At 37.8% G+C, this 127,747-nt stretch overlaps 3 protein-coding genes across 30 annotated transcripts in view; 1 reads left to right on the top strand and 2 right to left on the bottom strand.

The window, feature by feature from the left end:
* Nucleotides 1-17,579, bottom strand: part of atrnl1b (attractin-like 1b) — a 149,908-nt gene extending 132,329 nt beyond the window's left edge. For all 5 annotated transcript variants that reach the window (XM_051673902.1, XM_051673903.1, XM_051673904.1 and 2 more), the window contains exon 1: nucleotides 16,476-17,579. In XM_051673902.1, the coding sequence (XP_051529862.1) occupies nucleotides 16,476-16,711 (236 nt within the window). In that variant the 5' untranslated portion in view covers nucleotides 16,712-17,579. The remainder of the gene's footprint in view (nucleotides 1-16,475) is intronic.
* A 4,068-nt stretch (nucleotides 17,580-21,647) lies between these two features.
* On the bottom strand, nucleotides 21,648-27,814 carry LOC127426866 (pseudouridylate synthase TRUB1-like). The gene is made up of 8 exons (XM_051673933.1): nucleotides 27,675-27,814; nucleotides 27,420-27,518; nucleotides 25,705-25,760; nucleotides 23,385-23,465; nucleotides 23,122-23,195; nucleotides 22,886-23,025; nucleotides 22,539-22,595; nucleotides 21,648-22,434 (listed from the first exon to the last, which is right to left on the bottom strand). The coding sequence occupies exons 1-8, from the start codon at nucleotides 27,808-27,810 to the stop codon at nucleotides 22,232-22,234; spliced, it is 846 nt and encodes a 281-aa protein (XP_051529893.1). The 5' UTR covers nucleotides 27,811-27,814; the 3' UTR covers nucleotides 21,648-22,231.
* Nucleotides 27,815-62,053: 34,239 nt separating this feature from the next.
* On the top strand, nucleotides 62,054-127,311 carry LOC127426863 (actin-binding LIM protein 1-like). 24 transcript variants are annotated; one of them, XM_051673907.1, is made up of 26 exons: nucleotides 62,057-62,464; nucleotides 78,033-78,167; nucleotides 92,037-92,220; nucleotides 93,000-93,109; nucleotides 98,832-98,958; nucleotides 99,127-99,220; nucleotides 107,073-107,160; nucleotides 108,453-108,511; nucleotides 108,844-108,966; nucleotides 109,687-109,731; nucleotides 111,964-112,041; nucleotides 112,865-113,023; nucleotides 115,831-115,875; nucleotides 118,264-118,302; nucleotides 118,710-118,745; nucleotides 119,704-119,833; nucleotides 120,090-120,182; nucleotides 120,542-120,556; nucleotides 123,058-123,150; nucleotides 123,510-123,557; nucleotides 124,584-124,724; nucleotides 125,212-125,297; nucleotides 125,716-125,839; nucleotides 125,929-125,987; nucleotides 126,701-126,761; nucleotides 126,879-127,311. In XM_051673907.1, exons 1-26 carry the CDS (start codon nucleotides 62,443-62,445, stop codon nucleotides 126,896-126,898), a joined length of 2,214 nt encoding a protein of 737 aa, XP_051529867.1. In that variant the 5' UTR covers nucleotides 62,057-62,442; the 3' UTR covers nucleotides 126,899-127,311. The 24 variants fall into 24 exon arrangements, with proteins under 24 accessions (XP_051529869.1, XP_051529871.1, XP_051529873.1 ...); XM_051673909.1 differs by lacking the exon at nucleotides 118,264-118,302 and having other exon boundaries at nucleotides 62,054-62,464; XM_051673917.1 differs by lacking the exon at nucleotides 124,584-124,724 and having other exon boundaries at nucleotides 62,056-62,464.
* The last annotated feature ends 436 nt before the right edge of the window (nucleotides 127,312-127,747 follow it).

Raw genomic sequence — 127,747 nt, 5'->3', positions numbered from 1 at the left:
TCAGGGACTCCAAAGAACCACAGTGAGAGCCACTATCTCCAAATGGAGAAAACTTGGCACAGTAGTGAACCTTTCCAGAAGTGGCCAACCTTCCAAAATTCCTCAGAGCACTGCGGCGAAACATCCAAGGAAATGTTCATGCCTCCACTGTCAGAAAGACATTGGCCAAAAATGCCATCCATGGAAGAGTGGCGAGGCGAAAGCCACTGCTAACCCAGAAGAACATTGAGGCTCGTCTGAATTTTGTCAAAACACACCTATATGATCCTCAGATTTTCTGAATGTTCTGTAAACTGATGAGTCGAAAGTGGAACTGTTTGGGAGACAGGGGTCCCGTTACATCTGGCGTAAATCAAACACAGAGTTCCTCAAGAAGAACATCATACCTACGGTCAAGCATGGTGGTGGTAGTGTGATGGTCTGTGGATGCTTTGCTGATTCAGGGCCAGGGTGACTTGCAACAATTGAGGGAAACATGAATTCTGCTCTCTAGAAAATCCTAAAGGAGAACGTCCAGTCATCAGTCCGTGAGTTGAAGCTCAAGCACAGCTGGATTATGCAGCAACACAATGATCCAAAGCATTTAAGTAAATTCACCCCTGAATGGCTCAAAAGAAGCAAAATATACACTACCGGTCAAAAGTTTTGAAACACTTGACTGAAATGTTTCTCATGATATTAAAAACCTTTTGATCTGAAGGCGTATGCTTAAATGTTTGAAATTAGTTTTGTAGACAAAAATATAATTGTGCCACCATGTTAATTTATTTCATTATAAAACTAAAATATAATTACAAAAAAAAGTTTTTGAAATTGATGACTTGGATCAAATAATAAAGAAAAGCAGCCAATAAGTGCCCAACATAGATGGGAACTCCTATACTGTTTAAAAAGAATCCAGGGTGATACCTCATGAAGATGGTTGAGAAAATGTTGAGAGTACATGTCTGAAAATTCTAGGCAAAGGGTGACTACTTTGAAGATGCTAAAATATAACACAGTTTTGATTTATTTTGGATTTTGTTTAGTCACAACATAATTCCCATAGTTCCATTTATGTTATTCCATAGTCTTGATGACTTTACTATTATTCTAAAATGTGAAGAGAAAAAAAATATAATAAAGAATGAGTAAGTGTTTCAAATCTTTTGACTGGTACTGTAAGTTTTGGAGTGGCCTAGTCAAAGTCCTGACTTGAACCCAATCGAGATGCTGTGGCTGGACCTTAAACGGGCAGCTGATGCTCAAAAACCCTCCAATGGTGCTGAAATAAAGCAGTTCTGCAAAGAAGAGTGGGCCAAAATTCCACCACAGTGTTTTGAAAGACTGATCTCCATTTATCGGAAGCGTTTGGTTGCAGTTGTTGCTGCTAAAGGTGGCACAACCAGCTATTAAGTTTAAGGGGGCAGTTAGTATTTCACATGGGTGATATAGGGGTTGGATAACTTTTTTGATTCAATAAAAAATATATATTTAAAAACTGTATTTTGTGTTTACTCAGGTTGCCTTTGTTTTATGTTATATCTCGTTTGAAGATCTAAAACAATTTAGTATGAAAAATACTTTTTCACAGCACTGTAATTGACATTGCTAAGACCTCCTGTCCTGGCCTTCTTAAAGAGAACAAAAATAAGAACTGAGCTGGTGTTGCAGAAGCACCATGGAGCGGATCAGAGGCAACCAGCCATCAATACCACCTTGAAAGAACGATGACTTTTGAGACTTAACAGGTGCAGGATCGTTGTAAAACAAAACAAAACAAAACACAAATTGACCATGTTTGCATGCACATAAATGTTTATATACTGTTTAAAATGTCATTCTGAAAAAAAGATGTTTATATGCTTCAGTATTGGAATACTCCTGTTCACATGGCAATCAACATTTTCTGAATAAACTTAGACATCTATGTTCTTTAACTGCTATTCTCTGCTGGAAACAGATGAGATGCTTGCTATTGCCATTTATTATGCTGCATAATTAGTAATTCAGCCCGGTAATCTAAGAAACTCATTGATTCTCACTCATGTCCTTGACAACTGCACACAAATGCGATTAAATGAATCCAAAATGTCGACTAGTGCCGTTGTCGATTTGTTTATTTCTTCTAATGTTTATAAATAAATCAGTATACTGCTCATGTTACTTTGATAGCTTGACCTTTCACAACTTTCTGCATCACACTGCACTCTGAATTATTTTCATTTGGACATGCATAGATCTAAAATAAATTTTGTTACAGCATTAATTACAAATAAGGTCTTCACATGACCTAGAATTCCAATTATTACTTACATGTGCCAGCTGTTTTATTCAGAAATCTAGAAGCCTAGCCATACGCTAAATAAATAATAATAATAATCTAGAAGCCTTATTATTGACTGACTTGGGTTATGCCAATCAGGTTAACACATTTGCTTGACGCATAAATAATGTATGTCCAAATTCTGATTTATACTGGAATATTCCTGTGCATGTAAACAAGGTCATTGACATATTTAGCAATGCCAGCCCTAAGGATGAGTGCATGCGAATTAACCCTTATGTTGTGTTCCGTTCATTTTGACCCAGACCACTTTTTTCTTAAGATTTTATGTTTGTTTGTTTTGCTTTGTTTTTTGTACTTAATCCAATTGGAATAAAATTCCTTGACTTTGTTCAAATGTGGTATCTGAAAAAACACAAAAATAAATTGACCACTTTCTTTAAATTGTTTTGGTTTTATTTCACTTTGTCACACTTGTCGTGTTCCAGTCAAAAATGACCGGTCATTGGAAATGAATGGATTAGATGACAAAATACAGAAATTTTAAATGTTCAAGAGCATCCCAATCCTTTAGATGAGCACAAATGTGGATGTGTGTTTGCACTCACACAAAGTCCTCGGACATGTGCACACACACAACACACACACAAACACATACAATATGTGTTGAGCACCCTTTTGTGCATCGTCTTTCCATGTACACTTTTTGAGGAATATTTCAAGATCTACTTATCATATTATGTTGTGTTTGGACTCGTTTGAATTTGGATAGTCTGCTGTAAGTTATGATATGTCATTGTCTATGTTATATGTATATTTCAGTTAGTAATAAGAAAAAACGTGATGAAAAGCTACTCCTGTTTATTAAATTTGTGTGTCAGTGGGAAATTCATACATTAATACTACCTGCAGTTTGGCCTCTGAGTGAAACAAATTTGTTCATAGACCTTATTCACGCTAGCGCCATCTTTGATTTTTAATGGGAATAACAACGAGGCTGTGAGGGATAGACTTCCCATCTCTTCAATGGCACGAATAGTATAAAGGTGTATGAAGCTCCTAGATCACATCTGATTTTCCACAACTCATGTTGTCTGGAGTTTTTTGTATAACGAATGTTCTTGGAAAGATTTTTTTCAATGTTTTGTCTGTGGAACGATCCAAAAACACTTTAAGCAGTACAGCCCACTGAAGAGACCGTACATCTATCCCTCACAGCCTCGTTGTTATTCCCATTAAAAATCAAAGATGGCGCAAGCGTGAATAAGGTCTGTTCCATTCTACTAACTGAGGCCTTTCCAATGATATATAACACATGGCTATCTCATCTTTTTTTATGGTTTTACCAACTCTGAACATAATTGTTGTGATAACAAATTTGAAAATGATGAGAATGAAACAGTTCTTATTTGTCAGCCAATTAAAAAGCATTGTTTACGAATTGGTAGGATGAGCTATATGCATTGTAAAGTCTAGATCAAGTGTTCAGATCAAGCAAGTGGTTATTAATTTATGTAATAAAAAAAAAATCCGCAGGGTGTGCCCCCCACTGGCCCGGTATAAGCTCAGTTCAATTAATCCTATCAATAAAGATATATATTTTTAAGACATGTTAAAAAAGGAGCACAAAACCAGTCATAATTACTTACAAAGAAGTTGATAAAAAGACCTAATGCAATATCTTGAGATAATATATGCAATATTAGAGATTTATAAACAATCTTAGTGGGCCAGTCATTTTTGACAGGGAACACAAAATGTGTTAGCACAAAACGAACACAACACAAGGGTTAAATAAAACCTTAATTCATATATGATCTGTGACCACAGCTCAATCAATCATCTATGTGGTTGCTTTACTCTTGTAATCATTTCCATCGGCCTGTGAATCATTCCTCACTTTGAGCTGAGAAAGTCTTATTTGAGTACTTCACAAAAATTACCAAATGATCTGTGCCTATAGCAAAGCCAATGCAAAAGCTAAAAGTCTGTCTCTAACTTTCTTGTTGTAGCCTAAATCACAGCCTATTAACAAGTTGCTGCACAATTTTTCCACTCTGTTTTCTGAATGTCTATAATCACACACTAAGATTTTAAAAGCAGTAAAAATAGGTAATCACAGTGCACCACTTCCTGTGCTGGGGAGGACATCCCTCAGCCTGAAGGCTGGTGAGAGAGAGGTTTTTTTGGAATGCGACACACTCATCGGCCTAGAAGAGAGGCAAAGAGAAGGCAACTGTAGGTGAGTCAACAGTTCAATTATTCACCAGGTTTTCATGAATCTTTTATGGATCAGTAGCACCATAGATCTATCCACCAACAGGCAGGATTTATACCTATCCCAGTGGCTCTGAAGCTGCCACTGGACAAGGTTCAGTCAGCCAGGCTTGAAGGCTGGCCTCAGGCATTCAGACAGTTACGGAGGGAGTTGAATGAAGATTCTGCAACTCTGCACAATAGCCAAAGCTAGGACTGCATGATAATGGTGAAAATGTTAATCACGATTATTTTGCTCAAAATTATAATCACGATTATTAATCACAATTATTCTGTTATTTGAAAACTTACAGTGCTGCACAATTTGAACAAAAATAAATAAATAAATAAATACTGTTGCCACTGCTTAGATCTTGATTATAAAAGAACAAAAAACATAAAATTACATTAAACAGTAGCTCTCAAGTTGTTAGAACTGAAAACGAGTAAATTATTCCTTTTGACCAAAATGAAGGCATGTTTTGCCCATTCTTTACTGCTAATAGAAACAGTTACTCGGGTGTTTACACTTGCATCCTCTTTTAAGATCCATTCTTTAAATTATTTTGATTATTATTAACATTATTATTATATCCCCATACCCTACAGCAGTGTTTCCCAGCCTTTTTTCTGCCACGGCACACTTTTTACAAATAAAAAATTCCCACGGCACACCACTATCCCACATAACCTTTATCGATAGTTTTCCTTTTCAAGAACTTACTCATGTTTTCTGTCTGTCTTAGTAGCGTGATTTGTTCTTGCAAATTAATTCTTGCAATGCCACAGCAAATATTTATTTATTTATGTATTTATTTACCGTATTGTCCGGAAATATAATCACATCTGACTATAAGATCGCACTGGGTCAAAATCGTTGTTGACAGAAAAAAACAAACATATACTGTAAGTCGCACTGACAGAGGTTGCATTCGGCAGGCACTAGGACCCAGAAGCAGCCAACCGGCCTCCTATAACAGGTTCAGATGTCAAACGCGCTCCGCAAAGATTACAGTCACTCGGAATCTACACATCGTATCAAGGTGGTTATGGGATTGTTTTATATGGGAGAATTTGCTTTAATTAATCGTGTGTAACAGTTTCTCATATTCTGTTTGTTTCATGAGAGAAACGCGACAAGTATTCCACATCTGTTTATAACACCTGTAATTCTATGCTGTGCACAAATAAACAGCTTTTAGTCTGTGAGAAAAACAATACACCTGTTGTATTCTATTCATTCATTCAGTTGACTGACTGAATGTTTTTACTACAAGTGTGATGCTGAAGCATCATTTTGTGGGCATGTGAGGAGTTGTGTTTGACAGCGGACTAGAGTTTGTCAGAACAATAATGTTACGATGGACAAAATATTTTAACTGGTTGCATAAAACACTTTGTAAAGGCAAAATATTCTGAGGTAAATGCGTAGCGCTTTAAAATAACCCGGTCAGCACACAAACCGAACTCAGAGCACAGCTGTTCTGTATAAAACATACATTATCAAAGCACGAGATGGAATTAATTTCATGGGCATCGAGCACAGAATGGCATATCATTATCCATGTGTGCCGTACATACGAGACTCATAAACATCTGCAGTGCGGTTCTGTATTTCAGCGCGTGCTCAAAAGAGAAACAGTGATTGGTCAGTAGCGAACTTCTGAAGAGAGAATGATTGGTCAGGTGAGGTGAAAACACACTAGGAAAGAACTTGTGATTTGGTCTATCATCCGCAGACACAGCCTATAATGAAAATGAACAACAATTTGCAACTTTACCTGGCTAACACCTTCTGTTTGCTAGCTCACTAATATCGCAGATGATTATGCTTAATTAACCGTGAGAGGCAGAAATCTTGATCGCGATTAAAATACGATTAATTGTGCAGCCCTAGCCAAAGCAACAATACAAAAAAGGCTCCTGTGCTTAAAGGGATATAGTAGTTCATCCAAAAATGAAAATTCTCATCATTTACTCACCTTCATATTGTTTCAAACCCTATGACTGTTCAATGGAACAAAAAAGGAGATATAAGGCAGAACATGAAGGACTGACAGTCTCAGTTACAATACAATGAAAATGAATGGTGAATGTCCCTAACATCTCTTTTTGTATTCCACAGAAGAAAGCAAAGTCATATGGGTTTGAATGAAACAACATGAGGGTGAGTAGGGAGATTTCATTTTTGTGTGAACTTAACCTTTACGGTAAATCCGAAAGGGTTCAGCGTAAAAAAAATAAATAAAAAAAAAACAGCAAGGTGCTACTCAACACTAACATGGAGCCATCCCCACATGTTGACACTTCGGTGAGTCCCCTCTTCATCAGCTAACTCAATCCCCACTTTCTGCCACATGAATGGCAGTCTTTTGATATCTGCCGATCGCTTCCTGACCTTCTCTTCCCTCACAGCCTGCGACTTCCTGTGGTCACCATGCTGCCTCCCACCACTTGTTCAAAAGGCTGAGTCCTTGCTGTTGTGTAACAGGAGAGCTGTTTTTAGTGCCAGAACGATGCGGAGGCAAGGACACTAGGTTAGCACTACTGCGCAATTCAGGTCTCTTCATTTATTTAAAAAGCTGTATATATCTACCCAGTATATTCTCCACTGTACAACCTTATAACTATAGCTAGGTCATGAGTCGCTGCATGCAAAAACAGCATACATGCATTTTATTACCCAAAGTTACACATGTGAAAAGTACTTCTGAGTTTGGGAAAATAAAGTTAAGGTTCGGAAATTAACAGGGGCTCAGGGCAAAAATGCCACTGACAAAAATGCAAATGAAATTCAAAATATGGGTGAAAAAAAGCCCCCACAACGAGTTCCTGTTTTTTCCTTTAAATAATTATTAATAACATCTGATATAGTTCCAAATGCATACATAGTGATCTTTATTAGAATTTTCGCTGAAGATTATCCTTGTGTGACACCGCGTCTTCATGCGTGTACATTGTGTTTTGTCTTCACTATATGCTACGCATAATTTCAATTCCTTTAAACCGACTAATCTCAGTTCAGGACACTCAGTTCTGGGCTGTCATTAAAGGGTTAAACTTTCAACTCACTAAGTCATGTGACAAAACAACATGGCACTGATCTCAGTGGAGTTTTGGGGAGAAATGGCAACAAAACCACATCTGGTAAGACATCTAATTACGTTTTTACACTGAAACCGTTGTTTGTATCAAAAGAGTAACATTTCTAGTTTCAGCACACTGTTTCACGATGACCTCCAACTAGGACAATGAGACCAATTTACCTTAAAAATCCTACATTCACTGTGCATTATCACACTGAGAATCAATGGGTGCATCCAAAAGCTGGAGTTATATGGAGTTCCATTCAATTCAGAAAGTCAAAATTTGGGAAAAGTGCAATGGAACGGCACTTTATGTCGGACTTCAAACAAATATTTAGAAATGCATGAATGAGTGATCCCGGAATGTGTTTCAGTCACAATGCACATAATGCAGTTGAAATGTGAAACATTAACATTATTGAAACAGACCTGTTGACATGAGGATGTTTGGGCGTAGCGAGATTCTACAGAGGGAGTATCCACACAGCCTGCATCAGTGGCCGTCTGACAGAACTCTCAGCATTACAAATGACAAGATCTACGCTTGGTCAAAAACAAGAGATATTTTAAATATATTGTATGCTGCCTCCAGTGGACTCACCTCTGTCTGACCTGCATTTTGACACTGTAGCACATTAACTGGATTCCAAATGATAATCCATATAAAAAGAAATCCAGGAGCCAGTTTTAAAATCTAATAAGTACAAAAAGACATACTGGCATCCACCACTGGAAGACAAGGATCTCTCTAAAACACAATCTTGCAACCAGATACAATGTGTAAGCAGCAAGCAGTCTTTTAAAGATCACAAGCACAGTCTACATGACACATGAATGTATGATCTCCCTCTCTCTCTAAATTAAAATCTACAAAAAATTCTAAATATCTGGAAAAAACAAACATATACAGTGTATGATCACAAGATATAAGTATACCTTGCATTTGGTCTAACCTAAAAGTCAATCTTGAGATGTTTGATGAGAATGACACTTCAGAAGTGGTCATCAGTAAAGATCAGTCTAAAAATAGCGCAGAGATCATGTCGGCAGTCTTGGCTTAACCCAAATACCAAATTGGTTCACCAACAACTAGCCAGCAGTTTAGAGCAGACATGATTTCTAAACACAACAGACATCACATTCTTTAAATGAATCGATGAATCGCTCACAGAGAGAGAATAATGAACTTCTACCAGATGTAATAATGCATTTAACCAAAACAAGGCGATAAACAGCATGTAACGAACATTAAACAACAAAATACATAATACAAACCCTAATCTCTGTAAACATGGTGTAATATTTACAGCCAGACTGCGATGGTTTGTGTATGTGCGCGCATTGTGTTTATCCTGATGCCGATTGCGAACAGATGATGATCGACAATATCGGGAAATGGCAAAACCATGGATATGAGAAGTAATTAAACAGTGTTTAATAACCTGGCCACTGTTTATATATTAAACAGTGGCCAGGGTGTGAAACTAGCACCCGCCACCCGCAAAATGCGACGAGGTTGAATCCAGTTCGCAAGCTCCTCGTCCAAATAAATTTCATGCACGGGTTATTTTGCTCATCTACCCGCAACAGGCGGATGACCTGTAAGACGTCACAGAGTGACACATGACAAGAAATGCTGTTAGTCACAAAGACATGCGCTTGGGGGAAAAAAAAAAAAAAAAAAACACACTTTATTATATTTTTAAGAACAGACAAATGAAAAGCCGTCATTGCTCGTGTCTGATTCGCTGTTTGTTCAGAGGCGTGCAGAACGAGCCTGTCATGTGGAACACACGTATGTCGGTCTGCAGCACAAGCCTGTCTCATGGAACAAGTGCATGTAAGAGTTTTCACTCTTTTTTTTCTCTGTTTCATTCATCTGAAAACTGTTTGCAAGAATAATGTCTACTGTGAGAATGATGCAAATGATCTCCGATCATCTCGGGAGGTGCTTTGAGTTTAGTAATGCTTTATTTCCACGCGGTTGGCATGCATTGTGAACGCAACTCTGCTGGTTCGGTAATATATCTCTTTGTACTAAAGAAACAAAGACGAAAGTGATTAAATCATAAATAATACAAGACACGTTCACCTTGAACCTAAAATTCAGTTTTATTTTTCTTTTATTAGTAATTTTCCTGCATGATGGCAAATGGAGCTGTTGGAGGCTGTAAATGTTTGGATTTGGGGAGGTGGTTAAATAAGATTTTTTTGATCACTTCATTATTTTATTGCTTTTTTCATTTAGTTTGAAGTGCATTTTTAATTCTGAAATGTCTTTTAAGTTTTTTGTGTTTCAATAAATGAATTACATTTTTAAAGTAAAATCAATAAAGCAAAAAATTTCACCGACCCTCAGTAGGGGGGTTGATGTAATTGTATATCGCGATATATATATTTTTTTAAGGCAATTATCGCAAAAATGTATTTTACATATCGCCCAGCCCTAGTGCTCATCTGTGACAGTTTCACTGTATAACATATGAAATGTGATCATAACAATCGTAATGGGAATAGGTTACATCGTACAGATCGAAAAGTCAGGAGTCAAAACGTTAGAAAAGTCTCAACTCGTAAAATACAACAAGCACATTCGTTTCACTCACAAACTTGTGTTTTTAGCCATCTTGAGTCACTCTGTGAGAACTATTTCAAGATCTTTGCACTGTGTTAGGTTGTGTTTGGTCTTGTTTTAAATCGCAGTGCTGTGCTATAAGTAACGATGTGCTATTTCCCACATTCTGTTTGTGTTTCATGAAGTAATTTGTGAAAATGGCTGCCCCCAAGTAACATACATAACTGCTTTTATTGCATTTTCATTTATTGCCTCATGAAAAACAAAATATGAGAAATGACATGTACTTACAGAAGATAATCCCTAATTAAAACCAGCCCCACAACATCGTAAGAAGGTGCAAAAATGTTGAAAAAATCCTCACAGAGCGACATGACCTTGGCTTTCACTTAAGGCCCATGTATAATTCATTTTTGTGGGTTCTGGATCGGCAATTTCCCCGTCTTGAATAGCTAAATGTGCATGCGCATTAGCTAGTCAAATGCGCATTAGCGATTTCTGTATCTAATAGGTGATTGGCTCTTTTACCTTTAAGGCGGGACTTCCTTTCTACATCCATTGACCATTGGGTGCTAGAGCTTCTTCGCTGGGCGTTCCAATTTCTCCCATTCATTTAAATAGAAGTGGCCCGTCTCTGCTAAATAGTCTCTGCCCAAGTCCCTGCCTTATGGAGAGAAGCCACAGGCAGTTAGAGATTCTAAGCAAATAAACAGTAAAAAATTATTGCCGAAAATATCTGCAGTAATTCCATTATCGGCGCAATAATAATATTTTGATTTTTCCAGTTATTTGCCAATTATATATCGGCCGCTGATATCTGTGCATCCCTGAACTAAACCTCTGCTTAATTCACAATTAATTCACAATGAAACACCTCATCTTCTCTGTGGTGTTAGGGCTAATTTTGCATTGGGCACATACCACAAAATGACTGCTGTTCTATGATGGGTTACTGATGACAAATCACCAGGCCACTTGCTCCCAGACAGTCTAAAATTACACTAAAACTATGGCATTCTGTTCAGTACTCAAAATTCACTAAAGAGAATACTGGGAATCAAAAACCACTTCTTATTCAGAGCTGTTTACATAAAAAAATAAAATAAATAAATGCCAGAACCAAATAATTTTCATTACTTTCGGTTCCATTAACGAAAATCAAACGTGCATTCTTCCGCGAGTTCTTCCAACAGTGTTTCCTGCAACCAGTGTAGTCTAATTCACGGACAAATGACTCGAATAGGCTCTTTTGATTCTACACCGCACATAATGCAGCACTTTCAAACGGATAACAGCTTGTTCTTTTTAGTGAATCAAACTTACTGAACTTCAAGTCTTTTCATCATGTCCGACTTCAAATTATCCAATAATTCAGAGTAATTATTGGATGGTTGTAGACATGACAAGTGTAAAGATACACATTAAGAGTTTTGTTGTAATTAGTATTATCTTATAAAAAAAAAAAAAAAATGAATGAATGAATAAAATATCTTTAAAAAGTCTGTACATTTAAAAGTCTGAAATCACCAATAATGATTTCAGTACTTGGTAACAGACTGCTGAGGGCAGTACAACAAGAATTGCATTTCTTAAATCCAAATATTTATTTCTTCCTCAAAAGTTCTAAATGGATCACTTTTGGACCATTATGGATCCGGAATCGTTAAATCCCTTACGATTCCCATCCATAGAGAATATGGGACAAAACAGATAGAAGATTCAATAAATGTAAACATGTTTAGCATAAGCTACCAAACAGTCAGCAAAGCATCAGCAAAAGCAACCTGCACTTGCCATAACATCTGTGAGTAATCTACTTGTGTTAAAGTCTTCATCTTCACTCTAAATTAATGAACTAACTGGTTTCTTCTAAACCCAACGAAAATTCACAATTCTCCAAATTAGCGTGATTAGAGTGTATCAATGAAATCAAAGATTGGATAGCCAGAAATGTCCTTCTACTCAATTCCGACAAAACAGTGGTACTAATTATTGGACCAAAAACATCTTAAAATAAGCCCCTAAAATATAATTTGACTCTCGATGGATTGACTTGCATTGTTTAGAGGAGGAGGCCTGAAATGAAATCCTAAAAGTCTTAAATTCTGTTTTGATGAAGAAAGAAACTCAGTTACATCTTGGATGGCCTGAGGGTGAGTAAATTATCAGCAAATTTTCACTTTTGGGTGAACTATTCCTTTAAGCTACGACACATGCTCTCTGTTGCTGATACCGAAAAACTCAATGCGTTCATGTCCTCAAGACTAGATTATTGTAATGCATTACTGGGAGGATGTCCAGCAAGATCAGTAAATAAACTTCAATTGGTTCAAAATGCAGCAGCCAGAGTGCTGACTAGAACCAAGAAATATGATCATATTAGCCCCATTTTATCGTTGTTACATTGGCTACCTGTTAAATTTTTTATTAAAATTCTGTTAACTAAATACAAAGCTGTGAATGGTCTAGCTCCACAATACTTAGGTGATCACACTATATTCCACCACGTTCATTACGATCACAAAATTCTGGCCTGTTAATAGTTCCTATAATATCAAAATCCACAAAAGGAGGTAGATCCTTTTCCTATTTGGCTCCTAAACTATGGAATAGTCTCCCTAACACTGTTTGGGATGCAGACACACTCACTCAGTTTAAGTCTAGATTAAAGACTCATCTATTTAGCCAGGCATACAGCTAATTTATCCTTCAACTCACAATTAGGCTGTTTTAGTTAGGTCTGCTGGAACCAGAAACATCTATCATGATCTATAACTCTGCATAAAATTTAATGACATCTACATTAATATTATTCTATTTGTTTCCAGGTCTCATCCTCGGGATTCATATCCTGAGGTTACCAGAGCCAGCCAGATCCAGCTCCATTCCTGCTTGGTGTCGGACTCCACTGCTATGTGTTGCTGAGTGATGATGACAAACTACAGCCGGTGCTAGCCAGACATCATTTCAGTCTATTACGATGGACTTCAGAGGATGAACTGATGCCAACTCCAGCTGTAAGACATCGGATACTTCATATGCCACTGCCTCAACCTTGGATTTAGGATGGACCCCACCGAACCTCACAGAAATGACCTGCCGGTTGAACCGCGATGCACCTCATTGATCTCTGCCTGCATCACCTTTGTCTACTGATGGACTACACTCTTGAAATGGAATACATAGACTATAATTTAAATGCCAACAAAAGCCTTCATCAGCCAAGGACAATGCATCTATGTGAACTTCTTCAGTTAATCCAGGATGGACTTCAAAGACATTAGTCATTAATCTTACAGTTCATAAAAATGTTTTTTCAAACACTGGCTTTTAACACTTAGTTTACTAATTTTAAACCATGACTTGCACTGCACATAAATAACTAATATTGGCATTATATTCATGTTGTTTAGCCAGAGGGGAACTAGCCCCCATAGTGAGCCTGGATTCTCCCAAGGTTATTTTTCTCCATCAACCAACATCTTATGGAGTTTTGTGTTCCTTGCCACAGTCGCCTTCAGCTTGCTCACTGGGGTTCTAAATACAATTATTTTTTTAATTTTTTATTTTTATACACAATTTACAATCATATTTAATCAAACCACACAATGATTACTCTAAGACTTTATAGATATTATGGTTTCATTTTCTGTTAATACATGGTTTTCTTTAAAGCTGCTTTGAAACGATGTGTGTTGTGAAAAGCGCTATGCAAATAAAAACTACTTGACTTGACTATCAATATAGGTACAGAAAAACAACTCAAGGAAGTTGCATCATGAAATGACACAAGCGGCAGCAGACAGCTAACCCATCTTTAAGTAAGACTGGCTTATGCTTGTTCATGAAATGATTGCTCTAGGAATTTCCACAGCACTCCCTTACAACAAAGTTGACTCTTGAAAATTTGAAAATTAACTTGCCTTTGGTAACTTATTTTGTGCAAAAAGACAATATTTCACAGGATCTGACTTCATTTTATCTCTTTTCAGTGCTTTTTCTCTTCTTCTTACAATTCAGAGAAATGTATGCTGAAGTGTCATTTATGCACCACTAGCATCACCAAACAGAAAAGCACAAATAATTATTGTTTTTAAATAGATTCCAGAGAACTATCCTCCCATCCTCCATTGGTTGTACAAACAGACAGTCCTGCCCAAAACTCACACCATTGGTCAAGCCAACATTGCTGCATCAGGTTGGACGGCCCACTCAAACAGAGGACTGTTCTGATAACACCATAGAGCCATGGTGTTACACTTTTATGTAATCAACCTACAAAAAGCTTGACTCTGCATATTAGGTAGAAAAAATTACACCAGCTTTAAACGGATTGAGAAATAAATTAAAAATGCTTATTCTTATCGACAAAACCGGTTACGATGGTGCACTGTGACTTAAAACGATCTAAAATTACCTAACATGTTAGCTAGATTCTAAATTAAAGCAGACTTGAACCAGTCACCATCTACATTATTAAGTGCATTATTGCTTATGAGTCTGAAACCAAACACAAGCCATAACACACCCATAATCAACATCTGCACACTAAGCCACGGTCTACACCAGGGGTTGAGCCATTTTTAATTTGCACTGTCACTGTACCATCCGCTGTCATCCGCTCAACCGCGCAGTCAATCAACATACTGTAAAGCGGAGGAGGGGTTTACTTGAACGATTAACAGAAAGTGAAGAGCTGCCTGAATTGATTGGTGTCGTGTTATCAGTGGCTTATGGTGCACGAATGGCAAACGCTGCGCTCATCTGTTGATTAGCGCAGTTTCGTCACACTTTAATAGTGATTAGCTTCCCATTCAGCTCATAACTACAAAAAACAAGCTGCGTGATTATGAGGAAGGGTTACATGAAGATGTAGTTTGGCATGCAGGTGCATGGGACTTCATATAGCTAAATAAAATGCATACTCCTCTATCCCTGCTGCTCGCGTGCCAGTGATTATTTATCCATGTGCCAATGGTTGCACTCATTCCATAGGTTGCTGATCCAAGTAACTATTTCCCTTTACGAAAAAGCCAAATTTCTTCCCCATAGTAAGTCTTTTTGACAGCAAACTGGTATCTGTCAGGGTGACAGCCTTTGTTGTATGATCATGCACTTTTAAAATCTCAACGTGTGTCAAGAAAGGCCTACCTGGTGACCCAAGTTATAAGGCTAGTCTTGCCATATTGTGAAGCAGCACCTAATATACTGTATGATCACACAGTTGCATGGTCAGATAAAAGCTTCACTTGGCCAAGAGAGTATCCAAACACCAAGAGAGGCCACTTACTGCTGCATGCTTCAAAGTCCAGTGTTTTCATCTAGCTTTTGTAGCTTTCATCCTTTTTTGTACAGGTCTGTGTGCCACTCTGAAGTTTAGTTTGACTGACAGCCTTATAATGCCAAAAGCATCCTCTCAGCTGCTTCTGAGGTGGAAAGAAGTAAGATCTCCACTCTACTCTATGAGAGCGGGATGCTATTTTAAGAAACGTGCATAAGCTTTGTTCAAGAGTTCCATTCATCATACAGCTGTCAAACGATGAATGCTTAAAGCTAAATCATCATGTCTATTCACAGTACCTTTGACATCCTCTGTAAAGACACAGTCAGAGAGAGAATTAATAATGACAGTAAATGCATGAAAGTATTCTCGTCAGACCACGTCCTTCTGAATAAATTATATATATATATATAAAAAGAGTGTAAAGGAGAGGTGTAATCAATTAATATACATAAGCAACAGGAATTTTGCAATCATCAAATTATACTGGCTGTCTGGTCCAGTTCTTCAGTGCAGTTTAATAGAAACCAGTGTATAAGTGTAGGCCTAAATGCTGAACAAAATTCTGTGTGCTCCAAAGTAGAACATTTTAATTCAGCCCAACTGTGTCAGGACCCATGGGATTTCCCAGGAGTACACCAAGAAAAGCACGTTCAATGTGTAAATGAAATCTATATACTTAAACCACATAAAAATGGTCTGAGAGGAGTGATCAGTTTTTTTTGTCCCAGATGGCACACACATGTGAAAAGGCCCTCTTAAGTTTTCCAGAAATTCCAGACAAATATGAAAATGCAGCAATCATGCTTTATAAATGATTCAACATTCCACGGAAGCCACCAACACTTTGATGATTATCCTAAATGAAAACACATAGGTCACATCCACTAACATGCACAATTATAAACAAAGAACTGATCAGTGAAGCGGAGTTTGACAAACAAACACTTGAAAACCTGCTCCTGACCACCAATGCTGAGAGCAAGTTTAAATATCTAATTTAATACTCACTTGAATCTTCCCTGGCAGTGTTGACACTGGTCCCCAACCCACCCACGATCACAGACGCACGATCCGTTCACACACCTGCCCGAAAAACAGCTCTTCTCGCACTGTTTAGATGGAGAGCCGTCTGATATCAGCACCAGGGAGAACATCACACACAGCCATAAACATCTGTGCACGCCCCGCAGTCTCTGCCTGACCAGAAACAGCTCAGGTCTGAGTATCCTCTTCCCTGTATCCATGTCTTTAGAGATGCTGTTGCTGCAGTTAGATTGGGTATCAATATCTTGGGGCCTTTCTTTCCTGGTTTCTGATGTACAGCTTGTTTCAATTATAACAGCAGGGGGGACCCATTCACTTCCAGTCTCAGATCATGAATATCCCTTAAATATCAGCGATCACCCCTTTTATCCTAAAATCTAGGCGGTCATTTAATGGGAAAACCCCAGATCCAAGTGTGATATGATAAAATCAGCATAAACACAGGCATATTAAATCAGTTGTCTCGCCTCATTGTGTTTCTGAACCAGGACAGGAATGTCCGACGTTACCTCCTGCAGTTACAGGGCTGGAAATAATTCCCCATTCCATTGAAAAAAAGACTTTCCCCCCAAACTATAACCATAACTCAAGTGATGGGATATTTCCAGGGTTAAAGCATCATATTATTCAACGGTCTTACTCTGATCCCACAGACCCTCCGCAGCCATTTTAAAGCGTAAACATTCAGCTGGCTTCCCAAATGCACTGCTGGTGGAGTTTGAAGCCTTTAAACCTTCAGGGTTTTGTGGTTTAACGTTCATAAGCCACGGGAAAGGCTAAATGGGCCCGTTAAAGGAGCTGGTTTTCGAGGGGAAAGCATCCTTTCTAACCGCAGCAGTCAGTAACATGGATGTTGTTTCTGCTGTTGTCCGTTGCGCTGAGGGATTTGGAAAACCTAAGGTATTATCCTCTTTACGCATATTTTTGTTGCTTTTTATTTAGCCTCGGCGTGGTAAACTCCTTCTCCAACGTCTCGGCCTTCAGGACAGGTACGTTTCTTTTCGTCCGAGTGTGTTAAAAAAAAAGCCATCAGTGAGCACGATCTCACAATATGCGCCGCTCGCGCTGGATGGCTGCTCGGGTTTAAGCAAACTCAATACGGAGATGTTCGCGCATGCTCAATGGGAAGAGGACATTTTTAAAGAGACAGTCGCCTGCAGTGTGTATCCTTGGACTGTCCATTGCAGTACTTGAGATGCTTCATCAAACATTGTGTACCACTTCTCTGTGGAGTTTTACCGACAGGTCGGATTTCTTAGTATTTAATTTCTATTTATTTTATTTCTTTGCAGATGGAAGAACTTTCCTATTTCCTATGGAGACAATTGTTTACAACATTTGTTTAGAATAGATGATTGTGTTGTTTATAGTGTTTACATTTATATGTGACAGCCAACCAAGCCACTATGATAGCAAGCAATTTTCCAGAATTTAAAATGATACCATATTATTTATTTCATCTATGCAACTACTGCAGAAAGTGTGCCAGTACAGTTCAGCACAATATTATACAACATACATATTGAGTGCAATAATACCATAATATATTATACCTCCCTCTGGCATAGTAACAAGTCCATTTCACCATCTCACTTAGGGCGATTTCTTGGTATAAGCTGCTGCTTATGGCCCCTAATCCAGCAGGGGGCCTCCAGGGGGACAATCATATCCAAGGGCCCCCCTTGCCAGGTTTTGCTTAGGGCCTTCAAAAGATTAGAAATTGACTTCTTAATTGTACAACATCCTAAATGATTGACTATCAAGGAGGTTTTATCACTTTTAAACCTCCATCTCAATTGTCAATTGTCTGAACTTTGTCTCCTCTCTTAAGTGTTTTTTAAGTGCAGTAAATTATATTCTGTTTTTAGTCGAGTTCATAGGACTTATACAGTAACCAAATTACTGCATGATGGCAGACATCTTGTGCCCTGCTGCCCTTTGGGTACCATTATTTTATTATCATCGCCATTTAATACACCAGAAACATGTGGCATTGCTCACTTGCTATAAGTGTGCTTTAATATAGAGCAGTGGTTTGTCACCTGCAGTGTGATCAAAACACACACACCAACAAAAGGCAAAATATGGTGAGCATAATTGCATGTGTATGTCACAGAAATCATTAGCACTCTGAAAACAGTTTCTGAGGAAGTATATTGTATTATATATTAAACATCAAGGTCAATTGAAGAATTTAAGAGGTTTGGTTATTCAGATTTAGTATTGTCATTTTGTTCTTTATTTGCCAAGCAAAAGATAGGGAGGGTTTGTGGACCACCATAACGAAGTGAAACATCCTGTATACTATGATGAAGTGTATATCTGGCCATTGTTATAATGTAATAAAAACTCAGTTCAAATGAGATATTTGAATATTCCACACGTGACAATCACTAGTCTGTGCTTTGTGATGCTTCTTACACCTCGTAGACATCCCTTTTTATTTAATTCTCATCACATGATCCCAATTCAGTCAGGCACTGAACAGTAGACTAATAACAGAATGTAACTATATTATAGCACTGAATATGAAATATCTACAATGATATCCTTGCTTTAAAGAGGAAATTGCAATTAGATTTAGAGTAATTAAAACATTGCCAACATTGCCCTTGGCAATTCTACAAATCATAAATGTTAATGGGTAGTTGACATAAACAGTTTTTGGAAAGCTGACAGTTGATCTGTGGAGAGAAAAGTTATACTCCAAATAAAGCTATTTTTAAAAGCATTTTACCTTATGATCAAAAGTCAGATTAATTTGATATGTTTTTAAAGCTGACATGTCCTGTAATGTGCCAATATACTCTATCTAGATCTATTTTAAACAGCATTTTGCTAATTATTTTATAATAATTATGCATGCAGCTTGTATGATCTCATAAAAATACAACATTGAATATTTGTACTTTTAAAAATTAATTTGTTACAAACACAGGACCAAAAAGTGTATGTTTTATAGTGCTGTCACTATTTTCTTCAAATTTATCACCACTTTTAATAAAATTTTTACTTTCACTGATTAACCTGTTTATTGGCAGGTTATTCAAATAAACCAGTGAAAGTAAAAATTGTATTAAAAGTGGTGATAAATTTGAAGAAAATACTGACAGCACTATAAAACATACACTTTTTCCAAAATATTCTTACTGTATATTTCTAACCTAAAACCTTGATGTTGACTTGAAAAGTTCATTTTGATGAAAAAAAGTCCTGGGCATGTTATGCAAAGCTAATTTAATCCATATGTGCTAATTTAATCCATATGTGCTCCAAATTTTGATTGTGTCATTGAGACTTTTGAGCTTCTCATTTACACAATATTCCAGACTTAAAGAACATCCCTGTCTCAACTAGAACAGTCCTATATTCTTTCATGGCCCACTGGAGAAAATGACACTTTCTCTTCAGACTTCAAACAGAGGAATGTAAACAATCAGAGCCTTGTGCTATGTCAAGTCAAATTCATTGAGCACCACAATAACTGCACTTGCATGTACCTGCCTGTCAGAAAGCACATGTGGCATAATTGCCCGGTGACGCAACACCAGTGGCCTGCAGGATTAGCATATACACTGCCTGGCCAAAAAAAAAAAAAAAAAGAATTCGCTGTTTGGATTTAAATAATGGTTATGATCTGGGGTTGCTTCCATTGGTCAGGTCTAGGCTCAGCAACATTATGCGGCAATAAAATAAAACCTGAGTACCTGAAAGTACTGAATGGCCAGGTTATCCCAGCAATGGATTTCTTCTTCCCTGATGGCACGGGCATATTCCAGGATGACAAAGCCAAGATTCATTGGGCTCAAATTGTGAGAGTGGTTCAGGGAGCATAAGGAATCATTTTCACACATGAATTGGCCACCACAGAGTCCTGACCTTAACCCCATTGAAAGTCTTTGGGATGTACCGTAGAAGACTTTATGGAGTGGTTCGACTCTCCCGTCATCAAAACCGCCTTTAGCATTCATCGTGGCATTGTACCATACATTTTTGGCCGAGATCTTGTATCGATGATGGTAGAGTCGAACCACTCCATAAAGTCTTCTCCAGCACATCCCAAAGACTTTCAATTTTATTGCCACATAACATTGCTGAGCCTTGACCTGACAAACTGAAGCATCCCCAGATCATAACCATTATTTAAATCCAAACGGTGACTTATTTTTTGGCCAGGCAGTGTATTGTCATGTGGGAAAGCATAAGTGATTTACGATTCAATGCTCTGCACTTCAGGCATGCAATAATAAATCCTTCACTAAGGCGAAGCACCATAGTGCCCCCAGATGGTAAACACACATTTAACAGTATGGTATACCAGCATTGCAGCCATGTAGGAGGCATAACAGCTACACTTGCATAATGTAATTAAAATTCAATTTTGAGTTAAAGGTAAAAGTTATACTATCTCTTTTTCTGTAGCAATGTTGAGATGTGTATTGACTCCTCTCTAAAGCTAATAAAATACATGCATTGAAGGGAGGGGGTGGGGTTTATATTTCACATAGTGATTTCCCATGATTTCTGTCTTTGTTCATAATTTCATTAAAGTATGGATGGACAGAGTCAGGGAGCAGAGGAGCTGAATGTGATCTTCATCCCTGACTAAAAGGGATTAGCATTTTCGTATGCTGCATCTACTGATTGAGCACATAAAACACTCTGGATAACCTGAGTGATTTCAGTCAAAAGCTACAATCATGTTGCTTTAAATAAATGGCTTTTTGTGCCAACTCAAATCCAATTGCAAAATAACCAACATAAGCCTTTTTTAAGGAGTGTACAATTTGTCTTGCACAATTGATTTTTGAGTGTATAGTTTTGAGAAATGTGTTTTAGTAATTGGAAAATCTGTCAATTCTATTATTAAATCAAGATATTACTATTAATATTCCAGTAGTATGCAAAAATACACTAATACAAAGGATATGAAATTTATGGCATTCCAAAATTTTATGTGTATGAACAATAACCCATTGCCGTTTGTTTTGTTGATAGGAGCCATTTGGTAGAGTGCGGATATGTGTTATTATGTAGCAAGAAAAGTATTTAAATTGCACATTGAGTGTAATTAAGTATGGTTGTTTTTTTTTGCTGGGATGGAATTAAACAAATTAAAAGGACTTGGGTATTTATTAGCAAATGAAAATAACAGCATTTTATTTAAGTATATTTTTCTTCACTGACATTTTCATTAGGTGCATTCAGATGCATTGTCCCCTGCCATCAGCTGTAATGATGACAAAAAAACAATACTAAAGAAAAACCACAACAAAAAAATAAAAATCACATTTGGGCTTCCATAATTAAATATTGACATCATGTCATTGCAATGGGTGTTTTGTCACCAAAATAAGTGTAGTTTAACCTTACCACAATCTATTTCAATGTATAAAAATAAAGATTATTTATTTCCCTTGGTGCCATAGGGACTACAGCCAAATGGTTATTATAATGAAACAATAAAAATAAAAAAGCTCCATAAAACTTCATTGGCTTTGATTCTGAACTTGTTTTCTTCCACTATGTAATCCACTAAATCCACCAACTTCACTGACGCCACCTGTCTTATCCTTAATTACAAGTACCATATATGGCCATGCAGAGGGATTCACAAGGGTAGTGGCAGAGAATCCAGATCAAATCAAAGTGAACCAGGCAATTTCCTACAATTCTCTCACTGAGAACATAAGTTTGTCTCACGGGGTGTTTAAGCACCTTTAATCATTGTTCTGGTCTCCATCATCGCCCTTAGATTTAAATGGGCTGGGTTTATCTTTTGATTTTGCTTTCTTTGTATTCTTCTGTTGCCCTGTTGGCTTTGGGCATGGCTGCAAAGCCTGTGAGATGTCTGTCAATGTCCAGTGATCCTCCCTCAATGCAGTCCGGGTCAGTTCCTTGACATGAGCACAAGATGACAAAGCTGCAGGCAGAGTGGTGTAACTCAGATTACACATGCCAAGTAAATGAAATGTTACCATCCATGTTAGATGAGGGTATTAGATTGAATATCTTTTAGAGCTCTACCTTTTCCAAGACCATCAATCAGACTTCTGACATAAAACCCGCCTCCACACTCAGCATCTGTAAATAAAAGTACATTTCAGTGTCATGAGAAATCTAAGGTATTCAGTGTGGCATAAAATGCTTTATTGACTAATGTGCACTCTTAAAGGGAAAGTTCACCCTAAAATGAAAATTCTGTCAGCATTTACACACAAAAATGTAGTATACAAACCTGCTTAACTCTTTCTTCCATGGAACACAAAGGAAGATGTTAGGAGAATGACAGCCTTTAGGCCCCATTCATTTTCATTGTATGGAGAAATATGCAACAACGGTGTCTTTCCAAATATAGCATATATATGACTAACCTATGGTGAAGTGTGGAGGGCTGAAATCTTGTAAAGACAGATTGTACACAGTAACTGGATGTGCAGGTTTAGCCTTGACCTCTTGACCTTGCTTGAGCAGGACAGACATGCGCTTGCCATCTTTCTTCAGTGCTGAATATCTTTAAATGCAAAAATAAATAATGTTTTCAAGAAACATAATGCTGTCTAAAACATGTATAAAGAGTGTATGTATGAAACAGAATGGACTAACTCACAGAGGTGGAACCTGCATAATTTCCCCAGTAAACTCCTTTAACTTCTCTTCAAAAGCCTCTTTTGTGATGTGATCTGTAAAAAAAAAAAAAAGAAAAAAGAAAAAAGCTGTTAAAATACTATTTCTGCAAATAGTAATCTCCTTCCATAATTTACATGCTACAGTGTAAACTCCACAAGCAAACTTTACAATACTCATACACTGACTTTCATGAGGTATAATTTCCCATTTTAGAAGTACAGCCAAAAAATTATGATTCTCAACATAACTCTTCTCTTCAACAACATTTCCAGTGACGTCAAGAGTATCAGTTTCTTTGCCTAACTCCCCAACAGCTGAGTATTTCTAAAAGTAAATCAAATAATCCAGTAATACAAAAAGTAAATGAAACATGGAGAAAGTGGGAAAGTATTTTTGGAAAATATGTTTAAAATGATATGCATGAGAGAAAAACTGCTTTATTTTACATATGGTGCTGGGCGCATATTTATGATTGCAGCCATGCTGAGATCACATGACCAGACGAATATTATGGTGTGTTTAAATATGATATGATGTGCATTCAAGTGATTTTAGTCAAAAAGAATGGACCCGTATTGCAATTATATTTATATATATATATATATATATATATATATATATATATATATATATACACACACACATATATATCAGTATATGTGTAACCGGTCCTGCTTGACCTGCTCCGAGCAGGATTCGAGACGGCGCCACAGCCTCTAGCGTCAGTCACTAGTGTGCCTCGAGGCCAGGCGAGTGAGGTTTACACATACCGCACAGATATCACGTACCAGCTGGCTCCCGTTACACTCACCCCCCTAAACCTCACTCCAATCCGGGTCACGACACTACTGTAACCAGTCCTACTCGACCCACACTGAGTGGGATTCGAACCAGCATAAGCCAACATGGGAGGCGGGCGCGCTAACGAGGAGGCTAAAGGCTACAGCCTCTAGCGTCTGTCGCTAGTGCTCCTCTTGAGCTATCACATACCAGCTGGCTCCCGAATACATATTATATTTTATATATATATATATATATATATATATATATTCGTTTTCCTTTTCACTTATTGGCAAAGCTTTTTTTAGCACCATTCCAACAAAATGAAGAGCACAGCTGAGTATAAGTAATTGATGCTTTATATATCTATTTTATCTTTCTCATGCGGCCGCAAATAATGATGGGAAATGTACATAGTTTTATTGCACAAGCCTGTCGCTTCATAAGCCAGCTAAATGAGTCTTATTTTCTGACAAACTTTATCGTTACTCTTAATTAACAGTACAAAAATGCATACAAACTAGAGCAGCACAATTAATCGTTATCTCGATTCAGACACCTACGCAATCTCATTTCTAAATGACAATGATTCTGCAATGCATATTAATGTTCTAGTGGCATGCATTTGTAATGCGGTCAAATTTTAATTCAAAATTCACTTCAAGACACGTTTTTAAATGTTGATAAACTTTATATGGCATCTACAAAACACAGCGCTCCTGCATGAGACACTGAATAAACTAAAACGCAACGGCAAAAGACGTTTGTCCAGCACAGTGCTTTACAAACTGCAGGATGCAGCCACGATTAGCTAGGAGTGTGACATAATCTCTGTCCAGTTCAATATTTTAATAGCCACCGATGCTACAAAAATACCGGCATTACCAAGATCTGACTATATTCACTTTCCGTGCACTGTTTGATCACAGCCGGCTGCTTTCAAACGCTCACATGCGTGTGTCTGCCCATGCACTTATGTCTTGTGATGAATGCTCATTTTGCTTTTTACTTAGCATGCGAGAAACAGGTTAAATCGTTATATATATATATATATATATATATTATGCAGTTTTTTAACAGGATTTATTTTTTATTTTTTTTAATAATCACAAGGTGCTGTTTGGTTTATAATGTGTTCATTGCGCCCTCTTGTGGACTTAGAACATTTTAAAATTATATATTTGATTTACAACTTTATTGCATTTTTGCATAGATTGAAGCAGAGAACATTTTGTCAGAACCTCTAGTAAATTATATATTACTATGTTTAATACCCTTACGTCCAGGTTTAATATGAAATAAGAATTTTTCTTCAGAATCGTGATCTTTATTCGAAGCAAAAAAAATTGTGATTCTCAATTTATCCAGAATCGTGCAGCTCTAATACAAACTGAACTGTGCGGTCAACATCCACAAGTAAAACTGAATTATTACCAATAACAATTTGTTTCTGCCATGATTCTTAAATTGACACGCCTCCAACTCGGAAAGTCAGAGCTCAAAGAAAATCCAGTGTCCCACTCGTAATTACGACTTTGTGGTGCTGTTCATGTGCGCTCAACTCGTAAATACGATCATTCCAAAATGACTTGAGAGCACCATCAGTCTCTTTATCGGAATAATTAGTTGTAATCTGATGCTTTCAGGCTGAATGCAAATAGCGCATTTTTGAAATGTCACTCGTAACAGAACTTTGGGTATTACGTAACGCTGCATCCACACCGCTAGGTGTCAGTGCAACATTTACACAGTGCACCTTTAGCGTGACCCCGAACATGCTTACCTTTGATCCCGCAAGCATGGTGGTGAGCATCTTGGTTCCTTCACCAATTCCAACCACTGTAAAACAGGCATGCGTTCTATATAGTATGTAACAGCTTGGAAAATGAATAAATCTTGATTTACTATTGGTTGTCTTAAAGCTGAAGTGTGTAACTTTTTCTGTGTTAAAATAATTTATCTTATCCCAGCTTAATACGCAGAGACAACTGTGAGCTATTTGTAGGTTAATTTACAAAAAAAAACATAAACACTGTGTCTCTGTGGCACTATAAAGATTTTTCTGCTGTTTTGAGCGACCAGTCCATACCGATATAACACTGACTCAACCAATGCCGTGAGTTTGGGGCGGACTATCGGTTTGGTCGATCAAAAGCAGACAGGAGGTGTATTCAGAAAGCTGTTTGAAAACAAGCATTTAATTGTGCAATTCCGTTCGGTGGTGCAGTAATTACGCTAGTGCCCGACCGATATATCGGTCGGCCAATATTATCGGCCGATATTAGCCTTTCACCGATATATCAGTATCGGCGTATATGTTTACCAATATGCACAGATATGAAAACTTTTTTTCAGAACATATAATGCAGAAAACAATGCTTTAGATTTCACGCTACGCTGTTACCTTGTTGGTGAGATGCAATGCTGGTCCATCTTTTACTTTCCTTGACAAAGAGCTTATAGATAAACTAGCTAACCACATAGCTACTTTCATTGCTTGTCAGCTGAGTGGAAGCTAATGTGTAAACATGTATTCACCAAACTGTTTTGTTAAGGATTCACAGTTCGGTACGCTCTTCAACCAAACAATTCCAGTCGCTGCATTTATAAAATGTAATATTTAGAAGTTTGGTTTTCCAGCGTTGAAAGTTTCCCCTGAACTTGTATAGCAGAATATGGTGTAACACCGCTGCCGCTTTTTATCTCTTGACTCGGCAGGTGTAAATGCTTCTTGTTTTACAACCTGACACTAACTGACTGGAAGTATTAAAATAGTCAGCATATGACTGATACTAAACATACAGTACTGATGTTTATTTAGCTATTTATTTTATTTGTATTTATTCTTTATTTTAATGTTCAGCATTTGACTGATACTAAACAGTACTGATGTTTATTTAGCTATTTATTTTATTTGTATTTATTCTCTATTTTAATGGTCAGCATTTGACTGATACAAAACAGTACTGATGTTTAACTATTTGTTTTATTTTTATTTATTCTTTATTTTAATGGTCAGCATTTGACTGATACTAAACAATACTGATGTTTATTTAGCTATTTATTGTATTTTTATTTATTCTTTATTTAATGGTCAGCAACTGACTGATACTAAACAGTACTGATGTTTTTTAAGCTACTTATTTTATTCTTTATTTCTAGAATTTGTTGATAATGTATAATAATAATGTCAAATATTCTTTGATAAAAATATTTAATAAAGCAGCCTTCTGAGTACCTTTGCATAGTCATATCGGTGCAAAATCCACAGAGAAAAGGTCTGTTTTCATTCCAGATCAAAAACTAACTATATCGGCCACCATATCGGTAATCAGTGAATTCCCCCCTCTAAAATCGGTATCGGTCTCAAAAATCCCATATCGGTCGGGCTCTAAATTACACACGTCAGCTTTAATTGTAAAACCTTTGCTGATGCTCTTGGTGAACGCTGTTGTGATGGTTCACAGTGGAAAACAATAAAAAGATTTGATTATTTACCAAGTACACCAGCAGCATTGCTGTCCAGGGTGCCGCCATGGCCAATTTTTAAAGGTTGCTTCTTCCTTTTGCGCGTGTTGGGATTCTTAACACCAGCCTCTGTGTCAGAATAAACACGTTACGGAATCAAATGTATTCTGGCAACAACATTTACTATCTAATCTCCTGATCAGATAAGGTCGACATGAGCTGCACTGGGCAGGCTGCATTACTCAAAGATGCCCTAAAAGAAACCCATCATAAAGATTTGCTTACCTTTTAAAAGATCCTTCTTCAGAGTGTTTAACACATCTGGCGAGGTGGGTCCCTGTTTCTTATAAATGGAAAATATACCATTCAGGGACCGCAGTTTGTATAATGAACCGTTATGGACAGTTGACACGCCAGCCATGCTTGTTGGTATCACGGCGCAAAATAATGATGTCATTCATGTGCGGTAATTGAAGACTTCTTTTGACAGTCATTAAATACAAACACGGACATTAGCGTGTTTGTCTTTGAGCGAACATTTAGTTGAGTGTTGCTTATTAAATAATACTATGTAAATTTCATTCGGAAAACAATTATATCTTCGAAGCGCACAGAAAAATATTAAACTACCACAAGGTGGCAATATCTACCCATTAACAGTTCGGGTTAAAGTAGCTTGAATTGGTGTTAACATAAACAATGAATGGGATGATTCATTTATTAATTAAATTACTTAATGCAATAAAATGTTAGAAAACAGTTATCGGCATAATAAGATTCATACCAAATATTATGGTTAAACAGCAGGGCACATACAGGATATGCTATAGCCTATATAATGGAGGGTTTTTTTAATTTATTTTTTTATAAGACTTTTAAAATCTTATGGTAAATTATGGGGTCATATTGACTTGCAACTGCATGGGAAAAATAAGAAAGGGTCTGAAAGATCATATAAAAGCTTAGAAGGCAACATCACAATCTTATTGATAAGGTCAGAAAATCCCAAATGATGTCCATTTGTCGCTAATCATAACCTAAGCTGATCCAAGAGATCAACTTTATTTCACTGCAACTGTGGCCACATAGCCTTACCGTCTACCACTCCATCATGCGTTTACCAAGGACACGCCCACTGTGAAAGCCTCCCGTTCCCGTTATTCTCTCGCTCTTTGTAGTAATCGCTGTAATGCGTGCCAAGCGCTCATGGAAAGAGAGCTCGCACATTTTCTGTCTGCCTGAATACGGGAAACTGTACTTTGGAGTGAAAGGAACATTTCTGACCATTACCATCATTTCGGGAAGAAATCCACAGCTTTTCATTCTGCATCATGTCAACGAGAGGTAACCAGGTTTTCTTATGTGTTAGTGTCTTGTTCACACACATGACAATTTCTATCTATTTCGATCGACTCGTTTTTGTTTCTGTTCGAAATGTTGGACTAATGTGACTTATGTAGAAATGAACCTGCATTTGAACTTGGCCGGGACTCGATGAGACTGTCTCTACACCTGTCTTGAACTTTGTTCTTCATGCATAGTTGCAAACAGTATATTGGTTAATTTTCAGATCCACAAACACGCTTCATATACATTAAACTAGTACTAATGCTACATACAGTATCATTATAAATGGTATACCTATAATGCTTAAATAATGGCAATCATTCACTTATCTAGACAAATGACTGATGAGAGGTTGGACAAGGTTACGAAATATTTAACTCTTTGGGCAGCGAGATTTGGAAACTTTTGATTTATGTAATAACTTATTTATTACATAAACTAACTATATAAATTCTATAATTTATGTAGCTAATATAATTAATTTATGTACAAATTACTTATATAAATTACTTATTACATCAAACTTTTATATATTTTCCCATATAGGCTACATTCATGTAAATGTACATCAGCTACAGCTATATAATGCTACGCGTTATATAATGTTTTTCAGTGACTTAAAGAACGTAATTACAATATATGCTAATGCCTTGTTTTCTGAGGTCAAGTAAGGACACAGACTATTATTTGCATTTTGTGCTCTTGATGCTGGACCATACCTGCCAACACTCCGATTTTACAGGGTTTCTCCCGATTTCCCACCCTTCCTCCCGCGGTACTCCCGATTTACAATTTCTCCCGATAAACTCACGATTTTCCGCAAATTCTCTGTTGACCTCTCTCATCAACAAGGCATTTCCGTCCACAGAACTGCTGCTCACTGGTTGTTTTTGTTTTTGGCACCATTCTGAGTAAATTCTAGAGACTGTTGTGTGTGTAAATCCCAGGAGATCAGCAGTTACAGAAATACTCAAACCAGTCCATCTGGCACCAACAATCATGCCGTGCTCCAAATCACTGAGATCACATTTCTTCCCCATTCTGATGGTTGATGTGAACATTAACTGAAGCTCCTGACCCGTATCTGCATGATTTTATGCACTGCACTGCTGCCACACGATTGGCTGATTAGATAATCACATGGATGATTGTTGGTGCCAGATGGGCTGGTTTGAGTATTTCTGTAACTGCTAATCTCCTGGGATTTTCACACACAACAGTCTCTAGAAGTAACTCCGAATGGTGCCAAAAACAAAAACTATCCATTGAGGGGCAGTTCTGCGGATGGAAATGCCTTATTGATGAGTTGTGTATAACCGGTGTAAGAAAGGATATACACTTTTTATTATTAATAATTCAAAAAGCATTCATTTCTAAAACTGTGAAGGATGTGGTAAGAATACGAGGTCAATTCCTTGGTGTTATTCATCTTCCAGGGCTCCAGACTGCGACTAAAATGGTCACAAATGCGACCAAAAATAATTGATTGTGACAATAATTAAAAATCTAGTCGCCATTTGCGACATTAGGGTTGTGTGCATTCATGTGCGGTTTCATCAGATATCATCTTGTGAGTAACTGAATACATCTTTAGAGCGCACCACCAGTGTGTCTCCAGCTGCTTTTCACTCGTTCAGTTTCTGATGAGCTCGCAGCACCGCACGCAACAACAAACCCAGTGCGAGAGAGTTGTGACCAAATGACTCTTTTGAACAGGGTCTTTTTCATGAATCACCTGAAAAGAGCAGGGTTTGAACTCAGAAGCTCAGGTTAGCAGTTTGAATCAGAGTCACTTTCTCAGTGAACCATCTGTCAGTGTGTTCACAACTTGGAGTGCAGACATTTCAAAATAGCAGTTCCTTGTGTATTTCGGGCTTCTTCATAATTAAAAGTCCCGCACCACTTTATATATACACTGGTGGCCAAACATTTGGAATAATGTACATAGTTTGCTGTTTCGAAAGGAAATTGGTACTTTAATTCACCAAAGGGGCATTCAACTCACAAAGTATAGTCAGGACATTACTGATGTAAAAAACAGCACCATCAAATCTAGACAGGCCCAATTTCCAGCAGCCAGCAGAATACCTTATCCTTGAGTAATCATGCTAAATTGCTAATTTGGTACTAGAAAATCACTCAAACACATCTGAAAGCTATTTGGTTCGTTAAATGAAGCTTTGTGTTTGTTTTTGAGTTGCCACAGTATGCAATAGACTTTTATGTCTTAAGGTCAATATTAGGTCATAAATGGCAAAAAAGAAACAGCTTTCTCTAGAAACTCATCAGTCAATCATTGTTTTGAGGAATGAAGGCTATACAATGCTTGAAATTTCCAAAAAACTGAAGATTTCATACAAAGGTGTACACTACAAGGACAACTGGCTCTAACATGGACAGAAAGAGATGTGGAAGGCCCAGATACAACTAAACAAGAGGAAAAGTACATCAGAGTCTCTAGTTTGAGAAATAGATGCCTCACATGTCCTCAGCTGACAGCTTCATTGAATTCTACCCGCTCAACACCAGTTTCATGTACAACAGTAAAGAGCAGACTCAGGGGTGCAGGCCTTATGGGAAGAATTGCAAAGAAAAGCCACTTTTGAATCAGAAAAACAAAAAGAAAAGGTTAGACTGGGCAAAGAAACACAGACATTGGACAGCAGATAACTGGTAAAGAGTGTTTTGGATCTTAAGCCCATTGAGCTTTTGTGGGATCAGCTAGACTGTAAGGAGCATGAGAAATGCCCAACAAGACAGCCACATCTATGGCAAGTACTACAGGAAGTGTGGGGTGAAATGTCACCTGAGTATCTGGACAAACTGACAGCTAGAATGCCAAGGATCTGCAAAGCTGTCATTGCTGCACATGGAGGATTTTTTGATGAGAACTCTGTGAAGAAGTTTAAATTTGTTTCAAATTGTAATATCAATTTTTCATGTTATTAATGTCCTGACTTTACATTTTGATCAGTTGAATGCCACTTTGGTGAATAAAAGTACCAATGTCTTTACATAAGAGCAAAATCTGTACATAATTCCAAACTTTTGGCCACCAGTGTGTATATATATATATATATATATATATATATATATATATATATATATATATATATATGGCGGGCCGTGCATTAAAAGTGTAGGCCTTCAGTGTGATTCATGCCATTAAGAAAATACAGTTTCACAATGAATAAGACACCCTATGTCTTTGGGCATCATACATTATGTCGCAGCTTACTAATAATACCAATTGACATTTTAAAAACATGTCCAAGCACAAAAGCCAGAACTTGAAATGACACTTAATGCTCAAGCAAGCCTAATTTTAACTGCAGCATGACTGTTTTGTGAAATGAACGTCTCCCGAACAGACATTCAAAAATCAGGATTTTACATATGAATCTACCAAGGAAGTCTATAATACCTGGAAAAATCGATCTAATAATATTTGCGATTTAAATGTTGCATGCAATAAATTTTGTTTCGTCAGGGTACACGGATATGCTGCGTTCCATTCAAGTTGGATGTGGGATATTCCTACTTGATATCTCTGACCATTAATGCTTTCCATTCCCTGATATTCGGAAGATGACGTTTAAGAAAACAAAACTCCAATGCTCCCGTTAGCTTAGCAGGGGTTTGACTCTCATTAGAGATGTCTCCTAGCAACCCAACTGATAAACAATGCTGCAGCGCTAGCATTTGTGCTTCAGGTGTACGATTATCAAAATTATAGTTTATTAGAGATTATAATGTTTTATACACCTGTTTCTGCAGGCATTTTTTAAACAAGCTTTAATATCATGTAATGTGGAAACAAACTCATTTATCAACATTATTTAATAAAGTGAATGTTTATCACTTACTTTGTATTTCTCCCTGAGTGTCGACATGTTTGTGTGACATCATGTCCCTGCATCTCGGCTAAATCGAGTTGATAATTTCTGCACGAGCCAACAAGTTGTAATTCTGACTTCAAGGTGCATTCCATTGCACTTTTCCTAGTAGGAAGCTGTAAAATCCGACTTTCCGAGTTGAATGGAACGCAGCACTACTTTTCAAAACTTGATCCGACACTGAATGCTCTATCAGCTTAATTTACACTAAGAAAACTGTTGCTATAACAATGCAAAAAGCACTTGAAAATCAGCCCTCCTTTCCTGATTAATAAATTAAGCAATCACACGGTCATGCAGAACATCTCCTGTTTGTAAATCCATAAGGATCTCTTTCTCAATGGCGATAGCGGCAGTGATGACAATCTCACGCTCTTCTCTTTCAAATTACATACATCACTTAAAACGTGATTGTGTCACTCAAGGCCAGCTAGAAGGCCTCAACTGGGACATATCCTAAAGATCACACCCACCAAGAACAAATAAATCAATCTGATTGGCTGATGAATCTGACAATCTGACTTTAGCTGCTCATTCATTTGAACTGTTGAGGGATTGTGTGGAAATTCTGAAGGCCTGTTGGGGTGGAGCTCAGACTTGCGCTCTGCTTCAGGCATGTGATTTGTGAAACAGTTGTCACACTTTGCTTGTAAGCATCAAGGAATATGTTCTGACTGGATAAACTTTTCGTTTTTCTCTTATTTGTTTGTAGATTAATTAAGAGTGGAAAGCGATTAAAAATACATTGGCAAAAAGGTGATTGAGAATGAAAGGATGAAAAATATTTATTTATTTGGCATGTTAGGCCAGCAGAGAAGGCTTTGCTGGCCCTGAGAATTCACCACTGTCCTAAGTGTCAAAAGCTGGATATTATATATGTATATATATATATATATAATCATTGATGCTCAAGAAGGCAACACACTACTATATGCATACTATGCTTTATGTACTTTAAATATCTGCTTATGTAGATTCTGAAAGGCAGTACTAAATAAAAATAAAAAGTCTCTTATATTTGTATAAATTATGAAAGGGGTGTGAACATTGATGAGACAAAAGGGGAATGCAATCTTATGTATCTTCTCAACTATGTATACTGTTTATTAAACCATTGATTATTGGGGTATCAGCTGTCTTCCTTTTCTTCTGCTTTCTGTCTTGTTTCTGAACAACAATCTAAATTGAGCAGTTATATGATTTGGTGATTAAAAACAGCCATTAGGCTCCTTAATGTTTCAGTTGAGGAGCCAATGGCTCCTAAGTTATTTCTTTTAGTCTGGAGCCCTGTCTTCAATGTAGTATTACTGACCGGTACTGTTGTTATTCTTGCATTGACAGTTTAAATGGTTTCTGGACTTCAATTACAGACTCACCACAACCACTGGAATTGATTTTGATGCTGAGTCTATTTAAAGAATCAGGCTACTGCTGCCATATGCCACAGTCCTCTACCATGCTATTATTGCAACATGTGTTTAAAGACTTGCTTGTCACAAAAATGATTCTTAAAAAGCAACATTATTCATTTTTAATTGCAAAAAGGGAAAACCCCTTAGAACTGATGAAAAATTAAGGAGCTGGTCATACAGTATAATGATATATCCATGCTTATAATTGCAATTACCCTAACCATGACAGACAGTAGAGAGTTCCATTGAGTTCAGAAGAGGGAAATGGGATACAGGGTGGATGAAGAATGACATTATCTAGTCAGAATGTGTTTAATATAGTGTGCAATCAAATGACCAGATTAATTGTTCTTTAGAATGGCACGTTAATTTTTGTATTTATTTTTTTAAATAGTAAAATAATTATTATAATATATCTCCCCTGTTTAGAGTTAGTGAATTGATTTTAAGCAGTTGGTAGGTTTTGTTTACGTATCTGCATCCTCTGCATAAAATCTAATTGACAAAAAAATGCCACCAAGTAGATGTCAAATGCTTTTTGCTTTTAAGACAAGCTATGTATGTCTGTTGGGCTTTTTGGTATGTAAAAGCTCTTGCATCAGACTTTTTGGCAAGAGGTGTGTTTAACTATGGAAGTGTCTAGTTTCCCCTCAGACCGTTGTACTTTGGTGAAGCCCCATTCACAGTGACCTGTAATGCATTCAAAGACATTGTTTTTCTTACCTTGACCGTGTGACCCTTAGTAGCCAGGAGTAATAGAGTTCACTTTAACCTTTGCACTTGACATCAGACACCAAGCCTTCACCCATATGTTTATTTCCTTTTAATCAGTAGGGCCAAAGTGCCAAATATGTGCTTAACGTTGGAATTAGTTTGGCAAAGAGAATTAATTAATCACAAACATTTAAGTATTCAATATTTTCTTTGTTGGACATGAATCTTGATATCCTCCCTCCTTTTTCCACTCATACATCCATGGTTTATTCCCTCACTCTCTCTATCTCTGTTTCTCAGACCCTAGATCATTGTTGTCCCCTAGAGAAGCCCAGTTAAAGCTGTCAGCTGGAATCAGTGTGAGAATCTGAAAAGTAAACCGTCCCTAACAACATCCAGAGTAGGAACATCTCAGACTTGATTTTCTTTGGGCTTTAATCAGAGCAGTGATACCACTCTGTTTTCTTTCTCAACAACTCTCACATAAATTCCCCAGGACATTCTTGGGGAGTAACGGATTACTTGTAATGGTGTTAGGTAATCAGAATACAAAAAAAAAAAAAAATAGGTAACTGTAATCTGTTAATAACCCATAGTAATCAGTTACATTTTTTACAGGATTACAAGTTTTAATTTCTGACAAAATAAATAGTGAATTTTCCTGACACAAAGTGATACAGACAGCTGTTTGTTTTAGAGTGAGAGATGTTTAGATGCGTTCTCTTCGGGTTCTCTCTCGATTCACTTGAGGCATACTATCGCATGCACAAATAACACCTGTCTCACATCAGCACTCTACTCTCGAGGCAAACAGCTGCTTCATCATGATGGCCACGGAAGAACATGCATTATTTTCTTGAAAATTTCAACATTATTCGCTCTTTAAAAGAGAAAAGCAAAACACCATTAAAATTCTATGGAATTTATGCGTTCCAGCTGTGAAGATGCTCTCATTATCCAAGGACCTGAGAATCTGAAGGTAATAAGAGCCACACAGAAATCACATTAGCTAGGTTAGCTAAAATTAGTTAATATTAAAATGTGTTAAAATGAGTTAGCCTAAGTGCTCAAAGAAATCCGTGGCCCTCATCATTTGGCTGGAGCAGGAATAGCTGCCAATACTGACATGATTTGCGCATCATTGCTGGTACTGCATAGAAATCCCCTGGTTTTCATGGTTGCAAATGCGAACTGTACTATATTAGCCAGGACATCCTGTATGTTGTTCCATTCCATACTGAAGCTGAAAAAATTACCCCTTCCCCAGGTGAACAATACTTAAACCTTCATCATTTCAGAAAAAAAGTTTTGAATACCACAACAATACAAAAATCTACTGAAAAAATACCCCTGGAAAACCTGCTATGACTTTCTCTCCTTTTTCCCTTCTCATGATTTTGCATCCCTGATCATTATTTACAAATCCAAATTGTACACATGAATACAAGATTAATTTAAAATGTGTTTTAACTTCTTAGGAAAGAAAGTATAATGAAGAATTTATTTGATTTTGATAAATCATTGTTGAGAACAGTTCAAATGTCTGGGTGAGGGAGACATTCTGGCAATTGTAACATGTTCAACACTTATAGTAATTAGGAATAAGTAATTGAAAAGACACACTAAAAGTTTAAATCTGTTTTGATCTATTCTTTAAAACTAGATTTTGTTTTCTTTTTGGAATCAAAACTTTTTCCCCCTTTAAAATCCTCCTTAAACATAAACATAAACATAGAAATCAGCCATAAACTGTTAGCTGGTTATGTTTGACTTTGGATCATGAGCAAACAGAGGAAAGACACTCTCCAGCATTAATTATGACAATACTAAAAACATTTAATTTTGGGCTGTTCTCACCCAAACCCATGGATTAAACCACTGGATTTGTATGGATACTTTTATGCTGCCTTTATGTGCTTTTTGGAGCTTCAAAGTTTTGGTCACCATTCACTTGCATTGTATGGACCCACAGAACTGAGATGTTCTTATAAAAATCTTAGTTTGTGTTCTGCAGAAGAACGAAAGTAATACACATCTGGGATGTCATGAGTGTGAGTAAATGATGAGAACATTTTCATTTTTGGGTGAATTTTTCCTTTAAAACAGGAAGATTGCTAGATGGAGGTTTGTAAAAGAGGAATGCTCTACTTGTTACTGTCCCACTTGAGGTAATCCGGCCCCTCTAAGATATGTCTCATATGATTGCTTTAAGTGGCTCTCAGGCTCTGAGAGCTGTCTCTAATGGGTGAACAGGATGGAGGCCAAAGGGCACAGAGACATTGTTTGACATGGGGTTGCCTCAGAAACAGGGCAACACAATCGCTTAACTTCAGCAGAGTGACACATCATAATTCTTGCTGTCTATTTCATGGATTAGCTTTACTTTCTTTGTGTCCTGCTTAGTCACTCCGTTTAGTCAAGAGTTGCATTTGCTGTATAAATAGTATGGACCATTCCTCCATGTTGCTTGGACACAAATTACTGGATGCTGCAAATAACTATAGTAGGATATCTGTAGCCTTTTTGCAATATAAGGTAATTGCAATATACGGTACTGTAAGAAGGTTTATTATTACCTCTCACTGTAGTGTCTCTATGTATGGGGTCTTCTTGTGCCATAAGCAAAGTCTCATTTGCAGTCTTTGAACTGTGGAAGATGTGATGCTGACCTTTAGCCAATGGCTCTGCTTCTTTGTGTGTGCTTGTTTGTGCTCTGCGGACCTGCCACAGTTAGGCTGGCCAGAGGAAGTGGAGCATGCTTGCTGATTGCTGGGGTTTCAGCCTCATGAAAGCCACAGGGTTTTAGCTGTTGTTCCAGGCTTAATTAAGCTTGATCCAACCAGGAAGCTGCCCCTCTCCCTCTCTCTGTTCCCAAGCTGCTCTCAGCTGGCAGAGTCCATGCACATTCCTGTAACTAGGATGTCACTGCTCTCTGATAAGCTGGTGTAGTGGAGTGGGGTGGAGGAGTGATGGATGAGCAGGACTTGAACCTTGGTTATAAACTTTAAGGTGAAGAGTATAATTTGTGTGGCACTAGTAGCGCCAAAAAGAATTACAAAAATAATGACTGTTTCAAACACAGTCCTCACCAAACTTATGCCACTGTTTAAGCAAATGTAGTCTTGTCGGATTGCTCAAACTGAGCAATGTTTTGATCTGCGCGACAGTGCTTACACTTTTGGGGGAAATCAATCTACGAATGCCTTAATTATTGTTGTGTCTGCACTCATAATTTTTTTAATGTTACACTGGTCATCTTGGACTTATACTGCCACATTCCATAATGGTATGGATGCTGCTTCATGCCAGATTTTCAGAGACTGTGATGAGGCATTTCTGCCTTAGTAGGGTAAATCTAGCGAACTTCTTTTTAATTGTTTAATGTACTTTTATTTTGCAATACTTTGTCCTATATTACCCTGGCATTAAAGGAATAGTTCACCCAAAAATGAAAATTCTCTCATCATTTATTTACCTTCATGCCATCCTAGATGTGTATGACTTTCTGTCTTCTGCAGAACAAAAATGAAGATTGTTAGTAGAAAATCTCAGCTCTACAGGCCCACACAATGCAAGTGAAGGGTGACCAAAACTTTGAAGCTCCAAAAAGCACAAAGTAATTCATAAGACTCCAGTGGTTTATTACATGTCTTCTGAAGTAATCTAATTGTTTTTGGGTGAGAACAGATGAAAATATTACTCCTTTTACACATTGCCATTGCAGTTTCTAGGCACCATCATGATTTCAAGCTCGATTACACTTCCTAGTGCTTGACGCATGCAGAGTGATAGATGCTACTAGAAAGCATTTATAAAAAAATTATAATCCCCGAAATTCAAAATATGGTGGCAAAAAATGCCCACGCAATGAGTTCCCGTGTTTTATTAATAATATCTGATATAATTAAAATTACATACATTGCAATCTTCTTTTGACTTTTCACTGAACATTATTTTTTTCCTGCTGTCCGGTTCCTCGCACTATCGCGCACACAGATGGGCTGTCCTCTTCTATCAATCCGCATCAGAGAAATCACAAAACATAATATAACCAAATGCTACAATTTACTTAATAATAATGCAATTAATTAATAATGTTAATTAAGACTTTATTATTACAACTGTAATACAATAAAACATGTTCAGAACAACCACTTTTAGTGTTTTTTAGTGCTTTTAGTCATATCTCTCATAAACACTGCATGATATGTTTATTTTTGCCTTATTTTATTCAGTTGGCATGTAGGAGTTGATAACAGTTTGCTTGATAATCTCAATCCATATCTGGATAATTGCTGCAATATCATATAGGATACATTTCCTCCTCTATGATACTGCATTATATTAGTTTTGTACAGTATGTTAACTAAATAGCCAAAATACTTGGACAGACATGAATAAGAGTAAACCTGAAATAGGAATGTGTTTCAGTCACAATGCACATTATGTAGTTTAGAGACGATTTAGAGTATTTAAATAAATACTAGCCTATTTAAATAAATGTTGTATTCTTAAAATTTTCTGTTTGTCCATGAATCCTCTTGCAGCAATGCAGGTCTTTGGCATATAGAAGCTGCTAGTTTAGGACCTGTGAGGAGTCTGTTTCTCAAACTTGAGACTGTGATTTACTTGTCTATTTGTTGTGCATCTGGCCATCCACTTCCCTCTCTATCCTGGTTAGAGATTTTTCAAACAGTAATGCATGGATGGAATAGCCTTCATCTCTCTAAAACAAAATGTATTTCTTTTTGCCTATTTTTAAAAGCAAAATTTGACTTGCAAGTGTAAAGCAACTTGTAAGAACTCAACACCTCAGCAAATGGAAAAAACCCACTGTATTGTAATTTCCACTTGGTAGCGCAAACATTTTCAATTGTTCTAATAATACGAAACTTTCTTGAGTACCAAATTAGCACTTTAGAATGCTTTTGTAAGGAATGGGTGATATAGTATATGTTATTTCATGGGTATAGAAAAAATTGAATAAATATTACTTAAAACAATTATTTCAGACCGTAATAATAATTTGCAATTAATGATTTTGGCAGTATTTTTGATCAATTTAATGCATCCTTGGTGAAAGGAAGCATCAATTTCTTTCAAAAACAAATATTTCTTTGTGTTCTAAAAATGGAAGCATGTATACTACATTATATAAAAAGTAACTTGTAACATAATTACTTGAGTAGTTTTTCAGCAAACTACTTATTTACTCTTACTTGGGTCATAGTATTTCTCAGTACTTCTACTTGTACTCAGGTGAATTATTTCTTCAGTGGCAGTACTTTTACTTAAGTAAAAAAAATAATAAAATCAGTACTCTTTCCACCACTGGTCACCATTCACTTGCATTGTATGGACCTACAGTGCAGAGATATTCTTGTAAAAAATATTTATGTTCTGCTGAAGAAAGAAGGTCACACACATCTGGAATGGCTTGAGGGTGAGTAAATAATGAGTGGTGACAGTAAAACACTGCTGAGGGGGTGACAGTAAATTTGCCATTTTTCTCTTCTGACTGCTGCAATCCACCACTAAGAAATTTAGTAGTGGATTATTTTCCCCTTTGTTGTTGAAGCGAATAGGAATGCATAAATAATATTTGCTGTGGTCTCCCATTCACTTAGAAGTTTACCCCGCTATAGTTTACGTCTGCTTTCCAAGCCCGAAAATGTGAATAGGTTTCATAGTTTTCGGTAACTGATGTGGCATGCCATTGTCAATATACTATATATATATATATACTGTGTAAACAAGAAAAATGTATTTGGCTGGTCATGTGATCTCAACATGCCGACATGGCTCCCAGCTTTTGTTAGCTACTGTACTTACTGTTACTGTAAATGACTGGACTCTTCATCTCTTGTGAGGGTAAATGTTAGCAAAAAATTGTAAAAATTCAACCATCACCTTGAAGGCAGATTAGATTTTAGTTATGAAGGAGAGAAAGAATCCCATGATGCTGACTGGATCTTGTGGATGCTTAGTAGGAAATTCACAGTAAAACACACACAGGGTCACAAGCAGGGACTAAAAATGGTTCAAGGAATCAAAACGCAAACCGAAAATGGGAACAAATTGATTTTCAGTTGTTCCGGAGTGAAAATTGTATTTTTAAATGCTGGTAACCAGTTAAAACCGGTTAATTTCGTTCTGATAATTTTTTCATGAAACCAAAGGCCAAAAGGTTTATCACAGTACATTTTTGGAACAACACCACTTCATGTTGCCTGAAAAAATGAAATGTGCTTTGATCATTTGATCCTGCTGCATTTCTTTGCCTAATTCCCATTGTGGAAGTCGCATTCTGTGAATGATGACCTTTTTAAAAACTATGTATAATTACTGCATACTGTATATATGCACTGTTAATCCAGATACAAGGAAAACATTATTAGAGATGAAAAGTACATTTCTCAGTTGTTTCCAAGTTGTTTCTAACTAAGAGAGTTATTGTTCGATATTAATACAGATTTGATGCTGTCAGGTTTTAACTTAGAAGCAGATATGTAATAAAAATTATACTTAACTGTTAATTAACTGTATGCTTGTTATGATTTCTTTGCCGATAAATCCACCACACAAGAAAAATGTTTATTGCTTATTTTTGCTTATTTTGGTGAGGCAAGTGGCTTATTTTGGGCTTGTTTTTCAGACCAGGTTGCTTGTTTCTCTTGTAAGATCTGCCAACACTGCAGTTGGTATTTCACCCACTCCTTAGCACAGAGTACTGTCATTGTAAAAGAGCGTTATTTACCGTTCTTTTATTTTGTTCTAACCGGTAACCTTTTGGAAAGGAGGCTGTGGAACTTCTAAACCGGAACGAAAAATACAGTTTTTGCTCAGAACGAATCGAAATGAAAAACATTTAGATTTTTGTCCCTGGTCACAAGACTAATGATGAGGCTTTTTTGTTGAATCAAGTGCCTTCTTTTAGACTTTTCCCTGCTCAGCAAATGATTGCGGCCACAAAACTTTGCAGACTGAAATCTTGTCTATAGACCAATCATGCATGTTTCTTCGATAAATCTCTCTCACACCTGTCATCTCCCTGATGTTATCATCTCAAACTCTTTGAACCCCTGCATGACTCACATACTTTGGCACTCTATTTCTTTGCTTTTTTTGTCCCTTACTTTACTTGGTTGGTGAGATTATGATTCTCAATTGCATATTGTTCAGAAGTTCTGTGGTGTTCTTGTGTGAAGTCACATCAGTAGATCGGTCGCCACTGAAACAATGGCAGGAGCTGGGCAGGAGCCAGAGGAATGAGAGTTAGAAACATTTCAATGTGTTCTGTACCACCCTTTGCTCATGTGATAATCTTACTTTGAATTAGTCAGGCCTCATTTGACAGTGAAGACAGGTGTCTGTGTATGAAGCCTACTCTTGCAAGCATCTTCATCCTGTAAATAGCTCTTTGAGGTGTTCTATAACCTGTAAACTTATGGAAAGATATGAGCACAAAATAATTCATGGACATTTAAGAGGGCAGATAAGGTAACTGTTGTACATTTCTCATTCCATATATATGGAAAGCCCAAATATATATACAGTACACAGTGTATATTTTATATATACATTAAATACATTTATTTCATATATTATTTATCCCTCGCAGGTGTGTGAGCACCAGATGGAGCCCATCATTCTGAATCCAGCTGACCACACACTCCTGTGCTCTCTATTCCCCTTAGGCTGCTGATTCTGTGCTTCTGTGCTAAATAAAAAAGAAAAGAAAATGGCCATCCCGACTAATGCTTCATCTGCCCTCAGCTCTGAATAAATGCTCAGCTTCATTGTGGAGTTTGTCTTGCATTGCATTTGCTAAAATGTATCAGGTCAAGTTCTCCTGATGTCTGGTTCATATCAAAGCAAGTTCACTATCCTTGCTTATCACTCTTTGCGGACAGAGGTCCAGTTGCAGGCCGGTGGGGGAAAGGGTTTCTGATACTACTGGCTGCTTGCCGACTTTTGTCCTAATTATTTCCTGCGTTATTGTAGAAGATGTGGCTAAATTAGAGATCCCTCTCAAAACAAAGGAGCTTTATGCTCTACACTGTAGCAAAACACTTAATCGCAAATTTAAAAAGTGCACATGACCTCTCTGTCTTGCCTTCTGTTAGAGACATCAGACTTTGAGGAGCTCTGTGTACTGGAGAAACTGATTTCTTGCCTATTTGTGTGGGTGTGAGTGCTATAGTATGTATTGGACACACACATAAGATAGAATGTTTTAGTCCCAGAATTAGACCCAGAATACCAACTGGGGAATGTCCTCAATTGGAAAATTGATTAATAAATAAAGCTATTACTATTATTATGTATTAATAATAAAATAAAAGTCTATGATACAGTATGTCCTAATTTAGATTACGTAGGCTAGGTAAACGTACGTGTGTGTGTGTGTGTGTGTGTGTGTGTGTGTGTGTGTGTGTGTGTGTGTACTATGTTTATACTACATTGTGGGGACCAAATGTCCCCACAAGGATAGTACAACCTGAGATCACCTACCTTGTGGGGCCTTGCCAGCAGTCCCCACGAGGGAAATGGCTTATTAAACATACTGTCGTTTTTGTTTTTGAAAATGTAAAAATGCTAAAATGTTTCTGTGAGGGTTAGGTTTAGGGCTAGGGTTAGGGGATAGAAATTATCATTAGATCTGTATATAATGCGCAGAAGTCTATATCATTTATATCACAATGATATAAAAACTAGTTTGTGTGTGTGTGTGTGTGTGTGTGTGTGTGTGTGTGTGTGTGTGTGTGTGTGAGTGTGTGTGTGCTAATCTGCCCTTTTGGCTGTAGTTTAAAGTTGCACATTTAATTTATTGCATTTTCAGACCATCTGTTTTTTCACATAATTTATTTAATCTGAATGCATATGAAAATGAATGGTGACTGAGGCTAACATTCTGCCTAACATCACTTTTTGTGTTCCATGGAAAGAAGAATGTCATACAGAAAGTCATACAACATGAGGTTGAGTAAATAATGACATATATTTTCTTTTAATTCTTGAGTGAACTGATCCTTTAAAAGTGTGGAGTTGTTCCGGTACATCACAATAATTATCCTATAGTTTTTGATTGATCCACTTGGGAACATGCACTCATTGGTATAAACTTAGTACTAAAAAGACAAGATCCGATTAGAATTGCACAATCTTGTAATCTCTATTTGGGCAATATTATGGGAGTAATATTTGCTGTTTTCCTGGCGAAGTGGGTTTATAGGTCTTCCACAAGGTCACACCAGTATGAGCGCTTAATTGCTGCATCCAAGACCACCTGCAATGAGAGCAGCAGCAATCACATTAATTACATCTTAGCAGGGCACAGTGGCATTAATAACAGTCCTAACAGGATGAGACAGATCTGCAACAGTAGCATTCGTTTTGTCTCCTGGGCCCATACTCTGTGCATTTCGGACATTCTTGTTTATCCAACGCTCTGTAAATGTAAAACTTCAGCCTGCTATGCCTCTCCAGTACACTAATTGACACTAGCGTCCTGAGTCCCCTTGGTTCCCACACTTGTTATGTTGATTGTTAACACCTGTGTGTTTCCCTATTTAACCTGTTGATGTGCATGCACATTAGTTCACATATACTATATAGTCTAGTCAAAAAAGAGTAAATAATGTTGACATATTATAAAGATGTATAATTTGTAAACATAATGAATAATTTAGAACAGCACACTATATGGTAAATTTGAACTAACTTAAGCAAAGTAAAGTCAAACCCATGGGTGGGGTCAATGAGCATCAACAGGTTAAGTTCACCTGTTTTATCTACCTGCGTCTACCTTGAGCCAACCTGCCTAGATCACCTGAGTTTTTGCCAGTTTAATTCTCTGTTTTTGTACATTTTGGCCATTTGTTAATTCTTACATGTGAAGCACGGCTTCGTGTTTTTGTTGTACCTTTTGAGATAAAACTGTAGTATATGTTTCTGTCAAGAACAGAAATCTCCACCCCCCCCCCCCTTACAGCTTGGAAGCATCAGAGAATGGTCAAACCTGGTGAAGTGATGCACAGTGACATAGCACTGTCAGGGCTTCTTTAATGACAAGCAGTTAAAAGCCTTTAGCCATAGAAAGCGTTCATATTGCAATGCACATAACGCTGTGCAAAATTCTACACTAAGACAAATCTTTCTTATGTGTTTTGATGAAACCAATGTATATTAATGGTGATGTGTGTAATTTCTGTGCCAATTGCAATCCATTTTATTTTAGTGCTAATGCTGCTTTTGAAATTGTTTAGCCACGTTCTGCATTTTTTATGCATACATTAGTGAATGGAGAGCATGAAGGTGGATGAATAGTGCTGTGTGTGCCACAAGGCCATCATTTTAAAGCTTCAGCTAACATGCAAACTCTTTATGCCGCCAGACCCTGAGAGAGATCTCTCATTTCTCTGTCTTACACTGTTCTCAAAAACATGCATGTTCTTTGCCCTGGTGTTTGTAGGTCTGTAAAGGGTGCTCTCTTAAGGGCTGCAAAGTATTGACTCTAATGTTGGCCGAAGGTCTGAAGGTTATCTAAAAAATAAACAACTCTGCACCGTTTCTGAGCAACCTCTGCTACCTTGGGCCAGTTTTTTGCATGGTAGACTGTAATCGCCAGGGATATAACTCGAACCAGCCTCATGTAAAATACAGAGGGGGAAAAATGAAAGAAAAAAAAACTACCCTTAACTGGAAAGGATTACGACATTCAGAAAGAATTTCTCCAACATTTCCTCTGCTCTAAAGCAAGTTAGCCCAGTGAGCATTCACTGAGCTGTTTAAGACTAAAAGCAGGAGGTTTTGTTGTTACAATATCCTCTCAAGTGTTAGCATGTAGTACAGGGTTGACAAGGCTCTCTCTCTTTATCTTCCTCTTTCTCGCAGTCTTTCTCTTTCTCTCTCTTTTTTTTTTTTAGGTGTTCAGTGAAAGTGTGTTTTTGCATTTTAAACCCCAGAGCAGATGTGGCACATGCCTACTTTGCCTGTGTCGCAGAGCAATTCATGATGAGCCAGTTTAATCAAGTTCAGTATCTAGACAGCCAATGGGTGGACCCGCCTGTCTCTTGAACATAATGGTTCACCTTCACTGCTCCTGGAGAGCATGCATCTGTTTGCAAGTGTGGTGTGTGTGTGTGTGTGTGTGTGTGTGTGTGTGTGTGTGTGTGTGTGTGTGTGTGTGTGTGTGTGTGTGTGTGTGTGAAACTGACCAGTGATGTCTTCATTTAATCCTCCAAATGTAAGGAAACATGTCCAATTCCAAGTTATAAAATGCTTACAGCACCTTACTCTAGATTTCTCACTAAAGATGAATACTTAATCTCTCTTGGTCTCTCAATTTCAATTGTAGTATGCTTTATAAGCTTTTGAATTGCCAAAGTGTTTGTGACATAGCTGTGTGCTGTAAGAAATTATGAAATGTAAAATAAAATAACAATACTACAAATAAACCACTTTTCAAAGTGCTTCACATATCATAAATAAAAAATCGGAGGAAGTGATTGCATTGAAATAAATAAAATATTTAATATATTATAATAACTATATATAATTACAACAATAATATTAAAATATTAATTTACACAAAAGTAAAAATACGTTTTTATTTGTATAGCACTTTTCACATTTTATATACAGTAGTTTATAAAGACAAATTGTTTAAAATTAAACTAAAATGAAATAAAGTAACAGTGGAGAGTAAACCAAGAAAGTAGCAAATAACACATTTAAACAAAAGTTATAGATGAAAAAACAGTTTTAATAAAACAAGTAATTAAACAAATAGTTCACCCAATAATGAAATTTCTGTCATATTTACTACCCCTCATGCTGTTCCAAACATGCATGACTTTCTTTCTTCTGTGGAACACAAAAGGAGATGTTAGGTAGTATGTTAGTTTCAGTCACCATTCACTTACATGGCCTTTCCCTCTAGTCCCTCCTCTTACTTTCCTTGCACTCATGGTTTATTAGACAATGCTATTCTTGTGGAGTGGAATTCTGTAACATTTTACAATAAGGTTACATTTGTTATCATTAGTTAATGCATTAGGTATTATGAACAAACAATTAACAAAATACGTTTTACAGCATTTATTAATTTCAGTTAATAAAACTGTTCACTGTTAGTTCATGTTAGTTAATTGTGCATTGACTTTTGAAATGTATTAGTATATGTTGAAATAAACATGAACTAAGATAAATAAATGCTTAAGTATTGTTCATTGTTAGTTTATGTTAACAAATGTTGTTAACTAATGTTAACAAATGGAACCTAATTGTAAATTGTTACCTGGAATTCTTTCAGGAATGCTGAATTAGGCTCACACAGCCAGAAAAAAAAGAATGTTTTAGACTCCAAGCCTTAGGACATCACCTCAGGTTTTCGAGTTTTCAGCTTGATTCGTAATATGCGAGACATAAAGCACTGAGATATTTTTTTGTTTCTCTGCTTTGAACCACATTAAACAAGTAGGCATCAAATTATTATAAAACAAGCTATTAATCATAGATACCTAAATGTCCAATTTATGAAACCACACTTCCATATTAGGTGTAATTTTTAACATGCCATTTCATATGAAAGATCTGATTTTCCTCATCAAGCATGTGCACGACATATTTGTCGTGTGCATGGTTATATTTCACAATGAAAGTGAAGGTTCCGAGCTGGTATTTGCTATGGTGTGCAGTGAAATGTGTTTGATTGGATTAGGTTTGCTCTATTTTTGGCCCTCATTTTTGGTTGCATGTGTGACAAGTTCTATTTGCACTTCTAAATAGTACCACTAGGGGGGAGCAGCATAGGAAAAATTCAGAGAGCATTACACTGTGTACATTTTTACAGCTGTATCGTTTAAGATGACAAGAACATCTGCAGCAACATCACTGAATATGAATTATTTAGATTAGGTGCACACTGAAATAGAGAGGGTTATTATTTTCTGGATGTTTGTAGGGAGGTTATTAAACCATGCATGACTTGTGTCCAATTCTACATTCTGTCATGTGCTTTATAAACCCCGAAACGTTCCCATATACCTTCAAAGAACACAACTGGTCAAGTGTAAGTGTGTCAAGATGGGTGGATGACCTGGTATCAAGGATGTCCAGCTTCCAAGTGCATGGGAAAAGGCCCTCTGAGCACTTGTGCAGATTAGCTGCTTGATTGTGTTGCCCTTGCCTGGGTCAGAACATACAGTATGTGAAATAGGCCATAGGGTTAAACAGAAGAACATTCTTCTTTATACTAGGCTGACTGAACACAGTTTACTTTATGTTTGCAACTCAATGCAGCACTAGTGCACATCCTGCAGAGATAGAGATGTAAATCCAAATCCGAAGTGACTTCATATCGAACTGATTACCATTAAGGATTCCAGAATACCTTTTAATTACTGCATTTTAACCCCTGACAATATGGTTGATGACCATCTTGTGTGTGTGTTTTGGACAGTAGATGGTGCTCTTTTGCCCTCTGGGTTTGTGTAAACGAAAACAGTCACACTGAGAGAGCCAATTATCAATAAGCTATGTGCTTAAAATCTGTGCTCTCAAATTCAGGTTTGAATTCTTCTCCATTTAGAATTTTCCTTTAAGGAATGTTCCAGGCTCATTAACAGTTAAGCTCAATGGACAGCATTTCTAGCATGATGTTGATTACCACAGAAATGTATTTCCACTCACCCCTCAAAAAAAAAAAAAAAAAAAAAATGTAAAAATTAAACAATTAAATAATAATAATAATAAATCAGTAAGGTACTTACAATGGAAGTGAAAGGAGCCATCCATAAACATTTAAATTCACACTTGTTTCAAAATTATAGCCACAAGACATAAACATTATACACGTGTTAGCATGATTTCAGTGTAATCAAGTCTCTTTATTTAATTAATAGTAATAAAAACTTGACACAGACAAGGTTACTAAGCGGGTTTATCCCACTAAAATCATGTATAATGTTTATACAGTGTGTATTTTAATGTCTATGGATTGGCATTATTCACTTCCGTTGGAAGCGCCTCTCTGTAAGCATGATATTTTTGTGTGTGTCTTATATAAACGAGGGATGCATTGTTTATAGTTTTGAGGTAATCAACATTATACCACAAATGCTATCGATTGAGATTAACTTGAAAACGGGACACTCCTTTGAAACTATAATAAACAATCTATATTTTAACATTTTATTTATTTGATTTCAAAAACATTTTTTTAGATGGTTAGTCTTTTCTATATCTTTGATACAAAGCTTAACAGATCAGTAATTCATACAAAAACAAATAACAATGTATAATGAAATGTATGAACCAAAGTTTGATTATGAATGCAAATATACATTTTATATTAATTATTATATTTTGTAATAATTATAAAGTATTACAGAGAAATTTTTTTTGTTTTTTTTTTTTGTTTTGTGGTTTGTTTGTTTGCTTTTTACAGGGGCCCCTGGGATAGCTGAGAGTATGGGTGAGGGGTCCAGAGATTGGTAAAGGTTTTAAACCCCTGCTGCGGATTAAATGCAAAAAGCCTATAAATAATAAAAAAAAAATGAATAAGAATAAAAGAAATAGAAAGGAATGAATAATGAATATAAAAATGTAGTATTAGTCAGTTGCTCGGCTCCTTTCTTTACCTCTCCCAGATGTGTCTTTAAACTGAATATTGATTTAACATTAGTATGTGAGTTGGGGACTTTGAACGGTGTGACAGAGGTAATGGATACTCTGCATAGCCAGAGACTGAACGGCAACACTGTAAAATGTCAGGAGGACTTAAGCAGCCTCTCTGCTCTATCATGTGTGGCATTTCAAGCATCCATGGCCTTGTACCATGAAAGGGTTCAAATATTCATATAATGAAAAGTAATTGCATGTGTCTGAAATGGTGTACTGCTAACTTTTTGGGTTGTAGTTAGGTTGTATACTTTATAAACAGATCTCACATTGATGTTTTTTCTGAGTGCTTTAAATTGTTTAGTCTATGTGCTTTGAGCCATCATTGGGAGCATGCCAGTTTCCTTATCCTAAAATAGACCATGCGGTGCTCAGTAGTGGCTCATAGTATTACGAGTTTGTATGCGTGTGTGTATTTGATATAGAATATGATGTATAGAAATTTCGGTAACACTTTACAGTATAGTTCCATTTGTTAACATTAGTTAACAACATTATTTAACATGAACTAACAATGAACAATATGTTTATAGCATTTATTAATCTTAGTTAATGTTAATTAAAACATATACTAATACATTTTTAGAATCAAAAGTTGTATTAGTTAACATTAGTTAATGCACAATGAACTAACATGACCTAACATTTTTATTAAATAACATTAATTAAGATTAATAGTTTAGAGGTCACGTGATGCCATGCGAGGAGCAGATGTATGAGCATCGAGCTCTGCGTACTTTGCTATTTTTTTTTATTATTTTCATGTTATAATCCGGTGAGATTTGATACACCCAGTTACATATTTGTTATTTGAGGTAAACATGGCAAAGTCCAAATCCTTGGGCTCTGGAGACATTAAAAGACACTTACGTGCTCAAGCTGAAACCTCTGATGGGCCTGCAGACCGGGGACTTGATTTGGATAGCACGGCGGAAGAAATTCAGCGTCAGCTGTCCAACATGTCTGTGATGCTGACGAAGGTTGTTGCTGACTTGAAGGATCTCACTGTAATACGTCGATCGATTACGGCGATGGAAACAAAATTCTCTGAGTTGGTTATAAGAGTGGCAGATGTTGAGAAACGTTTATCTGGAGTCATCGGAAAGGGAATTATCCGCTAATCCGCTCGCGACCCAAATAGAGGATCGCTTTTGCACTGGGGTTCCCGGCCAAATTGAAAGTGGATGCTGGGGATGGCTGCAAAATTTCTACATGCCCACACAAAGGATATCTTTTATAAAGTTGATGGACTGAGTAAGTCATGGTGTATTTTTTTATGCGGTCTCTGAGTGAATTTGACTCTTGACCATCCGAGGAACCGGGACACCTGTTTTGTTTCTTTTTGTGCTGGTCCCACCTAACGGCTGGAGTTTGTTTTGTGGAATAACACTGCTTCAGGACAGTTGTGGATAAATCTCTTCATTCCTTGAGCTTATGCCTCCTGTTGGCTGGAGTTTGTTTTGTGGAGTATTTTTGTGGGACATTGGAATGATTACATCATCTGCTGCACTCATAAACAGCCGGCTCACTGAACACTTGTTTGTCTGTCCGAGGAAACTAAACGGCTTTATATCGGATGGAATTTGTTTTGTGGAGAAACACACCTTCGAGACAGTTCTGTGAATGAATCAACACGTTCTTGTGTTTATTCTGCCTATTGGCTGAGGTTTGTTTTACAAAGTATTTTCTGTTATGTAATTTTGCCTTACAAAATTTGTGCAGAAGCACCGGACTTGAGCAATCCGATGGCAAAGTTGTCGCGGGGGCTCTCGTAGGCATATATGGATCTTTTGAGTTTAGAGGGATTGACGCCGGTTGGCGCGGGGTTAATGCGCACGTTTTTCTTTTTTCTGTTTGTTTGGTTCGGGGGCGAGTTTGGAGTTTGATTGTTGCACTAATGTTGGAATGTGGTCTGTATAATATTGTTTTTGACACTATTTATTTAGTCTATTATATCAAAATGTCAAATGTTAATATGAGTGGGTTATCTTTCTCCACATGGAATGTGAATGGGTTGGGGCACCCCATAAAAAGAAGGAAGGTTATTTATTTTCTTAAGCGTAAGAAATTTGATATAGTGTTCCTTCAAGAAACACATCTTTCCTCACAGGAAGCTGAAAAATTTGGGAAGATATGGGGTGGACATATTTTCTTCAGTGCTTGCTCATGTAAGAGCAGGGGAGTCATTACATTGATAAGTAAGCATCTACAATTTAAATCTCTCAAACAGACTAAAGATAAATTATCTTTATTAGCTTTTTTATTGATCTTGAAGGGGTGTTGCAAGCCGCTGGCACCCCTCATGATATAATATTGGTCATAGTGAAGCAAAAGTGTGTAAGCCCCCTAGAGCAACATTGACGCTTCACGGGATGTGTAAAAATCTTTATATGTAAAAATAATTTATATAACTGATTCCGTATTTTATGTTGTGTTTCTTGGTTTTTGTGGATGGAATCAATAAAAATGTTAATAACAAAAAAAAGATTAATAATTTATAGTTAATAGTTTGTACATGATGTCTAATGTATTAACTTTCAGGAATGCAGAGGCATGACCCAAAGGCAGAGTTGAAAAATAAAAGGGAATTTATTTAATACAACTGGGCAAAAACACAAACCAAAACTCCACAAGGGAAGAACAACATAAACTACCTCGAAGGGGTAAAAAGTGTATCCAGGCTGGGGTAGGGAACACAGGACCAACTGGACCTGGCTACGGGAACAGGGATGAAACAGGACCGACAGACAGGACCGACATGGGAGAACAAACAATCGACTGGAAACAAGACAAACTGGCACTGGACAGCAAACATGAGGAAACCAAAATAGGGAGAGAAATCAACAGGTTAACAAGACAGGGCAGGTGTGACTAATAAACTAATAATGGGCAAACAAGGAGGCGGGGTATGATGTAAGACAGAGGGACACACAGGGATACAGAAACAAATGGGCTGAGAGGGGTTGAGGGATCTGGCGTTCCATCTCTGCATAAGGATCTCTACCTCCACAAGACGGCAGACATGGTCCACCAGAGACAATTATAAGGAACTGTAAGTAAAGTGGCATCATATATAAGTAAAGGGGCTTCACATGACTCTTGTCGGGGCATAAATGCACCGCTCAACAGCAAACTTGTCGTTGTTGTTTCAGTTTCAGCGCTAACATCGGCCACATAATGATACATCATCTGAATTGTCAAGTTATCATTGGCTTCCATCTAGAAAGTTCATTGGCAACAGGGTCAAAGATGAACTTGTTTGAAATTTAGTGGTGCGTTACAGAACAACGCTTGAAAAAATGCAACACAGCGCTAAAGGGAAACGCTGAAACTGATGCTTTACTTCATAGAGCTCAACATATTCGGCAATGCTGACGTGAGTCATGTGGAAATATTTAAAGTCATTTTACCTGAAAAGTGTAAACACTTTGGCTCTGTGACACTTTTGGCTGGCATGACACGAAGTCATTGGTTCAACCAATGGTGTGAGTTTGACACCGGACTATCTGTTTGTCCAAAGTCTACCTAGCAAGTCAGTCCACTGTCGGCCATCTTTGGAACGCTCTCAAGAGGCTATTTCCAGTCATGCCAGTGCAGCTCCTATCTACTTGAATGGGGAAAGACCAAAATCTCAAAAACGGTTGGTCAAGATTACGATCAAAGAACATATTTCAAATCAGCAATAAAATTTGACGATGCTGGAATCATAAATTGTGATTCTTTACCTTATATTACGCTAAAAAAAGGAATTTTACCCGCTTTTATAGCTAATGCGCATGCTCATTCTGAAGTTGATTGGCAGGTGATTTCTGTATCTAAAAGGTGATTGGCTCTTTTAACTGTAAGGCGGGACTTTCTTTCTACATCCGTTGACCGTTGGGCGCTTAGAGCTCCTTGGTTGAGCGTTCCAATTTCTCCCATTCATTTTAATAGAAGTGGCCCATCTCTGCTTAATAATCTCTGGTTTGTCCAAACATTGGAATGTGGGGTTGCGGTAGAAGAAGCGGTAGGAGTGTTTAGGAAATGTGTTGGAAACAATTATTCATTTTGCAGTTCCGTATAGTGCCCCTAGTGGCTGACGCAGAAATCGAGACCGAAACATACCTTACACAAGTACGTTTATGCAGATGCCTCTAGATTTTGTGCATTGTTGCATTCCAAAATGTGTCGGATCTTAATTCATAAAACAGCGCAAGTACACGTTGCAATCACGTTACCGCAAGGGGCGCTAGAGCGGACATTAGTGTAAACATTTAGCTTCTTTGGTGAATTTTCTCTTTCAAGCCAGCTGTCATGACGGAGCAACACTTTGACAAGAATATTGCTGAGCACGTAAGTTAAAGGTACAATCAGTAAATTTTTCCTCATTAAAAAAGTTTTACTCCCAAAGAAATGAATTGTAATTTTGAAACATATGTATAAAATCATGAGCACTGAGATGAAGATTCATATCAGTAACCTGATTTTACTCTACATGGGGAGGATCTCCTTATGGGCGCTGCCATATTAGAAGCACATGACCAGCCCAACTCTACTCGCTTAATCTCAGTAACCACCCTGTTATTTGACACTTTCACTCTTGTATTTAATTAATCATAGCTGACTGTGAACAGTAAATTTCTAAAATGGCATCTGTAATCAAAAACTATTGATTTTGAATGATGATGCATCCATGCTGCTAGGGGTCAGTTGATAACCAAGATGACAAAAACACAAAAGTTACTGAGTGCACCTTTAAAGTTCAATATCTTCATAGCAACTTACCTGAATAATAACATAATGGCACATACATTTAAAGTAACTCTATCACCCCCTTGATTACTTAGGTTTGTATAATGTGATTGAGTGAGTGTAAGGGATAGTTCACCCAAAAATATAAATTCTGTCATCATTTGCTCACTCTCATGTTGTCCCAAACCTGTATGACTTTCTTCCTTGGAATACAAAACAAGAAATGTTAAAGAATATACTGGTCCCTTATTTTCATGCAGTTACAATGCATGGGGACTGGGCCTTAAAAGCTTAGAAAAGGACACAAAAGCACCATAAAAGTATCATAAATGTGGTCCTTATGACTCGTGCACTATATTCCAAGTCTTCTGAAGTCATATGATAGCTTTGTGTGAGGAACAGACTTAATTTAAGTCGTTATTCACTGATAATGTTTCCGTCCAGTGAGTTGTTACCTCGAGAAATGCTGTGTCCGGATCACTGAGTTAGTGAACTGGATCAATCAGATTTTGTGAATAAATTATTCAAACTGGTCTTGTGAATCAGATCAACTGATTCATTGAAAATAATAATTGAAAGATTGAGAAGATTCAAAATAAAGCAGAACTTTCATGTTTTGAATTTTTGTGGCTAAATGACCACTATAACAACCTAAATGAAAATTTATATTTTGATATAACAGCTATCTTATCTCTGACAATAACTGCACAGACACTCCTTTATGGCCTTGCATCAATAATGGACACACGCATAAATGTGTATGTGAGTGAAATTAGTGTCTTGGTCCTCAGCAAGACAATCCAGGGTTTATGATTCTAAAAGTAAAACAACAAAGTGCCCTTCCGAAGCTTTGGTGATATGCCAGGCTAAATGTGAACATTTGACATGGCTTTACAAGCTCAGATGGAAGCATTTTCTGGTTAAGGCAGAATCTTACTTTTAATCAGAAATGTCGATTTAAAAAAGTTGATGCCTAATTGTCAGTGCTTGATTTCCTAGTATGTCCATATCCAATATACTGTACTGTAAGCCTTTAGAGATAATGTATCTGGAAGCTTATGCCCTGCCAAGTATTACATAAAAGACTCAATCAAAAGCCCAGGCACATGATTTGATTTAAAAATGATTTAAACTATAATAATACAACTGCCATACCAATCAATGCCAAACCTAGTAATCTTCCAGAAGATGTACCCAATCACAGAGGATTTGGCCAGAACGTGTCTGTTTTTGATATCGCAACTGATTGCAGCTTTCGTCCGCTTTATATACAGTCATAAAGTCATGACTCTTGCTGGCCCAGGTGCTCTTTCTCCCCTCCTATGAAGATAATCACTAAAAATACATCAGGTGTAATCTGCTTAAGGAAACCAAGAAGGAGCTCACAGCCATGGCTCTGAGCTGCTTCACCAACAACACACAACCCTCACGATCTGCTTGTTTAATCTCTTACCTGTTGTTCAGTTGTAATGCAACTCGCCATTCTATGACCAGGCGATTTTGATGTTCATCTCCTCTCGCTTCATTCTGTAGCCTGTTGCTGTGGGACGAGTGTCTCGCCATGCCCAGTTTACCCAATCTTAACAGCTTTGGTAAACTGTGCGGCTCTGGTCGTAGTGACGACTCGGTGGTGCTGGACAGGGTGAAGCGCAAGAACTCGGTTCGGAGAATGTCCATTATCGAGGATGGGAATGTGGCCGAGGTTCTCTACCTCATTCCCAAGCAGTCCATGATGGAGCAGCTGCCCTTCCTCAACCCAAATGAGTATGTCGTCCTGGAAAAAATGGTACCTCCTGACATGGGACCTGGTAAGGGAGGATAAAGAGAGTTGGAAAAATCGAGAATAGAACCTACATTGATGTGTGTTATCACAGAAGCTATTACAGTTATGTGGCTGCTTTTGTTGTCACAGGTTCTAGACAGATTATTTTACTTAATGCTTTATTTTCATGTCACAGCCTTAAATAATAAATGTATGTGTGTGTGTGTGTGTGTGTGTGTGTGTGTGTGTGTGTATATATATATATATATATATATATATATATATATATATATATATATATATATATATATATACTGTATATAGATCCTTGAATAAGACTATCATAGAAACAGAAACAGGACTTAAGTTGTAAAGTAATTTAGTTATAGTAACTTTTAAAGGGGAAAGGAAAATTATTTTCTTTGTTAAGCATAATTTGTTGAGCAGTAATTACAGCTTCCAAAGAAATATACCTTTAGAAATCTGAATTTATGTCATTGAAGAGTGATAATTTCAAGTCATAATCAGCAAATGAAATGTTCAGAGGGTCTAAACGTGTCCACTGATCATAGAATATTATCTGTTTTTGTATAATCATTGTTATTGAGGAGATAAACAGAGCTGCTGGTATTTGTGTTTATAAGGCAGTGGGATGGCAGGCTAATCTAAAGACTGAGCTGGATCACAGCACTGTCCCGCTGGCAGGATTATGGCTCATACAGTGGATATATTCCCTAACAAATCTTCCCATTAGTCTACTGTGGTCACTTTTTCACAGTCATTCATCCTTGTGTCCCTTAAAATGGTCTATACAGGTATTGTAAATATTTAATGACATTTAGAGTGAGGCTGTGCAGTCAGTGGGATTCTCATTGTCCCAGAGTAACTTCTCTGATATCTTTGAATATCACAAGCCAGTGACTATATCTGTATTTATATAGGGTCATTATGTGGATGATATAGTCATATGCACATAAAGCTTTGATCCTTTCATATTGAAATGAAACAAATCTAATGGTTCTTCCTTCAGTCATAATGAATATGTCCTTATATTTTGACTGTGTATACTGTATATGGGTATAGTTGACACTAGCATACTGTACTGCATGTAACACTATTTTAAAAACATTTTTTATTCTTGTATAAATATTAAGTATTTCGTATAACTATTAAACATTTCGTTATGATCTCATATTAATCAAATATAGAATACTTTTAGAGATTAAATATTCACACCGCCAGAGTATTAAAGTGCTCTGCAAAAATACAACTTTTGCTGACCATATACTGGATCTAAAAATCCTGCATGCATGTATACAGTTTTTAACCTAATATCTTGAAGGGGAACAAAAGGGGTCATGGGCATGTTACTGGTCAGCTATCCGCAGGACTAGAATCATTGGATGCACATGTACCCTGATGACACACTATATGCTGCCCACATGTTTATTTGATGTGTGAGATTTCATATTAAAAATGTAATTTGTAGATGGTTGCTGCTCATCTGCAATACACCTGAATGTTCCCTGGTTTTCACAGCATTTATGTTATAGAATGAACGGCGATCTGCATTCATTCCAAATCACATCTTGTCGACATATGTAGGCTAACTGGGTATAGTGCAGCTCTATGGATGGACATACAGTATGCGCAGTATGTTTTGGATAGTTTGAGGGTTGATGATCTGAGGATGATCTGAGCGATTGCAGAGGAGTCAATCAGTTAATGTCTGATGTTTGTGCTGAGTGATGACATCATTGTAGTATTTACACAGTTGTGATTGGTCTTCTTTCTTGCATTTATTTGCATTCATCACATAATGAATAGTTCACACAAAAATGAAAATTCTGTCGTCCTTTACTCACTTTCCCATTGTTTCAAACTGATGTTATGCAGAATGTAAGCCTCAGTCAACTTTTACTTTCTGAATGTTTACATGTATTTGCTTTCCATACAATGAAAGTGAATAGTGACACATTCTGCCTAACATCTGCTTTAGTGTTCCATATGGGTTTGAAACAACATGATGGTGTGTTAATGATGACAGAACTTTCAAAGGAATAAATCACTTTAAAGGAATAGTTCACCCAAAAATGAACATTCTCTCATCATTTACTCACCCTCATACCAAGATTTGTTTGATTTTCTTTCATCTGCTGAAGACAACCAAAGATTTTTAGAAGAATATCTCAGCTCTGTAGGTCCTCACAATGCAAGTGAATGATCAAAAAGCACATAAAGGCAGCAGAAAAGTAATCCACACTACTGTGGTTAAATCCATGTCTTCAGAAGCAATATGGTAAGTGTTGGTGAGAAGCGGATCAAAACGTATGTCCTTTTTTACTATAAATCTCCACTTTCACTTCCACTTTCACATTCCTCTTTTGTTTTTGGCTATTCGGCATTTTTCATGCATGTCGCCAACTACTGGGCAAGGAGAATTTATAGTAAAAAAAGACTTAAATATTGATCTGTATCCCACCCACACCTATCATATTGCTTCTGAAGATATAGATTTAATCACTGGAGTTGTATGGATTACTTTTATGCTCCTTTTTATGTGCTTTTTGGAGCTTCAAAGTTTTGGTCACCATTCACTTGCATTGCATGGACCTACAGAGCTGAAATGTTCCTCTAAAAAAATCTCTGTTTGTGCTCAGCAGAAGAAAGAAAGTCAAACACATCTGGGATGGCATGAGGGTGATTAAATGATGAGAGAATTTGCATTTTTGGGTGAACTATTATTTTAAGACATGATGCTTGAATTCAATAAGTATTGAACCTAATAGGACAGTAGTTGTCTATGGAGTTGTGCAGAGTAATGACTCGATCTTTATCCCAATTGGTTTGGCTCTGTTCTTTCTCTTTACTCTCAATTGGTGACAAAAGATTCAGCTGTTTTCTTCTGCCTACAGGCTTCAAGTTGCCCTTTTTATCCAGCACCTGCTGTCTGTGTCCCCTCCTGACACCCTCTGTGTCTCTCTCTGACCCCCACACACCCTTATCTAAAATTCAGCTAATCTCTTTGAACCATGTAAACTCATCTACATTAAAATCCAAAGACACATGTGTCTTTTCATATAAAACAGAATGTGTATCTACAACCTCTTTTCTGCTTTATTTTGAAAGTGCAAACACTGTGGCATCTGGATAATTTATCAGAGCAGCCCCATTCTCTCAGTACACGGTTGCCCCAAGTGATGCCTCTGCACTAGTGTGAACAATAATGTGCACAGAATGGGGGCAGCAGGGGCACAAGCCCCTTTCGTTCACAAATCTAAAGATGCCCTTTTGGTCGTCCAGAAAAAGGGGAGAAATTTTAATGATTAATAAAACAAAGTTAAAATCTCATCATAATCTCACAATAACAGTAATAATGTGTTATTATGAGATTTCTTTGTAAATCGCGGGCGTATTAAAGAAAATGAAGGGGAGGTGCCTTTAAGAGCATGCGCTACGGCAGATCGGGGGCGGATTCCAATTGCAAGTGATCCTCCCTATGCCCTTTACTCACTCCGAAGTGCAGAGCCCTTGAAGTGGGTACTCTGAAGGAAACATGGCATTACTATATGAATGCACCCTTCGCTAACAGTCTTGTGGAAGGGCCCTCTGAGAAAAGATCAATTTTCTCACTTTCGTTTTGAACGAGTGGCATCCCCTCCCACAGGAGTGCCCTTCAAGGAAGCAAAAAATGCAGTTTTGAATTTCTCCCGGAACATCAAAATGCCGTTACCTCAGACGAGTAAAAGGTCAGATAAAAAGTCCACTCCATGTATTGTGTTGTAAGTTCATCAAAAGAATAATACTCGATTGCTACCACATTTCCGACATCGCGTACCACTAGTGTAGACAGATTTATTAATTATAATGAGAGTGGTCACGTCGCTTTCAGTGATTTTAATTAAATTCGTCTTTTATAGAATATTGATATAAACTGAAGGAGCTGTCAGGTTCAGCCAAAGCCAATTTGGTTTTGTTGAAACTAATAAGCCATTAGACTAACCACTTTCAGAAAAATACCATTAGGCTACCACAGTACCGCACCTCCCAATACGCATATTACGCGGTCTGCGTAGGGCACCAACTCCTTAGGGGGGCACCATCATACCCTAGGGGGCACCAGAAAATCCACCGGCTGCCCTTACTCACATGTTATATGTTATTCAAGGACCCTGTAGCATTCGCGGAACACAGTCGATCACTTCGCACTCGCACTTTCTCATCACGCCTTCGCACCGTGCACCACGTTACCAGTGTAATGCCATGGTACTGAATGATTGATCATGCTCATATTTCATGATACTGTCATGGTACTCCAAGGTACTTTAAAAAATACCATGGTTTTACTATGACACGTCATAAACATGGGGTTATCACAGATCATGTCTGAAATTAAATAAATGAACAAGTGTATTACCATGGTGCTTTTTGCGAGAAATTTAACAGAATAGGCTATTATTTGTGATAAAGGCAAAATGAAAAAAAATATATATATATATATATAATTTTTACAGTACATACTGTATATACAAGAAAATGGTTAAATACTCAAAAAGCAAAGAAATTAGTTAAGTATTTATAATTACTTAAAAAAATTAGCCCCTGTCCCTGCTAAGTTCTGTGCGCGTCACTGAGCGTGAATATTAATAACGCCTCTCAGTAAATTCCCAAATTCAATTGTCGGCCTAGTAATCCTATAATCAACGGCCATGACACATGGATAGTCCGGCGAGAGCCTTTGCTGATCCCTCAAAGGCCAATACTGGTAAATTTGTTTCATTTTACATACCATATCTCATTCCCCTCTGATCTTATTTACTTAACAGTATCAGAGTTTGGTTAACTAGTAATGTTCAATCCAGGTCTGTGGATCTATGAAAGCAAGTAATTTTCCAGAAAATTCTTCTTTTCAATGTTGTACACAGACAGCACTCTGCAGCAAGTAGGTTTTACAGGCAATAACACGAGTCAGCAATTCAGTGAGGTCAACACAGCTAATCGGAGCATGTGATGATGAGCAATGGGAGGGAGACAGTTGCTCTGTTCCAAACCCTAATGAGTTACCTGCAGAGGCAGCATTGCAAGGCATCACTTGCACTCTCCCGACACAAAGGATTTTTCAAAAGGTAGGCAACTGAATTACGCTGCCTTCTTAGATACTCCTGCCAAACATTAGGCTTTCAATCAATGTATTTTTGTCCCGTCTGGAATCCTGACTTCTCTGAATAATGATAATTCAAGCTCTCAAATGGGTGGGACTTTTTCAACAAATGGCCAACAGCTGCATTTTGTTGCAAAAAATCTGGTTAATTATTTTTGTTAAGCAATTTTACTGTTTGAGTAGCAGCTTTAGGAGCTTTGGGAGGAATCTTGCAGACACCAAAAAACATCCCTGCCTTCCCACTTTTAAAAAGCAACAGCCGCTACTGCTGCGTACTGTTCTTTTCGTTGTGCTGCATCTAGCTTTTTTTTAGTGCAAGAAAACATTGGTCTGAATGGCATCTAAGACAGCATTGCATGTATCTTTCACAGAAAAGGCAATTCCAGAATGCTTTGCGACAAGCTCGTTAAAAAAAATAAATCCAAGATGGCGGACAAGCTGTGAGTTGATTAATAATTTTTTTTTTTTTTTAAACTGTTTATTCATTCGTGAAAAATATTGATAAATGCAATGAAGTGTAAATTTTTTTTACCAAATATTTGTGTGTAATATGAATTATTATGCTTATTGCAGTATCGTGCCGTTAGCTTAGCAACTTGCTAACATAAAATTCCATTGAAATCAATTTGAGAGTTGAGTCACCATCATGGAGTGCTTCTCATGTGGTGTATGGAGTTGCTGCCTACAGTATGTAGAGGTTCCATGATTGATAGGATGTTGCCTTAAAAAACTGCTGCCTATGTAGGCAGCTTACTAGGTTTTGGAACAAAATTTGTGTGTATGAGAGGGAGAGAGAGAGCACAGGGAGGGATAGATTGTGTGGGATATAAAAAATGAGTCACGTGTCTGTCGTCCCTCCCCTCCATCTCTGTTTGAAGAATTTAAGGTGGTGTCTCGCACTGGGAGGGATTAGGACTGTGGAATCTGCATTTGTCACACACGGCAGCTGCAACCTGGTTATTTCAGAAGAGCGAGGGCAGAGTCCACAATCATATACACACACACACACACACACACACACACACACACACACACACACTATGCATGTGTATGAGGAGAGGGGGGGGGCTGCTCGAGAAAAGAATACCAAGCTAGCATTTGCAAAGCGGCTGCTTAGTTAAAGAGTGCAAGCTCTCACTGTCTGTTCTTCTGCTGTCAGATTGTCTTTCCTCTGTTGTTGCCTTGCTCTCTCGCTCTTTCTCTCTCTCTTGCGTCGTCTCCTCCTCACGTTTGGATTCAGTGGAGGAATAAAGCAAGAGAACCCAGGGAAGAAGGCAGGCAGGAAGAAGCAGCTCTCTCCCACTGATCCTCCTCTCCAGAGCCCCAGCAGAACACTGAGGAGCCAATGGTCATGGTGAAGGAGAAAGGTACATGGCATTGCACAGCACTGGGTGGGGACCAGGAGAGGGCTGCAGGGATTTGCCTTTGCAGAGGGAGAAAACCAAGCCAGTGTGTGTGTTTGATGGTAGAGGGAACAGTTTTGTGGTTTAGAAGGATGGCGGTGTGGGAAAATGAACGTGATACTGCAGATTTGGGAAATATAGACAATTAATCAGATGCAATTTGGCTGTTTTCTGAAAACTCTGCTTGATTGGCCAATTAACAGAAGTGGTCATTCTGGTTTCAGAGTGTTGGGTTTTAAAATCTACCTAGCTTTGTCAATGGATAGTGCACATTTTCTGTCTTCAAATAGTGTATTTGTGTAAATATTGTGTTAAATTCCCCGATTTTGTGAACAGCTTATCTGCCATCATTAAATTGTATTATGTACTGTATCTGGACATTATATTGGTCATTGGACACCCTACTCTATAGATCACTATAAAAGTCACTATAAAAAAACGTATCCGTCGACCACTAATTGGTACTTGTGTGAAGATGAAAAAGATTGTAGTTTTGTATTTATTTATGTTTTTTTAGCTTATGTTTAATATGACACTAATCATGGATTGAGTTTGCGTATGTGTTGGGTTGGTTTTAAAAGTATCAGATACTTTACAACTGAGACATAGAATAATTTTAACACCCAGCATGTGGATTGCACATTGAATGTTATGTATGTGTATGATTATCCAGAGGACCATGTGAGGATCCATTTATTAGTGGTCAATCGCAGAGGCCAATAAATTGGCCGATATTCTGACCTTTTTCATTATCGCATTGGTCAATAAATTTCCCCATTTGGCGGGATGTGAAAAGACTGAGACATGTAAATGACCAGTCACGGTTAGTTTTGTTGTTATGTGCCATCATTTTACTACAATAATAGACCGGTGTGCAACACAGTGTCATTTAAACGGTCCGCATATCAGACCCGCGGCAGACACGTTTGAGCTCATAATGTTAAAGCGCTCACCTGTTTCATTCTCCGTCTCTCTCCTCAACAGTTCTCTGTAACTTTTAACTTTCTTGTCTAATGATAAAAAGGCAAATATCAATAAAACTAATATCATATACCGTCTGCAAATATGCACATATCTCTTTTAAACAGATGTAATAAACAAACCTCACAAAACTTGAGCAGATCCAGCGTCCTGTGGTGCGCTCATTTGTTTACCTCTAAAGCACGTATTCTATCAACCTCTCCTCAGCAGTTCCCTGTCATTTTACACTTTCTTTTCTAATGATAAAAGGCAAATATCAATAAAACTTCTATTATATACCATTTGCAAATATGCAGATATCTCGTTTAAACAGATGCGTTTCACGAACCTCATGAAAATCCAGCGTTTTGTTCCAGTCGAGCGCTCATCTAATATATTCCACTGAAGCACATATTCTATCAGCCAGAATCAAAAACTTCAGGATCAAGATCAGAAGCTCCTCTGATTCACAAATCATGACAGTCACTCCATGATAATCTAAGCAGGCTATCCAGGCTGTTTAAACAGTCAGGAGATTGCTGCTCGTGCTGGATCCACATGAGCATTGAGTGAAACTTCAAAGTAAAAGCACTTCATGTGTGCTATGAGTAAATTTCTTTTCACTATGCACTGTATGCGCAATTGGTTTGATTCAGTATTCTTGGAGAAAATGCGATTGCTAACGTGGACATGCCATCCATAGTTGCTGGACTACTGTGTGTACTGTTATTTCCTTCTTCCTAATATATTAACAATTTCTTCATGGGCAAATAAATTACCAAAATTTGATGACTAAACAGAAATCAGAGGAAACTGCTATCTACCATTTAAAATACAATATATCTTTTTACAAAGTTGAAATTGAGTAAATATAGTGCTAAATAAGAGTTTTTTTTGTTTTTTTTTAGCAATTTTATGTTTATGTTATTTATTATATTAAATTGTGTGATATATCGGCATTGTATCGGCTTATCGGCCACACTGCTCTCTGGATATCAGCACTGGCATCGGCCATTAAAAAACCCATATCGGTCAACCACTACCATTTATTGTATGAATGGACATTTGTGTTGTCCGGCACGTATATAAGGTATTTTGGCATGAAAAATACAATGAATACCATGCATTAGAGGTCTATTTGTTTAAACTAGTACATGATGATTAAACATCTTAAACAACTGTCTAACTTGTTTATGCAGAGCTTGTGTGTATAAGTGTGTGTTTAGCTCAATAGAGTTCTTTGAGAATATGCAGTGGCAATAACTTCAGATGTTTCTGTGTTATGTAATGAGGGAAGCCATATTAAAACAGGAACATCTGCTGAATGTTAAATGCTTCATTATCATCTTCGATCAGGCCTCAGGACAACACCACCTGATTAAAACAATACTCGTTCGCACAGAAATGCAGCCATGTAGGGCATAAACTGACAGTTATTCAACCAAAAGAACTGGTTCCTTCAAATGGCACAGTTTCCAGCAGAGATGTTATGTAATACTGTGTAGGAATTTAGAGGGCTATTGAAAAATTTACAGAATCGAGGCAGCGCACAGTGCGTTCTTGCTAAAGACACAATGTTTGGGATTTCTCCAATGAAAAGAGGGCTTTTTCCAGAAGAAAGCCCTAGATACTGACTCTGTCACGACTAGGAGACTGAAGCGATAGATGTTTCGGAGCAGTGTTGTGCTTGTGTTTTGAAAAGTAGATCATGGTTTAGTAAAAGCTAATAGTGGTCTGCGCAGAATGGGTGAGGGGACTGAGAGAGAGAATGAACTCAATAATGCATTTAGGCTATCACTGTAGCCATGGCAACCGGCCGATGACTGGTCTGTTACTGAGGCCATACACCGTGTGAATCACAGCCCAGAAAACACTGCAAACCCACCTCACACACCTGTATTCACACACACAATCACGTGTATGTCAATGTTTACATACACATGTAATATCTTATACAGTAACATAGTAATATGTATAATTTATTCACACTGCGGTAGATTGCAGGGAACTCCAGTACTTCATCTATTACAGTATTATTATACACAGATTGCACAAATGCTCTTGTTCAACAGAAACGTAGAACATAAGTCATGAAAAAGCTTACTTAGTGGCTAGATGAGGTTTTATGTGTGTGCATGTGCTTTTTTTTAATGTTTTATATTTGTTTACATTGAATTTATTGCACTAAATAAACATATACACACATCTGTGTATTTTAAGCAGTGCCTAGCAGTGTGACATGCTATACTTTTAAACTTTTTAAAGTATAATTATTATAGTAAAATGTATGTATGTTATTCGTGCAGTTTATTAATGAGTAAATACATTAAATATTTTTACAATTGCATAAAATGTAAAAGAAATGGAAACTAGTTATACCACCAAAAATATACACTTTCCCTTTTATACATTTTTAAACATTACTCTGCCAATTCAGTGCCATTATGGAATCTCAGCCCTCTGTGCCAAAGTTACAGTACATTGACCATTTCCACCACCATGCATACAGAAAGAAAGTGTCTGAGCCTATCTTAGCAATGAAATCACATACACACACACTGTCTGTACACTGTCTGTACTATGAGGTGAAATGGGAATTCACTCAGTTGGACTCACGTCACAGGTGCATAACTCTGATAACCTTCTCCATAAATGGTCACGGAATGGTTTGGATGAATGTGAATGGGATCACTGGTCTGAAAATTGTGCTATTGTGACTAAATAAACAGAACAAGGCTATATTACATGCTGTATTGTTATTCTTTCAGAGGAATGGATAGACTATACTGTTTTTTTAACCATCTATTTCAGGACAGGATAATGACAGTTAGCCAAAGACAGCGTCTCTAGATCAAATGCATGTTTATGCTCACTTATTTAGAGATTTAATCTTTACTGTACTATTTGCCAATTTAACTTCATGATATCAGTATCAAAAAATGTAAGACAACTAATATCTGGACAAATTATCATTCATTTCCTTTTGTGTTATTGGGTACCAATATTTGGCTTGATGACTTTATTTCTTTTCTCTGGGATTATCTGCAGGACATTGCAGGAAGCCACTTACAAAGATTGATATGTGTGTGTGCATGTGTGTGACACCACATGGCTGTCATTATCTCTCGGTTATGATACCTGCGGGTACATTACATCAATCAATGTTCGTTGGGGCCCCACAGGCAGTGCTATAGATATGCTTATCGCAATTTCACAATATTATGCATAAAAGCCGTCCTTTGCCCACCTAGTGAGTTGACTTTATAGATTGTTGAGAACTCCATAGAGAATGTATAACTTTAATCTTTAGCTTTAACTTGATTGTTAGCAATAATTTCATAATTTCATAAAAACATAATTTATTCATTATCTGCTCTGTGGCATTTGCTGGATGTGTCACATGGCTCATATAGATGTTGCGATATAGGAGAAGAGTGAATTGAGACAAACATTAGCGGAACACATTTTTATACAACAAAAAAACTGTGGTTTGTACCAAAGTTATGGTAGAGCTACAAACATTTGGTCATTAATTCTGTCATGATTTACTCACCTTCATGTCATTCCAACCCCTTATGATTTTCTTTCTTCTGTAAAACACTCAAGCAATTATTTAAAACATATAACAAACACAGCTGTCAAGAAAAACAATTTAAGGCAAGAAATTTTAGTGAATGGGGCTTCTGGTTATGGCCACCTGAGGGAAAGACGCAGAAAGCATCGCTCCCATGTTAAAACCCTGTTAGTATATTTTAACATAACTGAAATGTGACTGCAGCCTCATTTTCTTTTTTATTCAACTGAAGAGACTCTACAGGGTAATCTTTGAGGATGCCACCAAAGACACCAGTTTTAATGCCAGCGCCATTACCATTCTCACCTCCCTTGTGGTTTCAGGCAGAGATGGAGCAGGGCTTCATAAAAATTCAAGAAATGATTGATGGCCAGTTGTGTGAAATAGGGGATTCGGTTGATAAAGTATTGAACGATCACCAGGAAATGAAACAAAACCTGAGCGAAATCGAAACTCGGCAAAACAGCTTTGAAGAAGCCATTGTGAATCTCCTTGAAGACATTGCCGAAGGGAAGAAAACTTCAGAGAATGAAATTAACATCCTGCCTGATAAAGTCGACGATCTCGAAAACTGTTCCAGACGAAACAATCTACGGCTTGTTGGTTTCCCGGAAGGTGTCGAGCGGAGAAATGCGATCTCTTTTTTGGAAAAATCCTCGGCACGGGTTAGGATCATCGCACACTTCAATGATGGCCGGTGGAATACAAGAAACCACGCGCCATTGTAACCAAACTCCTTGCTACACGGAAACTGTAATTTGTCACTGAAAGCTCATCTGCGAGGCTTAATCCTTGCTTACTCCTCTGACAAGAAGAAAACATATCAGAATCAACTAAACTCAATATCTAAAGAACTTAAAAGGCTAGTGCTAGAATACTCTTTATCTAAAGATGGAGTATTTCAAAGACTATGTATACGAAAACTAGAATATAATATGCTTTCTACTAAAGAGGCAGAATATGTGCTTCTGAGAACTAAACAACATTATTATGAGCATGGGGATAAAACAGGAAAACTGTTAGCCTGGCAATTACGTTAAGAAAATGCATCAAGATTCATTACCTTAATATGCCAGAATAGCAATACTATTAAAGATCCTGAACTTATAAACCAAGAGTTCATGCAATTCTATAAATCTCTATATACCTCCCAAGGTGATGATTTGGATAAGATTAGTGATTTCCTAGACAGACTGGTCATACCATCATTAACCAATGACTGTAGAGACTCCTTAGAAGATGATATTACAGAGGCTGAAATTCAAGAGGCCATTGCCAAATTGCCCACCGGTAAGTCGCCTGGCCTGGATGGCTGTACTATTGATGTATTTAAAGCCTTCCTACCTTAATTAATTAATCCAATAATGCATATGTACATGAACACCATAAAGGAACAGAGATTACCAGAAACACTCGAACAGGCAATTATAACACTGTTACTTAAACCTGGCAAGGATGCTGACCTGTGTGGCCCATATAGGCCTATTTCGTTGCTCAGTTCCGATTACAAGATCTTTGCAAAAATTGTTGCGCTTAGACTTGAAAAAGTTATACAATGACTGGTACATGGGGGATCACACAAGATTTATTCAGGATCGTTCATCCTTTGATAATGTCCGTAGGCTTATGAATGTCACTTTCACTGCCACGCAGGTGGAGTACCCAGTAATAGCCTTCTTTGGACGCCGAGAAGGCGTCTTATTTGTTTTCAGTTTTACAAAAAATGAATTTTGGCTCTTAATTTCTCAATATGGTTAAGATGCTCTATAGGCATCCTGTGGCTGTAGTTCAGACTAACAGCAAAATTTCAGCACAGTTTTCCTTAAAGCGGGGTACGAGACAGCGCTGTCCATTGTCTCCCCTGTTATTCGCACTTGCAATTGAGCCTCTAGCTATTGCAATTAGGTCACATCAGGTTATTAGCGGCTTTTCAATTTGCCACTCCCAACATGTAATATCACTATATGCAGATGACATTATGCTGTATCTTACAAATATAGACTCTTCTGTACCAGCCCTAACTACACTACTGCAGGATTACAGCATGGTATCTGGGTATAAGATCAATATGAATAAGAGTGTTGCAATGCCGCTGAGTAAAGCAGCTGCTTAACTTCCTCTAAGAAATATTCCTTTTTTATGGAATGCTACCAAACAGTTCCTATATCTTTTCCAGACACTTCCATCCATGCTGCCAAAGGCTTTTTTCAAGGACCTAGATAGGTGTATCTCAGGTTTTATATGGAAGGGGAAGGTACCACGGGTTAAATTAAAATCCCAACACATGCCATTCCCATGTAAGGGAGGACTACAGCTTCCCAATTTTTATTTATTTTACTGTGCAGCCCAACTAAGAGCTTTGTGGATATGGCAAGCAGAAAATACTTATTCCCCTGCTTGGCGACAAATAGAAAAAGTGCAGATTGAGGGTGTTTCTTTAGCTGCCTCACCTTTTGTCCCTGTAAATTATGTAAAGAAAAGAACTGCAAATCCATTTATATTAACTTGAAAAGTTTGGGTGGATATAAGGAAAAAAGCGAACTGTAAACAAAATTTAATGAGATCTACCCCTTTTTACTCTACCACCTACTCTACCAACAGTGGCAACTGAGGGGCATTCAGACATTTGGTGACATATGAAGAAGGCAGCCTGATGTCTTTCGAACAGCTGAGACATAAGATTTCACTCCCATTCAAACACTTTTTTAAGTATTTACAGTTGCGGCATTATATTTCTACTCAGTAAGGTGGTCGTTGCGTGCCTCTTTTCTTTACTCCCCTGGAAGATGTTTTAAATAATTTGAAAAGGTCAAAAGGCTTGGTCTCTTATTTTTATAGGAAAATATATCACTTGATGGAAAACATTAGTACTGTTATCAAATCAAAATGGGAAAGAGATTTGAAATGTCAATTTGAGGACGAAGAATGGGAAACAGTTTGTGAAAATTCGCAGACCTTTTCTTTCAACAGCCAACATAAATTAATTCAGTTTAATATAATCCACAGAGTATATTACACTCCAGAAAGATTACATGTTCAAGAACAGCTATTCAGAGTTCTGTTCAAGATGCAAAACAGGCAAAGGGACGCTTTTATGCTTTGGTCTTACCCAGAATTAGAGCAATACTCTTGGTCGCTAATGCAGAAGTTGCTGGTGTTGAAATCCCCTTCAACCCCAAGCTTACTTTGTTAGAGGATATATCAGTGTTTCCAGAACAAAATGAAGTTAATTTTAGGTTTGTAAGGATGGCACTGATAACTACCAATAAGTGTTTAACTTTGATATGGAAAGCCCCTGAACCACCCACTATTTCTATGTGGAGGAAAGAGTTATCCTCTTATATTCCCCTGGAAAAAATAACATTTTGTGTGAAGAAGCGTCAGGACATGTTCGAAAAATACTGGGGTGGTTTTCTTATTTTGTTGTGTATATGTACAGTATTTATGTGTATGTATATGCATATCTATATTGTGTGTTTGTGTATATACCGTATATGTAAATTATTGGTTGGTACTAAGGGGTTTGGAGAGCTGGGGTTTTTATTTTTCTTTAGGGAGGGTCTGTTAGTTGTGTATCTCTTCTTTTGTCTTTTTATTTCTTGTGTTTTGTGGGTGGGTTGGGGTTGAAAAAGTGAAATTTATATTACACTACATTTGTGTATTTTTGTACCATGTAATTGTAAACTTTCTATAAATATAATAATAAAAAAATAAAAAAATAAATCAAAACTTTTATTTTAAAAATAAACATTTTAGTGAATGTTTCAGAGAATTAAAATTTCTGGCTGTGTTTTACAAAAAGGCTGTCATATAGCTTCAGAAGACCTTGATTTTAGTGCACACATTGTATGAACTACTTTTATGCTGATTTTATTGTGTTTTTTTTTTTTTTTTTTTTTTTTGGGAGTTTGACAGCCTCTTTTTACATATCCACTTATTTAGAGTAGGGTACAACGAGGAAAAGGCACTTTCCTAATCACCTGTTTGTCCACTGTGCACTGCAAAAATTTCCTGATCCATTGGATCACTACGTGTAGTGTCTAAAGGTTGATTTTGATGCAGTTTTATCTAATATTTAATATTTCATTAAATGTTGCAAATTTATGTAGCCAATGAAAATCCCTGAAATGATCATATGCATTTTGAGACCAAATACTTGTTATTTTCAGTTTTTCAAGGTGATTAAATCAAAAGTTTTTTTAATAACTGTCCAATAAGTGAAAGGTGTCACAGTCTATCTCCATCATTCGCTACACAGACTCTTATTTTGAAGTTCTCCCCCAGACTTCATTTCCCATAGTGCACTGCCCTCATCCCTTCCATCTGTTTCCTATTATCCTCACCTGTATTCCATTCCCTCATTAGTTCCTTTTGTATAAATATCCTCTAGTTTTGCCCACTTCTTTGTCAGTCCTTGAAGTGTTATGTTGAGTTTGTGAAGTGTTATGTTAAGATTTATTGTTTGTTCCACTCCAGCGATTGCTATTGTTAAGATTTATTGTTTGTTCCACTCCAGTGTTTTTAATTAAAAGATTGAAAGATTCTACTCCTGCATCTCCTCTCTTCCACTCCATGTACCTAGTGTTACAAAAGGATAGTATTTGGGGTAAAAAAGCCCCCCTGTTGCTGGGGCTAAAGGCCCCCGTTAAACACTCTATTGAACACAATCACAATAGAGATTCATTTGTTTATAGAATACTTGAGATGTTATGAAATGCCAATTGAGGTTGAAATTTACAGGAAATGGAGCACACTTTTCTAAAGTGGTTATTTTGAGTAAGCGTTATTTTAATTTGTTACTCAAAAAAGCATCTTGTTGTCTCAATGTCTCATGCACCAATTTTGCACTATAATTATTGCCCCTATATCTATACACTATAAACCCCCTGGGGGCCTTTTACCCCAAGTGTAGGCTGGTGACCTTTTTAAAAAAAAAAAAAAGAATTATAATAATAATGTTAATCAAAACAGCCTTCTGTTATTATTTCTTTTCACACAAAATTATGCTGCTCCATCAATATTCAATAAAAATAAATATATATATTTTTTCCAATCTTGATGCATTTTGTGACCAGAAAAAAAGCAAACTTGGTAACACTTTACAATACGGTTCCATTCGTTAACATTAGTTAATGCATTAGGTATCATGAACAAACAATTAACAATAGATATTTTACTTCATTTATTAATCTTTGTTAATGTTTTTTTAATAAAAATACTATTTTCCATTGTTAATTCATGTTGGTTCATAGTGCATTAACTAATGTTAACAAATACAACTTTTGATTTTTAAAATGTATTAGTATATGTTGAAATTAACATTAAGATTAGTAAATACTGTAAAAGTATTGTTTATTGTTAGTTCATGATAACTAATGTTCTTAACTAATGTTAACAAATAGAAACTTAATGTTAAGTGTTACCGCAAACTTTCCTTAAGTTGTGCGTTTAGCCCCGTTGTACCCTACGGAAAAGAGCAGCTCAGACACACTGCTATACTTCGCCTTTGGTGTTCCACAGAAAAAGAGTTTTATGGGTTTGGAACCACATAAGTGTGAGTAAATGATGACAGAATTTTCATTTTTGGGTTAACTATCCCTTTAAGAGGCAGTCTGGCTATATCATGCATTTTCCTGACTTTGAGAACACAGTGAACATATTTGAGAATCTGCAGGAGAGCTGCTGCACTGGATTTATGGCAGCGGTCATGGGCCGCAATATTCATCATGTGCTGCCAACAGTGTTCAGTTTTCTCGCTCCTTCTTTTAGCCACGGACATCATTGTCGTGTCTGGACATGAGCCAGCAGTGTGTGAGCCAGTATGACAATGACTGGAGGGAAGCCAGATACTTTGTCACAATACAAATAAAGTACAATTCCATGCAAAATGATTGTGAGGAATGAATAACTCATACTACACCCTGAATGTTTTACTGAACCTGTGGTCAAAAGATAGCTTTCATTAGCAATCTCACTCAGTCTGTCTAAAGAATGCCCTCATAATTATACAACCCTGACACGTGCAGATACAGCAGTTGAACAGTCATTTGTACGGCTGAGACTTGGCAAGAGGTTTAAGGTCAGTAAGGGTCAGGTATTGAGGTGAGAGGTGAACTAATTCTGAGATTAATTAAGGGGTTGTTATAAGGATAAACTCATACTATAAGCAGTGAAGGTGAAACAATCTCTCAAAAGAAAAGAGGTTTAGACCTTTACAGTTTGGCTTAAAGGGAGATGTATCAGAAAGGGTTAGTTTTGTTTGAAAATTGCTGCTGGAGGCAGTGGTGAAGAGAAACATTGACTCACTATGCCCACACAAACATGCACACACACTGAGCCAGAATGCCAGTTAAGAGACATTTTTTACTCAGAATTAAGTAACCCTCTCCAGTTACGCAGGCCAACAATATTTTAGTGTTAAACTCTGCTTCACACTATCTTAAGCTTTCTAATTCTATGTTCATGTGTGTCTGTGTGTGTTAACAGACAGACAGCATACACTAAAGAACCGTGAGTCAGTGCTCTTTTTAGGTGGGTCAGCGGTATTTCTGTAGTGCATTACCAGTTCTGTTTATATCTTTAGGGGATATTTCGATAGTTAGTGGTCACATTGGGAAGTTGTCACAAGGGCTGTATTTCGGTAACAATAAGATTTGAAGTCAAAAGTTCAATTGTACAAATGTGTGTTCAAACACCTAGTTAAAAACCCTCAAAGTAGAATATTTTTTTGTAAATTCTACCCTTTGAAGTGATTTTAAACCATAAAAACCGTATTTTTGTTATAGTTCTGAAGTGACTCCAGAGCGACTCCACTAAATTATAAACTAATCAAGCAACAAAATGCCCTGTCATTTCTTATGGTCATGGCTGGTTAGTACAAAGAATTTTTTGCTTGTTGGTTATCGCTTTATGGCGTCATGCCCAATTCATACTGACAGCGATTAAATAACTGTAGATCACAGTTATTTGAGAGTGTCTGTATTGTTAATTGCTGGTAGGCGTTCCTTCTCGACTGCAGTACCCAACAGCATCAGGCTACTTGCACTCTCATTAGTTATTGCTGCATCATTGTCAATTTGCATAAACTGGTACTCAAAACTTAGCTCAACTTTGTTGCATCGACAACAGCCGCTGTCACAGAAAAATCACCAATTCTAACTGAATATGAAAGACTTCCAGTTGCTTTGTCACTGCAAATCTGTGTTCGCCCCTTTAGTGTTACAGGAAGCCTAAATGTTAAGCTATGCTGTTCATCGCCACCTGCTCGCATTCCCGCACATTTGCGTCAAGCGTGACAGAGGCAGCGTCCTCCTTGTTCATGTCTTCAGCTGAACACAGAGAACACATAGCATATAAATGGACCAGTGTCCAAATGTGTGCCTTTTGTGTGTCTTAATATAGCTACTGTAAAAGCTTATGTACTGTATTAGTTATGCAGCACATGTTGAGAATCCCTCCTAGTTTAGCCCCTCTGCATGATTGAAACGAGAAACAGTAATTCTTGGCTTAGCGTCGTCTATCAATATTGCAGTCTCACTCGGGGGTTTCACAGTACAAGCTCCCAGTGTCATACCGTTGCCGCCCTGGTAGAGCTGGTTGCCATAGCAACAGCTGTCTAGGATGGAGGGGGTGAGTTTGAGAGAAAATACAGCACTTCAGTTTCAGGGGCCGGTAGAAAAATTCCTGAGCACACAACCCTGCCAAAATCGTATAATTGCTACTTAGTGGTTTGCCCCCTCAGCCAGACAAAGGGAAAATTCTTGCTATCCATGGCGTAACATGTGAAAACATGGAAAATAAGAGTTAAATTGGCTCAGAAGTCATGTAAGAGAGAGAATGAGAACTTGCGATCATTGTGAACAGGCAAAAAAGACCTCATCAAAAAGCCCTCAGAGTAGGGGTGATACATGTATATTAACTGTTCACAATATATTCACCCTGATTTGCTGTTGATACAGAATTAAGCAACATGAAACTATAGCAATGATTTAAACACGCTTTTTATTTGGCCATTAAGTTTCCTAAGGGCTGTATTATAAGACTATTTTTCCGATCCCTCCTCAACATGCGACTCCCGAATATGAGAATGTTAAGACAAATGTTTTAATAGTGTCTCTGATTTAAACATCAGTTGCAAAATGGTGTTAAATTCGATTCATTTCCGTGAATCAGTTCAAATATCCATTTCAATGAATCACTTCAAAACTGTGTAAATAATTATTGCTGTTTATTACTATGTATTGTTATATTGGAGCATATAAATGAACATTATTTAATATCTTTCCTCCTTGTGTTAGGGTTAGGGTAAGTGGAAAACATAACTTGTTTATTTTTAACTATATTTCTCTTGCATTACGCATTTTAAATCTATTTGGCAGAACAATGGCAGTTTGGTGGAAATGATGGTTTTTAGCCATTTCAGACTAAATATATAAATATAGTAATATTTATTGAATATCATCAAAAGGCTGAAAAATATTGAGATATAACTTATTTAACTTAGTTTTAGCTACTGTATATCTTCCAGGCCTAACTCTCTTAAGCTGTTTTGCTCATGGAGACACTCTGTGGTGGCAATATTATGTAAGAATGTGGCCTGATAATGATAAGAGGGAGATTCTTTCCCGCTAATCTTACACAAGCCTTTCAAGTGGCCAATGATTAGATTAGAGTGGGATGCATTAACTCACCAATAGGAAGAGAGCGACAGAGAGTGAAGAGTGTGTCATTCTGTAGTGAGAGTGAGAGAGTACAGGCTCCTGCGATTTTACAAGAGGCCAAGAAAGAGTAGTAGTAAATGTCAAAAGGAGGAAGGAGAGGGTGAAAGAGTGTGAGTATAAGAAGAGATTTGTGGTTAATGAGAAGTGCTCTTTACGTTTCAATTAACTTCAGCTTCAGCGTGCCGCCCAGTTTAGAACAGCAGCTTCGAATGGACACTATCAGAGAAAATTAATAAAAAGATAATAATCTGTTTATGTAAAGGTATGTGCACTTTAAATATTAAACTATGCTTGTGTGTCCGCATGCTAACATGTAAAGTTGGCAAAAAGCATAGCAAAAGTGTCTCATGACCTCTGTTATGCAACTGTACCAACTCATAAAGACATTTGCAATGAGCACCAGTGATAGGGAAACAAGGCTCGCCATGTGGTCGTGATAACCACAGCGTGGCAACTAGATAGTCATACATATCACTCCAAACAACCTCCAAACACCTACATTCCTCTCATGCCCACACACTGTGTGATAACAACTGGAGTGTAGACATTGGCCCCCTGAAACCCTTTCTGGCCAGTTGAGAGCATTATGTATTTCAGGCTGATTGAGGTTCAGCCTCGTGATGATAGTTGTGTTTGTGCATCTACATGTATTTACAGCTTCCCAGGTCAAACTTTTTATTAAAGAAAACTATGGAAACATTAGAGGCACTTAAATGTAGTAGCTGTGTAGCCAATTATAAAAACAATCAACGTTTTATATAATAGTGGTGTTTGTCAGGAAGTTGGAGGTCATTACAAACTGTTTAAAAAGCTAGTGATTCAGTACAAGTGGTTATTAGTTATTATTAGGCATTTAGTCATTTAAAGGGACCGTATTTAAAATTTTGTAGAATTAAATTTTTATGTAATAAGTGATACGTCATCCGTGCAAAGTCAGTGGGCAAGCATGCTCTCCTTTACAAAAAATCTAGAGTTCTGACAAACTTGCTGCAAACTTGCCACAAATTTCCCACTCATTATTTACATATGTAAATTAGCTTGCGATTCGCCACAAATGTTTGCCAAATGTTTGCAGCTCTTCACCAGTAATGGTGAACCTGCAGCAAACCTTTGGGGACATTGAAGAGTTTGGAGAAAAGCTCATTTGCATGTGAATAAATTAGTGGTGAATTTGCAGCACATTTTTCAGAACTCTAAATTGTTGTAAGGGCATGTGGGTTGAATCCCCAAACTGCAAATGCAGGAACTGAGTTTAGACTTTGCGTCAAGATTAGACATGGTTCTCAAACATCTAAGCGCTATAACCTATTTCTCTTGAAAATGGCACATTGCGCTCTGCGCCACTACATTAACATACATTACAAAGTTTGCGTGCATACACCCACAGATAGCGCAAACACTCCTCCCCACAGCCACTTGCACTTTGCGCTGGCACGATAATTGTGCTTAAAATTTGCACTCTCACAAAAATTACATAAGACATAGCATGCAGTTGTTGCGCTTAATGCTGCGCCTAGCGCAGTCACAAAAATAGAGCCCTCAATTTTACTTGAATTGGTGCTATTTTAGTGCATTTCTGTATTTATACTAAGGAATACTTTGGAATATGGTAAGAAAACATTATTGTTACATATTGCTTTCTTTTCTAAGAAGGAATTAAATGCATTTTGACAGGAAAAGAAGTATATATAGAGTGAAATTTAAGCACTTTCAAAATCTGCGATTAATTGCGATTAACTATGAGAAATCGTACGATTAATCATGATTAAATATTTTAATCAATTGACAGTTCTAGTTTTCAACTGAAAACATATTAGTGTGGATGTGACTTAAGAAAAATGCAGGGGGAGTTTTGTATTATTATCTGCGTTGTACAATAAAGTATTTTCTTTAAAAATAAAGATGCAGGAAAAGTCCCATTCTCCATATTATGATCCCTAAAGTAGTCTACTTTTATTACAGGGATAGTCCTGCATTCATTGTCACTGTAATGACCACATTGTCAGTGATTTACTAATTAATGTAGGACAGAAATCAGTTTTGGGAGTTTTTAATGCCTTTTTAAAAAGCTAAACCACCTTTGGCTGAGGGCACATGTAACATTATACTGTCCTACTGTTCTCATTGAAATACACTAGCTAATGTTGGTTGTGGAACTGATTGTTTTGGGTTTGAATGCGTTCAAATATGGAATCATCCTATCCTCTTTGTCCGTGACAGCACTATGCTCCTTCATCCTATATCTTTGCTGATACCATATCTCTGTGTCCCTTTACAGTGGCTCATCCTCAGGAACCCCACCATCCACAAGGAAAACTGGTCATCCAGTGTTACAAGTGTGGGGAGCCATGCAAGGGAGAGGTTCTCCGGGTGCAATCCAAGCACTTCCATATAAAATGTTTCACATGCAAAGGTATGATCTGACTGTTAACTTGTTCACCTTGGTTCATCCACCATTTGGAAACAGTGTTGAGAGAGCAAAACATTTGATAGCTGCTTCGAGATATTTCCCAGGTCATGAAGGAAATCAGTGTGTAGAGTAGTACCAAATTCCTCTAGTCTGAGCATTATTGAGGAATTTAATTACTTAGCTTCATTCCAGTCAAAAACCACAAGACAGGCGAACAAAGCTGGCTCTTATAAAGCAGATGGATTTGTGGTTGTTTAGAGAGTAATTCACAACTTTTTTTACCTGATAAATGAAATCTTAAGTTAGTCCAAAGCTGTATCACACCCCCTGACCACTATCAGGGTAATTTCATTAAATGAGCTAGTCACTCTTTGTTAAGTCTTCTCTGATGTTCTGTGTGGTACTGTCCTGTTTGTACCTGGGATGGTTTTAAGTACATCACTTGACAGGTATCAAAGAAAAGTGTCTGTCACTGGATTTCTTGGTGAGTCCTCCTTTTGTCATCAAAACCCTGTTGAAAAAAAACGAGCTTAAACCAACCTAAGGTGGTTTAACACTTGTCAGCTGGTCAGGTTGGTAGACCATCTGGCTGACTAGGAAAACCATCTAAACAACATTTTGGCAAGGATAGGAGACCAGCTAAGACCAACAAACCATTGTATTTTTTGTTTTATTTATTTTTTTCAGCTGAGAAGTTGCTTCTAGTCTATTGTGGTTCTGACCTTCTTCTTTATTCAGTGTAAGTGTGTGTGGCTCTTTGTCTCCAAATTTTTTGTGCCTTGTACAATTTGACCAGCCAAGCCATCAGGTCGTATAAGAGAATCTATGGTTTTTGTGGTGATGTGTTGCCAATCACAAAGAGCAGACACTTCATTTCCTTCTGGAAACCAGAGAAAAAGTTCAGTTACTCAGTCTGTATTTGTTTGGTACAAGACAGCGCTCAAGCATTCCATTTACTGTATACTCAATAAAATAGCGCTTGGGACATTCCTGGAAGAAAGATGGTCAATTTATGCATTCCTGCTAGACTGCTGATAGAAAAATGTGTCATCAGCCTTTTGAATGGCATTGCCATGGCAGCCATAAAAACAGGTGACTACATCTGGCTGTATAAACTATGTATGTGGACAATAAATGTCAGTGCATCCATTAGCTTCTATTCTGAGCAATCCTTAAAAAGCCCTCTGAAGCTGAGGTCTTTCTAGGATTCTTCTGTAATCCCACCTGAGAAATGTATTCCACCAGTAGCTCTGCATTAGTCATCACTAATCACTGACACTGCATTAGTGTCCTAGAACAGAGTCATAAATGAGAGTGCTCTGTCATTAATGAGTTGCTTATATGCTTTCTCAGTTGCTTTGTTGATCTTGGCACACCATTGCCAAATAAATGACTATGCATGTGACGGCCAACGGATATAGAAAAGAAAGTCCCGCCTTACAGGTAAATGAGCCAATCACCTTTTAGATACATACATCACCTGCCAATCAACTCGAGAACGCATATGCACATTAGCTATACAAGCCGAGAAAATTGCGGTTTTTAGCGTATCAATTTATGATAACAGTGTTGTCAGATTTTACTGCTGATTTGAAAAATGTCCTTTGATCATAATCTTGACCAACCGTTTTGGAGATTTCTGTCTTTCCCCATTAAAGTAGATAGGAGCTGCACTTGTATGCCACTTGTTTACACAGAAAAATATCTGCGCAGCCTGCTTGAAAGCATTCCAAAGATGGCCGCTGAGTGGACTGAATTGCTAAAAACTTGCTTTGATGTTTCTCGTTGATTGTCTCTATTAGATTTCATATGACATAACGTTTGATCTGAAACTTTGAATGGAAAGCCAATTACAACCCCATAACATTCTGGGTAAAGTACACAAAATTATCTTTTATTGTCTGAATAAAAGTGATAAGGAATAGTTAGCAAATGTTCATAATAAAAATATGAAACATCTTCAGATTTAAATCAGGATCACAGCCCATAATGGAATTAGACCAAAAGTTTTACTTTCAAAAAAGTGTTCAAAGGAACAGACTTTTTGTACATGTAACATGGTCATACCACAGTTTTCCGGAAATGCATTTGTGCAATCTTTGGGGTTTAATATTTAATCTTATAATATATTGTATAATTTGTATACAATCTTGTATAATAGTTTTACTATAGTAATATTGTAGTTACCATGTTTTTGGCAGAAACCATAGTTTTATTGCAATTAACCATGATGTTACTACAGTAATATGGTTTTAATATAGTAACCATGTTTAATTTTGTGGTTACTATGATTTTACTACAAAATACCATGGTTATACTATGGTAACAGTAGTAAAACCATGGTTAATTTTTGTAAGGAAAGGTTAGGAGTAGATTTAGGGGTAGGGATTGGTGTAAGGCTTATGTGGGACTCTAAATAAACACAATAAACACACTGCAGTAATGCCCCTACAGTGTATGTTAGTATTTAATTGGGTGCAAATAGCATCTAACACTATTTGCACTTAGTGCAAAGAAGATGGTTTTTGTTGCTATTTATACTTAGTGCAAATAGCATTTATCGCTATTTGCAATTAGTGCATAAAGCCTCTGCCATATTTTATTGTATTGTTGTATTTAGTTATTGTTATTCCTATTCTGTTATTTACAGTTGTATGTCTACTACTTTATTCTGTCCTATCCTATCAGTGGTATTCTTTTATGTATCTTGGAATACCACGGTATGTGAATATGGTAATTAATTATTTAAGCATTGTGCACCTTCATTTCACCTGAAATCTGGGGATATTGAAGTGCATTTCTCCCCTCCCTTCTTAGAAAATGCACAGTTTTCTATATTAGTTCTTACTAGTGGTGTAGTTCTTAAACACAAATGAGAGCAACACTAAGCATCAGGTTAACCAGGTCAATGACATGTAGTCCACTTACAATGCAATAATCGTATGGATCTCCCATATGTCTAGTCAATCAGCTCTTTTCCTGGAAAGCAGGATTCAGAGTGTTGCATAAGGTCTAATGTGACTTTCTCTGTGGATGCCTGGCAGGAAGGTTTCTGCTGTGGTGAACTGCCAACACTTGAACTCTGGCAAGAGAAGATGCAGTGCTCTACAGCTCACTTGTAAGCTAATGAGCCTTGCTCTGCTCTATTAGTTTCATTTGTTCACTTTAAGCAGAGTCATTTTATCTGCTATAGTGAGCATGTGCAGCCACATCTACATCTCCAATCCCCCTCTATATTCCTGTCCATACCTCACACTGAATCTAATTCACTAACTGTGTGTACGTACTTATTTGTGCATGTTTTGTTCATCAAGTTTTCATGTAAAATTATTCTAGATTAGCAGTAAGAGCCAACAGAAACTACATGTATGCAAAAGTCATAGACTCCTGATGGCCTTAAAAACTTGGAATGTGTTAAGCTGAAATGCGTTTTCATATTTTATTATTTGCAATTGAATAACAAAAGTGACCCTAAAGTTGACCCTACATTCTGTCATCATTCACACACCCTCATGTTGTTCCAAACGTGCTTGAACTTCTATATTCTATGGAACACAAAAGGAGATGTTAGGCATAATTTTAGTGTCACTGGTCCTACTCGACCTGCCCTGAGTGGGATTTGAACTGGTGATATCCGGCATGGGAGCTGGACGTGCTAGCAAAGAGGCTAGAAAAGCCATGGCCCTTAGCCTCAGTTGCTAGTGCGTCTCTTAAGGCCAGGAGAGTGAAGTGTATACACTGCACAGGTATCACATACCAGCTGGCTACCGTTACATTAGGGACTTCTAACTTCAGTCACCATTTGCTTCAATTTTTTGGAAAAAGGTGCAATGGAATTGAATGGTGTCTGAGGCTGACATTTTGTCTAACATCTTCTTTTGTGTTCCATGGAACAAAGAAATTCATACAGGTTTTTATAACATCATGAGGTGAAGGGAATTATGTTAGTGGTCAAATCCATATCTTCAGAAGCAACATGATATGTGTGGGTAAGAAACAGATCAATATTTAAGTTATTTTTTACTATAAATCTTCACTTTTACATTCTTCTTTAGTTTTTGACGATTAGCATTCTTCGTGCATATCACCACCTACTGGGCAGGGAGGAGAATATAGTAAAAAAGGACTTAAATATTGATATTTTTCTCACCCACACCTATCATAATACTTCTGGATTTATAGATTTAACCACTGGAGTCATATGGATTACTTTTACTATGACTGGCTGTGCTTTTTGGAGCTTTAAAGTGCTGATCACCATCCACTTCAGCAGAAGAAAGAAAGTCATACAGATCTGGGATGGCATGAGGGTGAATAAATGATGAGAGAATTTTCATTTTTGATGAACTATGCCTTTAAATGGAGATGGTTTGGACGTGTTTTATGCAAATTATTAACTTTAGGCATGTGCTCTCTCATATAGAATAATCTGGATGCATCCAAATTAGAACAAGAGTAAGAACAAATGTATGTGCGTATTCACCTGTTGTAAATCTGGAAGTTGTACGTAAGAATATTTTCTGCGCATATAAATATGCAACATGTGTGCTTATTAGTGAATGGGACCCCTGTCTTTTTCCACCTACCTCCCTCTCTCTCTCTCTCTCTCTCTCTCTCTCTCTCTCTCTCTCTCTCTCACTTTGTCTCTCTTTCTCTCTTTCTCTCTATCTGTGCGTGTGAATGCTGTGTCAGTCAGAGAGCCTGTGTATGCTATTTCGGGCATAGTCTCTGGGAGCTGTTAACGTGCTGCAATTCTGGAAATAGCTTTGCTGATCCTCATTGGGAGGAAGCATTACATTGAAATATAATGATAAGTTTTGAAAAAGTTGTAGCTTTTTTTATTGCTCTCAGTTTATGGGATTTTCTCTTTGATAACTAGGATGAATAGGAGGGTACTGAATCACAATTCTGCAGCTATATTCAGGGATAAACACAACTTAATGTGAAGCGTGTGATTTCTGTGCCACTAGCGGCACCAAGCGCAATTGCAATCTGTTTGTTTGAGCGGCCCAACTGGGAGCAACAGAACAACATTGGCTCAACCAGTGGCATGAGTGAAAACAATGGAAGACAGGGGGAGTGTTTGAAAACGGTCATTATTTTAGCGACACTAATATTTGCATTTAAAGGAATAGTTCACCCAAAAATGACAGTTCTGTCATTATTATCTCATCCTCTTGTTATTCCAAACCTATATGCCATTTTTTTCTTTTTCTTGAATGGAACACAAAAGAAGTCTCAGTCACCATTCTCTTTCATTGCATCTTTTTTCTGTACAGTGAAAGTGAATGGTGACTGAGGCTAACAGTATGCCTAACATCTCCTATTGTGTTCCACAGAGAAAAGAAAATCATACAGGTTTGGAACAACATGATGGTGAGTACATGATGACAAAATTTCCATTTTGGGGTGACCTATCTGCCAATTAATTTCCTTGACGATGAAGACCCAGTTACTTTTGGATTATTTTCTGTGGTAATTGACAGCATTGCATGGATGCAGTTGATAGAGCTTAAAGGGTTAGTTCACCCAAAAATGTAAAATTCTCTCATCATTTACTCACCCTCATGCCATCCCAGATGTGCATGACTTTCTTTCTTCTGCAGAACACAAATGAAAATTTTTAGAAGAATATCTCAGCTCTGTAGGTCCATACATGAGTACTCCAGATGACTTTGGTGGTTAAATCCATATCTTCAGAAGTGATATGATAGGTGTGGGTGAGAAACAGATCAATATTTAAGTCCTTTTTCCTTCACTTTTATTTTCTCCTTCTTCTGTTTTTGCTGATTCAAATTCTTTGTGCATATCGCCCCCTATTGAACAGGGAGAATATTAATATTGATCTGTTTCTCACCCACACCTATCGTATCACTTCACAGAGTCAAATGGATTACTTTTATTCTCCCTTTATGTGGATTTTGGTGCTTCAAACTTTTGGCACCCATTCACTTGCATTGTATGGACCTACAGAGCTGAGATATTTTTTCTAAAAATCTTCATTTGTGTTATGCAGAAGAAAGAAAGTCATACACATCTGAAATGACATGAGGGTGAGTAAATGATGGGAGAATTTTTTGTATTTAATCTGGAATAACCTGTATCAAGAGTTATCATCAGATAATGCTTTATCAACAGAAGTGGAAGTTTGGTCATGGTCGGGTCATCCTCAGTTTGAACAGTAAGGTGAATACATTTCGATGTTTATTTAGTGTACATGTGTCAGTGTGTGTGTGTGGTTAGGGCTAATGGGATTCTTAGTTTAGAGAAAGGAGGAGCCAGGAAAGTTCAGACAGTGTTGACTAAAATAGCAGATTGAAATTTTCTGGCACCTGTCACTGTCTGACTGAATGCCATGTATCAACAACCCTGATTCCTTACTGCACACACACAGGTACACACACACTCTCCTTCCACTCTCCCATTAACCAAACAGTTGTCAGTTGTACAACAACCCTCTAGTTTACTCAACCATACACACACACACACACACACACATCCTTGGTCACATTTCCCTCACTATCTTTCTTTGTCAGTCTCCAAACTGGACACTTATAAAAGCGATTATAACTCATAGCACACAAACCATCATAAAAGCAACAAACAATTTACTGCTGTCACCATAAACCCAGCATAAAGTCAGTATATTGCCTTGGATACATAACACAAACTGTTCTGAAACCAGGCCTGTAATGTTAAGAACAAAGCCTGTAATATTGTGGCTTCAAACAAGCAACTGGGAGAAGCAATGAGAAGTCCGGCCAGAGGTCACCCTAAGAATGTTCATCTGCCTTTATCTTTACAAGTATGTTGCTCTGTTGAACGATTGATTTCCCATAACAGCTTCATTTCAAAGGAGAAAATAAATATGTTAATTTAGGATTATGGATTAAACTAAGACATACAGTACATCCAAACTAAAACATACAGTACATCTTGATATCAAAGACATGCTGAATATTATCTAGTTCTTACAGTTTATGTTTGTTAACTGAACTGATAGCTCATCACATTATCAAAAGCATACCATGGTAATACCATGGTTGTTGTTTTTTTTTTTTTTTTTTTTTTTTGGAAATGCTCAGTGCTAATATCATTGAAGTACTTTGAAGTACTACAGTATGTAAACACTATGGCAATGGCAATTGTATATATGTATTAATCATTCAGTACCATAATATTTATCAAAGAACCACAGTATCATTTCCATCTGATACCATCATTGTTCCATGAAGATGTAGGATATGAAGATGTAGGATGTAACCTACCACAGAGTACTGTGTTACACACAGTTATCCTTTGGGCTGAAAATATACCCTTCCTACATAACCTACATCTTCATTTTGCTCTGTCAGCATTTAGAAAATAATTACCTGAAACAAATTGTCAGACTAGAGTCAGGAATTTTCACCAGTCAATTGTTCATACTGTCCTGTGCACATTATTACTGTAAATGTGCTGGGCACAGACATGCAGTTGATATTAATCTCAGCACAGAAAGCACATATGTGTTTAAGAGTAATTTAAAAGTATGGCGTATACTTGCAACATACCACCTGCATTCCACATAGATTTTCATAAAGTAACACAGATGTAATGTTTATTAGTGAATTATGCACTTCTGATATGAAGACTCTGATGCCAAGGACCTTTCAGGCAGATCGGGCTTATGTGATGGCAGAATTAGAGACAGCCACACTTGCCAGAGATTTTAATGATCTCCATGTTGTATTGTGCAGTATTGCTGGATGTTCATGCACCCTTAAACCCAGGCATCATGCATGATGTGTCACTGTTAAAATCTGCTCACTCTGTCAATGCAGACCATCACCCCTCGTCTCCTATCAGAAGAGCTCAGCAATATCTGAGTGAATGAAATAATTTTTTTTTCATTTTTATGTGAACTATCCCATTAACATAAGCTACTGGCTTTTTTTTAAAAGGATGAGGCCTTTGATATGCCCTGCCCAAAAGGAAATAAGTCAACACAGTAAAGAATGCTGTGCTAGTCAAGCTATTTCATGAAGCGTAAACTCTCCCACAGACTCTCACCATCTCTAGTAATGAGGTTGGACAGGCCTGACCTACAGTATGGTAGTCTCCTTTGTCGTAACAATGTTTTGGGCAGATTCAATTGGATAATTAATGGTCACATGGTCAGTGCCAAGAGGCCCCTCAAGCCAGAACTTTTGTTTGGGAATCATTTTGTTTGCTCCATTGGCTGATCTCACAAAGTGTTTAAGTGCATAAAAATGAAGTACAAAAACCATAGCACATAGAAGAGATGACAGGAGACTTCAAAGAAGGTGTGGTGACTATGTTTGTCTATACATCCCACTGCTGTGATGTTTCATGGAGAGATGTTTTTTAAGCTTCATCCCAAGTGCATCTCATGTTTATATAGCATGTACATATAGCTGCAGTAGAACTTAGCAGCAGAGCAGAGAGGAAACCCATTCTGAAACCACACTATCCTTTTAAGTGCAGGGAGAATGCAGCATGCTGGGAAACTCATTAAAATATTGATGAAGTCTGTGAAAGCTTGTTTGATGTCTGCACATACTGTACTGAATGGGAAAGTCGGCACTGCACTCTGACAGATTGCAAAAGTGTGGCTTTATATCTGAGGCTCTTTGTATCATAGTATCTGAACTTGAACTCAATCTGAACTGAAAAAATTTGAAGCAGAATTTGAACTGAACAAATATCATAACACTGTGTTCAAACAAGTTTCCAGTGATCACAAGCAATCTGTCTTTCCACACGAAGTACATTTACAAATTTTACAGCTTCAGTTTAAGTGTCATGTAAATGCCTTTGTCGGACTGAAATCGTACCAGTCTGATTATTGCGATGATGGACAACTATACTTAGATATACTGCAGCTTGGCTCTGTTCAGTATGTATACACGTTAATCTGACCACAATTGTGCTCGCGGTTGTTATGTGCTCCTTCATCTATTCAAATACGCATTGTGTCATGTATACTCGGACAGACAGATGAAGACTGCAGCTTACAACAGTCCCACAACAGTCAACACACAGTACTGACTGAACACGAAACTGCTGCACAGCGTGACACAATCACAGTTATGTGTAGTGGGATTTTGGACCAATGATAATGTGGGCGGAGCTACCAAACGCAACAGAAACTAAGCAATCGACTAAATGTCCTGTCACTCATCACTTGTCGTGATTTCTGCGGCTTAAGACAAAAACTCAAATTAACATGGAAGATATTTTTATAGTTTTTCGATTTGTCATGTCTCATCTGCTTAGCCCCGTTCACACTGACAGCGTTTAAATCGCTGAAGGTTTCAGAGTGCTGTTGCTTGTTAGTTGCTGTTCATGCTTGACTGTTCCTGTATCCAACTGTAGCAAGCGGTTTGTCGCTGCAAATCGCTGTTGGTGTCAATGCCCCTTAAAGCCAAGATGACTGGGTGAGAGGACAGCACACAAGCCTGTGAATCTGAACTGAATCAAATCTACCTGCTCTTTTGAAATCCTTCCATTTGTTTATATGAATATATTATTCTGTTTCCATTCAGGCTGAGGCAGATGGAAATAGTGTGTGGATGGAGGGGTTAGCTTAGTGCATGAGAGTTTGTGAAAGATGCATGTTTTGTTCTGGGAGGAGGTTAACAGGTTGCTCTGTTGAGGAGGGACTTGACAGACAGTCGAGAGCGTCATTCCATTGCGTCATTGCTCACAGAAGCACACACATACACACAGTGTTAAATTCCCAGTGGCTATAAGCCCTGTAATTACTGCTTCTCTTCTGATGTTAAGTATGCAATATCATTGCACAGCTATCATTATGTGTTGAAGTATAAGCAAACTCAGTTCCTGTGCTCTTAAAGCATCATCTATACTTCTTTCAATCAATTTATGTAGGAGGACATAATGCAGCAATTTCTAGGCCAAGTAAAACAGTTACATATTCATTGCATTAAACTAAAAGGATCAAAGGACAATAAAACTATGCTTTTAGGCCAGTCAGTTCAAAGGTTATAAGCAGATTTAACCTTACTGTAGATCTTTTAGCTAGTGGGTGGCACGAACAGCAGCTACTTAGGTAGCCTGATGGCATGGTGGCAATGATAATTACCTTAATTATTACCTATTTTATAATGGCATGATTATCATTTTATAATGATTGTAATTATAATGATACATTTAGTACAATTTAATTTCAGTATGCCAGTGTTCCCAATCTCTATTCCTGTTTGGCATACTCGCGTCAAATTCATTGACATGCTACACATGAACAGATTTAATATTTTTTTATTGGCATGGGATTAAGATCCTCTAAGCCAAATTTGGAGAATATTCCATGAAAGCTGTAGGACGCATTCAAAGTATGTTATCAACAGAATTGGTAGCAATTGAAATCCCTGGTATCACTGAACTCTGATATCTGTTTGAAGAATAAACACCATACTACATCAATAAATGGTCATTTAGATGTTGTTTTTCACACATCACCCCTTTTGGGGTTTAAACCTGCAACCTTTTGGTTACCAGCACAGTTCTTTCACCGCTAGGCTAAACCCTGGACAACACAACATGGTTAAGACAATATAATTGCAGGCGGCCCAGGATAGGCGTGGAAGAAATAGCCCCGCTGAACCCCCCTGCACCATGGTCTGTAGTTACGAGATTGTGCGTGGATCAACGTTAATGGGTATGAAATTTTCCAAACTGGCACCCTGGCATTCTTCACCCTGTCAGTGAAGGTTACCCAAATGCCAGACACAGAGAGGGTGCAGGCCGCAATGCTGACGCAACTGTCTATCTCACCGGCTAATGACGACTGTCACCACAGCCACCTGCTTGTCACATTTGACTGTCTGATTGTGGTAAAAATGGCCTAATCTTAAAGATAATTGCTGGAGCGCAAGATATGAAGCAAAAATGCCAGTACTGAGACTACAAACAGCTATGGAGATGAGAGAGTAAATTCAGGAATTTGGATTTGTGGTGAACACATAATATGAAAAAGATTTAGCCACAAAATAATGATTTTAAATGTTCTACTATTTTGGCAAAGACTGGAGTGATGTTATCAGTCAGTGTGTAATTCCCACACTTTCACTAGCGATAACTATACATATGTACTGTGTTGTGTCAAATTGTTTTTGATTCTTATAAACAATGTGTCTGGTTGACATGGTCTCTCATTTAAGGTATTTTGTGCAAGATATTCTGCTCTCCATGTCTCTCCATGTCCTTCACTTTGAGCACATGGCCACGGACACATTTTTCATTAACATATTATCTAAATCATGGCCTATGGGGTTACCGCATGCTTTAGACACATCAAGCCATGTTGCTGAAGTGGGAGTCTGAGGTTTGATTTTGGCCTGCATCACCCCTCTTCTCTTCAACATTTACCTGACAACCAAACTCCATAACATAACAGTGAAATCAAGTACATTGCTTTTAACTTTAAACATGATTGAAAGTATAACAAGACAGCAGAATTAGTGTATGCTTTTAAGCTAACCAGTTATAATGTTTGGCTTTAGTACAGAGGTTATGAACTGATTTATCCCTACTTAACAACAACACACGAAGTTTCATGTAAGTTCACCAAAGCATTCCTAAGATACAGCCTTACTTGCTATTATGTTCTCTAAGTTCTTGCCATGGTTACCATGTGCTTTAGACACATTGAGCCAAAGTGCTCATGTGGGAGATGAGGTTTTGAATCTGGCCTGCTTCTCCCTTCCTCTCCCCATTATTTACCTGTCAGTTCTTTAGTAATATTGGTAAAAAACAAATTGTTATATTTTTGCATAGTTTAAAACAGGTGAGATGCAGGGAAAAACAGAGCAAGAGAAAAGGACAGGCAGGAAGTGAGAGAAAAAGCACTTGTTGAGAAGGGGATATCATATGACGCTAAACAAGCTGCGAAATATCAGTGGCAGTCTGCCAAGGACCTTTCAGGCAGATCGGGCTTATGTGATGGCAGAATTAGAGACAGCCACACTTGCCAACAGGACATACTGTACATCTAAAACACCTATGCACACACATTTATAAAGTGTCTGAACTTGTGCCAAACTCTTGAAAACATTCTCTAACTCAGGAAAGGTTGAGTTAACCAAACTTTCTCTTTGTACGCATTTGTCCTCAAACACACTAGCCAAGATAAGCATCAAGGTCTTGTGTTTGCTGACAGCTGAATTGTTTAAAACTCTTATGTTGAAGAGATGCACTAGTGTAACATATCTGTTGAGTTTGTTACGACACTTTATGAGATCCAAAAAACTGAGAGTTGTGTCTGTTTGGCTCTTATTGGGCCTTATTCATGAAACATGAGCAGAACACATTTCTGTGTAAAATTCTGTTCATAAATCCATTTAATTTTCCTATTTACCTGAATGCAACAATTTATGTAAGATAGTTTTATGTATGATTTTATAAAGGAAGATGTTACAGAGTTCAACAGTCGGGTTCTGGAAGTAAAAGTCAAATTTCTTTTTTCCTTGGGTGAATCATTTTTTTAACTATCTTGTTTAATAGCGTAATTCCTGGTAAACAACTTCACTACCCATGATCCTAAGGGAACACGCACCACCAATCAGAGATTTGCGGGCAACAAAGCAGGCCAAACAAGCGCTACAGCGACCGCCCACTTCCATGACGTACTGTGAATGACGCAATCGAGACGGTCTCCCTAAAATTTCCAACTACTTGTAAATATATGAATAATTTACATTGAAATATAATATATTGTTTAATCATTCTTAATTTGTTTACATCATTCCCCCATAAAAGACGGTAAGTACACAGTCTTGTACCTTTGTTTTTTTTTTGTTGTTGTTGTTGTTTTTTTTTGTTTTTTTTTTAATTTCAACAACTTTTTGCTTCAAATTAAAGATTGTAATGTAGTGATGCACCTCAGAGCTGGTTGATTTGATTCATGACTTAAAACGTTTATGATTTTATTGAGTGTCTATTGAAGAAATGAATGGGAAAAAATACTTCCGGAACCCAGACGGCTAAAAAGTGGGCAGGTACTGTTGCACTCCATTGCTCACAGGTGACTCTAGTGCAGTGGTTCTTAACCTGGGTAAAAAATACCAAGTGTAAAAAATACTTGCATCATTGCACCACCTACCGGCGACTTGATATAAACTAATTACTGCTTATTGCAAGACGTCACCTGGGTCTAGTAATTTGTTCATTTGTAGTCATCTTAGTTGGACAGCAGATTAGTCATGGAGCAATTTCTAACTGGTGCTGACGTTAAAAAGTGTCCACAGAAACATAGTTAAAAGAAAGCCAAAAGCAGGAAATATGACGAAAAATTATTGGAATATGGCTTCACTCAAGCCAGTGAAATATTGTCATTCTTAAAAGGGGGTCACACTTGCACACCACTGCTATAGTGAGACATAGTGGAGCTCTCCTTTATGTTTCATTGAAGTAACATACTTTGTCTCAGATGTTTCTCCTAGAATTACATGTGGAAAGAAAAATGGACCCAAATGAGACAGCTGTTGGCAAAAATTTGCCATTAGTAAAGACCTATACAATTTATGTGGACATAATTGCTCTGATTATTCTGACTTGGAATATATTAGACGAGTTCTTTTTGAAATCTTTGACTTTGTTGAGAACTCTAGATTAGTCTTTTTTTCTCAGAAGAAAATTAGGAGACTTACACAAAAACAAGTCTTAAAATGATATCCATTGATCTTCATTTAACCTCATTGCTGGCAAGGATAAACAGCTGAGATATTTAATGATGAGAATTAGATATTTGAGATATTTTTGGTATTAGAAGCCTGCCTTGTGCTGTTAGATCTCATTAAAGACTAATTGCTAATTTCAGTTTTCTTTGTTTTTTGTATTTGCATTCAGTGTGCGGTTGTGACCTGGCCCAAGGTGGGTTCTTCATGAAGAACGGGGAGTACTTGTGCACATTGGACTACCAAAGGCTTCATGGCACTCGGTGTAATGGCTGTGGAAACTTTGTGGAGGGGGAGGTGGTCACTGCTCTAGGGAAGACCTACCACCCCTCATGCTTCGTTTGCACCATCTGCAAGTAAGAGACAACACACTTGTGTATAAGGTCATGCTTGTGGCCACACAAACACAAAAAATAAAATGTTTGATATACTGTACACATGAATGTGATCAGATAAAAGACAAGAAATACACGCACAGACCCACTGACTTGTTAGTGCTGTTTATATGAATGAGATGGTGCAGTAATAAGTCATATGAAGATGGAACGATACAATTATTCCTAAACACCAAAAGATGAAGATAATTAAATTATTGTTGATATATAATAAACCATAAAGTCAGCCAAAATGTTGTGCTGTTCCTGGCTGTGTGTAGCACCTGCAGCTCTGCATAGCCTAAAGTAAGCAAGAGTTGGTACTCAATAGGATTAGGGTTAGCTAACTCTAATCCCAACTCTTCACATGCAAAGAAGTTAGCCAATCAAAGCAGAGGTCAGTGATACAGAGACCTTAAATGCACAGTAACAAAAACAGCCTGTTTAATTGTGATGGTCATAGAGAGGTGGAAAACGGTCATCAAATACCAAAATATGAGTTTGTTCATGCATGTGACTTGACATTAAACTTGGCTGACATATAAAAAAATGGAACATCAGGGAAAAAAAAAAAAAGATAAAATTGGAAGTTTATGACCCCCAAAGCACACAAATATTCATACTTAATAACCATAACAGTAGATACAGATCAATCTAAATTATTCACTTTTAATTTGTTCTGTAAGTAAAAGTACAAATGTTTAGTAGTAGAATGGAATGCATGGCTAAATGTCTGTGTTTAATCCTTGACTTATTGCCAGACGGCCGTTTCCTGCTGGTGATCGAGTCACTTTTAATGGAAAAGACTGTCTCTGCCAACACTGCATCCAGCCAACTTCCCCAACCCCTAAAGACATAAGCTCCTCTAGCAGTAAGTCTGCGCACAACACACGTGTATTTGTGTTGGTTGTTTTAGTGTCCTACTCAGATTTCAGCTTGACAAAAACATCTGCTTTTTATAGATGTGTTAATTTGTGTAGTGGTTGTGTGTGTTGACAGATCTTATAACACTCAGGACTGAAGGTCGTTGCTAAATGGAAGCTCATCTCAGTCCCATCTAAATATCCACACGCTTTTTTTTCCAGTTTCATCGAATTGCTGTTTCTGTGGGATTTAGAGGCAAACTTTGGATGCAGACATTTAAACTATCCATATTCTCTGCTCTTTTGCATCATAGCTTTTGTGGCTTTCTTTTATTTTGTAGTTTTTACTCATTTCCAGTAAACAAGACAGACACTGCATCCCAATATCCATACTTCTCTACTATATAGTATGCCAAAAACAGTATGCCAATGGAGAAGTATGTCCAAATCCACAGTATATATGAAGCAGTAAGCGAGGAATACCCAGATGACCTACTACATCCGGTGAGATTCTGAAGTGCGGATCGACTGGGGAGCTAAGGCGACGTCACGTTCAAAATGCTTTATTTAAAAGAACAGTGGTGAATTGTGAGTCGATGGCTCTTCTCAACTGTAAGTGTTATATATACCAAGGTAATTGTTCCTTGTGCTTAAATGGCACTTGTTTAGCAAAACCAGAGCAGATCTCTTTTGCGGTTGTTGCACTTACGTCATATATTCAGGCTATGAGACAATGCCCACGTGCCCGGATGAAGTATGTCTGAACATGTTTCATACTACTGCATGCATACCTATAAGAACGTACTGTTTTCCTTGCAGATAAGTGCTCCTTCATCAAATACAGTACATACTGTGACAGTATGCAGTTTCGGAAGCAGTGCATTTGTTTCCTAAGTACTATTATTAGTGGTTCTTGTTATTGTTAAGTAATAGTTGCATTTCAGCCTGCAACCTTTTGTGCTACGTTGAAACGTCAAATCATGCAACTTGTTGAGGAAAGGTGTGCTATTAGTTTATTAAACAATTCTAAGTGATCAAGCTCCAGCCATATTCAGACTAATCACACATTTAATTCGGCAACAGTAGGCCGAAAGTTTTGTTGCTGAAATCGGTCTGTGCTTGCTGAGAATTTAGTCACTGCCCACAGTGGCCAAAGCTGGAAGCATTGTTGAACTTATAGGCACATGTGAGCTCCAGTTTCAGGGTGAAATGCCCACAGAGCCAAAAGCGCAAAGTATTTTTATGTAACACAGTCAACAGTAATACATATTCATTAACACTATGTCCTAACTCTAAACCCAGCCCTAAACCTGACCATCAGTGGACTTAAAATGTAATTGTAGTGTGAAACGCAACCTCTGAATTGCAATAAATATTGTTTATGTGAGTGTGATTACTTTCTGGTTCCCACAGGACCAGAACCCATGTCTCTATAGCTGCTAATGCAACACACTATCAGTAGTTATAGAGGGAAAGTTGAACATGATTGAATTGATGAAAAAGGCTGATAAGGCATGGGACTTTTCAGTTATTCGGCTGAATGGGGTTGATTTCAGGTAACATGAACTTTCAGAAGCAACATGCCGATTTCCTGTGTTATCATGTGGCTACATCTTGCGACCAGAAATCTTGGGACAAGAAACTTGGGGATTTGCTCTTTTGACTTGGCCAGTAAGCATTAAGCAACCACCCAGAACACCCTAGAATCTTAGCAACCACATAACAATGCCATGGCAATCTTTTTCTTCAGAAAATAAAGGTAGCTTGAAATACAGTTTTAATAAGGCACCCTGCTTCTTAGAAGACTCCTTTAGTGTTACATGAGCTGACAAGACCCTAACTATAACCCATTCCTGTGCTGCCAACCAGGGAAAAGCTCATGATGTATCTTTGTCTCTCTTTCTCTTTTTGATTTCTCTCACTCTCTCACTCTTTTATCTCACTTTAAGGAAGTTCTTCAACATCCTCCGGTAGATTAGGGGTCCTCTTGGTGTAATTTAAGCTGCTGGGCCCCAGCAGTCAAGCAGGAGGCTCAGAGCCAATGAAAAGCTCCTTTTCCTTCAGAGCGCTTCTATGCCTGCTACTTGCCCCATTCTATCTTATCCAAGCATTCTATGGCCTTCCTGTTTCTGATACAGTCTAGATTGTTGTATGCTGACAGGCCAGATCTCAATATGTGGAGAATGAGCTTGAGTGATTTCCTGAAGTTTCCTTAATGTCGATAATGGCTCTGGTGATTAGAAATAAATTGTCAAAATGCTGACTTCCTGGAATTGTTATTACACAACATCATCAGGTGATAAACAATTAGAAGAGCCATTTAGGAACAAGCCACTGCTGTGTTTCAGAGGAAATAATTAAGTAAATTCTAAAGGCTTTGCACCATGCTATTGTGTTGTTTCAGAAAACATTGGTTGCATCTGAAATCACTTCATTTTTTCTTATATAGTGGATGCCACATGCTGTAGTTCAATATACTGTATGGAGAAGAAGTGAACAAAAATAATTGAGCAAATTGGGACGCTGGAGAGTTCGAGATCTCTGTTTACAACTGTGTGTTTGTCATTTCAAATACATTTGTTCACAATAATTAGAAGTACCAGTATAAAATAAAAATGGCAGAAATAAAGGAAACCACAAATTGGCTTGAAACTCTTTTTTTCTGGCGGTCTCCTCTGCATTGGATTTTCTGCAATACAAACTATAGACTAGATAGTTTACACTATAAATCAGAGGGCACTATGGGTATACAATAGTGCACTACTGTATATACAGTACAGTAGGGAAGGAAATTGTCCACGAATTTGGACAACACTACAGAATGTCTGACACCCAGTATAGCGCAATCTATATATATAGGGAACTACTTCAGACACAGCAATTGTGTTGAAATGCCCATGCACTACTTGTCTTCTGTCTCTCTTTCCTGTTTTCCTGTCACACTTTCTCAGCAATTCCATCTTCTCACTTATCTTTCTCCTATCCGTCATATTTGCAAACTTTTGAACACACACACACAGGCACTTGTTAAAGAGCACCATTGAATGACTCTTTGTGTCATGCTTGGCTGATAATTTGTCATTCATGAGCCTCTGGAAATGATTTAAGGCTGCTGAAAGTTTTTAGCCCAGATAAGTGCTTTGTTTATGAGCAGCATCCCTGTTTTAAAAAAAACAAAATGCTTAAACCAGCCTAAGGTAGTTAGCTGGTCTCCCATTCTGGCCAAGCTGGTTAGGCTGGTCTGTTTTTCTGGTTTTAGAGAGGTTTTAGGCACTTGTCAACTGGTCAGTCTGGGAGGCCAGCTGGCTAACCAGATAGACCAGCAAAACCAGTTAAACACCAGTTTGGCCAGCCTGGGAAATTGACTACACCAACAGAAGACTAGCTTGGGAAGACCAGCAAACCAACTTAGGTTGATTTAAGCTGTATTTTTTTTTTTTTTTTTTTTTGGTTTTTTTTTTCAGCAGATGACACTTTGAATAAACATGCACTGAAAAAACAGCTTCAACCAACTTAAGCTGGTTTGGTGGCCTTAAGGTAGTCTTAGTTGGTTAAAGCTGGTCTCCCAACATGACCAGCTGAAAAGTGCCTAAAACCCTTCTAAAACTAGGCATCAGACCAGCCTGACCTGGCTGGAAGACCAAGACCAGCTAAATATCTTAGGCTAGTTTTAGCTTTTCAGCTGGATTTGAAGGTTCAGATAAACCTCATGACAGGTGGATAGAACACAGATCTTTTAAAAAGTTTTCTCTCTCCATTTTCTCATATTTCTCTCTCTCTCTACACATACACTCTCTTTCGCCGTCTTATTCTTGTACACACAGCCACACACTCTCTCTGCAGATCTCTCTTGCGCACACACAGTGCACAGAGACGTTGAGAAGGCTTAAATGATGCATTAGAGTGCTAGATGCAGTGCACAGCATCATATCCTCTCCTCACTGTCAATGGTTGCCATTGTGCCCCAAGCAACATCAGCAGCATCTATCCCTTCTTTTTAAAAAGCTTTTTGGATCTCAGCCAAAGAGAACATAAATAGAAGAAGACAACCATGAGCTATTTTTAGTTTTTAAGATTTGCATGTTACACATGTATAAAAGGGATAGTTCATCCCAAAAAAAAGGACATTTCTGATATTATTTACTCACCCTTACAGTATTCTGTTCCAAATTTGTATGACATTTGTTCCATTCACTTCAATGTTATGGAAGAAAGTTGCAATGAAACATTCTTCCAGGAGGAAGCTTTTTCTCATGCAGGGAGGATGCTTGCCTTTCAGAAACTGTTCTATAGTGGCATAATGGCCTTTAGTCAGTGATGCACTGAGTCATGCAATTTAACGATGATTCACTATTGATTGTTCATTAAAGATGGATATTCAAGGGAACAATGTTTATGAATTAAATGGAGATGCTTTGTGTAAAAGTCACTTCTGAGAGCCTGTATTTGATTCATCAGTGATGCTACATGGTGTTGCTCAATAGGCCCCACTGAAATCTAAGGGAGGAATTCTGTTGGATCATACTGCCATCTAGTGGATAGAATTATTTGTGCACACCAGTGAGTGAGTGTGTAATGTGCTGGAATTCTTTACATGTGTTAGTGCTTTTGTATACAGTGGCCCCAAAAATAATTTTGGACAAGGAATATTCCTGGTTCAATACAAGTTAAGCTCAATTGACAGCATTTGTGGCATAATGTTGATTAGCACAAAAATGTATTTAGACAGTGAGGCACTTACATTAGAAGTGAATGGGGCAAATCTGTAAATGTTAAAATACTCACTGTTTCAAAAGTATAGCCGCAAGACGTAAACAATTTGTGTGTTAACATGATTTCAGTGTGATAAAATCACTTACTAACATTTTCTGTGTAAAGTTGTTTCCAAGTTTACTACTTCATTGCCATGACAACGTAATGCAATAAACCATAAAACTGATGATGTAGACAACTTTACAGCTCAAATAATACATAGAAGAATAAATGAAATAAATAAAAGTGCTTTTTTTAAATGATAAGATTTATATTTCTGCTATTAAACCCTGCAAATTGTCCCCATTCACTTTCATTGTAAGTGCCTAACTGTTACCTCGATTTTTGCTTATTCTTTTTTTTTTTTTCAAGAAGAGGAGGGACGAGTCGAAATGATTTTTTGTGGTAATCAATATTATGCCACAAATGCTGTTGATTGAGTTTAACTTGCATTGGATCCAGAATATTCCTGTAAATCAGACTTAAAAATCTATTTATGTAATTGCATTAGATAACAATGTAATAAAGATAGCACAAGCACAATTTTCAAGCAAAATATTTGACAAAAGGTTATATTTTAAATTATATAACAATAGATATATTGTTTAAAATGAACACAAAATGTATTTGGACACTTTCTAGAGTCAAACGTTAGTGGAGCATGTCCATAGTTAATCTAATGAATTACACCTGTGGTTACTCTTCTAGGGCATCTGTATGAACTTGAGGGGAACTGACTTCATACATCCACTAAAATGACCTTGGGACCAGTTGGTTAATTGTAACAAAGTTAGTTCTGAGAAAAGGTCTAGCATTATGTGTTTGTAGATGCCACTTGCTTTGATATTTTGCCATCTGATGCAATGGCTTCATACATTTTTAAGTGTGACTGCAGTGTCCAAATACTTTTTTAGGCCAATGTATATGTGTGTATGTGCACGTGATCAGGCTCATCTGTGTGTGTGTGTTCTCTTGCAGACTGTGCAGGTTGTGGCAGGGATATAAAGAACGGTCAGGCTCTTCTGGCCTTGGACAGTCAGTGGCATCTCGGCTGCTTCAAGTGTAAATCCTGTGGCAAAGTGCTGAGTGGGGAGTACATCAGCAAGTGAGCTATGCCTTAATTATTTTTTATCTTTTACCAACTCACGTCACTGCCTCCGTCTTTCTCTCTATAATTCGCCCTCTCTGTCCTTTTTTCTAAAAGCATAAATTGTTTCATTGAGGTGAAATACAATACAATGACAACATAAATCCCTCTTCCTCCTTTCCTCAGGGATGGTGCTCCTTACTGTGAGAAAGACTACCAGATCCATTTTGGCGTCCAGTGTGAGGCCTGCCATCAGTTTATCACGGGGAAAGTTTTGGAGGTGAGTAATGGATACTTACTGGCTCTGTTCCTAAACCAAGTGAGTTGCCTACATATGCAGCATTTTAAAGGAAGAGTTCATCCATAAATAAACATTTTTCTTCATTTACTCACCCTCATGCCATTCTAGATGTGTATGACTTTCTTCTGCAGAACACGATTTTTAAATTGTTTTTATCTCAGCTCTGTAGGTCCATAGAATTCAAGTGAATGGTGACCAAAACTTTGAAGCTCCAAAAAGCACATAAAGGCAGCATGAAAGTAACCAATAAGACTGCAATGGAGTAATCTATGTCTTCTGAAGCGATCAAATTGATTTTTGGTGAAAACAGACCAATATATAGCTACTTTTTCACTGTGCATCTTTTCATTGCAGTTTCTTGGCACAGTCATGATTTCAAGCTCGATCAAACTTCCTTGTGGTTAATGCATGTGCAGAGTGCTAGCTGACACTAAGATGTTTAATCGAGCTTGAAATCATTATCGCCAAGGAGACTGCTGAAAATGAGTTATATTTTGGTCTGTTCTCAACCAAAACCATTTGGATTGATTCAGAAGACATGCAGTAAACCACTGCAGTTTTGTGGATTACCTTTATGCTACCTTTATGAGCTTTCAAAATTTTGTTCACTTGCATTGTGTGGGCCTGCAGAGCTGAGATATTCTTCTAAAAATCTTTGTTTGTGTTCTGCTGAATAAAGAAAGTCATACACATCTGGGATGGCATGAGGGTGAGTATATAATGAGAGAATTGTCATTTTGGGGTGAACTATCCCTTTAAGCATCTTAGGTGTGCTCCCAGTATAAAAGCTTTTCAAAGATAGGCAGGATTAGATTGCACTTCTCTGGAAATGATTGCTCTTTCATAGCTCATAAACTTAATTTATGATATGAACAGCTTTCGACCTATATCAAAATTATCCTTTATGTCAAAAATATTAGAGAAGACGGTGCTTGCACAATGAAATGATTTTTTAGCTAGCAATAATTTGCTTGATAAATTTCAGTCAGATTTCAGAGCCGGTCATAGTACAGAGTCGGCTCTGTTGAGAGTTTTAAATTATATTTTATTAGGTGTGGATTCTGGTAGTCCTGTTGCTCTTCTGCTGCTGGATCTTAGTGCCGCTTTCGATACGATCGATCATGACATTCTTATCGATCGCCTAAGAGACCAGGTTGGTATTCAGGGGTTAGCCTTGGACTGGGTCTCTTCATATCTCAAGGGTAGAAAAATTTCAGTCTGTTTAGAAAACTGTTATTCATCAGTTGTTCCATTAACATGTGGGGTTCCTCAGGGCTCCATCTTGGGACCTGTTTTATTCTCCCTTTACATGCTTCCATTAGGAAAGATCTTTGATAAGCATGGCATACACTACCATCTGTATGATGATGACTCTCAACTTTACTTTCCTATTAAACATGGGAAGCAACCCTCTTTTGAGTCTCTGTATAAATGCATGGCCAATGTGAAGTGTTGGTTGGCAAACAACTTTCTCCAATTAAACGAGGATAAGTCAGAGTTTATTCTTTTTGGTCAAAGGGGATGTGGGGTAAATTTAGATGGCAACTTGTCATTGCTTCCAGGGAAAAAAACTTTCCTATGTGAAAAACCTCTGTGTTATTTTTGACACTGAGCTCAAGTTTGATCGGCAAATAAATGCTGTTGTTAAAAATAGCTTTTTCCATCTTAGATCTAAAGCAAAGCTGAAGTCCATCCTCTCTTTTGAGGATTTGGAGAAGGTTGTGCATGCCTTTGTGTCTTCTCATCTGAACTATTGTAATGCTTTGTATCTGGGTGTGAGTCAGGCCTCTCTGTCTCGCCTGCAACTGGACCAGAATTCAGATGCTAGGCTTTTAACTGGAACCAGGAAAAGAGACCATATTACCCCAGTATTGATTTCCCTACATTGGTTACTGATCCAATACAGAATCCAGTACAAAGTGTTGCTATATGTATTTAAGGCTCTCCATGGTCTAGCACCAGAGTACATCTCTGATTTAATAAGTTTGCATCAACCTTCAATGTCTCTCCGCTCTGGTGATCAGCTGTGTCTGTTGGTTCCTCGATCTCACCTTAAAACTCAAGGTGATAGAGCTTTTGCGGTGGCAGCCCCTAGACTTTGGAACGAGCTTCCGTTGGCCATGAAATCATCTCCGTCTCTAGTGTCTTTCCAGGGTGCCATAAAAACGTATTTATTTTCCCTAGATTTCAATTAATTGCATTATAAATTGTACTATGTCAATTTCTCTTATTCTGTCTTTGTTGGTTTTAAATGCTTGTTGTATTCTTAAGCTGTATGTATGTGATTTTTTTTTTTTTGTAACTCCATGTACAGCACTTTGGTACCCAGTGCGGTTTTTGAAAGTGCTCTATAAATAAAATTGAGTTGAGTTGAGTTAATTTCAGATGTTTCTTTTAAAATCCCTTTAAGAAGAAAAAATGAGACAGTTGTTCAGATTGAAATCTCAGTCTTTTGACTGCAGATTTTAGTATTTTCGCAAATTCAAGCACAGTTTGAGACATTGTTGAGAAGTCTTCTGAAACATTGGAGAAGACACGTGAGATAACAAAAGTCTTTTTCTCAGGAGAAAAATCTGAGAAGCAGGAGACTTCAGCAAAATTCTCCATATGCTCTCCATTTTAACTCATTGCTGTCTAGGAGAAACAATAGAGATATTTCTGAGAATTCTTTTGTGATTTTTGTGATTTTATGCCTTACAGGCATATAAGTTGGTCTCTTAAGAATTTTTCTGTTCAGTGATTTATAGCTCATATTTTATAGTGTCAGTGTGTGTCAAAGTTCCAGATTTGTACACTTCCGCTCCCACTTAACATCTGTGACTGGATCCACTGAGAGCGAAGTTGTTAGCCTGACCCGGTGCATACACACCATACACACACATACACACTCAACATCCTATGACATGGCTCCATTTGTCAAATATTTGAGAACTGAAACTGGCCCACTGGGAACAGAACGGAGACCAAGAGACATCACTGTTCGATGGATTCGAAGGCCCCACCCAGCTATTGTATATGAGACAGCCCATTTGAGGCTGGGCCCCTCAGATAGGGCAGGAGAGCAGTGAGATATAGAGGGGTGGTTTGGGGGGAAATTTAGGAAAATTCTCAGGAAAAGTCAGAGGGAAAAACTGAGGAACAGAGGGGAATACTGGAATACACTCGTACAAGAACGACAGTGTGAGTTAAAGTGATAAAAAAAGGATTTTAACAACCAGGTCGCAGGGCTGGGGTGCCACACGAGCAGCCTGCCAAAGGTAAAGTTTAAATCTACCACCTGTATTTCACAAAATAAGCAAATTCCGACTGCTTTTTATAGAAGGGGTCTGATACTTTCTCATCTGACATTCTCATATGTTTGCAGTTATGTCATGGTGTTTGTTCTGGTTAGTCTTGTGGAATATGTTGCACTCAGCTGAGTGTGATTCTGCATAATATAAGCACGTAGATGCCTGTATTTATCAACAAAGTATGAAGACTTTGAATTTCTGAGCCTTTTTCTTTGCTGTTTGGGTGATCACAGTCAAGCTTTGTCATCAATGTACTGACCTGACAACAGTTTTTTAGTTACTGCAGATGACGCACCATCTTATGGTTCTCATCAATGCTTTCTCACATTACTAAACACACCATGTCTGTTTGTACTAAAACACTCAAGTAGACTGTGCAGGGGATCAGTGCAGCCACAGATGGTGAAAGGGAAGTGAACTGGAATTTTATGCACATGTGACCGCAGGAGATCAAAAACCAGTAAACTATCTATAAATCCAAGCAGATATCCCTCAAATTTTTATCTGATATTGAGAGAAACACATGCCCCTGATCTGCAGGTGGCATTGCACTCAAGCCAAAGAGGCCATGTAGATTTGATGGAGAAGGAATGGTGCTTGTAAACGCTGCTGTGGAATGCTGTCATTTGAGTAAACTTCAGCTTTGGTTATGAGTAGAATCAAGACTTTGCAGTTACTGTAGCAGTTAGAATTTCTGAGTACTATTAAGTATTATTACACTTTAAGGTAGAGAACAGAGGCTTGCACACCCAGTTGTGTCTGTGGAGGCATTTAGACACACAGACTAGATTGCTCTATGCTGTCAGCTTCTATATGTCAACCTCATTTAACTTTGATGCCCCACACCCAGCCAAAAAATAAGTTATTTAACTGCAATGAAGTTTCTCTCTCATTAAACCTCACCAATGAGTGCCTAATGAGACTATCCAGAAAAGGCAAGTCTGTCACACCAGCTGGCCTTGCATTATCTCACCAAACACACACACAGTTAGGAGACATCCAGGGTGTACCAGACTCACAGAGGACTATTTCAATGCTCAGAGATGGCTCTTTTAAAGCTCAGAAGGTGCAATAAATATAAGAGTAAATAAAAAGAGTCTCAGTCCATCTCAGTAATAGAGTCCTGTTAACTTTATCTCAGATATTTTTCCCAAATTTCCGTATGAAAAAGAAAAAGTAGACACAAATTAGATCATTTTTGACATACAGTAAGAGTATGGAACTATGATATTGATGTCTATAGCATTAGAAGTTGACAGATATATCTGTTTTAAAGATATATCGGCACCAATTGTTGCTTTTTGGAACTATCGCTATCGGCAAAAAGATAGTTGTTTTTATACATTGTTGATGATTGTAAGAGTTTTGTTTTCTATTACATGTTTCTGTGAGCTGGGAGCACAGGCATTTCAAAATAAGAGTACCCGGTGTATTGCAGGCTTAGATCGTTAAAATTTGGTGTTATGCACCAAATCTTTTTCTGTTTTTTCTTTTTTCTTTTTTTGGTTATTATTGGGATTTTGGTTGCACAATAAACTGCATCTGGGATTCATTTTCGACTCTTGAGGCCTCGATGTCTGTGCCTGTCACAGTAAGGCAAGACCATTTTAACAATCAATAAATCGATTTTAAAAACAATTGGCCGATTAAATTATTTATCTGTCTTTACCACCAGCTTAGTTATTGAATCCATTATCGGTCGACCTCTATATCGTATAGCTCCGAAAATTTGGCCTTGGGAGAATGTTATTTGAATTTTTTTAATTCTCATTGAAATCTCTGACTTTTGATTGCAGACTTTGGTATTTTGGCAAATCTGAGCACAGTTTGAGACATTCTGGAGATCTCTTCTGAAATTCTAGAGGAGACACTTGTGAGATTAGTAGGGGTTTTTACTCAACAGAGAAACTGAGAAGCAGGAAACTTAAGCAAAAGTCTCCATTTGCTCTCTTTTTTATAATCTCATTGGAGTCAAGGAGAAACAATTGAGTTACTAAAGAGATCTTATTAATGACTTTTTTGTGCTCTCTCTCTCTCTCTCTCTCTCTCTCTCTCTCTCTCTCTCTCTCTTTCTTGTGTAACTGTTAGATTTTGTTCAGAGGGTTTAGTATTTCTGTTTGCTTAAATTGTGTCTAATTTCTCAGCAGACAACACCTTGTCAGCTTCAGTTGTCTGACTCCTTCATTGGTCTGGTTTGTAGAGTGGAGTATTTTTGGTTCAGCTGAGAGAGAGGACAGGATATAGATACTCAAGAAGAATACATACTGTGAGCCAGGCAATATAATTTATGCTGATGTTTCTGACTCCACATGGAAATGACTTCAGCTGCCATTCACACACATGGATTTCACATGCAATAGCACCCTTGCTGAAAAGACCAGCTAAGATCAGCACAAATTCCCTGGCTGTTTTTTGCTTGTTTGGTGCTGGTCTGGCTGGTCGACCAGTATAGCCAACCTTCGCTTGTAAAGCTATTCGCCCTGCTGAAAAGAAAGTGCTGGTTTATACTGATATAGTCTGATTTAAGGGGTTTTGTGCACTTTTTAGCTGGTCAGGTTAGGAGACCAGATGGCCAAATAGCTAAACCATCTCAGACCAGCTTGGTCAGACTAGGAGACCAGCTAAAACAGCTTAAACTACAGTAGCTAAGTCCAGCAAAACACCATCATAACTCAAGATGTTCTGTGGAAGCTTTGAGCTCCATCAACCAGCCATCTTTAATGCTCGAGCTAACATTTCAAGCTTATTAGGACTCTATCCAAAGACACTTTCTGTCTTTCTATCTCTCTCACATTCTTTTTATTTCCCCTTTGCTTCCCTCATTCGTCATTCCCGCTCTGTTTTCTCTTTATCCCCAACTCCCTCCCTCTCTCTGGCTCTGTCTTCTGTCCACACCCCTCCATCTGGGCTGTAGCACAGGCGTGGACTGTTCTTGGCTCCTTTTCTCAGACTTAGCTGGTCGTTCTGTGTTGGCTGCCTGTGATGCAATAAGAAATGACTGATAGCCGTCTCCCTCAGACAGAGTGCTGTATAGAGAAAGAAGGAACATGCTGTCACTTGGGTTTGTTTACTGGAAAATTGTTACATGGTCTTGTTGCCATGGCTAGGAGGCCCCGGGAGCCGAAGGGTCACATCTGTGTGAAATCATGCATTTCGGCAGCATTGCCTCATAGCTCAAGACAGCAGAGCACCATGGGACATTTCCCCTTCAGAGGAGCCAAATGGGAAACTCCCTCCTCAACACTCAGGGCTCCAGCTGATAGAGGAACAACAAAACAATTGAATTGTGTGCCTGTGTGAAAAGCTCCACCTAAAGTTTGATACTCAAGCCGTTATACAAGCTTTAGGTTCTTCATGGTGCAGTGTAGCTGCAGAGAGCTGCAAAGAGCAAATATTTTGGTTGGGAAGGTAGCTTTAAAGGTGAAGTGTGTAACTTCTATGCCACTAGTGTCAAAAAATGGAATTGCACAAAACAAAAAAGTTTCCCAAAATACTGCCGCCTCACCTACCAATGGATGGATGAACATAGTTCTGCCCCAAACTCACGCATTGGTTGAACCAATGATTACATTTACATGCACTTTAGAAAATGGTTTATTCCAGGGTTTTTGCATAAAGCGGTGTTCTGAAACGTCATGTAAACGAGAACACCGATTTCCTTAAGCGTTTAAGAGAAGCATTTTAACACACCTGGGTTTCTCCCGGAGAACATGGCTTATGTGGCCATGTAAATGCATAAGCAGTGTTCTTACAGTTTTTTGAGGAGTGCGTATGTGCAGGTACATACATGATAACAAGCGTCATAGAATGAAGCCCAACAACAAGTCAACACAGTGGAAATAATTCAACATTTCTGGGAGTACAGTGGGAAAAGCACATAGACTATCACCTATAACAATGTAAAATATCAACAGTCCCTCATGTTCACATATGCGCTCGTAGTAACTATAACTGTCACCATCTAAACCCCCTAAATCTTAGTCGGTCAGAATGGCTCCATGTGACATGCCCAGTTTTGTTTTGTTTTTTGTTTTTGTTTTTTTTTTTGTCTCATGCATATCTGTGGAGACAAAAATAAATCTGTGGAAAATTGTATGAATGTCCGTGCATTATATAACAAAATATCAATCCATTATATGTTTGCATCAGTGTGTATGTTTGTGTGTGTGCATATATTATCTATGCTGGCATTGTTCCTTTGACCTGGAAACGTCTGGGGGTCAGAAAGGAATTTTTTATGTGGCGTAGTAAGTTGATATGGCATAGTGTGCTGTGCAAGAAGTGACTCAGTGGTTCATTTGCTGAGAACACACATGATACACAGCAAAAGAATGAGGGAGGCAAAGGAGGAGAAAATGAAGCCTATAAGTGTGAAGTGAAGTGAAGTGAAGTGAAGTGAAGTGACGGACACCTGTTCCACCCACCACAGGCCCATTACATTCTGTAACAACAGTGTCATGTTCTGGTCTCTCTGAAATTTATTTCTTCTTGTCCTTATAGAATTCTGTTGAACCTCTGAATGTTGACCTTTTTTCTCACAGGCAGGAGATAAGCACTACCATCCCAGCTGTGCAAGATGCAGCAGGTGCAATCAAATGTTCACAGAGGGAGAAGAAATGTATTTGCAGGGTGAGTGTAACAATTTAACAGTGCATTTGCTAGCACTTTCTACAAAAAGAGCACAAAATAGGGCTTGAAACTCTTAAAATATCAAGTCACATTATTTCTTTTTCAACAAATGTTCAGTGAAAGGTGGTACATATTTTTCTCCACCTTAGGAGGTCAAACTAAATATTACAAAAGCTGTTTTATTTTCTGTTCATTTCATTTGAGGTTACAACCATGTTACCAAATTTTGGGACATGTCTGAATACAGTTTAAAACCCTGGTTTGTGTGATACATTTGTAACAATACACATTAAATAAACATAAATAGAATTAAATGAATAAAATGTGTAAGATGTATTCATTTAAACTAAGCTGGAATGGGTAACTGTGTTGCAAGTATCAGAATTGCAGAGTAGGCCTAAATTAAAGGAATGTTCTGGGTTCAATACAAGTTAAGCTAATTCAACACCATTTGTGACAATACCACAAGAAATGATTTAGCCTCATCCCTCGTTTATTTGAAAAAACAATAAATAAATTGGGTTACAGTAAGATATTTATCCAATGGAAGTGAATGGGGCCAGTCCCTGAAGATAACAATACATACTGTTTCAAAAGTACAGCTACAAGATGTAAACATAATAATTGTTCACATGATTTTAGTGTGATAAAATCTGGGATTTACAGGTGTAACAGTGTTTACCAGATTACAGGGTTTACTGGTGGTACATCATCATGACAGCAAAGTTGCAATATTAGATATAACTTTACACAGTTTTACACAGAGAAGGTTAGTAAGCGATATATTCATGCTAAAATCATGTAAAATGCTTACGTCTTGTGTATTTTAACATTTATGGACTAGCCACATTCACATCCATTGTCAGTGCCGCACTGTATCTGTGATTTTTGCTTCTTCTTTTTGTATTTAAACAAGGGACGCATCGATTTCTTTTTGTGCGCTTGGTAATAAACATTATGCCTCAAATGCTGTGGCAAGCTTAACTTGAATTGAACCTGTAACATTCCTTTTAGCAATCACACAGTAGGGGCTACTGGGGCTAGTTTGGGACCAAATGTTGGTTTGTAGTTATTGATAATAATAATATATTCCCATGAATTAAATACAAATACTTGGTTGATCATTTTTCTCGGGGTTGAATGGTTGAGCTTGACTTGTCTTCCTGCCATGCTATAGAAAGGGCCCAAATGATGTCACGTCCTTAGTGTTAGAATAGCACGAAATTGTTAATAGGGTTCAGATATTCCCCATCCACTTATTCTGTCTCTCTCTCTATCTCTCTCTCTCTCAGGTTCTACAGTGTGGCATCCAGACTGTAAGAACAGCAGTAGAGTGGAAGAGAAGTACAGAGTGAGTGTCTACAGAATCTATATGAACACACCCTAGCCCCTTAGTCAGCCATGTCTATCTCTGGAAGAGACAATTTTTTCTTGTTTCCTAACTTCATCTTCAGCCCATAAACAAGTCTACAAAACCCTGAGAGATGTCATTAAACATTTTTACATTCTTCAAAGCCCCTTTCACTCTTTTCATACAAAAACTCCCCACTGTGACTCCAAAGTTGTCCTCTCAAGTTTTATTTCGAATGGCTCAGGTGCTCTAACTGAGGCGCTACGTCTGAGTCAAAGCCAGAGTGTTTGTCAGTGAGTGTTTGTCCATTCTGTTGTGATTCTCCTCCTTAGGCAGCTTGGCAGCATCCTAAAGGAAAACCCAGTCCGTTTGATATCTTTTACCCTCAGTCACAGACACAGAGCCGGGGCCCAGGTGGCTCTCGGCTGGGCTCGCGTCCCCTGGGCAGTCGTGAGGTTTGCAGTCTTCTGCTCTGCACTCGCTCCAAACTGCAATGCTTCCAGCTAATTCAACTCCCTCAACTGTCCTGCTTTACTTCAAAGCAAGACCAAACTGCTGTGTGTTTTCATTTAACTTCAATGCCCCACACCCAGCCCCCTCCTCCCCGACAAGTGTGAACTGGCACGCATAAACAATAAGAATATGCTTACTTTCTTCTCCTGCAAGTTAGCTGCAAGGTGACAACCTTCATAGAAGTGTTATAACCACTAGAATCCACAAATAACTGCTAGAACGAAGATATCAAAGACATAGTTCACTCAGAAATGAAAATTCTGTCACCATTTACTCATCTTCGTGTTGTTTCAAAACCTGTATGACTTTTTTACTCCTGTGGCACACAAAAGAAGATTTTAGTGAGAATGACAGTCAGAAAAAAGAAAGTCATAAAGATTTGAAACAACATGAGGTTGACTAAATAATGACAGAATTTTCTTTTTTGGGTGAACTATCCTTTTAAAGATAACCTCATGTCCCACAAAACCCAAAATCAGGATCTGCCTGCATGCACAGGATAGAAAGTGAGGCTGTGCATAGGTGACTATGTACTGTATGCAGTGCTATTGTTTGGCGAACAATAGAGTTAGCACTGGCTGAGTTTTGCTAAGGCATACTATGCAAAAGTGTTTCGTTGACTGTGATGCCATATCCTGTGATGCCTTTTCCTCCCTTCACAGCCCCTCCTACCCACAGTTACAGCTCTGCACCAATCAGAAAGGCAGGTACTGTATTCTGCTTCTGGCAGCAGAGCGGGGAATGGCGAGTGTAGTCTTGCAGCTCCTGCTCTTACAGTCACCCACCAGTAGAGGGCTTCAGCCCATGCCTTCTTTCCCATAACAGCCTGTGTGTGAATCATTGTGCTTCTCACCTTTGCAGGCATGTGGCTCCAGCTCACCAGGGCTCCATTCACCATTACAGGAATGACGGCTGTTTGACTTCACGCAGAACTGTCTCAGATATGAGCTCAAATTGTACTCACAGCCCTTTAGAGGCATAAACAAAATTTTTACTAAAGGGTGACACTCACCCACCAAGAGTCATATCTGAGGGGTTGGCTGCTCTGGCTGCAATAGTTGTATGAAATTAAACATCTTAAGTGCATCTTGGGAAGGCTTGCCTATGTGGTTGCATTGGAGTATGAGAGAATACAGGCTGGAAATTCTGCAATGTTTGCAATTTGTGCTGAATGAAAGCTCAAGAATGCATCTCCGTGCTGTTATTTAAAGACCCCATGAAATTGAAATAGGAGTTTTGCGGCTTTTAGTCCATGTCTATTATCTTCGCCATTTATATGGATTCGAAATGACATGTTTTTCACTTAGGTTCGTTCTGAGCAGAAACTGTATTATTTCGTTCAGGCTCCGGCGATCCGCAGCCTCCTTTCCAAATGGTAATTGGTTAGAACGGAATAATTTTTTTTTTAAAGAACAGTACTCTGTCCTAAGGGTGGGTGATATAACAGTTGCAGTGATGCCAGTTCTCACAAGAGAAACAAGAGTCCTGGTCTAGAAAAACAAGTCCAAAATAAGCAACTTGTCTCACCAAAACAGGCGAAAATAAGCGACCACATTTTTCCTGTTTGGGGGATTGATCAGCATAGAGGCATAGTATACATATATGTGATATAAAATAAGATATTGTCAATAAATGCATCCTTTATATGAAATATTTCCCCAAAATAATTAATATATTTAAATTTACAACTGGCCATATAAAATCAGTTAATTAATCTCTGTCACCTTTCACGTACAGACTGCATGGGTACGTTTGGATTAAATTTCACCATACGCAGTCCAAATTCATTTTACATTTTTGAAACCTAAGTGTACCCACAAAGAGCATATGTACAGATTGGTTACCAGCATTTAAAAGTAATGTTTTCACTCCGGAACAAATGAAAGAGACATTGTTTTCCGTTATGATCTGAAAAAAAAAAAAATGTTCGTTTTCATTTCTTCTTTCCTTGAACCGTTTCTGTTCCCTGTTTATATATGGTACTATATGCCTTGAAGTTCATAGAAATAAATATAGTATAACTATAACTATAGTAACTATAGTAAGAATAGTTTCTCATCATTTACTTTTATTCACCTCATGCTATCCCAGATGTGCATAATTTTCTTTCTTCTGCAGAACATTAATCAAGTTATTTAGAAGAATATCTTGGGTCTGCTCAGTGAATGGTGAGCAGAACTTTGAAGCTCCAAAAAGCATGCAAAGGCATCATAAATGTAATCCATACGACTCCAGTGGTTTATTCCATGTCTTCTGAAGCAATGTGATAGGTGTGGGTGAGAAACAGATCAATATTTAAGTCCTTTTTTTTTTAAGTATAAATTCTCCTTCCTGCCCAGTAGATGGGGATAAGCATGAAGTATGTGAATCACCAAAAACAAAAGAAAAAGAATGTGAAAGTAAAAATGTATCTTTATTTGTTTAGAATAAATATATTTATTTGTTCTGCAGAAGAAAGAAATGAGGGTGAGTAAATGATGAGAGAATTTAAATTTTTGGGTGAACTATCCCTTTAAGCAGATTGTTTTAAAATGTACAGTCTCTTACTGGAAATGGATCAAAAATATTGATGACTCATCCTGCACTCTAATCAAATGCTCTCTAGAATGAAAATGTTCCTCCCCCTAATACCAGCTGCCCCTGACCAGCAATATCAAATAGCAAATCATGGTTCATTAATGTGATGTAAACTAAAGGTTACTGGATATTTATAAGAAAAAGGAACAAGCATTTTGAAATGTCCCGCCCCAACTTCCTGTTTCAACCGGAAATATGTCAACACATGAAAGAAAACTGCTCGACAAGTGATTTCATGGGGTTTTTAAGCATTCCACAACCAACCTTAAGGCTACTGGCATCTATGAGCGTGTGTTTAGTAATACTGTAAGTGTGTGCTTATTACCGACTGATTGCTAACACAACGTCTCATTCTCCCGCAGCCCACGAGGTCATCGTCCGAGAGTATCTGTTCGAGACCTGGCTCGAGCATCGCTGGGTCTCCAGGTCACACAATCTATGTGAGTCCCACTCATCGGCACCCTCTGTCATTTCCTGAGTCTGTCAGATCTTACCACTCAATCCAGAATGGATTCTGAGGCTGTTGCACTTCAGGCTCACTGTGCAAAACAAACACCTGGACATGCAGGAAAAGCACGGGATATTCCTTCAATGTGTCAATGTCTGCACAAACCTGTGCTCTACTGCTGCAACATCTGCCTTGTATTTAACATTTGCTACTCCAATGTAGTGTCCCCAGTATTGCATTCCTTTCACAAACGCAAAGAATTTAGATGTGAAGTGTGTAATTTTTTTATGTAAATAGGTTGATTTCACCGAAAAGTGAAAACACTGTGGCGATATCAAGATATTGCTCTGTTTGTTGGAGTATCCCAACCAGCCCAACATAATAACTTTGGCAGAACTCAGTGGTGGAATTTGGGTTGGGGCTATCTGTTTTTGTCAGACGAATGGAATGGATCATTATTTTTGCAATTCTGTTTGGTGACGCTAGTGGCATAGAAATCAAACACTTCACCCATAACAACTTAATCACTTAAAATCAATCTGAAATACTTATACTGATAGGCTATTAACCAAGCAGGTTAACTGTTCTTGTAAGCATACCTCTAAAATCAAATTGATCTACAATCAGCCGTAGTTCATCTTTCCACAGTGTACATTCACCCCTCTGTGATGACCTTTGTAATGAGCTGTAGCTTTGGTTGGATGTGATGTGGATGACCTTTGACCTGTGCCCCGCCCTCTTGCTCATCAAAACCTTTTCTTCCTGTGTCTCTCCACCTGTGCTTCCCCCTCTCCTTCATGCTCTCCTTCCTCCAGGCAAAAGTAGACAATGAGATTATTGATTACAAGGATCTAGCAGCCATCCCCAGAGTCAAGGCTATTTATGACATAGAGCGTCCAGACATGATTTCCTATGAGTCTCTCCATTCCACCTCCTCTACCCTGGACAAACAAGGAAGGCACAGCCCAGGAGAGGTAACCTTAACCCCCTATATTTAGTGTCTTCTTAATAAACAAACAATGTGCTATTATAACCTAAATCGGTAGGGATAGCCATTATTCTGTATAGCTGAGTGAACACTCAGAATTATATCATGATAGACAGTATGTTTAGATACTTATTCCATCTTTATTTTGGACTAGGTTTGGTTTTAAAAATAAAGCGTCTGTTAATAAACCTCAAGTCAGATGGTGCAAAGTCTAAACAGCCTAATCCTTTACAGAATGTACAGTGTCAAAAAAAAGTTCCCAAAAAGTATTTGAACGCTAAAGCCACACATAAAAACTGGATAAATGTCATTGCATTATATAACAAAATATCAAACCTAGTAACATTTATTCTGAAGATTTTTTTAAGCAAAATTAGATTTTATATTTAGATTTTAAATGTAAAAAAATAAATAAATAAATAAAATAAAAAAAATACTATTCAAAATGAAGAAAGAAAGTGTTTGGACACTTTCTGGCTGTCAAACTTAAGTCGAACATGTCAACAGCTAATGTGATGAACTACATTTTTATGAACTTGAGGAGAACTGACTTTATATATCCACTTAAAATCACCAGAGGCCAGGTGGGTAAAAGTAATTGCTCAGAAACATGAGGTTATAGGAAAAGCACTAGCATCATTTGTTTGTAAATGACACTTGCATGTAATGCATTGACATTCAGCCATTTTCAAGTGTGACATACCTTTAAGTGTCCAAATATTTTTGGGGCCACTGTATACTGAATACATTTAGCATCCTTGTAATCCAATTAGGAGTGATTTTGCAACATGTATTTACGCTAATTTATTAAGTGTTCCAGTGCAGTGCAATATTCCAGATTGACCCCCTCAGGTGGTGCAGTCTCCATTCCAAACCTGCATTTTGGGCTTTTGCCCCTTATGCCCACTATCCCCAGCCCAGACACTACCCTTACTTTCCCTATATAACCGACTTAACCTTGCCAATGCTTTGTCTATGTGACAATGGCTCCCATTACCAGATGTCTACTTTGTCACAGGAACCATTATACAGTAGCTCTCCCTGTGACCCCATTAGTGTCAAAAACACTGATGATCAAATTTCTCAGGCTGCAGACAGAGCAGATGTGAGCAACTGTGAGCAACTGTGTGTATTTGCTCATTTCTCTGTATGTGATCATGTGCAAATATACATTGTACATTGCATGTATTCATGTGTAGATGTGAGCCATATGTCTGTGCATGAAAAGAATGTATGAGAAACTGTGTTGTTTTATTGACTGACTGCTCTTTGGTTCCCTCTGTCATATTAAACATTGCTCTGCTGGACCTGAAAATGCTTGTCTGTGCACCTTCTCTGTAGAGACATTAGTGTCACAGCACCCTCTGGTGGTCACAATTATGATCTCATTCAGTCTGATGGTGAGGTTGCATATTAAAGGAATAGTTCACCCAAAAATGAAAATCCTCTCATCATTTACTCAACCTCATGCCATCCCAGATGTGTATAACTTTCTCTCTTCTGAAGAACACCAATTATGATCTTTAGAAGAATATTTCAGCTCTGTAGGTCCATACAATGCAAGTGAATGGGTGCCAAAAATTTTGATGCTCCAAAAAGCACATAAAGGCATCATAAAAGTAATCCATACAACTCCAGTGTTTTAATCCAAAACTTCAGAAGTTACATGATAGGTATGGGTGAGAAACCGATCAATATTTTAGTCCTTTTTTGCAAGAAATTCTATGTATGCGATATGCATGAAGAATATGAATCACCAGAAACACAAAAAGAAGAATTTGAAAGTGAAAGTTAAAGTGGAGATTGACTGAGCAGGGAGGAGAATTTATAGTAAAAAATGACATATATTGATTTGTTTCTCACCCACACCTATCATATCACATCTGAAGATCTGATTTAACCACTGGAGTCTTATGGAATAGTTTTATGCTGACTTATGTAATTTTTGGAACTTCAAAATTTTGGCACCCATTGACGGAGCTGAGATATTCATCTAACAACCTTTATTTCAGTTCAGCAGATGAAATAAAGTCATACACATCTGGGATGGCATGAGGGTAAGTAAATGATGGGAGAATTTTCATTTTTGAGTGAACTATTCCTTTAAAGGAATATTATTGGTTATTTTCAACCTATTGTCTATGTATAGCATCTATGGTATGCTGTCAATTACCACAAACAATAATTTCATTTATTATTCAATTTACAGTAATGCACTTACAATGGAAGCCCATGAGGCAAGCGGGCTGGAGTATGAAGCTTGCAGTTTTGTTAACTGTAAAGTGGTCTAAATTGTCCTTTGGTGTCAGGACTATTTTTTTAAGTGGAGGAACTTCTGGTTATTCATTACCGACATAATTCCTTGCATGGAACTCAGCTCATTGTAAACACTGCAATGTCACATCCCTTCCTGGTATCCTCACGTAAATACTAAGCAAAGTAAGCAGGTTTTCTTTTCTAGCTGGTCATGAAATGAGTTGAAAGATTGATGTAACATATTGGATGAAACAGATATAAGGGATGGCAGGGAATTCTGTCACACCAGGTTTTTTAAAGTGTTACTTTAGTGTGCACTTTCGAAACAGTGTAATAGTTGCTAACTAGGCTTCCATTGTAAAGTTATTACTGTAAGCATTTTACCATAAACAACATTATTGTCTGTGGTAATCGACAGCATGCCACAGATCCGTACAGGTTACATTGCAAAAAACCCAGAATATTCCTTTAATACTATTCTTAAATTACTGGTAAGCTCTCAGAATAACTGAACTCAAACCCTTTCCTCCCCTACAGCCTGTTAGAGCCTCAGGTGGGAGTCCCTCCAGAGGCAGAGCCACAGTAAGTGTGTGTAGGATAGAATAACGGCCACTGGCATGACCAATTAGTTTGTGGATAGCCTCCAACCAAACTAATAAGAACTCTACTAACCCTGTTGAAAAGACCAACATTGCTGGTCCCAGCATTGGACTCTGGTATACTGTAACCAGCAAGACTTTTTTGGTCAGCTGGCTCCACAAGAAAGACCATGCTGGTTGACCTGCAGTTTTTGCTGGCTGACAGCATGGCTATGCTGGTCAACTAACTAGACCAGCACCATCCAGCAAAAATGGAAATTCTGGAAATCCATGCTGGTGTAAACCGGTCTTTTTTGCAGGGAACATACTGTATTCAGTCACTTACCAAACCTACCGGTAACCTAATCTACACTGCGTGCCCAATTATTAGCAAGTGAGTATTCTGATCTTATCATTATTTCCATGCACATTTTCCAACTCCAAACCATATAAACTTGAATGCTTATTGGATTCAGTCATTTTCAGGTGGTATGTATTTGTGTAATGAGGGAGGGTGTGGTGAAAGTGACTAACACCTTATATCAAGGTGTGCATAATTATTAGGCAGCTTCATTACCTCAGGTAAAATGGGACAAAAAAGATATTTAACTGACACTGAAAAGACAAATATTGTAAAATACCTTTCAGACGGATGCAACACTCTTGAAATAGCTAAACTATTGAAGCGTGACCACCGGACAATCAAACGCTTTGTTGCGAATAGTCAACTGGGGCGCAAAAAATGCATGGAGAAGAAAAGGCACAAATTAACTGCAAAAGACTTGAGAAGAATTAAACTTGAAGCTATCAGGAACCCATTATCCTCCAATGCTACCATATTCCAGAACTGCAACCTACCTGGAGTGTCCTGAAGTACAAGGTCTCAAGTGCTCAGAGACATGGCCAAGGTCAAGAAGCTGAAACACGACCACCACTGAATATATTCACAAGTTGAAGCGTCAAGATTGGAGAAAGAAATACCTGAAGACAGATTTTTTGGACAGATGAAATGAGAGTGACTGTTGATGGACCAGATGGATGGGCCCGTGGCTGGATCGCTAATGGACACAGGGCACCACTTCGAGTCAGGTGCCAGCAAGGTGAAGGAGGGGTACTAGTATGGGCTGCTATCATAAAGATGAGGTAGTTGGACCTTTTCGAGCTGAAGATGGACTGAAACTCAACTCTCAAACCTACTGCCAGTTTCTGGAAAGTACAGTGGTACAGGAAGAAGTCCTCAGCATTCAAGAAGGCCATGATCTTTATTCAGGACAATGCTCCATCACATGCATCCAAGTACTCCACTGCTTGGCTAGCCAGCAAGGGCCTCAAAGATGCCAAAATAATGACTTGGCCCCCCTTCCTCACCTGACTTAAAATATTGTTGAGGACTTGTGGGCCCTTTTCAAATGTGAGATTTACAGTGAGGAAGACAATACACCTCCTTTGAACAGCATTTGGGAGGCTGTGGATGCTGCTTCAGTGAAAGTTGATCGTGAACAGATCAAGAAACTGACAGACTCTATGGATGGAAGGCTCATGGCAGTTATTGAAAAGAAGGGTGGCTATATTGGTCACTGAATATTTTTGAAAGGCCAAAAATGTTATTTAATTGTCATTTTGTGTTACTTATTTGTTTTACCTACTCTAAAAATTGAGAATAAACAGTTGAGTTGGGAGAAATTATTTTTGTAATTTAGTTGCCTAATAATTGTGCACACTAATAGTTGCCTAATAATTGTGCACACTTATATATTCCCCTGAGAAAGACAAAACTCACTTTTTCTTTGTAAACATTCAGGTTTGAGGTTCAATAACATTTTGGATTGACTGAGAGCATTGTGTTTGTTCAACAATAAAATTAATCCTGAGGAATACAGTTTGCCTAATAATTGGGCACGCAGTGTAATCTAATAAGCATGAACATCTAATACTTTTCACGCCTAGTTTCTCATTGGCTGCTCTGTACTTTCATTTGATTGGCTGCTCTGCACAGTACATCATATGAGTGACTATCACATGAAGTTTGCAATCATGAGCCCACTGGAAAACTCAATCTCTAAACCATCTACATGGCAACAACAGAGAAACTGTCTAATAAACATGGCATGAAAAGTACTGTTCAGCCTCAAAGAAGTGATATAATTTTCCCAGAGAACTCAGCCTACCTTTGACCAGTGTCGATTGAATCAAACGATCCTTTAACATAACATTAGACAGCAACTAACACTAAAACTAACACTGCAAGTGTTTCTTTGCAATTCCTCCATCGTGCCATTCATTTCATTTCAAACTTCATGCAATGCATGTGTTGGAAGACACAGCTGTTCCCATGACATACAACATAATACATTATGTTTAGTGACTTTAAGTTCTGTGTCCACATTCCCAGACCCTGCCACAAGACCCTTCCTCAATGTCAACAGAAATAGTAAGTTGTTAGTGACATCGGCAATTTAGGCTCTAACAGGTCATCTTCATGAGCTTTGGCTACACTGTTTTCCCTCTCGTCTTGGAGATGCATTTAATCTCAATTTCAGCCTTTTCTTATAGGCACTAAATGAAATCCTATGTATTGTTAATGGCTAAAAAGAAGCAAATGTGCTCTGTGAGTGTGTGTGTGTGTGTGTGTGTGTGTGTCTGTGTTTCTCTGACAGTCTCTTGTTCTCTGAGATACAGCTTGCCAAATAAACGAACCCATAGACTTTTAAAAAAGCGTATACTTCAATGGTTCACTAGAACACTTGCTGCTCCTAAAGTAGATTGTAGAATCATCCACCATTTAGTACTGATTCTGATCCCTAATTACATAGAGCTGTTGTTCCTGTTCTGTTTCAGTCTCCAAGGACGCTGTCTCCCACCCCTTCTGCTGAGGTTAGAAGCTGTTTAACAATGCTTAGAAATCTGTGTTCATGTTACACTGATCTTGGTGATGCTTTTACTTGCATTTGTTATAATCATTGCAGACTCCATGCAGTATTCAAGAGCTCTCGTCAAAGGAATAGTTCACCCAGTAATGAAAATTCTGTCATTATTAACTCAACAAATAGTGGTTTGGTGTGTACCAAGTTTGGAATGTCGTTCCAAACATGAATGCTGTTATTTTTTTTAAAGGAGAATTTTTGATGAATCCTTATCCAGCTCTTTTCCAGTTCATAATGACCATGGCTGTCAGGCTCCAAAAAGGACAACAACAAAAAACACCATAAAAGTAGTTCATAAAACTCATACGCTATTTACCAAGTTATCTGAAGCCATACAATGGCTTTGTGTGAGGAACAGATCAAACTTTACAGGGATATTTCACACAAAAATTCACTTTCTGCTGTGGAACACAAAAGGATATGTTAGGCAGAATGCTAGACTCAGTCGCCATTCACTTTCATTGCATCTTTTGTTTTTTCATACAATGAAAGTGAATGGTGGCTGAGGCTAACATTCTGCCTAGCATCTTCTTTTGGGTTCTACAGAAGAAAGAAAGTCAAACGAGATTGGAACTAAATGAGGTTGAGCAAATGATAACAGAATTGTCTTTTTTAGGTAAATTATGCCTAAGTCTTTATTCACTGATAATCTTCTCTTCCGCCAAAGCTCTGAACTCTCATTTGTGATCGCATTTAGATACAAAAATGCCACTTCTGTGTTCCACTAAAAAATAGCAGCATATGAATGTGGAACAACATGGGTGTGTATGAATGAATTTTTATTTTGGGGTGAACTATCCCTTTAACAACAGAGCCAGTTGAGCATCTCCATTTAACCATGTCCTAATACAAAATACAGTGAATCTGTTTAACTTTCCCATATGTAATGGTGTGTGTGTGTGCATTAGGGTTGTTGTGAAATGAGGGAACGCATCATACAGAGATCAACCAGTCAGGGCTCTATTGGCTCTCCGGTCTATCACCGCCATAACTACATACCTCCTCTATCCAAGTCACCCCAGCATTTCCACAGACCAGGTGAGTTTTACAAAATGACTGATTATTTCCAAATTCTCCCTTCATAGGACTCCAGAGGATTCAGCCTCAAGCGATGAGCGAGTCATCTCCTCGTCTCTTATTGTCAGCCCTCCTCTCATTACCTTTCCTTGCTTTCCGTTTTCTCCTGAGCCTATGGCCTGCCTCCCTCCTCTGCTCATGTGTGCTCCTTGCATCCTTTTGTCTTTTGTCTTTTCCTCTTTTCCTCCACTCTTCATCTTCCCTGAGCGGCCGGCAGGAATGCTGAAGCTCTGCTCTTCTTTGCGCTCCAGCAACAGCGATACACGCCCTACCTCCCCCTTCAGACATCACTTCCTCCCCAATAACAGAGGTAAGCCCTCTCCGTCCCCTGCTGCCCGACATGTTCGCCTCATTCTTAGCGTCAATATCGTTCCGAAGACACAAAACCACCTTGACTCCATCATGTCTTGATTCAGGGCTGCTGGAATTATGCCATGATGATTCACTTTATTCTGTAGTTTGTAAAGCTGTGCTTCTCATATGGCGGCTTTGCTTTGAGAATGTCACAAGTTCTGAACTTGTAATGCTTGAATGGCACAGGGTCCTGTATGACAATTGTGAGGTTGAGAGCTGCTTTTGTTCTGTTAATGCAGCTGAACCACATGTAATGCCAACACATTTTACTAATCACATACTCCTGTGTGCAATGTCCCTCTGTCTTCCCCACAGATTCTTTCTACATAGGTATGTCTTGGCTTCATGGCTGTTGTTGACTCTGTGTAAAGCTTTTTGGTGCCCTTGGCAACTCAGAAGCATGCTGGTTCCACGTTTTAACCTTCCATTCAATAGTCTGCTCATTCGATGACAATTAACCAACATTTAACCATGTCACTGTTACATAACAAATACTCTATTAACTCTGTTCCAAAAACGAGTGAGCTTTCTTGTTATTGACTGCCTATATAACTAAAATGGTACATCATAGTGGGGTCGGTCTTTTCCGTTTGTATGCTTTTTAATTGTTTTTCAATGTAAACATATTGTACTCTAGACTGACGTTTTTGATTGTTACGACTCTTCTCGCTGTTTTTCTGTGTTTTGTGCAAGAGTGCCAAATTTTTAATAACTGTGTCAAGTTAAAAGCCCCATAATTGACAGTTTTAGATCACTCTATGTAGGCAGCAACTCTGTGTGTTATACAAGTAACATGTGAAGCGCACTGAAAACTCAACTCAGAAGTGATTTCAATAGAATTTGTCATTAGCATGTCACTAAGCTAACTCAGTGACAGCATTATTTTTTCGGAGTGACTATTTGCACCCTGGTGTAAATGGCATCTGCCACACAGTACAGCAATTTGCACCCTAATAATCTGGTGGAACCACAGAAATAAACGACAAAACCAGGCAATAGGAGGGGGCCTGGGTAGCTCAGTGGTAAAAGACGCTGGCTACCACCCCTGGAGTTCGCTAGTTCGCTAGTTCGAATCCCAGGGCATGCTGAGTGACTCCAGCCAGGTCTCCTAAGCAACCAAATTGGCCCGGTTGCTAGGGAGGGTAAAGTCACATGGGGTAACCTCCTCATGGTCACTATAATGTGGTTCGTTCTCGGTGGGGCGTGTGGTGAGTTGAGCGTGGATGCCACGGTGGATGGAGTGAAGCCTCCACACGTGCTATGTCTCCATGGCAACACACTCAACAAGCCATGTGATAAGATGTGTGGGTTGGCGGTCTCAGACACGGAGGCAGCTGGGATTCGTCCTCCGCCACCCGGATCACTACGCGACCACGAGGACTTAAAAGCACATTGGGAATTGGGCATTCCAAATTGGGTGAAAAAAACAAAAAACAGGCAATAGGTGTCTCTGCAGTGGCGTGGGCTGTAAAGACGGTGTAAATGTGTAGTGTTGTCCTAGAGACCCCAGTTTGATTAAACCAATTTTTTTTTTACCATGTTTCCACTCTTAATATTTCCTCACAATGATAATTGAAAATTAATATAAAGGTTGATTTCATTGCAGTGATTTGGTCACGGTGAATGTCGGGAAACGCAGAAAAGGGTCTAATCCGGAGGCGGGGTCTGTCGATCGCACTTATTCCCTTCCTCAGATTGTATTACTGTAATACAATAGTAATATTGTAGTAACCATGTATTTTGGCAGAAACCATAGATTTAATGCAATTAGCCATGCATCACTACAGTAATATGGTGGTAATATAGTAACCATGATTCATTTTGTGGTTACTATAATTTTACTACAAAATATCATGGTAAAACTGTGGTTACTGTAGTAAAATCAAGGTTATTTTATCTAAGGGAAGGTTAAGGTTAGGTTTAGGGGTAGGGGTTGTTGAAGGGTGTCTGTGGGACTATTAATAAACACAATAAACATGCTGCAGTGATGTCCATATACTGTATGTTAGTATTTAAATATGGATGCAAATAGTATCTACCATTATTTGCACCAGGGTTGGGGCTCAAATAATATCTGCCGCTATTTGCACTTGGGGTGTAATTAGCATTTACCATTATTTGCACCAGGGTGCAAATAGCATCTGCCTTAGTTTTTACTCTTAAAAAAGTTTTTGGGTTCCCACACAATAGATTTATCAGTCCCTTTAGAAAATTAGCCATTACTACAGTAATAATAGTTGATCTATGGTATTTTTAGGAAAACCATAGAAACCACAAAATTTACCATGATTTTACGAGGTATCTTAGGAAGTAGCAAAATTAGGCTGCTTAATTTTTTAACAGCCTTTATGTCGGGATCATGCCTTTGATGCCTAAAAATGCTGCCTTTGGAACAGAGTTTATAGGTTGCATGCTCACACAATCCATTTTTTCCCTCACAGGCAAAGTCTCTAATAAATACTTACCCTTCAAAGGCTATTCAGTCATATTCTAATCAGACACAAAGGTTTCTTAACAGTTTCTAAAATATTTTTTTAATTGTACCTTTTGATGTGTTTGTGATTGTGAGGCATTTGCATGCTGCTCTCCTGAAACATTCCTTCTTTTTCAATCTTTCTGTCTTTCAACACCTGTTCTCTTTTGTGGGGCAGACTCACATGGTCCATTCCGTCTCTTTGTCCACCTCCCTGTTAAGTCTTTTTCTTTTCGTCCATCCTTCCTTTCGTGAAGATTTATTCCAGCATTACTCTCTCTTTCTTTCCTTCTTTTATTCTTTCTGTTTCCTTTTTTACCTTTCTTTCTCCCACTTATCCTCCTCTTCTTGTTTGGAGGCACTGAGCCGTCCAGTGGCCGGAGTTCTCCCCTTTCCTCTCGGCCGGACACCCCGACCCTCTCTCTGACCCCTAAACATTTCCACATCCCAGGTAGGAGCTGGTGCATCCATTAATACACGTGTTCATCTCCCTATTTCTGCCTCTCCTGTTGTTTTTAATGCTCCCATTCTTTAATTTCAATCCCTCTTTGCACCCTCCCCTTTATGTTTTAAAGATGTTTTTTGCTTTTTCTCATTTATTGTTTTTGATGGTTGCTTTTGGATCATTTTTTATTCTAAGTACATGTATTGCTACATACAGTATAATGAAGACGTTCTAGTCAAACTTTATGTGCATCAGTTTTCCCCAGATCATGATTAGCAGTCACTGATTGGATGATTGGAGCGTCTTATTTGTGACTTGGTTTAAAATGTGTAATTGAATCTAGATCTTTATTTTTAATTTCACAGACCAAGGCATTAACATGTATAGAAAACCACCAATCTACAAACAGCATGGTATGGTTGCTTAAAGTTTTTGACAAAATTTTTAAAGATTTACATTAAAATGATTTGAATGAACTTTACAGAATTGTGTCTTATGATATCTATATATAACATGAAAAGACCGTAAAACACATTTTGTCCATGCTACAGGATTATTGTTTTTTGGCGACTGTTGTTCTGGTGTGTGTTTTTGTACATGCATGATATCTGACTATGATTTGTATTATTTATACATGTTTGTTCATGTGCGTTGACTCCATCCATCCATTAATATGGTTATGATGCTTGTCACATCACATCCTGTGTTCACATGTAAGTATCATTTGTCGTCATAAACTTTTCTCATCTCTTTTGTCCCTTTTTTTTTTTTTTTTTTTTTTTTTTTGCCTCCTAACAACTGATTCGCCCACAACAAGAAACTAAACTTCCTTCTTGTTTAACAATCAGCATTAAACTTCTGCCTTGAAATCGCATGGAGTAACAGCTTGCCAGATCCCATAACAAATTCTCAGATTACCATAAAAAATAAAAAATAAAAAAAAAGATTATTCTGCTTTAACCTCTTTCTTGCTTATTCAAAAACTCTTCAATTCAAGCTGGTATCAATAAACTAAATGGCAGCTTACACTTTAGATAAGCTATCTACATTCTCTGCTTGCTCAATTTATTTATATTATACATCACCACAAGTTTGCATACAGTAGCAAGTGTGCTCTATAATGCCACTTTATATAGTCCTGTATTAAATGCAGTACTGGCCTTCAACATATCAAAGCATTTGACACTATATTTGAATACAAGCTATTAGTGTTTTATAGATAAAACAATTGAAACATAAAAAGATCAAACATTTGTGGCTGCAAGACCACAAATATTTAGCTTAATAACATAATGCATATTCAAAAGATTTATTGTCTGCATGTCAAAGTACTGAAATGTCATGTTTTGAACTGATTGGCCAGCACTGTTCTTATTGTTAGCCAATGAGAGACGGTCACTGATAGTCCAGTTCCCCCCAAAATACCGATTCAGATTCAGCTGCCTTGGCAGCCCAAAGCAAGTCTGCTGATGGCATCATCAAATCTTCCAAGTTCCCTGCTGCCCACGCCCCTCGCCCGGATGAAACCCCAAAGATTGAGACAGACTACTGGCCTTGTCCTCCGTCCCTCGCTGCTTTAGGTATGCTCCTGCCACTGGCTCCTCCAGGCCTCTTGGCACACGTACAAACCTGCTTAAACGAAAACTCTTGGATTGAGACCTCTTGGATTAATATTGTTCTTAATTGCTATTAATTTGGCTTCTAATTCCCATATATCTTTTCCCCAGAGCCAGTTGTAGTGGCAGTAAGTTTGAAGAACGCTCTAGGATGCTATAGGTGGCTTTACATATGGAATTTCTAGCACTTAGAAATCAAACACAGCTACATTTCCAATAAAAATGATTTCACCAATCAGACTGATCATTTATTTCACTCATGTTGCCATTTTTGTTGTATTTCATCAGATCTTATTTTTCATGTGTACTGTATAAGAGAAAAAACAGGTTCCGATGCAGGTCGCCATGTATACAGTGACAGTTATCAGTTATCTCAGTCTTCTTTTCTTTCTTTCTTTTTTCTTTCCTTCTTGTTTTATTCAACAATCTTTTCCTGGTCCTGGACTGGCAGGCTCAGATGGAAGGAGTCGTTCACGGGACGAGGAAGAGGAGGAGCAAATGAAACGCAGACATCTTCAGGAAGAACATCTCAGCAAGGTCCAGGATACCTGTTACTATAGAAACCAATCCTTTAATGTGCATTCATTATCAGAAAATGCTTTTATTTGGAGTCAAAACAGCAATATAAATGCATATCAAGTGGGGACCACTAGTGAAACATATATATTGTAAATTGTTAGTTCATGATACCTTATGCATTAACTAATGTTAACAAATGTAAACTTATTGTAAAGTGTTACCAATATTTCTTATTCATTTAATTTGCGTCATAATATTTCTTTGTTTTAAATTGGTTAAAAACCTTAAACTTGCTCTTTATTGACAGGTATAAATTAGATGTTGAATCCTAGATATTTTAATGGGGTCTCAGACTTTTGAACCCCATTGTATGTGCCAGATTATGATCTGTTGCACTCTCTGTGATTCTGTGGCTGACCCTCCTTTTCAACCATAGATCCAGTCAGGTCTTGGGAAGCTTATTCTGAAAGAGGAGATGGAGAAGGACATGAACAGAGAGAGATACACACGCAGTGTTGCCGCCCAGCGCTTTGACTCCCAATATGCTAACTGTACCATAGGTATAATGCCACCCACTTTGAAAGCAAGCACAACAAACATAGCTTTACTCTGGTATTAATATATACAATTATTCTGTCCTCTGCTGTAGACTCCCAAACGTCCAAAACCTCTTCTCTGCCGGGATACGGACGAAATGGCCTGCATCGGGTAAGTATCAGCCATTGATTGGTTTTTCACCAATAGGGGAGAATGGGGCTATTTGCCACATTTCCTCAGTATTGGGGCTAGTTGTGCCACAATAGTGGGGCACGTTGTCACAGATTATGGGGTTGTCACAATGGAAACTGCCATTTAAAACCCCACTATAGGCTTTTCAGCTAAATTTAAACAGTTAAACAATTATGAAACACAAAACAAGGTAACATACAAAAATGTCAAATCATTGTAATTTTTAAATTGTATAAATTGATAATGTTTAAAAGAGATGCAACAACTTGCCCCAACCAGACATTTATTAATAATACCCTATAATAACACAGTTCAACCTTTAAAATACACCTTGCATTATGTAGTTGACCCTTGCCTAAATGCATGTCAGAGTGGCTTGTTTACCCAAAAGCTATAGCAAATATGATGATATTGAAATTTTAGTTTGGAGGATAGACTTCACAAAAATATTTCTAATTTAAGGTTTTAAACTACAGTATGTTTCAAACCAACAGCATACAGTACAAAACCACTGCTAGAGAAAACACATTTGTGTAATTGGACTTTTGAATCAAAACCTTATAGTTACTGAGATATAGCCCTTGTGATAACAAGCCCTGGTCTCCCATGTTTGATAAATGAGTGCATGACTAGAGAGAACAATACAATTTGGTGTAATTTAATGCCTTGCCTCATTTTCTCAATGCTTACAGCCCCAGTCAACAGAACTCTCTCAGTATAACAGTTATGGGGATGTATGTGGAGGCCAGAGAGGTAAAATACAATGCGTACTACTGTAAATACTTCTAATAACTGTGATAATGAAGTTTTAAGTAATTTGATGGGATTTCATGTCTTTTTTATTTATTTTTTTATTTTTTTATTTCACAGATTTCAAGGTATGTGACTGACACGCATTAGACACTGAGCATGTGCATCAGCAATCATGCACATATGGAAGTGAAACCATGCTACATTACATGTAATTGGAATGGCACTCATGCCCTCATTGCTATGCTTGTGTCTGAGTTTGAGCTACTGTATGTGGAAAGACAAGAGCACAGTCAAGGGTTTTCAAAATGCTCCCCCACCCTTCAGTACTGAGGCTACAGAACACAGCACATGAATAGCTGCGTTTCCAACCTGGCTAGATCCACCTCCCTCGAGAGTACTTGATACAGCACAATGTTAGGAATTAGATCCAGACTGTTTCCCAAGGTTCTGAATTCTTCAAAAAAGTTTTTGTTTTCTTTTATCATTTGCATCACGTGTATGTGTTCTGTTCTATAGCCCACCCAAGATGCCCAAGATTCCATTACAAGAATGGACAGGGGAATGTCTATGCCTAATATGTTGGAATATAAAGCAAGTATCCCAAATATTTTCTTTCTTGAGAATTCAGATTTTTCTCTCTTTTCCATCTTGTAAATGCTCCTCTGTGTTCAATAAATAATCACCCCCTCTCAAAGCCAAGATTATTCATCAATCAGGACTGTTATTTTGGCACAGCTTCACAGGCGATGGTCAGTGGATAGAACAAGACTAGCATTACTCGCATATCTTCCATTGCTATGAAATTATGTCATCACATGACATACCTGTACATACTCACAAATGAAGATGCTGCTGTTTTAGAAGAATATCTCAGCTCTGTTGGTCCTCACAATCCAAGTGAATGGTGGCCAGAACTCTGAAGGTCCAAATATTACATAAACGCATCATAAAAGTAATCTATGTGGTTTAACCAATGTCTTTTGAAG

This window comes from Myxocyprinus asiaticus, chromosome 36 (genome assembly GCF_019703515.2).
Source record: "Myxocyprinus asiaticus isolate MX2 ecotype Aquarium Trade chromosome 36, UBuf_Myxa_2, whole genome shotgun sequence".
NCBI lineage: Eukaryota > Metazoa > Chordata > Actinopteri > Cypriniformes > Catostomidae > Myxocyprinus > Myxocyprinus asiaticus.
This window is presented reverse-complemented; position numbering and strand designations above follow the sequence as displayed.

Excerpts from the sequence above, each read along its gene's own strand:
- LOC127426866 (XM_051673933.1), bottom strand. The coding sequence starts at position 27,810 with ATGGCTGGCGTGTCAACTGTCCATAACGGTTCATTATACAAACTGCGG. Across the intron at positions 23,026-23,121 it reads ATTATGCAGGTTCCACCTCT|ATATTCAGCACTGAAGAAAG; the intron begins GTGAGTTAGTCC and ends TTGCATTTAAAG. Across the intron at positions 22,435-22,538 it reads GATTGATGGTCTTGGAAAAG|CTTTGTCATCTTGTGCTCAT; the intron begins GTAGAGCTCTAA and ends CTCTGCCTGCAG.
- LOC127426863 (XM_051673907.1), top strand. The coding sequence starts at position 62,443 with ATGGTCATGGTGAAGGAGAAAG. Across the intron at positions 109,732-111,963 it reads TGCACCAATCAGAAAGGCAG|CCCACGAGGTCATCGTCCGA; the intron begins GTACTGTATTCT and ends ATTCTCCCGCAG. Across the intron at positions 125,988-126,700 it reads GACGAAATGGCCTGCATCGG|CCCCAGTCAACAGAACTCTC; the intron begins GTAAGTATCAGC and ends CAATGCTTACAG.